General features: G+C 39.8%; 4 protein-coding genes across 10 annotated transcripts; 3 read left to right on the top strand and 1 right to left on the bottom strand.

Moving 5' to 3' along the window:
* Positions 1-8,917: 8,917 nt before the first annotated feature.
* Positions 8,918-11,154, top strand: myog (myogenin). The gene is made up of 3 exons (XM_079482947.1): positions 8,918-9,627; positions 10,250-10,355; positions 10,565-11,154. Exons 1-3 carry the CDS (start codon positions 9,094-9,096, stop codon positions 10,678-10,680), a joined length of 756 nt encoding a protein of 251 aa, XP_079339073.1. The 5' UTR covers positions 8,918-9,093; the 3' UTR covers positions 10,681-11,154.
* Positions 11,155-12,124: 970 nt separating this feature from the next.
* Positions 12,125-88,694, bottom strand: ppfia4 (PTPRF interacting protein alpha 4). Of its 2 annotated transcripts, none has more exons than XM_079482937.1 (30): positions 87,720-88,694; positions 40,329-40,430; positions 39,158-39,322; positions 38,778-38,852; positions 36,396-36,479; positions 31,519-31,740; positions 31,016-31,150; positions 30,393-30,527; positions 29,235-29,318; positions 27,455-27,586; positions 26,172-26,234; positions 25,346-25,437; positions 25,083-25,215; positions 24,236-24,441; positions 21,145-21,373; positions 20,793-20,828; positions 20,481-20,611; positions 19,541-19,659; positions 19,174-19,255; positions 17,593-17,674; positions 17,195-17,395; positions 16,931-16,993; positions 16,531-16,557; positions 16,046-16,221; positions 15,863-15,960; positions 14,742-14,917; positions 14,535-14,603; positions 14,243-14,423; positions 13,927-14,020; positions 12,125-13,241 (listed from the first exon to the last, which is right to left on the bottom strand). In XM_079482937.1, the coding sequence occupies exons 1-29, from the start codon at positions 87,966-87,968 to the stop codon at positions 13,962-13,964; spliced, it is 3,606 nt and encodes a 1,201-aa protein (XP_079339063.1). In that variant the 5' UTR covers positions 87,969-88,694; the 3' UTR covers positions 12,125-13,241; positions 13,927-13,961. The 2 variants fall into 2 exon arrangements, with proteins under 2 accessions (XP_079339063.1, XP_079339062.1); XM_079482936.1 differs by having other exon boundaries at positions 13,109-13,241; positions 24,236-24,462.
* A 485-nt stretch (positions 88,695-89,179) lies between these two features.
* Positions 89,180-93,065, top strand: tmem183a (transmembrane protein 183A). 4 transcript variants are annotated; one of them, XM_079482939.1, is made up of 10 exons: positions 89,180-89,399; positions 89,609-89,698; positions 90,295-90,459; positions 90,565-90,724; positions 90,805-90,985; positions 91,074-91,154; positions 91,246-91,401; positions 91,507-91,614; positions 92,709-92,823; positions 92,890-93,065. In XM_079482939.1, exons 1-10 carry the CDS (start codon positions 89,336-89,338, stop codon positions 93,009-93,011), a joined length of 1,242 nt encoding a protein of 413 aa, XP_079339065.1. In that variant the 5' UTR covers positions 89,180-89,335; the 3' UTR covers positions 93,012-93,065. The 4 variants fall into 4 exon arrangements, with proteins under 4 accessions (XP_079339065.1, XP_079339067.1, XP_079339066.1 ...); XM_079482940.1 differs by lacking the exons at positions 89,180-89,399; positions 89,609-89,698 and adding an exon at positions 90,136-90,209; XM_079482941.1 differs by lacking the exons at positions 92,709-92,823; positions 92,890-93,065 and having other exon boundaries at positions 91,507-92,688.
* Positions 93,066-93,468: 403 nt separating this feature from the next.
* tfeb (transcription factor EB) lies at positions 93,469-123,514 on the top strand. Of its 3 annotated transcripts, none has more exons than XM_079483333.1 (10): positions 93,469-93,684; positions 106,460-106,543; positions 112,363-112,627; positions 114,558-114,839; positions 115,784-115,876; positions 118,446-118,563; positions 119,678-119,728; positions 120,270-120,345; positions 120,516-120,663; positions 120,802-123,514. In XM_079483333.1, exons 3-10 carry the CDS (start codon positions 112,421-112,423, stop codon positions 121,315-121,317), a joined length of 1,491 nt encoding a protein of 496 aa, XP_079339459.1. In that variant the 5' UTR covers positions 93,469-93,684; positions 106,460-106,543; positions 112,363-112,420; the 3' UTR covers positions 121,318-123,514. The 3 variants fall into 3 exon arrangements, with proteins under 3 accessions (XP_079339459.1, XP_079339457.1, XP_079339458.1); XM_079483331.1 differs by having other exon boundaries at positions 93,546-93,684; positions 119,672-119,728; XM_079483332.1 differs by lacking the exon at positions 93,469-93,684 and adding an exon at positions 105,111-105,212 and having other exon boundaries at positions 119,672-119,728.
* Positions 123,515-125,427: the final 1,913 nt, after the last annotated feature.

Genomic DNA, 125,427 nt, shown 5'->3' with positions numbered 1-125,427 from the left:
CAGTGACCCTTGGACAGTCTCCCTTACTGCAAACAATAGAAACAACAATCCCTCATCCCACTCTTTCTCTTTGTCAACACAATACGTTCGGAACATAGTCTTAGGTGTTTGATGGAAGCGCTCTAGAACACCCTGATTCTCAGGATGGCATGTTTGACATTAAGTTGGGACTTAAGTTGGGTCTCTTTTCTACCTGAAACATATCGTGGTAAATGTATTAGCCTAAGCACAATAAATACAAGTAGCCTATCTCATTGCTGTAGTTAAAGTGTGCGTTCCTGTACTTTTGATACTAAACAATTTAAAATGACTTAACAAACATTTAGAAGTCAATGTTGATGCATTAGATAATTACGATTTTCTACAATTGCATGCATGCACACAAACAGACAGATATTTTCTGTGTGTGTGCAACCGAGAGAAGGTTTAGAGCACTGGACAGTGGACAGTGAAGAATAAGTCATTGTTTGACAGGGCCAGCTGTCAGCTCCAGTCTTCCTCACGACAGGCCGTGCCTGGCCACCTGCCTGCTATTCTCCAACTATGGTCACAAACTCCCTCTGCAGACCACCTCAGATTAGTGCCAAATGCATCATAGTTGCCTTTTTGTAATAAATTGAACTGATACTGTATTTCTTAAAGAATCCTAAAACATAATGACAATATGTACCCCTCACAGGTGCATATGCTTAAAATCACTCAAATAATACATACCCAAGAATTAAAATAACAGTTAATATGCATACATATACACATGTACTTACTCTGCATCTAAAATCAAGAGTAGCATAAGTACCCAAACAAAACAGATTATTTAAAGAGACTGGAGAAAAGAATAACACATCCACCACCGCTCTTATGGCACAAGTATGCCATATCATCACAACTAAAACCGAAATCCCAATCTGTGACATCCCAGCGACCCACAATAACAACATACCATTCAACATACTATATTGGACAGAGGCTTCATAAACCATAAATAAACCGTCATGCTGTCAAGCATAGAGAGTTTGAAGACTGAATTATGTGTGTTTGGGAAGCTATCTTGTCTTGAACCTGTCTTTGTTCATCAAGCCATTGAAGTCAGATATAGCGTGTCACTTTCCTCCATGTGCATTCCAGTCGGGCAAAAGTCACAGAGATGTTTACACTACATTCTGTTTATGTCTCCCCTAGTAAAGAGTAAATCTGCTTCATGGACATCCTCACACTGTCTTCAGTGCTGTCTAACTATTTGGTCTCTCCAGAAACCGAAGCGCTAAATTTGTGCTCCCGATGGCTCAAGCGAAGGTCATTGGAACCCAGGGTCGGATATAAACACTGAGGGACGATTTGAAAAGCTTGTAGGCCGTATTTTTACTCTGTCTATAAAGCCTGGGAGGGAGCTCAACTTTCCTTAACGTCCCTGCTGGAATCTTGACAATGGCTGACGAACAAAATTAGGACCGGTGCCGGCATAGTTTCCACAAAAACATTTGAAAGCAGTCCCAGCCCCACCTTATCAAACTGTTGTTTTATACAAGTTTGAAGTCAAAACTGCCTTGATTTAACCGCTGAGAATGAAAAATATCCTCTGGAAGCTGGAATGACAATTTGGAATCTTGATTCTAAATTCCAAAGACTAAATTTAGGTACATCTACTGGAGAGGAAAAAAGTATTTAAAGGAAGTTATTCCTAGATCCATATCTGGATATTCGTGGCATTTAGGCGATGTAGGCCCGAGTGTGACAATCGAGTGGAATTCAACAACTCATTTGCAGACGATACGCCCAGTTATGTGGAACAAAACCGAATATCCAAAATATCTAAACCTAAATGAAACTCTGATCTTGAACACTGAAAACCATTTAATGGGAAGCATAGGTCACGTCCAACAAGAACAGGCTTCACCATAAACACACAGGGGTATTTTTCCATTAAGTCTTTTGGAAGATAATGCAGAGTAGGGTTTAATGGGTTTGTCAGCTGTTCTGTGATGTTGTTGTCAAGAGGTGTTTCCACGTGGATGGTGCTTTTAGAAAGCGATGTATCGTTAACAGCTTGTCTGGTGTATTTAAATGACCCATGAGAGGTCGTCGTCACATTGCCACAGTTTGTGATAAAGAGTTGGAGACCTATTGGCAATACTACATAATTAAAGGTGTGAAAGGAATTTTTATTGTACTTGCACTGTACTGACAATTGTTTGATTACCAAGGCATATTATGTAGACATGGCTTGGAATTTGACTCATTTTATATTTAGTTTGATCCTCTGAGAGGTTTAAGTGATAGTACACCCAAAAATGAAAATTCTGTCATCGTTTCCTCCCCCTTCATTTCAAACCTTTATGATTTCTTTCTTCTACAGAACACAAAAGATATTTTGAAATATGTTGTTAACCGACACCCATTTGCATTAGTTTTGTGTCCATACAATAGAGGTGAAGGGGTGCCAGCGCTGTTACATTACCAACTTTTTTCAAAATATCTTCTTTTGTGTTCTGCGGAAGGAAGAAAGTCATACAGGTTTGACAAAAGACAAGAAGGTGAGTAAACGATAAGAGAATTTTCATTTTTGGCTTAACTATCACTTTAATGATCAATGTATTTTTAAGGTTAGGCACATTTCACTGCCCGTTTCCTTCGGAAAAGCACAAGAAGTAATGTTAACTATTGTCTATTTTTACCCCTCCAGGTGACAAAAAACATGCTTCTTCATATAGACTAATCTGTTTTTGTACGACCTCTCTGTTCCTCAAACCCCAGTCAGGTCCTCAAAAGAGTTTCTTCTGTGACACATAGAGCCCAACTTGTTTGTGGTCTCTTGGAGAGAGGCATTCACTAACAGTGAGTAGCGTGCCTGTGAGGGGTGAGGCGATCAAGCTGCACAGAGGACCGGGGTCATTCCTGTGACTTAATATGACACCATTTGCACTAAGACATCGACAGCTGCACATGCACATGCTTTCCATTCTGTTTGTTGTAGAGGATTATAACCTGATAAAAGGGCCCAGAGGCAGTCGTATTGTAAGGCCCTTGCCACTACTGTTTGTTGGTAACTCATAAGACTTAACAGAGGGCTTTGCAGAAAAACACAGATATAATGCTAAAATCAGGGATGGAGATACCTGCATATAAATCCAAATTATGTTAACAGACACAATGATAAACATGAAATGCTTTACCTAATAACCATACAAATGAATGCGCTCTGTGATAAACTTTGATTTGGAAAAGATTAAATCAGTGACAAACAATGAACACAAATGCTTTGTTTATGATGCATACAATGTATTACGAACTCAGCTAGTGAAAGTAAATGTTAGTTAAGCATTGGCAATGGAGTCAAACACTTCTTTAATGATGGAATGAGAAGTCAAAATGTACAATATGATTGTGATTCTGAATCACATTCGTTTCTGAATTGTGTATGTTTTATGTTAATCTTTTGCATTAATGTTATGTGCTTTTGTCATTTTGACGCCTTGGAGTTATAAGTGACAATGTTGTCAAAATAGAGTTCTTCACATATTCTTATTCTGTGACATCTCATTTATATTACGTGTTGTTTTTTCTTAATGTTTTATACATTTTGGAACATTTAGAAAACAAAAAAGGTGTTATGTACAGTCAAATGGAATGCAAAAGCTTTGCAGGCTTTGCAGCTTGTCATCTAAAAACTGCCCAGAATGCAGATAGAACCTTATCATTTTAAAATGACAATTTTTTCTATTTATTGGTTTATTTTGTATTTTGTTATATAAGTAACATTTATTTGTATTTAAGTTTTACCTTTAGTTTATTTTGGCTATTAGTTATTTTAGTTTAGTCTTGGCTTAGTGCCTCAGCTTTAACTTTTTAGTTTAATGCTAAGACATTCTGCTTTTTGTTTTTCAAATAATATTTTGGCCAGTATTTTATTTCATTTCAACTACCAGAAATGTTTGAATTAAACTTGGTTTTCCTAAACTACAATAAACTTGTGAACATTTAAGGCAAATTATGACAGACAGTGGGTAAATAGATTTTGACTTTTTTTGGAAGGGGGCAATTGTATTGACAAGTTATGACAAGTATAAATAAATAAGGCATCCAACCAAAACGTTTTGTGTTTGGAATGAACCCATCTTAAAGCAACCTCCCCATGAACTCTTGAAACATATTATTTACGACATTTCAAAGAATTATTGCTTGTTAGACACAGTGACCTGATATCATTATTAACAATAACACTGTGGTACAGTTACATATTAAATGTTCTGTGGATTCAATTGTATATGTAAACCTGAGAGAGACCCATAGACTGATATGCACACAGATTTAAGAATGGGAAGAAAATGGCAGACTGACTAACATACTCATGCCCAGTTTCTACTGTCTGAGCTGGCACTTATTTGATGAGGTGTTAGCAGTCACAACAGAGGTGCTTTGAAAAGAGAGAGTCTCCTGAGGAATCCTGAACCTGTTGCTTGGCCAGCTCAGCTCTCCGGCCTGGAGGATACAAACATCTGCTCCAGTCACTAGTCCTCCTAAAAGCAATAATGGGCCATCATATCCTTCTACAGCTTCAGAGCCAAAAATTGAACGAAGAGTGAACATTCCATGGCTAATGCAGCCACGTTCTGGGCATTTCTTCACAAGAAGCCAACCCCCCCTCCTTACTGCCAGCTGTCCTGCAATGTGCTGCTGCTTGTCAGTGAGGAGAAGTGGCATACTGTTCCAGTGACAGGGGAACACACTATGTTGCCTTACACCTAAGACCCACTCAAACAGACTGATATCATCTGTCGCCTTGAGGATCCACTCAATCTCCGTGATAAACCTGTGTTTCTGCCATTCACGCGGGCAGTCAAAGACTCTAAAACTTGAAAGAGATGGTGGTGAACTGGTGAAGTCATTTTGTAATAACAATCAATTCTATGCCACAGTTATTGTTATTTTGAACGCTTTCATCTTATGAGCTGTAAATGCAATGCTAATAAATGTACAGACGCTCAGCGGAATAAGCGTTACGACATTCCTTTTCATTTTCTCCCACTCCCATGTTATTGTTGTGTGTAAATGTAAAATTTTGTTTTAAATAGTTTTTTTTGGTTTTAGATTTTAGTTTTATCTATAATAATTTTAACAAATATTTTTACATATTTGTCTATAAAGCTGAAAGTTGTACTTATTTACTTGTGTGATATAAATTCTTGAAGGCTGTTGCGAATTGATGCTTGGATGCTTTAGGCTCAAAGTTTGAATATTGCTTATAAATGTACAACGTTTCTCCTCAACAAGACACATAGTTTTATTCTTGTCTATAGGACAATTGTTAAATATAAGAGCACACCCCTGACCTACCCATAACCCATCTTACAACATCCTGAAACACACAATAAGCGCCATTAAAACAAACTAATTGTGTTATTTCTCTGGCAACATGGCCTCTTTACTAAAATGCTGAGACTGTATTTTTCTCTTCAGAAAGTGTTTCTGTGTGGTGTGTGTGTTTTTGGTTGCACGGACCTGTTTCTGCTGACAGTAGGCCGAAAGAAGGTCTGGGGTGAGTGACTCCGACACACAGCTCCCCTGCAGCCCGGAGAGTCACAGAGACCCCATTGTGCTTCCTGTACCATCAGTGATCATCCATCACATTTTAACCTGACAGCCAACTGCACAGCCTCCTAATCCTGCCATGGATGGAGGCTTGGGTTACCATGACGAGAGCACCATAGAGCTTCCCATTTCAGAACTTGTTCTGGACAAGAGCATAAGACAACTCACAAAAAAAGCTCTGTAATGATGTCAAGCGGCCACCGTGTTGCATGGCTACAGGCATCAATAACATCACAGAATTGTTGAGCATATTGGCACTCGAAGAAAATATCACAGTGAAAAATCCCCTTCACCGTGTATTACATGGACCTCAAATAGCTGTGGTGGTGTCAGTGACCATAAATAAGCCAGTGGATTCATTATGGGACATAGCGGAAGCTCTTCCGAATTAGCATGTGAGCTATGAGCCCAGACAAGTCCATTAGGGATTTCCAGTCACCGGAGAGCCATACTCACCGTTCGGGGTCAGGGACAACGAAGGTCTACTGTACCTTATTGAACTAATGCCTGATGTTAAAGGTGATTATTACAAGGTTTGTTGGATTGTTTGATACTGAATGGACAGTCACAACATTTGCAGGTTCAACATTCCCAGATAACAACCTCTCAAAACTAATAATACACGTTCACCCGGATGCAGCAAATAATTTTGACAGTTTTCTTTTTTGACAAATTAAATATAAATATGTATTTTAATAACATATATAACATTATATTTACAAATGATTGAACCTTACCTTAAAACCAAAAGTAAACGTCTTTTCCTCAGGGAAGGTCTGCATTCGGTAAAAAAGAGCTTATATAATATTTCAAATTTACATTTCATGTCCAGTTTTTTCTCATGTGCCAAGTAGCCGTGTAATAAGCGGGAAAATGTACAAGCAGCCGGCTGTTATCGCAAAATAAGCCCCTTCAGTGTCGGGGCTTATTTCTGCGATAACAACCGGCTGCCTGTACACTATCCCGTACATGTATGAGCAGCATTCAACACAAAAAGATAAGCTAGTACACTTGTACAGTTAAAATCATCTTCTGTGACAGAAGAACCAATTTAGGCGGAATGGTTCTATAAAGATGTTAGATGATAAAAACAAAGAAAGAAATGATTCTTTGGAAACCAAACATGGTTCTTTTAGAGCAGGGGTTCTCAAACTTTTTGGGGTCAAGGTCAAGCTTTCATAAATCAACAGTAACAAGATTGGCATATAGCTCTTTTAAACACAAACATTAAAATGATGAAGATTATAATTACAAGATAATTAATTACAATAAAGAGATGATTCACCCCAAATATTCTTCCATCATTTACTGTATTTATTTATTCTCCTTTATTTTGTTCCAAACCTGTATGCGTTTCTTTCTACTGATGTAAACAAGATATTTTTAACAATATGGAAAATCAAAATGTCTCTTTTAATTTATATATAAATATAAATCAAGGCAAACATATTAAAATGAATATCAGCAGTATGGATTATTCTCTTTTGTGAAATGCCAAATTATACTACCACTGTATAAAAATCCTGTCTCTGTGTCCTTATAACTATATTAGTATATTCTACGGAATATATCCCTGGATATGCGCGCTTGTTTGTGAGGGAACGAAGACAGCTGGTGCGCTCTGCCATGTGACATGAAATTACACTTTTTAATGCACACATCAAGACACTGACAAATTAAAATACAAAAGATAGATATATGATTTTTGTACTTATTTATTACTTTTTAGTAGTCAATAATGTAACACATGTTTTTTTGTGTTTTTCGAGAGTATGGAGCAAGAGAAAAAGCTGCAAGAAATCATGCGGTTCCGATAGCATTTACTACACTGTGGAAATCATTTAACGGACCCCCTGGACACACATCACGGATCCCACTTTGGATCCCCTGTGAAGAAACTTTTGTACCTGAGTGTACAGTATAAGAAACCATTGGAAAACAACAGAAAGTCATGACAAAGACGGACCAGATGATCCAGTAAATGACTGATGTACTGTAACGTGCACGGATAACTTTTTCCAGAGCCAGGCACTGTGGTACTAAAAACATGTTCTGGAAAGCACAACAAAATGGCATAGACCTCACAGAAACAGTAGACCTCAAGAACCATGTTGTATTTACATTGCATCAGAAACATCCATTCATAAGTAAATAAAACCAGAGAAAGTTTTCAAGGTCCTTATATGAGTTTTATCAGCATTTAGTGGTGATGTTGTGAATAACAACCAACTGCTCACTCCACCCCTCCCTTTCTAAGCACTACAGTGGTTGACACAGGACTAAGTTATTGTCATGTTTTTTCGCTTGCTGAAGGAGATAACACATTTACAAATTGTGCTCTGTAGAGCCGTTTAGGGCTACTGTAGAAACAACATGGTAAATTGCAAGAAGACCCGCAGTGTATGTAGATAGAAATAGATCATTCTAAGGTTATAAAAACATAATGTTTCATTATGTAAGGTCTTTATACACCTCTGAAGATATAGTTATGTATTAAAGATTGCATTTCTGTCAATAGATCCTCCAAAAAATATATACACTGGACCTTTAAGAGACAACAACTATAAATGGTATAAAAAGTGCAATGTGTGTAATGTAGCATTTTCAACATGTATACGTGATATTCTTTAAAATATTTTTAAGTATCATAAACTAGGCAATAGTATTTTCATTACAGTAACCAATTATCATCATATTATTTTTTTATAATTGTTACAGTACCTAAAAGAACACAGTATTTATAGCTGTACCTGGTCATACCACAAAATGTATGCACTTAAGTACCATGGTTTTATCATCTGATACCATCACCTTACCACCGGAACTGTACTTTCTATAGGTATGTATTACCGTCTAATGACATTGCCGTACCCTGATACTGCCAAGGTTCTTGTCATTTGCAAGGCAATTTATGAGACATGGTCAAAACTTCATTATTCTAAGCGAGCTATAACAACAAAGAATTTGCGTTAATACATTAAAAGGCGAAAACATGAAAAACAATATATTGTATCTGCCTTGTAAAATAAGGCCAGACTTTCAGATGACAGGGAGTAAGATCACCCAATTAAGGAGCCACGGTGGATCTTTCATATCTGCTGTAGTCTGTTAGATTTCCATGGCACACGTATCATGTTCCTGGACTTTCAACAGCGGCCTGACGCCATTCTCGAAGCAAACCGGTCCCAAATCCCCAGAAGATTGGGGAATGAAAAGAGATGTAAAGTTTAGATGTGTGGCAACAGCTAAACGCAGGGTCAGGTTTCTCAGAGCCCTGGCTATATTTAACCTACTGATCTAACACCAGGCAGAGAGTTTAAATGCCACCAGTGCAGTTGGTGTGGAGCAGTTGTCGTCCACAGATCTTCTTCGGCACGAGCTCAGGGGAAGGGATTCGCACACAGTGCACACATACACCCACGCGAGGAGGACTGTAAAGGAACTACAGTGCAACGCATACCGAAAGCAGAGCCTGCGGACAATAATTTCCAGCGTTGAACGACAGACATGGAGCTTTTTGAGACCAACCCTTACTTTTTCGCAGACCAGCGTTTTTATGAAAGCGGTGATAACTTTTTCCCCTCCAGGGTGAACGGAGGTTTCGAACAAGCTGGATATCAGGACAGAAGCTCCATGATGGGGTTGTGTGGCGACGGAAGGTTGCTGTCAACCGGGGTGGGGATGGAGGACAAACCATCTCCAACTTCTAGCATGGGTCTGTCCATGTCACCGCAGGAGCAGCAGCATTGCCCCGGCCAGTGCCTGCCATGGGCCTGCAAGGTGTGCAAGCGCAAATCGGTGACGATGGATCGTCGGAAAGCAGCCACTATGAGGGAGAAGAGACGGTTGAAGAAGGTGAACGAGGCTTTTGAGGCTCTCAAGAGAAGCACATTAATGAATCCCAACCAGAGGCTGCCTAAGGTGGAGATCCTGCGCAGTGCCATCCAGTATATTGAGAGACTGCAGGCTCTGGTCAGCTCTCTCAACCAGCAGGAACACGAGCAGAGCAATCTGCACTACAGAGCCACAGCTCCACAGAGGGTGAGCGGTGTTCATGGGGCAGGTGTCCAATGGCCTTGCTCAAGCAATTCGGAGTGGTTTAATGACAGATAAGCAGTAGCACTTAATTTATATTTTAGTTTGGACCTTTTTAAAGTAATGGGTAAAGATTTTTACGTTATGTACTCAATTGGATTTTTTTGTTTTTTTACATTGACATTTGGTTTTATGGCTAAGGATCAAAGTATTCATTTTTCTTTTATAAAAATGACAAAAGAACAAAAAAAGAAACGTTGCTCATTACTTTAAAAGATGAACAACAATAGTGTCCAGATAGTCTAGAATAGAATGAAGCCTTAATACATCCATTCACTGACACACAAAAAATACAATCAAGGACTTTTTTGTATTTTAATCATTTCTGTTTGGTATGAGTAAGCATTTCACTTGCATTTGAAAATCTTTCCAAATTTGTGTTTATTTAAAATTATAAAAATGTATTACAAGCATAATGACGTTTAAAAAGAGGCAGATTAGAGGTTGCGCGGTATTTAACACGTCATCTATGACTTGCTTATGACTTTGTGGTTTTGAGGGTGTTGGAGGTCCAGTGGTTGGGTGGGGTGACTGACAGTAGTGTGTGTGTGTGTGTATTTTGGAACAGGTGTCCTCCACCAATGAGCAGGGCTCTGGCAGCACCTGCTGTAGCAGCCCAGAGTGGAGCAGTACATCCGAGCAATGCGCCCCATCCTACAGTTCCACCCACGAGGGTAAGACCACCACACCTATACTGACTAGACTGACAAATGAAAGTGAGATAAAAATACATACTGATACAGAATGTCATATTTGTGAAATTGCTATTTTTGGGTTTATTTTACAATGACTATGGTCTTGAGCTACGGTATGGACAAAATATAATGTTCAAATGACATTGTATATAACATGATAAATCTGACAATGCTCTTCATTTCTTTAGATCTCTTGAACGACGATACAGAACAGACCAACCTGAGGTCTCTGACATCTATTGTGGACAGCATCACAGGAACAGAGACCTCCGCAGTCCCCTTTTCAGTGGACATTAGCAAATAAATGAGTGACCTGATTATATTCAGACCAGCTATCCATCGCACTATTATGCCCGAGGTGAATGAAGAACCATAAAACCATTGTGGGCATTATTTCCAGATAAAACTTGAGGTCCATATGATTATATTTCCAAATGTTTCCTATTTCTGAGGGAGTTAGAATTTCAGAAAAGCCCAATTTATGAATCTTAAGACAGATAGGCCGATTCATATTTTCATACTCTGACCTTCTTTCTTGATTCCTTTTCCATTTTATTTGTGTGTGCTTTATGCTTACCAACAAACATTCATTTGTGGGTCCAATGTTTTACTCCATTGTTTTGACCAATTTATGCTTAATTTAAACTAGTTGTGAATGCCAGTCATGTAAATATGTTCCTTTTTTCTACAGAGTGGTTTTGTCATTTTATTTTCTACTTTGTTGTGTGTTTGGAATAATTTATTTGAAATTTTATAATAAAGATTGTTGTGTATTTGTAGATTTTTTTTAAATCTCTTTTAGTCCTACAAATAACTTGAGATAAAACTAGGAATAACTTTACAAAACATAAACAAGCACTAACATTTCAAACAAAGTCCATGAAATGATTTATAATACATTAGGTAAATATTTATTTTATGTATTCATATATAATAATTTCGTGACAGCTTTTTACATTTAAAGTGAAAAAACAACAACAACAAGTGTCTAAACAAATTTAACAATGAAAAAAGAATCACCTAAACAGACAAACCACATGCTTTATGTGGTATCTGGAGGAGCTACTCTATACAGAACTATATACATAAATCAGCTATTTACAACAATAAACCTTACATGCACACAAAAGAGAAAGAGTTTGCAGGGGTGCTAGAAAGAGAGAGAGAGACCTGCACCTGTTTTACAGTTGACTACCACAGAAGAGCCAAGAACTACGTAGCGAAGAATCACTTATTTCACTCAGAAATCACTGCTGCATCAGGAATACTTCATTATCATTGTACGCTTGGTCCTTGTCAAGCATGTTTAGCAAGCCACTAAAGGATCATACAGATACGATTGCCAGAGAAGAGTTGAAAAATATAATAAAAATAAAGCGAAAGCAATAAAACTGGCTGCGAGAAACTAGGCACAATTGGCAGATAGAGGCTTAAAAAAGAGCAGCACACCACAGGACTTCAAGTTTAAGTGTTTGATATATTTCTTTATATCTGTGGTCATGATGGATGAGAGAGAGACAGAGAGAGATAGAGGCAATAAACGCTACAGTGATTGTCAGATTAGTGGCATGCATGCTCCACTAGACACCCTGCCAATAGTGTTCTGCACAGCACAAACAAGGGCACTCATCAGTCACGCAAACATAATCATCAGTCAAACCATCATCAATTGTTCCACTCATTTTTTAAGAATAATAATAACTTGACAACATTTGTTTCGTGTATGAAAAGAATAAACAGTCACTATTAATAATACTCTTTTAATAGAGAGCGCTTTTTAAGTAATAACATGATTTGTCAGCATTGTGTAACACTTTAAATACACATACATACATACATAAACACATACAGTACAGTAGCTGCCACAATAGCACGACACATCCTATGAATTATACAGAAAAGTTATCTTAAAAAAATTAAATGCCCAACAGATGCTCATAATTTGGTTCTTTTGTTCTAGGCTGATCAGGAATCATTTGCTCCCATTGTGATTTTGCAGAAATGATCATGTGTTCAAACTCATTTTTTAATGGTGAAGATAGTCCATTCTCGCCTGATGCTAAGTAAACTGAAGTCTATTGTATTCTCCGATGCTCAACATTTCTTGGCATCATTTTTTAGTGTCATTCTGGCAATTTTTTAAAGCACATAATGTTTGGACAGTGACCATACAAACCCACAACAAACCTGGAAGTGTAGCGTGAAAGTCAGCACTGTTGATGTGAACACAGACACACCTCTCTGCAGTCACCACCGGTGTTCGAGAAACACCAACTACACGTTTACAGTAACACTGTTCTAGCGGATACTGTAGAGCTGTCTAAACGACAGAAAACAGTCACAACTGAGATTTCAAAATTCATATGATAATGATATATTCATCTCCATATACAAGTCTGATAAATATTTCCATAAAAAACATAATAGCATCATTTTCCATTTTTCATATATACAGAGACGTTGATTACTGTTTTGCATAACCAAAGGGGGGAAAGCCTTATACTGTAAATGCCACACCCAAAGGAACAGACTAGCACTGACAGACTACAGGGCCATGTACACCAGTTAAGTACGACCACCACGAAGACTATATAACTGGGATTACTGGGAAACGACTGATATGACAAGATATCTCCTTTACAGGTGCTGTGCGTCCAATTCCCTCCAGATCAAAGTCGAAATGAATCTCTCTGCTAACCCCGCCCCACCCCTATTGCACGGTGTCCAAGAAAGCCTGGGTGTGTTATTCAGGAAAGGGGAGGGGAAGAGGTGACCTTTCCCTCGTCCCTTCAAGATGTCCCCAGAATTTGGCATATCATTCTCGAAAGGCCGCAAGCATGTGTCCATACAGGTAGTGGGAATGCACTGGCATGGAAATGAAAGGATACAAAATAAAAGGTGTAAATTCTTTACAATGTAGTATGATTATTATATTGCTGCTGTCCTTCTAAAACCTCCATATTTCATGCTTTTTATTTTTTGCCATAAATCATTATAACTAGGCACCCTTTATGTTTGCACTGCGTTTTGAAAATACCAAACCAATATGAAGTATTAAAAAGTGTTTGTAAACACAGTATTTATTCATTTTAAAAGTAAAGTGTTTTTTCCATTTCCTTATTAACTGCGAATTTGGACATCCAAAGTATTACATGGACAGTGCAGATATTAATCATTGTCTTATGACCTTATAATACATTACAATCAAACAAACGACCGACATATCTTCTAAAACCATGTACCCGGAGGTTCGGAGAATCTCCATACAACCATTTGGGATGAACAGGTTTAGGTAATAAAGGTGGAGAGATTTGATTTGCTATTAACAAGTGCAGTAAAGTGCTTGTTGTAAAGACAAAACACATGTTTTACAGAAGTTACTTGAGTGTGAGTTGTTCATAAATAAAAAATAAAAAGCTTCTGATCCAAATAAACTGAGACAGCTATAAGAAAACGAGTAATTATTCATTGATTCAATCGTGACACCATTTCTGTCATGTTGACTGTAAAACCCTAACATGGAACCGAGAGGCTCCGTCGAACAGCTTACCTGTTAGTGTGAGTACAGTGATTAGTAAAAGCAAGTTAGCAGGAATAAGTCCTGACAGCTGATGGGTCTAGTCTCTGCGGGGCCGGCGGCCCGGCTGCTGAACCACAGAGACAGAGAAGAAAACATGCAGTGAGTTAGGGACCCATGTCCCTTTATACACATGCGTTCACAGCATACATGTTTTTATTATTAGTATTGTAAGACACATTCTTTTGCCGGTAGCAAAGGCACTTATTGTTAGTACCGTACCCTTCATTAAAGTGCAACATGCTAATGGTGAAGCTGAACTCAATTCACCCCTGCCCCCCTGGTCTACCTTCTGGTTGCAGCTGTTTCTTGGGCACAGCAGTCATGGAATGAGGAATGGACATGGCGTTGAGGCGGAAGCCAACGGGAAGAGTTTCTATAGAGCCTGCCATCATACCCATACCCTGGCCGTCCCTCGGCCTGAAGCGCTTCCGCCATGATGGAGACCTTCGGAATGACTTGTCATCGTTCTGTGATGACATCACAACAAATGGGATCAGAGTCATTTTGCCTCATTTAAACCACACTGTAAAGGAGTTTTAATCAAAATTCCATAAAATATAGCAAAAATCTTCATCTACCTCTTCCAGGCGGCGGTCCGTCCCCAATGCTAAGAGATTACTGAACTCCCTATCAAGAAGCTGCCTGGCCTGGGAGACATCACAATACAGGAGTAAGTTGAAAGGCTCATATGCCAAACAACCCTCTCAATTGAATGCTATTACAGATAACATTAAATTGCTATTGTCTCCATCTCATATTGTCTCAAACATCAATGTGGTCCTCACCTGAGTGTTCTGCATGGGAATCTGTAGAATGAGGGCCAAGCTGCTGAAATCAAAGGTCTCGTCGAGGGAGATAAGAGCTCCGTGCACTCCGCTTTCCAACAGGTTATTACTGTAGTCCTTCAGTCCGATATTCTGAATCCACTGCATCACGTGATCATTGGTCCACACAAGGGTATCTGGAGGTAAAAACAGGACTAAAATGTGATATAATCTCTGCAAGACACTTTCTTTAATGTTAGGGATGTAACCATATTATCAATATCGTACAAAATATAGCAAAATTGTCTCAATATTATCCTGGTCACATGACAGTATGAATCGATAGGTCTTCCGGGCCAAACATAGAGAATGTTAGAAAAAATTATAGATGTAACCCATCACATAGTATGAGTCTTAAACTATAACTCATTCCACTAAGCAGCAGTTATGGTTAGAGGATTAAGAAGAAGAAGATGCTTATGGCACGCAAGTTTTGAATAATATAAAGGTAAACGAAACAGATTTGAGACGTCTGGGTGAACTTGCCCTTTTAAAAGTTCAATAACAACATTAAATTAAAACTATGCAATGCAGCATGCCTGACTGACTATGTGACAAACCCAAATTTCCCTTTGCGCATCATCTTAGAACCAAAACAATGTTTCGTTTGACACGCTCAGTTAAAACGTGCAGTAAAAATCAACAAAGCAAATTCCGAGCGATGTACACAACCATGTTCAGAAATATCTGTATTTAGGTAACAGTATACGTGCAGTCTGATCATTTTGCGCAGCTGGTCAGCTTGCTTTCAATCCTGTGCATAATGTGCTTAAGTGTGTGTGTCTTAAGCAGTTGGTGCGTGTGTGTCTTTAACAAAGAAGATGAAAGATTTGAAAAAGCTCCGACAGCTGTGTCAAGTTCAAGTGTTATGCTGAAGTTCAGCCGGGCGCCGTCCCTTTAAATGGATTTGACACTAAAAAGCTCAGCTGTTGACCTCATACATTGCTTCCCCCTCAATATACATGCACCACGTATGGCCACTAGATAGTGCTCTTCCCTTCACAACCTAGTGTTAATGAATCCAAAAAGCCTAAGAATACTTCATAATTTACTACAAAATATGAACAGTAATTCACTCATACCTTTGTGATCATGCTGAAACTCTTCTCTTCTGCGTTCTAACTCTTTCCTGTCATAGTTAAGTCTTTTTAAACACATGATGCCATAGTGCAAACTTGCCCTGTTGGATAAAAATGCATTTTAGGGCAATTATGATTGTACTATTTCAACGAAGAGAGCCTGTTGCCACTGATGGTCACTGTTACCGGTGAAAGCTGTCCACCATCTTCAGGTGTGTCCTCAGATCTTTCTTGGTAAGGTGGTCCAGCATTCGAGCATCCACCAGACACTCCATGAAGTAGCTGCGGTACTGAGGCAGACCCAGACTGGGCAGCCACTCATTCCCAATCCACTCGTGGTTCATGTCACCATATGCCAGCGTCTGAGATAGAGCACGTTATTAATCTTTGCGTTGCCTTCGATTTATTTAATCTATCTATTTTGTGGTAATGCATTGAAGGAACAGTTCACCCAAAAATTTTAATTCTGGCACCCTCAAGTTGTTCAAAACCTGTCTAAATTTCTGTATTCTGATAAATACAGTGAAATATATTTGATATAATATATCAAAACAATATTTTATTCGTTATTAGTTAAATACTAGATTAGTGAAAGACAAAAAAATTTGTCAAATTCACATATCAGAGGTCAGCGGAAGGCTCTTCTTGGTAAAGACATTGAGCTCTCTCACCTGAGCCCAACTTCCTTCCTCATTCTCCTGTCAGTCAAATCCCAAAGTGACAGCATGTTAGAGCACAGAGGAGACATCATTAGTTATATTTTTCTTCCTAAACCTAGTTTGAAAGAATGAAATGAGGACCAAACTACAGGAGACGTGCTGGTTGTTACCGGGTAAAATATTCTGCCATACATGCAGTTAGTAATATTGAAGAAATGCAGGTACTGTAAAGCACAAAACACAGCACTTCAATCACAGCATTCACACAGAAACATGCACGAATCACACAAAGGTTTAAAAAAGCAGTGTTTCGGAAAAGTCGCATTGAAGAGGCGGACGAGGAAGTGTACTGGGGTTAACGTGGCATATGCATGGCACTGCGGACACGCGGGAGTCACCCACATGGACGTACCGTTTTAGTGGAGGTTGCCAGGTTTTCCATCTCCTCGTGAGTCACCCACACATTTCCGGAAGACTGCACAGAGAAAGAGCTGCACATTAAGTACACACAGATGATGGCACATGGCAATTTTTTTTACATTAAACATTTCGAGCTAGTGTTTACAGCAAGTTTACAGCAAGATTGCAGGCAACAAATCAGTATTTCAGCTTTCTTTAGCATCTTACAAACAAAATAAAAAAGTTAATCGTTTAAGTAAAAGCGAGTGACTCTTACTGTGCGTGAGGTGAGCGGAGCTGAAGGACTCGTCAGTGAAACCATCTCCTGAATGGCCAGCCTCAGCTTCAACCGATGGAGTGGGTTACTGATGCCGATTTCCCGCTGAATCTCTGTGTCCGACAGCGCAGACATGATTGCGCCGCTCTTCACATTGGCACGACACGCTGCCACGTACCAGGCCGGCATGCCCACCCACAGCTGGAGGATGTCAGAGAGAAGAGTGTCAAAATGCATCTTCATTACCATCATCATCATCATCATCAGAGCGAGTGAGTGATTAGCGTAATTATCGTCATCCGCATCGCCCTGTGATTTGTACAATTTTAATCATGGAGATCGTGAGTGCCGAGCTCATTACTGCACTGTGGGAGGGATGATGCTTGATGTCTCTGTACCTCGAGCCAGGAGACGACAGTTGGGCCATCCCACTGAGCGAAAGGAAGTCCTTTCCTCCTGGCATCCTCCAGCAGCTCGTGTCTGATAGAAGACAAAGTGAGGGGAGGCGGAGAAAATTTACTCTATTACCCCAGGAAAAAACAACAACATCAGTCTGAACATATGAAGCATAAACTGTAGAGGCACAATCATACCAAGACAATTAAATATAAAGCTAATGACAACAATGGTGTTTATATAGACAATAATGATTCGTTTATTTCAAGATGGCATGGTAAAGTTTAAAGTAAGCATAGTTTTGTTTTCAGATTTTGTAGTTTTGATAATATTCTGAATTAGCTTTCATTTTTATATTTAAAATTTTAGATACGTTTTTAATTGTTGTAATTAATTTATTAATATTATTTTATAAGTTTCTATATCAGATTTATTTAAGTTTTGTTTAGTTTATTTATTTTCAATTAGTTTAGTTCCTCAACTTAAACATTTGATTGTCTTGTTTATTTTAAGTTTTTAAAACAATATTTAGGCTGATATTTGATTTGATTTTAATAAACAGAAACGTTTTATTAGTTTTAGTAAACTATTGCCTTCTTGACAGCGATGCCATAGAAGAACCATTTTTGGTTCGACAAATAACAGTCAAGGTTCTTTAAGGAACGATATCTTTCTTACATTTTTTAAACCGAAGAACCTTTTTTCACCACAAAGAACCTTCCTTCAGATGTTAAAGATTCTTCGTGGAACCGTTAATCCATAAAAAAAACTTTCTTCCACATATATGGCGTTGTTGTGCAGTTTCACACTTTAAATGTGTAAGCCATGACGTTTAAATAGATTTTAATCGGATATTATTGTTGTGCATTAATTGTGATCTCAAGTGTTATTTTCTTAAATTTGGTACAATATAGTTAAATATATCTACTTTACTTATTTTAGCATACAACAATTTCTATACCAATATACTGAAGAAATACAAATAATTGTATAATAATCATAATAATATACCAAAATCTACTATCACCTAAAACATTTCATAAATTCACATAACGAAAAACAACTTTTATTTTTAGTATATACTAGCCATGTAAACACCTGTATCAGCTGACTGTAATACATAATATAATGTATGCATGCTTTTAATACAACACTGTATTCTCTGGACAGAAAATTATTGCACTCCATGTGACTTTAAGAGATTCACTTTCCCTTCTAACACCGGGACAAAGTACATTTTGTTCCTTCCAGGGCCAAAGAACACACACTAAAACAAATCCACATGGCAGGTACTAATTAGGAAACCTATTTTTTCTGTCACATTAATGGTCAGGCTAAAGATAAACAGTAAGAAAAGTATAGATTCTCCAGAGAGGACAGTAAATTATACTGGAATGAGGCTTCTTGAGCCTTTCTACAAGACTTTTATTATGTTTTTTTTGTTAATATGCTGGAAATGGTACTTTTCCGTCTGATTGATTGGTCATTTGCTTTAATTGAGCTGTGTAATTGGGTAATAGGGTTAGTTAGTGTGACCACACTTCCTGTGAGCTGAATAAGTAATAATTAAGCAGAGGACCCACTTTTTCTTCATCCTGCGATCTCTTTCTGCCTGCGTGCCCAGTTTGCTCAAGGTCATGGTGTCTCCGACACTCATCTCGAAATCTGAAGTTCCGTCACGACATGCAAAAAACAGTTATACTTCAGTTATCGAACACTCTCTGTAATGGAAATAAAAACTGAACATGTCTGTTTGCATATTGCTGTTGTCCTTCTAAAACCTTGTATCTCCATATTTCTTGTCACTGGGTTTTTGCAAATATTTAACAAGTAAAACGTATTAAAAAGTCTTTGTCAACGTTTACAACACAGAATTTAGTCGTTTCAAAAGAACAGTGTTTTTTTCATTTCCTGAAAAGGTTTTCAGCAACGATATATATTTTGCACTACCTGGAATAACAGGTGGTGTCATCTGGCCCTCCTTGCTCATCTGCTGTTCTAAACGCGCCTTCTCCTTCTTGCCAAAGAGACGGCCAATAGACGACTTTATTCCCTTCTTTTTGTTACCCCTGAGTTTGACAGAGAAAGTAAGAGAGACCATTCACATTGACAAAGCAACCAAAAACTCTTATTCGAGTTTGGTTATTGAAATAAGCAATGAAAACACGTTGTTGACAGAAGCCATAAAACCATCTTCATGACACATAAGTAAAATATATGTACTTGGTCTCTGTAAATGCAATCTTTCAAGATCGAGAAAACTGTCTGTCCTGTTGAAAATCTCTTTTTGGTCCTGCACACCTGTCTTTAAATCCCTGTGACATGACTCATATCAGCATCTATAGTGCATTTATCCCTAAGAGCCCTTCTGCTTTACAAGCCCACCAATGTGATGTGCAGAAAGTAAAGATAGATTTTTCGAAATAATTCAAGTTTATAATAACATGCAGTCCTTAGAGGAAGTGTGTGAATATGGATATTTGATTCTGTGCGTGGGACTTTTTTAACTAAGACTGGTTGCAGTGTATGAGAATATCCAAAGTGTTTCTTTATATAATTAAATAAAGGTTAGACATGTCAAAAGAACGAGTCAATGGTGACATTTTCATTTTTCATTTAAAGCTTTTGCTGTCTGTGATGGTTTCATACAGCCAATTTTAAAGATACATACTCACGATTGCTCACTGAGACTCAAGTGTGGGCCGCACAGTCTCAAAGAAGATGAACAAAGGCAAGATGACAGTAATTAACTAGTTTAAAGACCCAAGAGCACTTTATTGTGTGTGTGTGTGTGTGTGTGCCTGCTGGATAAATGATCTAATCTGGTTCAATCAGAGCGGGATCTTTTAGCACCTAAGATGTGATTGTCTGTAGATGTGTGTGTGTTTACCCTCGGCCATCTTCCAGACTTCCTGTTAGTTGAGCGAAGTTCATTTGGTCGAGTCTGAGGCTGCGGGGGGACGAGGGGGGCGACGTCTCACACTTTATGGTGGCCTTATCCTCTCGGGCCTCCACAGGGGACTGTTAAACACACACATTCAGGCGTATTACACCAGCTGGTGCCTTAAACAACTCTAGGTACTTATTATTAGTTACTCGCATATTTGTATTTCCTATTCATTTCTCACCCTCTGAACACAATACACACATTGAGTAAGCAAAGGCAGGTTGGTTCATTTAGAGACGTAAACAACAAACTTACAGCAACTCTCCTGCGATGTTTCCTTAGATCGCTAGGCTGACAGTGTTAGAATGAAGAAAGAAGCAGAGGGAAGATTCAAGTAGACAGGTGAGTGTTTCTATTGTTAGAATAAGGATTCATTACCATTGGATTTTACGAAAGAGTATAAAGGAAGAAGTTAGTGTAATTGTAAGCATTAAATAAGGTCTACTTCGCAAAAAAAGCTTTCAGCTTGGAAGTACAATACAAAGCTTATCCACCATTTTTTAGAGGAAGTGAACCGTGGATTTTCAGGAACTCGCATTAAATGCACCAGACGATTGTTCATGCATTTCTTTTTGCATTTGTGCATGAAAGTGGCAGTCTGCCTCACCAGGGTCATGATGCCCAACTCATGTGCCGCTGAACCAGACGTCATCTTGGGTGTGGACCGGCCGCTAACAGGAGGTGAGGAGCTGGCAAGGGAGAGGGCTGTGACAGAGGTTGGGATGGAGGAGCGTGGCCGCAGGGTCACATTGAGCCCGTCCATGCTGCCGCTGTTCACCCGACTCTCGAGTTCATCAGCACGAAGCTCTGCATTTTCCCGTTCAACCTGGATCATTCTGCAGAGGGAGAGAGTAACAATGACATATTCATATGGATTTAGATAATGACTAATAAATATTTTCAATACAATCTGTAAAAATTTATATTAATCTGTATTAACAATAAAAGTTCCAAGAATAAAAATCACATTTCCCCGGTACTTAAATACTTCTTAAAATTAGTAACCGTTTTTTTCTGAATGTACTGTAATGATTTTTGTTTCATTCTGTGAACTACTAACAATATTTCTCCCAGATTTAATAAAAATATGGTTGCTATTAGCATTTATTTGCAGAATATGAGAACTGTAAAAACTGTTCAAAATATGCTCTGTATTCTTTTAGACCTCAAATACTGCAAAGAAAACGTCTATATTCACTTTTATGCAAAACAACAGTAATGCAGTATTTTATTATATTTGAAAAGTTACCTTTTTATGTTATAACCTCAATGTTTATCACAGTTTTTTTCATGTCTGTTGGATGACTTTACATCACTCCTGAGGTTTGATTGTCCAGACACTGGACTCAAATGGCCACAAAACATCTAAAATGCTGATTAAGTGAAAATTTTGAATGGTCTCTTAATTGTAGCTGAATACCTTTAAACAAATGCTCCAAAACTGCATAATATATGCTGGCTTGTAATTTATTAAAGCACCAGGGGTTATTTAACTATTGATTCATTCAGTATTTATGCAGCAGAAACCTCATGAGTTTATCCCACAGCACAGTCAGTGAGTCATCTCTCTATTCTCACGCAGCAGCTCTATTCTCATCACTTCAAAGTGACGGTTCTGCTGTTGTCTGGCATTTCTATTCAACCACACCTTAGTTTCAAGCTTAGCGATGAGCAAATTCATATTATTGACTCATAAATATTGTCATATATGACAGATGCTCATCTGCCAGCGCTTAAGGCTGCTGAGACAGATCCAGTCAGCAGCCGGAAAAACACTCTCTAGATTCAGACTGTAATTTTTAGTCTGTCTGACACTGTTGTTACTGTTTTAGTTCCAGTGTTACTGTTTGTTCCAACGCTCAACAAAAGGATGCATATTTCAATCTGCTTGCAAGCAAGGCTTTAAAACGAAAAGAATCAATATTTAAACGTTTCTGTTTTGGTGTTTCTTCTGAAATATTTAGTTTCAAAAATGGTTTACTTACAAAAAAAAGATGTTAATAACGTTATTTTAGTTGTTTATTGTACATGTGTATTGTACAAATACAAAGCCTAAAAATACACATTTTTACTTTGTGTTTAAACTTTACGCTTTTAAACATGTTTTAACTTTTAAACATTCCTCATGTGGTTGATACTCATTTGTTCAAAACAAAGTGTGTTGTGAGGGTTGGCATTTACAGATGTCTTGCGTAATAATTTGCCATCAAAGCGTGGTAATTTCAAACTGCGTTCACGTTCTCTTTCAAATGATTGTGTACATAAATGAAAGACATACAATACAGGTTTTTTGTACACCTGGCACTTCATGCGTTCTCTCATCTTTAAGTCTAGCTTTAAGTATAGCTTTAAGTCTTTTTAAAATGGTTCCATTAACACTTGGCCTCATAAGCTAAACGCTAGTCATTTTAAATCAAACATCATTGGATTTGAAAAGATGGTTGACCTGATTTTATCTGATTTAGCTGCACACTTTTTTTACACCAAAAAGTCATATTTATGTTTCCCTTTTTCTATTTATTCTATCTTCTAAATAAGACAGGTTGGTTTTGATACTGTACTGGACTTTAAAGGGGATTTAGATGACTTCTGTTATTACCAGTTAATGTCATCTTTACAAGTTAAATGTATGCCCTGATTATAACACTGAAAACCAAATAGGGTTTGACATATGTGGGTGGTCACACTTTAAAGTGCCAACCTTTCTTGACGTCCCAAACATAACATGTGTTCAATGATCCATTTTAACTGCTTAGCTAGTGCTAAGTCTTACACTGAACAATTCAACAGTGAAATGTCTTGGTTACGGATGTAACCTCGGTTCCCTGATGGAGGGAATGAGACGCTGTGTCGAGACTGACAAAATGGGATTTGACTTGAGAACCTATCACCTCTGATTATACTTTTGAAAAGGCCAATGAACTTGGCGAATGGGACGGGACCCATTCATTCACCTTTTGATCTGAGGAAACTGAGAGGCACTCTCGTTCGCTGCAGCGGGCCGGCGCAGCACCCGAGGCATGATGGACACGTCTCGTACTCCCTAACCAAGAAATTCCCTTTCAGTCGGTCTCTCGACGTTGTGTCAAAACTGAGACTGTCGAAAACGCCACGGTTTTGCGCCGTTTTACGATTCCAGCGGAACCAGCATGGGCGGGTCACGAGTGAGCGTCCCCACGGATCGTAACCATCCAGTGGTGTAGTAAGGCATCAATTTGTGTGATCATGGTGAGAGGCTATTACTACCGACCTTACAGGCGGTGGCCTTGCTACTCTAGAGACGAGATGGCCGCCCGACACCATAAGGAGCACTGGGAACCGCTACCCTCTCACGCTTCCCAGGCATACTCCCAACCGACCGTTGGTCTTACTCAATACCCGGTCCGACACCGGTTCTACACCCGTGCGAAAATGCTGGACGTAGCCCACCCCGCAGCTGTGCGGATGTCTGCCAGAGAAGCGCTCTGAGCCAGTGCCCACGAGACAAGAAAGAAAAAAAGTATGCACATCCAAAAAAAATTCCACTGGTGCAGGATCAAAAAATATCGAAGTTTGAAGATTACACAAGAGAAATCTGCATATAGTTATTTTATTTATAACTGAAGTCCATAGATAAACAGTGCGTAAACGTTCCTTGTTTATCTTTACCAAACTTAAAATCGCCCACTCCCCAAAATCTGATTATTGGGTCAAATCACCTGATCTCCTCATTGATAGCATCCAGCTGTTCTTGCAACATGAGGGCGAGTGTCTGTGCATCCGAGTGTCCGCTAGGGGACAGCATATCGGCTGAGCTAAAGATGGTCTCCCGGTCCTCATCGTCTAAGTCTGACAACTCAGTGTCGCTGCCCATAAGATGGGTACGACTGGCCCGCAAGCTAGAAGGTTGAGAGCGATCCCAGTCCTGCTCCACCATCGGAAGGATCTGTAAAAAAATAAACTTATAAGGTACAAAAAGCAAGGACAACCTTTTTGGGCAAGATTTTCGTAGATATTAGCTGGGTGGGCCTAGACGAAATCTGCGCTGTTCTTTTTTCATTTTTAAGCTGATTTTAGAGAAGAAAACTGAAGAATTTTGTGCATGCAGCATTCATTAAGAAAGTATCTGGGAATGTGTTGTACTTTCTGAATTATAAGTGTTCGATAGATTTCTCTGGCAATCAAAAATAGATTTCGTCAGGGCCTGATGGACAATAAAAAGTGTTACACTGTGGCTCAGAAAACTTACAGTAAATGCATCAGATGAGGCACAAAAAAAGAACAAAGAGAGAAAGTGAGAGACATAATTGAAAGATTAAACACTGAGTATTACGAGAGTTCTGAACTAGACCAAAGACTGAGCATCACTGCATAATGACATCATCACAAAATGCACCAAAAGCACAAGTGCTTGTGTCAGTTACGCACAGAAATGATCCATGCATGCCTATGGATGAAATTGAAAACACAAACGAAGAAGCCTGAGGATATATGCCAATTTATAATTTTGACACTATTGTAAAGAGGTTGGAGAAAGTTATAGATGGAAATGTTCGCCTTTGACACCTTTGTGGGTTCATCCCTGAGTGCCATCATTCGACCTTTCTGAGCCCGTCGTATGACCCCAGTGGATGAGTAATGATCGCCCTGACCTTCCACCACTGAGTAGCGCAGATCTGTGGCACTGCCAACATGAGACCTGAGAGAGGGTCAATAGAGAGGGATAGACAGTAAGAGAGGTTCAGGCACTCAAAGAATCAATATTATTTGTGCATGGACAGTTGAACCTATATTTTATGTTGTCTATGAAACAAAAACCTGGTTGCTACCTAGGGTGTGTACTATCTCCAAACACACTACTCCTGCGCTTCATATGATCAAGTTCTGATCGTAACTTCTCGATCTCCCCAATCAGCCTCTCCTGAGAACCCAAAAGCACATGGATAGTCTGGTGAGTTCATAATCACACGATTTTCATCAGAATTCATTGACGTCACTTTGGATAAAAGCGTCTAATGACTAAATGTAAAAGTGGTTAATTTTACCAATAGTTTGAGAATGACCAAACCACATAAGACAACGTCGATTAAATAATCGTTTTTCATCATAGATTTTTGTCCCTACTATCTTTTTTTTGTGCACTGTAAAGCTGCTTTGTGACAATGAAACATTGTGAAAAATTTCAATCTAATTAAAATACAAACTTAAATCTTGATTTGTTAAAAGAAACCCATGTATACGTTACACCAGGGGTCTCCAACCTTTTTGTAAGCGATGGCTACCAAAATATCTAAAGTCCTCTAGAGGGCTACTTGTTCATAACATACTTTCAAACTTTAAACATGTGATGCCTTATTTCTAGGCTGACAGAACCAAATTCAGTTTTCTTTCAGATATTTTTGCACTTGAATATATTGAAGCTTAACACTTGCTAATAATAAACGTTCATGATGGGTATAGTCACAGATTTGTTAACTGTCTTGAGCATTATTGTTGAGCCCAGTGTTTAGCGGGCACCTTACAGAGTACGCGGGGTACCAGGTGCACCACGGGCACCACGTTGGAGACCACTGCGTTACACTTCAACTACCCAGTTATCTCTCTCATCTGTGACGGAACCTGTAGATCGGCACGGTACCCAATTAGCAATGATACCTTAGTGTGATGGAATTCCTCCAGTTGTTTCTGGCAGTTCTCCAAATCATGGATGAGTGCATTCTTGATGGAGGAAACAGGTAGTTAAAAGACAGAACAGACAAAGTTAAGAGCTCAAAACAGCATGTTGTTTATTAAATGACCTGCTAACTCTCTCTCTCTCTTTCTCTCTCTACCTCTTTCTATGTTTGGTGCTTTGCCCTTTCCAAACCTTTATATTTCTGTTTATCATGTGATGTTCCTTGTGCCCACTCAGTATTGAGTTATAAAGAAGCCTGCCTTTCTCTAGGGAAAAGCAGGGGCGCAAGCATTTGCACTCAATCATGTACAATACCAGTCAAAAGTTTTGGGACACTTGAGTGTGTAGTTTCTCATTATTTTAAAAAACCTTGGATCTGAAGGTGTATTCTTAAATGTCTGAAATTAGTTCAGTAGACAAAATTATAATTTTGCAAACATGTTTTTTCATGACAAAACATTTTATTTAATAAAACATGTTTGACTGAATAATAGGGCTGTCACAATTATGAAATTTGGTGTGAGTATTAGTTGTCTATTAAATAACTGATTATGGCGATTAATTGTCTGTTTTAAGGCTTTGACGATATAACTGTTAATGCCAATAAAGAGAACATTTAATTAAGAAATGTGAAAATTTTGTAATTAACTAATATTATTTACTGTGGAGTGACCTTAACAGAGAAGACATGAGTCTTTAGCACTAAAACTAGATATAAGTTTCTTAGTGTGAAGATGCAGCAAGACTGAAAACAAACCAAATCAACAAAAAAACGAGTTTAATACAACTCAAATGGAGAAATGTCATTTGAATGAAACTCTGAGTGCAGATCAAGGACAGTGGAAGTTAAATGCAGCAGATACTGCAAATCATCCTTATTTCTAAAGATTCACAATATTTCTGATTATCTGAAACAATTGTGTTTAGTTTCTAAATTTTTACGAGTTTATTATTATTCTAAAATATTTTAATTTAATAAGTGTCCCAAAACTTATGACCGGTAGAGTAAATCTGGATCTGCTGACATTTGGCCTGGAAAGTCAATCAGTTATGAGAGCTCTGTATAAGAACAGAAATTTTGACCGTTTGTGCCTGAAAAAGCTTGATGAGCTTATTAAAGTTGGGCACAAAGAACTGATTCTTTTCAGGTTCTTACTAGAGACTGACAAAAATGTATACGTAAATTCAGACTCAAAACCAGTCGGGGTAACTGCTTTCCACATGGATTCCAACCGGTAATAAAAATGAAGAGTTAAATCCATGCCTTGTCCTCCAGTGCAGCCATGCGCTCCTTCAGGTGAAGTTGAAGCCTCTCATTGGACTCGGTGAGGAGACGGTCCACAGTGTCAGACAGACGCTTGTTATGTTCCTCGTTCATCTTCTCCCTTTGACGAGCCTTAATAAAGGAATAAAGAAAAGAGATGTGTGAGACGTTAGAAGAAAAAAACATGCTTTCATGTAAATGTATGAGATCACACATAGCGCCTCTCCTCAAGAAACCACACTGTATTATTTACACGTCTAACACAATTGATTTATGCTAATAATAATAAGGGGGTGTATTTTAATCCAAAGCAATAAAAATGAGAAATCATATTCTGTGATGATGTTGTATAGTTTACTGGAGAAACAATAGAGGGCAGTATTACACCCTCAAGCAATATTGTGGTTTTATATGGCTTTAAGTTTACTTCATGATATTACATGATTTCTTCTGTAAGTTCACAGTTTTCCCCCAATTTAATTTATCACATTTTCACTGGCAGTGATGTGTATTTGTGCTGATAATCTTTCTAGTAAACACAAAATGAAAGTGCATATAGAGAAGGTAAGGGCTTTTAAACATAGTTGCAGTGCAATATGGGGACTCAGTTGCCTGGCAACAAAATCTTCATTCTCTTCTGGTGGCAAATGACTTTTAAGATGTAGTCAAGATGTAGTCAACACAGAGCGCTGTGACTGTCGTCTGAGAATTTAAGCAAAACTCAACCGTGCTAAACAAAGGCTCGGTGAAGCCCAGACTGAGGTGTGATGTGAATATCGGGGTTTAATTAAGGCTGAAGGAGGATAAAGAGTCTCATTGACTGTTTTAAGTCATTACGACCGCCGGCTTGCACACAGGAGAAATTACCCACGCATGAATTATTCACAATCCCAATATAGCAGCCAATTGCAGCTCTGCTCTCACTGGGGGTGGAGAAATTCATCTGCAAGATGAGCTAAAAATGCCACATATTTACAGAGCAATAACATATGGCTGGATGCGTGTGTCTATATAGGAGTGCTAGATTATGGATCTCTGTGCGTGCGTGTGTGGCAGAAGGGCAGGAAGAAGGTTTCAGGCGAATCAGAAAGGAGTCCTTAATGTGATGTCAAACACGCCGCCTGCAGGCCCGGTCAAGACTTATTACACAATATCTAACTCTCCCTGAATACACATACACATTTTACTATAATCACGGAACATTACATTAAGTTTTCCTGTTGATTTGTTTATCTGATGATATTTTGATATCCTCGCTCAGACCCAGAACTTAATTTTGATATTCATTAAGATGATATTTAATATTTGCCATATGGGGATTTTAAACTGGCCGCCTAAACTTCAGGGTTTATTTTGCTCTGACCTGGTCATACACGCGCACACGCACACACACACACACACGCGCGCACACACACACACGCACACACGTTTACTTATCTATCAAAATGAAAATATTCAAACCCGAACTCTACGGAAACTCTACTCTCTCCAAACTCTAACACTACGGTTTCAAACATACTCACAAAAGCCTCATACATACACAACATACAGTACCCATGCTTTAGCATTCACATAAAAAAATCACTGGGGCATCGTTTCCTGTGTTCATTCTCATTAGCACTTCTAACAAAAAAAATTATGAATACAGTTAATAAAAACCCTTAAACACACATAGAAACCGATGAATCTCACACACGCATTTATTTTTTTACTTCCTGCGCACAATCCCTCTCTCTATCTGTCCACTCACTCCCACACCCGTCCCAACCCCAGTTCTCACCCTGCCCAGCTCCTGGTTCTTCTCCTCCAGCTGGGCCTCCAGTTGCCGCAAACGCTCCTCGATGTTGCCATGGCGTTCCTCCGCCTGCAGGACACACTGACATTAGTCTATTAAGCAACAGCGCTGAACCAAATTCCTTTTGACATCTGTGCAGTATATCATTTTAACATAGAAATACGTTCTATAACACATTGAATGAATCGTCCTTTCTTGCTTCAATGCCTCTTGCATCATTCATCATGTCAACAGTGGTTTGAGACCCAGCCGTGGATTTGTATCATTAGGGGCATGAGGTGTGTGATATAGTGTTGCCAACTGGGACTGACAAAATCTTGTCATTTTTAATTAACTGCATTAGTAAGACTCAAAACAACCCCACTGCCTCTCTGCCTCACTGACAAGACATTTGGCTGCCTTTGAAAAACACACGTCATTTATGATTCCTGCTGATGCTTGGATGAAATGCGACTGCTGCAGAGTATTTTCAAAACAAAACAAAAAACGACCGTGGAAAAATCCATTTGGAATCCAATTTTGATCTTCGATGTAATGAAGAGCTTAAGCATAAAGAGCAGTACACAGAACAGTTGTTTTTAATATTTTGGCCCTTTTGAAAGGTGAGAATCAGGAAATGATGCATACCCTACTCAAACTTGCATGCTTTGTTTCTCTACACTGTGTCTCAGTGGGTTAAAGTCTTTTGAAGAATTTAAGTTGTTTTTCTCCTGTCTAACTCGGCAGTCGTCCTTACCCTCCCAGTTGGGAGATCTTAAAACTTTGTTTTATCACCATTTCAGATGGTGTTTTACCTCTGACAGAGAATAAGCCTATGAACCGATTCCCACATTCTTCTTATAAGCCTGCTTTTTTCTTCCGGGTGTCGATGTTTCGCGAGTAGGAATGTGAATTGTCAACTAGTTCCGTTATTTTTTTTTTATTAAAGAAATGAATCATTTTTATGCCGTTAGGCTTATCAATGTCTGCACAGATTCAGGAACAACATGGTTGTTTTATACTCTAACAGTGTTTCCTAGAACAAAATAGCACTGTTCGTTTATGAATTAATGTTTTGTCACATTTAAGTTGTTCAATGAAGGGATCTGAATCATTAAGCGGAATCTGAAGTCGTATGTCAATGATGGCTGACTCAGTACTCGCCTTGGTAAGAGCTGCAACTCTCTGGGCAAGTTCAGCTTCCACCTCCGGTAGAGTCTCTGCTTTCCTCATGGTCTGCTGTAGCCGCTGCTCTGCCAACTCCAGCAGCTCCTGGAGGTGTCGTACCTTCTCCTCGTTCTGATGCATACACACATACAAAAACACCCAGCACACAAACATAAGACCAACCATACACAATGAAAGGACGCACACATAAAATTTGTGCATATAACAATAAACAACCAGTGTGTAAGAACCCGCACAAAAATACATACACATTTAGTTTTTTTTTGTTCTGTTGAACACAAATTAAGACATTTTGAAGAATGTAGGACAGCAAACAGTTCTGGGGCACTTTTGACGACCATTGTATTATTTCCTACTATGGTAGTCAATCGGCGGCAACATCTGTTTGTTTATAAGCATTCTTCCAAATATCTTTCTCTGTGTTCATCAGAACAAAGAAATGTAAACAGATTCTGAACAACTCGAAGGGGAGTAAAGGATGACAGAATGTTTATTTTGGGGTGAAGTATCCTTTTTTAACTAAATCTGACCCAGAGCATGGAGGACCTTTACCCATTTAAATTCAAGTTTGACTCAGTCCAGCTCTAGGGGTTGCGTACCTGTCGGTAAAGTGAATCCTTGGTGGCTAGCTCATTCTCCAGCTTGTCGTTCAGGTCGTGGATGGAGGTGGTTTCCCTCTGTGCGGCCAGATAACGTTTTTCTAATGTTGTGATTCGCTCCTCCATGTCTTCCTTCTGTGCCATCGCCTGTCGAACAGGCACGTAGTAAGAGATACAAAGACTTTCGGGAAAGACTATATTCAATTAATCAGGTTCTTTATATTTTAGATGGTATTTATATTATAATTTTTTATACTATTACTATTATCAAGTTTCTTTTCGTGTGTTTACATGCTTGCACTATTGCCCAGCTGCCAATGCTTTGGGAATTTGAAAGTACATTTTTTGTCATATCAATAACACATGCTAAATTAAATATATAGTCTTGGAGTATATAGTCTTTCAAAATAAAGCAGACACTTAATGTCATCGCTTTCTTAAAGGCAAGAAACCATTAGCCTGTCACCATCCCTTGATCTTCCTCTCCCCTCAATCATTCTAACCTCGCGGATGTCTCTCTGGTGTTTGGTGCACAGCTCTTCGCTCTTCAATAGGTCTTTACGGGCGGTGGCCAGTTCTGCCTCGAGGTCGGTCATACGGCTGGTGAGACCGCTGATCCGGTCTCTGTTTTGGGTCAGCTCTTTATTAGCTTTATCAAGCAGTTCCTGTTGCTCCACACACCTGCTGCTGTCATCGTGGGCATCGATGGAGCCATTGGGAAGCCTCTGTCACAGACACAGACAAGGAAAATGTTTGTGGTGCAAAAGTGCTTTAAAGGAGCACTTTAACTAAAAAGATGAATCCCATCGCTTATTATTCTTTTCATGTTGTTTAAACTTGTATGACCTTCATATTTTCATTGAACACAAAGTGTCAGAAAGATTTGTTTTGTGTTCCACAAGAGCATGGAAGTCATGTATTTGCAAGGGCATGGTAGTGAGTAAGCAATGACATAACTATTCCTAAAGTTGAATATTTAGTTGAATGCCTTCCACTTTTGGTTCAACTTTTAAATAAGTTTCAGACTGGGGGATTATGCTGAGTCAGAGAGTGAGAAAATAGACAGCAAGCTAAGCAAGCTTCACTGCAATTACAGCCTCAAGAGTAGAGAGGTTTTCTCGCATATATCAAACAAATGTACACAGTCCAGTAAATTAAACCGCCACACTATTTTTGTCAGCCCCCGAAGTGTTACTGGGAATAACATGACCTGGGTTCGGCATCCCACCTTTCCCCAATACCAGCTACTTTTTGAGCTCCGAAGCGGAAACGTCAAGTTCCAGAATACCATGAGAATTCCTTGGGGAGATATTTAATGAGAACATCTTCAGATAACTGTCTAAAGTGAGAGGGGTTTGGTTTCACAGTAGGTGTCTAGTTCAATCTCAATCTCACCACACCAGTGCTGAGCCAGTGACAGGTGATATGGCAATAAAATCCATTATGCACAAACAGGCAAGCTTTGCATTTTCTTTTGTTTAGTTATTATGTGTTTCTGCAACTGTGTGTGTATGCATTTGAAGGTGTCTGTAACGTTGAGTGGCAGAGAGACATTTGATGTGCTTCTTAACCTTAAACTGAATTACTTGCTGGTAATTAAACAATTCTCAAGAGATACAGAAATGAAAAAGGCTAAAATAACCAGTCTACAGTTTTACAGAAATATGCATGTCTTGCAACTTTCTGACATCTCAGCTCCTTCTGAACATCTTGATTATATTTATCTTGTCTTCAAAATAATTTTCAGTGACACAATATGAAAGAAATATGTGTTAGGATTATATTTTAATATATAATTTAAGATGTCAGGTAAAATTTTTGGGAATAATTTAAACTAAATTAATACGTAATCTTATTTAAAAAAAAAAACTTTTATCCAAAGCGACTTACAGATGAGGAAACAATTGGAAGCAATTATAACAACATAGGCAACAAAATACATAAGTGCATCAAACTAGTCCATTAAAGCCTAGCACAGTACACAGTATATATATCATATACTGGAACTAATGTTTACCAATAAGCTTGGTTAAATCAAAAGGATTTTTCATTACTGGCTATAAAAAAATAGGGAGGGATCCCATTCCAATTTGAAGTTTTAATATGAAATTTGGATATTTACAAATATCCACTATTTTAAGGGAACTCCAGTTTAGCAGAAGAGTAATTACGTTGAAAAGTTGAACTGTGATGCGAGTTGCTTATAGTGCAAGAAACTTTTATATGCAGCAGTATTGACTGGCAAATTTGGCAGAACCCTCTACTCGGAGTCTGCTGGGAAAATCATGTCAGTATCTGACAGTTTGAACTTTGCTTCAAGTATTTGATGAGTTGTGATCTATGGAAATCAGTCATATTTCAATCCTCTAGGGAAGCTTCAGCCAGCTCTCCAGAGAAACACTCTGTCTGGACCACGCATATGTCTGTATGAATCTTGGTCTGTCTGTCTGCTCTCATTCTTTCAATGTGCCCCTTTTACATTCTCTGTAATTTATTGTATCTATTTAAACATTCAATTTAAAGTCAAATGTGGCAGACAGATGACTTTAGGGGTCTTCTCTGCTAAAATGTGTCCTACATTCCCTGAAAGGGCTGTTATATATTGTTTACATTTACATTTAGTCATTTAGCAGACGCTTTTATCCAAAGCGACTTACAGATGAGGAAACATTGGAAGGAATTATAACAACATAGGCAACAAAATACATAAGTGCATCAAAACTAGTCCATTAAAGCCTAGCACAGTATAAAAAGCTAAGAATAGTGAGGTTAGTCTTTTTTTTTATATATAATAAGAAGAAAGAAAGGGAAAAGAATTAGGTTAAATCAATCAGCGACGTGTTGACGGAAGAGATGCGTTTTCAGGCGTTTTTTAAAGATGGCAACTGAGTCTGCTGATCTCGTAGCAGCAGGTAGATCATTCCACCAATGTGGAACAGATCCAGAGAAGGTACGGGAGAGTGACTTTTTCCTTTTTTGGGATGGTACCACTAGTCGTTGTTCCTTTGCAGACCGCAGTGTTTATTGAGGTATCATGTGTTTATTGTATTTGTAAACTGTACTTTTTAAAGTTATTGTAACTAAATAAAAACAATACAAAACAAACATTTTATTTATATATTAATTGGAATGCACAATTAAAACTTGAATTTTGAAAAAAGGGAGTTATCTGTTTTTGTAAATAAACTCTTCACTAGTTGAATTAGTGACTTTGTTTATATTTTATAATCTTAATTTGAATACGGCTACATTTTTATTTTAAGATCTTTATTTAAATATGTCACCATGAGACCTCATTCAATAATATATCTATGATTAAATATCTGACAGAGACCCATCCTCTATCAGCCAATCACTGTGGTCATAGTCAGTAAGCTTGCTGACATCATCCATAGCAACAAGGTCAACTCCGCCCTTTTTCTTAGTTTAAGATTTCTTTCTGTTCCTTAGTAAAAGTTGCTCTCAGCAGCGTCGTGAATAGGTTTTAAGTGGAACTCTTAACTAAAAATGTTTACTGCTGTTTAGGAAACCTCTTAGTGTTAAGATTTATTTTTGTGAATATGGGCCCTGGACGTGTTTAGACAAAGGGCTTTACTGCAGGTGTCTCAATTTCATCATAGTCCTTGGGGCGAGTAATACTGTGAAACGCAACCTCTCAGGTGCTAATAACTCTCGTCAGCTCATTTTTTCACTCTTTGTCTCTTGTTTGAAGTATAGTACATGTCTACAAATTTAATTTACAATTTATTAGAGCCCTATAATTTGGGACCAGCAAACAATATGCTTAAATATGCAGAAATCACTGAAAGAGCTCAAACACACACAGACTGTTGAAGAAAACACAATGGGGAATTAGCAGGGGAATGTTCATCCTCATTAGGGCTGGTAACAATACAGATTTCTATAGAGAGTCAGCAACTGTTCAGAAAAGCTGACATGCAAATTCTCTGAAAATTTATAAGTCATCCTTATCATGGATCATCACATCTGTAAGATAATGTAAGCCTACTTCAAGGTGCTGTACTTTTCTGGATGATCTATTGACATAAATGCAATATAATATACATAACGATGTCTTCATACATGTATAAAGACCTTACATAATGCAGAAATACTCATTTGAGCACTGGAGTTAACTTCTTGATGTTTTTCTACAATTTTACTATTGTTTAGAACATACAGTATATGATGTACAAGTAAGCTGTGAGTTGTCTCAGTACTGGCAGAATTTCTTCTAAATCTTAAATTCTAAACAACTGGGCCCTTAAAATTACAGAAAATATCCTAGTAAAAAAAGTCATTCATAAAGCATCTTAACCATTAAAACAGCTCTTAGGTTCAACATTTTAGGAATAGTGAGGAGGACTTTTAAGAGACTTAGGAGTTTCTTTGACATGCAGAGAAAATGCACGAAACACGAAAAGTGAGAAAATTTGTCTTTGAAGGTTTATCTGATTTTTTTATTTGTTTTTTGTGTGTGTTCAACTTTTGTTTGTCTCTGTTTTTTCTTTGTGTTGCTGCTTTGGTCCCATGCAAATTGTAAAAGCACTATAAAATAAAATTACATTGAATTGAATGACAGCGAGTTAATTAAACACAACACATTAGATCGTGCAGGGTTCAATGTTTGTGACTGATCCTATTAGAGACACGCTAACATCTCCAATGCCATAGTGGCGGAAATAGAAGAAATCAATACATTAACATGTATTTACGGGTGCAGTGAGCTGTTGGTTGCAATTCACAACCTCACCACTAGATGCCAGTAAAATGCATATACTGGACCTTTAATAGATCCCAATGTTTACCAATAAGTTTAGCAGGTACTATACCTTGTTTTTGGACACTTAAAGGCAAAGCAAACAATCAATACTGCTGCATTGAACACATTCTCTTATTACAGCTATTACAGACCACTAACCGATGCCATTTAAAACACATGAATAAAACCTAAGGTCATATTTAAGGAATGTACGGGATCCAAGATTAGGAGCGATCTGAATTTCTCATATTGATAAGGGTTCTGTTGGCCGACTGTCTGTTTAAAGTGACTCAGAAGCAGAAGACAATTTAACAGCCTGTGCTCAAGGTTGAAGGGCAGAAATACTTGGCGCATAATCAATGCTGTTTATTTCTCAGTAGCTGGGAAAATACCATCTGTAATAGAGGTAATAGAGCAGAAGGAATCCTTTTTGGACCGGGAACAAATAAACAACAGCAAGGTGTAACTATTGACTAAATGTATGCCGTAATAACTTGGCTAGCTTGGAAATGGACACAAGTGAATGCAATTTTTTATAGAATGAAGTAGAGTGTTCTGGAAGGATAAAAAAATCCTAAATTTATATCTTGTAATAATAATTCAACTAAATGCAAATACCTTCCATGTAGGTTTAGAGCCATCCATCTTTTCAACAGCATCTCCTTCTGATCGTCCATCCTTTCTCTGTCGCATAATAACCACCTAGAGATGAACAAACCGGTCACATTAATAATGTTTTACACATGGGTGTATACAAAACCACTACACAACATCCACAGAATTAAATACAAGGTTCGCAACATTCAGTGTGACTGATAACTGCATCCACGTCAGTGGCTGTGATGCACTTTCTTGTTTTTTTTCACTTGCCCATTATAAAGATGTACTTTTAAGTGAAAGGGAATTTAAAAGTGTTCATTTTAATAGCCGCTGAGACTGTTCCTTTTTTCTTTAGATGGGTTGGGGAGTCTTGTGGGAGATAAGAAAACTCATTTTGCACAATTAACTTATTGTGCTTAACAGCCGCATGTTATTAAGGTACTAATGAGACACTGATGGGAAATTTGCATTTGAATCCTAACATTTCAGGCCCATTGAAAGTTTGTAGGGAGAGAATTAAAATATGTACACATTCATTTGCACGACAGCATTTGGAGGGTATCTGATTTGGGCTCGCTTTATTACAGTTCATAACATTTGAAGTATTAGACTGACAGACAAAGGCTTAGTTATTAAAACAATAGTGATTTAATACATTTAATTCATCCTAAAAACAAGACTGAAGATTAAACAACAGCCAAAGAAAGGAAGAAAAATGGTTGTGTTTGTGCTGAGGCTGTAGAAATGTGTCAAAACGCAACGTCATGTCACCCATATGGGCTGTAGCCAATGACTTTCCATTTACCCAGATTTTCAGTGTGTTCACACACAATGACTGACCCACACTAGACAGTTATGAATGATGTGTGAATTTATTCAATGGTGGAACGTAAAACTGGGCCAACGAGGCCTGTGGCGCACAGCCTTTCTGTTTTTTTTCCATGTGTTTTCCCTGTAGTGTGTTTTTAGATTAGTTGTCTGTTGTGTTCACTTTAGAGGAACAAAAAGGACAAAAATGAAATCTTCAGGTTGTTCCAAATCCATATAAATTCCTTTGTTTTTAAAGAACAACGATGGAAAGAATAGTAGGAAAAATGCTTTGTACATTTTTTTTTTCTGTTGGGCACAAAATAAGATATTTTGAAGAATGTGTGAAGAAAACAGTTTTGGGGCATTTTTGACTACCATTGTAATTTTCCTACTAAAGAAGTCAATGGTGGCAAAGAACTGTTTGGTTATAAGCATTCTTCCAAATATCTTTCTCTGTGTTCATCAGAACAAAGAAATGTATACAGATTTGGTTCTCGAGGGTAATGCTTTACCAGAGTAAATGGTGACAGAATTTTTATTTTTGGGTGAACTGTTTCTTTACGGCAATTTTTGTCAGCCTGTCAACATGAAGAACTTTGGGGATTGTGACTGTTATAGTCCCAAAATCTGGGTTTCCATAGATTCTTTTCAAAGTGCGCAAAAAAAGAAAAAGCTAAATATGTGTGTTTCCATCAAGTTGTTGGATGGAATGATGAGAGAGGAATTGGTAAGCATATAGAAAATAGACCAGAAAGACACCATCATTGGAAACAGCAGATTAGTAAAATGGATTTGATGTCACCACGTCCGAATTAATTTGGCGTATGAATTTCCATCTCCCAACTCTCTTTTAAAAACCACCTCAAGTAAGCACAAAACTTATTTTTGTGTTTTTGTTTTCCCAAAATTTGGCATTTCCATCACTCGTTTCTGATGCGATACCTCAAAACAGTTATTGTCTGCATTGAACTGCTGCAGTCTCTCATACAGTCTAAAAAAATAAATACAAACTACTATACATTCATTAAGAGATACAAATACTATAGTTATATACAACTAAAACATTCAGTCACTCTATACAGTTTTGAGCAAGGTTTTTTAACCCTTGTCAAACCCCAAATGTTCACAATGTAAGCAATTTTACCTGCCCTGCTTGGAGACTTTTACAGAAGAATAAAGTAGTAACTAAGTCAGGCTGAAAAAAGTATATTCTTCGTCTTTCTGTTTAAGCTATTTAAATGAAACCTAAGAAAATCTGTTGTGACTTTTACGATGCACTAAACATTATTCAAGACCCTGGCTGTGTGTAATTGTGTTGTCAATTCTAAGCTCCTTACTAATGTAAATCTACAGTATGTCAAGTGCATTTGCTCTGCTTGGACTAGTGGCATGTGAGAGATGGAAGAAGACTGCGTGCAAAGGCTGACAGCAGGGGGCAGGTGGCCACTGCACAGATGTTAATGAGATCAGCAAATCTATACCACGCATACTTCAACACACACACGCACGCACGCACACACACACACGCACGCACGCACACACACACACACACACACACACACACACACACAGCCGTCATTGAATCAGTACCTCTTGAGTGGCGGCTGCCAGCTGTCCTTCTAATGTAGTAACTCTTTCAAGGGCCACACGTAACCTTTCACGCACCTGTGCAAAGCAAGAACATAGGGCACTTAAATAACAAAATATACAAATGGCAACAACCCCCCCAACCATTCAACTAGTCATGAAATCAATCACCAGTCCTTATTCTTTGCGTTACACTCTCATTGCCAATTTCACATCACTGACAGATTGAAACTAGCAAATGTTTTAGTTCAATACTCCGAGGGATTGATTTTCTAAACCAGTGGAGCAAACCCATGATCTTGCCATTGCTAGTAACTGCAAATTGCCCTGTATTATAGTCATTTTGTGCAACTTGTACCACAAAAAACAACTTGTTATCTTACTTTCTCATCCAGGGCCTTATGATGCTCGAAGAGGGATTTGAGAGCTTTAAGCACCTCCACCTCACTGGACACTCCGGAGGGCGGAGGAGCCTGCCTCTTAACCACAGTCATCCTCAGCGAACGCTCGTGACGAGACACCAGACACTCTAAGTGCTCCAGAAGAAGCTGTAGAACAAAACAAAGTGTGTGTTAAAGGGATAGTTCACCCAAAAATACAAATTCTGTCCATATGTCCTTCAAAACCTGCCTATGACTCTTTGTTCCATGGAACAAAATAAAGATACATTGAGAAATGTCTCAATGCACATACATTTGAAGTCAACAAGGGCCAGTGTTGGTTGGTTGGTTACCAACATTCTTCAAAATATCTTCTTTTTGTGTTCTGCGGAAGATATAAAGTCATACAGGTTTGGAATTACGTACGGGGGAGTAATTGACAAAACTATTTCTATTATGGGTGAACTATTTGCTTTAAATGTGAATGATGCAGAATCTACCTCGAGTTACAGCAGAATGCAGATTACTGTACGACCAATAAGGAATTACTTTGAGTTCTTTGAAGGACATCTTGTTCAAATTATAAAGTCAAGAAATAAAAAATTTACTGTTCTACTGAGGAAACAATGTCACCAACATCTTGGATGGTCTGTGGATGTGTAAAATAACAGCAAATTTTCTTTTGTTTGTACAAAAGAAAGATTGAAGAAATTAAAGAAATGAGATTAAAGAAATATACTTTATTGAAAATGGTTTGGCTTTAAATTGTAAACACATGACAAACTTAACTCTAAATTTGATACTAACATCAAGTACATCATTTAGTTCACCAGGTTCAGATTTCTCCACATGTTTTTAGGCAATTTGTTGTAATAAGCGTTTAGACATTTAAATTAGTTTGTCAGATGGCAGGCAAAAAACTAGCAGCATGTGCTGTCATTGTCGCAATTATGCATGTGCACGCTGAATGCTTTCAGTTCACCTCTCAATATTCCAAAGGATGAAGCAAACCTGTTAAGAACTGCAGAGCAAGAGTTTCTGTCTCATGATGGATCACAACAGTGCACATTTTTAATAAAGTTATTTTTAGCAATTAAACGACAGATAAGGCTACTAATTGGGTTGTCCTGATTTTTCTGGACGTCTGGTCATCAGTTATCACACACTTACTCACCCTGGTATTGTTCCGCTCTGCTTTGAGCTCAGAAATCTCCTCCTCTTTTTCTAAAAGCTGCTCTCTACACAGATTTAGCTCCTTGGTCAGGGTAGCAAACTCCTGTTAACACAGACACAGAGAGAGAGAGAGATTAGCTTATTTCTCATAAATAATGCACACTAATACGCTATTACTCAACTAATACTCAAATGTGGTTTAATAGAGATGTTGTGATTTATGAGTGTTATTTTAGGGCTGTATTGATCCACACATGGAACAACAGGCACTCGGTCGTCCGTAGACCTCGTTTATACAGTTTCCTCCATTTAATATGTCATCTACTCATATTTACTGCTGACCTCGACTTGAATAGTCTCCTCTGAATGGTCCGTGAGGCACTGAAAATAAATGGTCACGGCGCATGGATCACCTGAGCTAGTCAAGCTCAACATTTTGGAATCGGTCCCATTTACACATACAGTAATGTACAGCGGCCTTTTGTTGCACTGGACCACACGGTTGAATGTGTCAAAGTGTGGTGTGTGTGGGACGTGCCACGGCCAACCAGCTTAAACACCAAAAAACACATCTAGAAATCAAAGATTTACTCATCTACTCTCTGTTAGATAATAGGTTTCTCCCACAAAACTATGACACGGAAGTAGACTTTCAATCATGTGCACATTTCTTGTAGCTCAAATCTATAAAACTTTTGAAACGAGGGTAAATAAATAACAGTAACAGAATTAGTATTTTTGGTTGAACTGCTGCTTTAATGCTGTGAATCTCTTAAAGGTCCAGTCAGTAATATATAGCGGCAAGGTTGCGAATTGCAACCAACCGCTCACTCCACCACTCCCCTACCCTTTGAAACACTATGACGGCTGACAGAACATGGCGAATTACATGCAAGGGGACCCGCTGTGTTTTTAGATAGAAACAGCTCATTCTTACACCGTGTCTACACCGGATGCGACCGGTGCGATGCGACACGACAAAAGACATTAGAAATGCATTAGAACCCATTCAAATTTTACAGTTCATCCACACTGGATGCAGTAACACTTTTGGTCCCTCCAGCGTTCAGGTGCCAGTCTAGCACATCTCGATGTCTCTGTTCTCTGAAGTTTCCCAACTGGGCCTCTGGCAACAGTCCCAGTTCACCCAGATGTTCCTCATGGTCTATTGGGAAACTTTCAGGACCCTGTTCAAGCTCAGCTATTAGATTCATACACACTTCAAGTGCTGACAATACTGCCGAGGAGCTTAAGAAAGGGATAGGACTGTAATGTCAACTATAACAAAACAATATCATTTTTCATTTTTGACTTTGAACGATTACGGTGAGAAAAAAACGAATAAAAAACTCAATTATGATCTATTTCAAATCTCTTCTGTGACTTGTTATACTGTTTCATTGATTCCTGCTAATAGTGTGTGACAACACATCAAGTTTGTTTTAGCACGGCTGTAGGGTTGGCTATCATCCGCACGCAAAAGGGATGCTTATGAGGTCACTCGATTTTGTTAGTGTGCTGTTTCCGCTTTCTGAATAGTGCTGGTTAAGTGTATGGCAGAAAGGTCCAGGAGGAGGGGGGAAGGAAAATGGGTCAATGCGTTCATTAGATTTTTTTCACGGTAGAGGAGAAGAGAAAAAGGTTGAAATGCACAAACAGATTTTAGATCTTACTGGCGTTTTCAATCATTGCAAGAAACAACAACAACAACAACAGACTGGCAGCTGTGTGATGTATGACAGGGAAGGGGTTAAAAATGATTAAATGAAAAGCATGTATCAGAAAAAGCAATTGTGGATATGCCACCTCAATAAATGCTACAATAAACAAAAGGAATTGAAAACATGCATCTGGGGTTTGTCATCAGAGGCTGATGTCTCAATGGTAAATGAATTTGTCTACCAACTATAAAAAGTAACACAAGAGGATTTTCTGTGCTGAGGTTTTGCATTTGAAGTCCTGGATTATATTGCGTTGTGACTTGAGAGCGTGAAAGGCTAAAATCCCTCCAGTATTTGGATATTCTGCAACTTTAAGGCAGGTTACGATTCAAGTTTGTTTCAAAACACAGCTACTGTAACTATGTCTTTTTAAAATGTTATAAATCATGTTTTATATTTTGCATTCCAAGTATTATCAATCCAACTGTACGTACAGAAAACGTTTGTCGCCTCTCCATCAGATCTATAAATAGCAAATTATCATGAAATGGCACGCTTCTGATCAGTTTCAGATCTCCGTTTTTAAGGGAGTCTATTTAATGTCATCGACATATGAAAGAGCACCTGTCAACGTCCAAATCCAAAGTTACAGCAATTACTTATATTTCTTACTTATAAGCAAAAGTGCGTACGTCTTCTCAGACCCTGACGTGGCACTAAGCACTTTTCCACGCCAATGACCGTATTCATAAATATGAACAATGCCGTGGATTGACAGGATAGCCCAGGTGAGAAGTATATAAAAAACGAATCAGTAAGAAATATAGTTCATAGGTTCTCTGCTAACACCTTCATCATTTATGTTTCTCCGTATGTTAACCTGTCTCTCTGTAAAAAAACGCTTCATTATAGAAGCATTTCTCACTTTTAACTAGTTGACTATAGACTAGCATGACTTTTATAGGCATATTGGCTGTGTATTAGTACTTAGAAAACACATATTCTACATCCCTAATCCTACCCAATACCTAAACCTAACTACTACCTTACTAACTATTAATAAGCAACAAATGAAGAGTTTATTGCGGAAAAAGTTGTAAATGATGGTTTGTTAATAGTGAGAATTACTTAAGTGTGAACAAAAAAATTTTCCCAAAAAAGAAAAAAAAGGCTCAACAGGATATGAATGCAGTGAATTAAAGGTCACTTTTATGCATATATACATTAAGTAAAACAGTGCAATTATATCTGTCAGTTTTTATGAGGTGTGAGCTCTGTTAGAACACTTTACCATCCCAGTTTAAACTAAACTCGTGTGGCATCTAAAATGGCAAACGTTCAGCAAATTGTGCAACACAGATAAAAGAGAAAAAGAAAATCTACAATCAACTAGCTTTAAGCCACTGTTTGACCTTGTGAGATGGCTGTCAGCAGGTGAGCAGTGCTCATGCGGCTCTACGGATTTCCGTGTGTTTGGTTGGTAAAAGCCTTGGGATTAAGACATGGAAAGTATTAGAGTTGAGCCGGATACTCGGCTGAAACGAGTATCCGGTACGGATAAAGCATATTTGCCGAGTACAAGTATTATACGAGTAATACGAGTCAATATCTGTGCTCGGATGGAATAAAAATCCTCATTGGGTAGCTGACTGTGTCTGTGTTCTGTGATAGGCTAGTCACAGCGCCCCTCCCTTACACATACAGATTTGCTGTGTCCCGCTCTGCTCACTCACACACAGAATGCTGAGAAGAGAACAGCTCTCTTTCTCTCTCTGTCTCTCCCTCAGTCACTCAGGTTCGCGGGTCTTTTCCGTTAACGTTTAGGGTTTCTTCAGCTTCAGGTTTGTTTTTTATTTCGTTTTTTTTTGCAGTACTTATTAACAGAGTTCTGGTAAACGTAGGGTTTGTTCAGACGTGGTGCTTGGTAGAACGCGACTAGCGTTGCGTCTCTGCCTGTCTGAGATTTTTTTTCTTTTTTTAACCGTCTGCTGATTCTAACCAGTTTTTTGACTTCAAGCAAAAAAATAAAGTAAGTAAGTTAGTGGTATAAATGCGTATTCTGATCAACGGGTTCTGATCAACCCATAGCAATTGCATGATTAAAAATAACATACTGGTTAAAGCCCCGCCCCTTTCAAGACAACCCGACAACTTCCTGGTTAAACCCCGCCCAATTCCATGTTAGGCCCCGCCCAGTCCGAGTACAGATACAGATACGGATAATTCATATGGTTAACAGATACAGATACAGATACAGATAATGCTGTACTCGCTCATCCCTAGAAAGTATATTGCCGAAAACAGCAGCGTCTCTGAGCCAAGGATTACCCGCCATTGCAGTCTGAATCTACACACAACACTCACACACCATACAGAGTATTTCAAATTACACAAATGGGAAGGTTTTTTTTTGTGATACAGTAGAGGATTTAAATCGGACTTGGAAAAAAACAGCAGTTCCGACAATGATTTTGGACTTCATATGGATTGAAGTAAAGTTTGCAAATTAACTGGTCAAACTGCAAGGCAAAAGTTGTCTACCTACTTTGAAATGTCTGCTCCCACGTTGTGTAGAATAAAATAGTTTTAAAAAGGTAAAGCTTTGTAACTACTTGCTGCATATAACTTCACGGTCAAGATATCTGTGGATCGGGGGGAAAACAACTAAATGTTAAGGCCACACTCACATAGTTTGTGCAGTTATAAGCGTGTTCTGCAGTAATGAAAACTGATCGCACCACAACAAAATGTGCTCTCAGAAAAATGCTCCCAAATATATTTTGAGGGTGCACAGGTTAAATTTAGGGAGCGTAGGCGACTAAAACGGTCGCAATTACAAGCCCAGCACTCCATCATGCCAATTGCATGAGGATATTGTATTCTCGAGGGACCAATTGGATCTAGTCATACCCCTAGTACCTGTGAAAACTTTTTCGTAGATAGCAAATTAGATTTAGACAGCTTGCAGATCATGATGATGTTGCCTTGTTGAGAAAATCTAACATCTAACAGTAATCTCATTGTCTAGATGAGGATCTTAAATTTGCTGGTGTGTTTTGAGAGTGAAAAAGTCTGGAGATGGGTGGGAAGAAATGCCATTAGTTTTAATGAATCACCTACAGCTATCAGTGAGATGTCTCTGGAACAATGTACAGGCAGCCAACTCATACTAACGTCCCGGTTACGTATGTAACCTCTGTTCCCTGATGGAGGGAACAAGACGTTGTGTCGAAGCCGACAGATGGGGTTCGCCCTTGAGAACCAATCGTCTCTGACTATTTTGAAAAGGCCAATGAAATTGGCGAATGAAATTTGCATGCCGGGCTCCGCCCCCGGATATCCGGGTATAAAAGGGGAGCCGGCGTGCTCATTCATTCACCTTTTGTGCTGAGGAGCCTGAGAGCATCTCGTGACTGCTGCAGCGGACGGCTATTGTCGTGGCAAGAAGGACACAACGTCTTGTTCCCTCCATCAGGGAACAGAGGTTACATACGTAACCGGGACGTTCCCTTTCTGTCGGTCTCTCGACGTTGTGTCGAAGCCGACAGATGGGGTTCCTATGGAAAACGCCACGGCACTAGCCGCGTCACAATCTCTAGCGAAGCGACGTTGACCGGCCTGGGCGAGCCACACGTGAGCGCTATCGCGAAATTTGTAACCTTCCAGTGGGCAGGCAGGGGCTCCCAGAGCTTTTGGCAAAGATGAGTAGCCCCTGCCCTCTGCCAACTCAGACGGCCCCATTGGCGAGGGCCATCCAGTCGTAGGGCTACTGGGTAAGCGCTGTTCCTTCAATGAAGACGTGCGCTACGGAGACCACTTCCCACCCTAGGGGGGAATACAGTGGAGACACCAACATGGTCTCACCAAATAGGGGAGAACTCATGGGAGGTATGTGCGGAATGCCGCAAGGTGGATGTCCACCTGGGGAGGTCATGGGTTGCCACGCGGGGAACCATCTCATGACGACATCTCAGACGGAACCACCCTAGTGGGGGGTTACTACGTGTGGGGCACTAGGTCCGGTTAGAGCTATATGTAATAACTCAGCTTGATACCCGGCCATAGGCGGCAGGGCTGCTCCGCCGAGCCCGCCGCCCTGAGTGCTATTGATGGATGGACGGACTGCCTATTCTTCACCCTTGGGGAAAGAAGGGAGGCAGCCCATAGCGCACTGGTCCACCTCAGAAGGGGAATGGCGCTATGCGCAGGCGTACGCCCCACGACTGCTGGTCTCACCTGCTGGCAAGACTCGAGCTGCCGACTCCCCACGGAGGTTGTAAGCCTCTGCGAGGTATAGCGTAGCCCAACCCGCAGCTCTACAGATGTCTGCCAGAGAGGCGCACTAAGCCGATGCCCACGAGGAGGTCACACCCCGAGCGGAGTGTACCGTCACTCAAATGGGCACGGGCTAGGATCGGCACGCCGTAGTGACGGCGTGTGCGACCCAGCGCTACAACTCTCCTCGGATACAGCACTCCCGTTGCTGACCTCCATAACAGACAAGAGCTGCTCAGGGCCTTGAAGCCCTCAGTGTGGTTCGAGTAGAGGCGCAATGCGCTTACTGGACACCCCACGTACAGGTTGGGTCTTTCTCCCGGTGTGGGAGCGCCTGCAAGTTCACCACCTAGTCCCAAAGGGGGGCGGCGGAACTTTGGGCACGTAAGTCGGCCGGGGTCTCAGGATCACGTGAGAGTCACCGGGCCTGAAATTTGGCAATCGGTGGACACGGAATGCTTGCAGGTGCCTCACCCTCTGGATGGACTCGAGCCCCAGCAGGAGAGCCAACCCCCCTCGCAGAACGAGGAAGGGGCTCTCGGCAGGGCCCGAAAAAAGGGGACCCAAAGGTCCACCTTAAGGTCCCAAGAGGGTACGGGGCGCGGACGAGGCCTAAGCCCCTCGCGCCCTAGAGGAACCTAATAATCAGGTCATGCCGCCCCAGAGGCTCACCAGCAACTGGTACGTGATAACCGCGACAGCGGGTACCCACGTTCCAATGTGGAAGGGGAGATTACTCCCCAGCCTCTCCTGCAATAGGACAGCACGTTCCTGAGCGAGCAATTCCGCGGGTCTTCTCCTCGAGAAGAGCACCAGGACGAGAAGGGGCGCCACTTAAAGGCATCCAGCCTTGTGGGCATGGCCCTTGCCTGAGTGACAGTCTCCACCACTGAGGGGGGTAGGTCATCCAGGAACTCCTCGTCCCATCCAGGAGCCAGACCCAGAGGTCCGGCTCGAACGCCACAACGTGTCCATCCCCTGCGAGTAGGCCCTTCGCCAGGGGATTTGGCCAGGGGGAGTTGTCGTCAGGAGTATTAGCTCCGAGGACCAAGTGTAGTTGGGCCCGTAAGGCGCAACTAGCAGCACTTGATACTCCCTTCCCAGACCTTGCACAGGACCTGCGCAATGAAGCTCACTGGGGGGAAGCGTAGTTCCGCTTGTCCCGCGGCCAGCTGCGCGCTAGGGCCTCCGTGTCGAGGGGGGAGCCTCGACCAGGGAGTGCCCAGCGGCACTGGGGGGTGTTCAGGGAGGCAACAGGTCCACCTGTGCCCGCCCAAACCACACCCAAGCCGGCCGCAGTGGTGGAGTCGTCACTTCGCACGAGGTGTCAACTGACGAGAGAGCGCTTGGCTGTCTGGTTCAGGACACCCGGTGGCGTGTGACCTGCAGGGGCCTTGCCACCTGCTGTCTCCACCAGGGGTGGAGTCGTCACTTCCCACGAGGCGTCAACTGACGAGAGAGCGCTTGGCTGTCTGGTTCAGGACATCCGGTGGTCATGTGACCTGCAGGGGCTTTGCCACCTGCTGTCTCCACTGGAGGCTGCGCGCTAGGGCCTCCGTGTCGAGGGGGTCCTCGTCCAAGGAATGCCCAGCGGTACTGGGTGGTGTTCAGGGAGGCGACAGGTCCCCCTGTGCCCGCCCAAACCACACCCAGGCCAGCCCGCAGGGGTGGAGTCATCACTTCCCACGGGGTGTCAACTGACGAGAGAGCGCTTGGCTGTCTGGTTCAGGACGCCCGGTGGGCATGTGACCTGCAGGGGCTTTGCCACCTGCTGTCTCCACGGGAGGAGGCGTTTTGGGCGAGTTCAATGACTGCAGCGAGCGAGTGCCACCCTGAGGTTTAGTACGCTACGCCGGTCGTGCTGTCCGGGCCAGTATGCTGGCTCTGCACGAGAGGCCGGAGCCTCATCAGTGCAAGCAGGACAGCTAGCAACTTGAAGGCAGTGATCTGCCAACGCAGGCGGGGGCCCGACCAGCGACCCGACACTGCGCGCCCATTGCACACCGCACCCGCACCCCGTAGGGAGGCGTCTGTCGTTCCACGACCGGCCTCAAGACCTGCTCGGGGTTAGGATGCGACGGCAGCAGGTGTAATGACGATACGCCTACTGCCGGTGCGCCACGCTCTCCAGGGAACTCATCTCTGTAGTCAGTGCTGTCGCGGTCCCATGTGCGTCAACCCGAGGGGGACAGGCCACCCCCGAGGACACCATGCCCAGGAGCCTCTGAAACTGATTTCAGGGGACCGCTGGCTGCTGCCTGAAAGTTCAAGCAGCTCAGCACTGACTGTGCGTGCTCGTGAGCGAGCACGCCGTCATGGAGACAGTGTTGAGTTCTCTACCAGGAAAAGGGGGAGCTCCGCGCCAGGGAGAGCTGCTCTCTTTTTCCCGGCTGACCCGTTTACTGACATGCCAGCCCCTCGACAGTGCCGAGGGAACTGTACATGAGAGTATGCGGTCAGTTGTCATGAACCACTCCTGGCGTCTGACAGACACCAGGACGCGCTTCTGCGCCTCCCGAACGGCACCCTTGCAAGGTGCTGCTCAAGGTATGCAGCGACCCCTGGTTTTGGGGATGATGAAGTGCGGCTGTCGAAGCCACTGGACATCTCGGCCGAGGGGACGGTTCGATCGCCTTCGCCAGAGGGGTGGCAGCCCCGGCCTGGAGCACAGGAACATCCCTGCCTCTGCTGAGGTAAGAGGATGCCTGAAGTCCGGCGGAGGTCTGGCGAGCTGGATCGAATGCCGAGACGGACCACACTCCCAGCCACCGTGATGGTTTGAAATGCTAACCAAGCACCCAGAGACCTCACAGGGGGGGCTGCGATCTACTTCATCAACCCGCGGGGGTTGGTTCAATGACTAGCAGTGCTGTTCTCCCTGGGGGGAACGGCTCCGCTAAATCACCTGCCAGGCGATGGCGCAGCTCGACGCACCGTCGAAGCGAGAGTGCTGAGGGCTGCTTTATACTCGTCATTGCGTGCCGCCACGACGCAACGTCGAGTTGCCGAACACCATCTTTCAGAGGGTGAGAGCGGCTGCAAGTGGGACCCAGAGAGAGACCTCTCCTTGTGAGAAGGCGGGCACTAGGCCCCCGAAGGGGCCCAGAAGGTGTTTGGGACGCGGCAGGGACCGCCCCAGTCCGACCATCCAGCAACCCAGGCTGGGTCGGGCCCGATGGTTCAATCTCTCTAGGTGGTCCTTCTCTTGACGTCCTCCTCCGGGGGGCCACCTGCGGGGGCACCAGAACCGGAGTCGACGCTGGAGAAGGCCAGGGCTGCTGGGGGCAGACCACGTGCGAGACCTCGACGGCCGAAAGGCGGCCGGGTCACAGCAGGCCGGTCTGTTTCTACACTGTCAAAAGGCTGCTGGAGCAGTCCTTGACAGCGCCACCAATCAGCCGACCTTGCGAGAGGGGAGTCGGGAAAGTGGCCTTTCTCGACATCGCCCCCCTGCGCAAGATTGGGTCCGAGGCATCTTTCCGGGCCACTGATGTGGACATCGTCCGACCCAGCCTGCGCTGCCACCGCGGTCCCCGGAGGGCCAGTCGGCGGCGGCACTACTTGGGTCGGTCTTACCCCGTGGGGCTCTCTTTAGCGCCCTGGCCTGCAGGAAGGCCATGCGTAAGAGTGGAGGCAGCTTGGTCCACGGCACTGCCAGCCTCAACACCAGAGATGTTGAGACCTTACATGCCCTGGACGGTGAGTCTAGGTCACGCCCCCCAGGTGGCCGCCGTCTGCGGATACCCGCGACTGCATGCTCCACCCAGGGTGCATTGACATAGTCCCTAGCTGCCTCCCCGCCCCGAGGGAAGAGAGGGCGATAGAGTCAGCTAGACGGAAGCGCGCCGAAAGGGACGCTCCAGGTCTTACTGAACTCCTTATGCAGCTCGGTAAAACTTGGCACTTGAGCCGGGCCCAATGTGCGAGTACCCAGCCGCGAGCACCAGGGCTGCACCGCAACCCGACGCTCACGGCGGTCCGAGCGAGCATGGCTGACATCTTGACGTCTGCTCTCACCTGTGCTCGACCTCCCGAGGGAGGGAGCTTCAGGGAATCGCCAGAGTCTGATGCCAGCAGGTCGCGCTCCGATGTTGCAAGAGACACCTCATCTCCACGGCTCGTGTCCGAGCGCGTGGCTGAGGAATAAGATGGCTTAGGACCATCCTTGGGGACCTGCTAAACAAGCGAGACGGGGCGCGAGCGGTCCGCGAGCCGACCGGCTGACGGATTAACGCTCACGATAATCCCCACATCACCCTCGCTGCTCGCCGCCGCTGACGGCAGGGCCGTAGCCGCTGCGGTCACAGAACGGGAAGCAAACGAGGTGGTGGCTTGCTCTTGACAGAACGTAGCCAACGTGACGCAACGTCTGAATAGCCGTCCGCCCGCAGTGACGCAACGTCTGACTAGCCATCCGCGCGCAGTGACGCAACGTCTGAATAGCCATCCGCGCGCCGTGCGGGCAGGACGAATCCACGAGGCTGCCACAGTGATCGGACCCCCGAACACTTGCGGCAACCACCGTGTCCGTCCCCGTCCTCGATGAGTGTACTGCACCCAAGAGATCAGCGGGCAATGCCACGCTGAGGAAATTGCTCTTTTAGAAAAATACCTCAGGAACTGCCAGGACGCCCAGGGGAATCTCCGCTGCACCGCGTCGTAGAAATCGGCAATTCGAAGAATGTCATCAGATGCGAAGGCTCCGAAGAACAAAAGGTGAATGAATGAGCACGCCGGCTCCCCTTTTATACCCGGATATCCGGGGGCGGAGCCCGGCATGCAAATTTCATTCGCCAATTTCATTGGCCTTTTCAAAATAGTCAGAGACGATTGGTTCTCAAGGGCGAACCCCATCTGTCGGCTTCGACACAACGTCGAGAGACCGACAGAAAGGGAAGAAACCATTTCATTTCAGCCTATGGGCGTCAACTTTCATTAAATTGCTGGATAGCCTGTGAAGTTTTTCGGAATACAATTCATGTATGTGTTTAGTTAAAATAATTATTTTTTGTTTAATTCTGTGAACTACTAATAATATTTCTCGCATATTTCAAATAAAAATATTGTTTCTATTTGCATTTATTTGTGGAAAATGAATACTGGACAAACAGGTCAAAATTACAGAAAAGCTTTGTATTTTTTAATTTTTAGTTTAAAGAAAACAAATTAATATTCACTTCAATACAACAATAATATTTCTACATGTTTGAAGGAAAAGTTAAAAAATATTAGACACTGGACTAAATTAAATGAACATTTGCAATGGTCTCTTTTTTCTGGGGTTTATATCATGAATAACAAATATTGTGTACCCCATTGGGAAAAAATTCACCAAATTAAATACATTTTCTCTATAGAAAAAGTATTCACCCCAATTTCACTTATTTGGTACATTTTATAAAGTGTATAATAAATACAATTAATACACTTTGATTTTAATATTCAAATTTTAATATCAAGGTTCTCTGGGGAACATGCCATCCACTGCAGGACTCATTTTAGCTGAACATAATTTTCATGATTTGATCATCTAAAACTGATAATTCCTATTGACACACTTTCTTTTTTAAGACAAAGACATTTTTGTCAACCATCTTGCACTGTCATTTAGCGACGCTTTTATTCAAAGCGACTTACAAATGAGTAACATCACAAGCAATCTCATGCACTTCTGCACAGTGCTGTATGACTTTAATCTATCATTTTCAGAGAAGGAGATTTTATTCTAAGAGAGAGATTTATGTAAAACCACTTTACATAAACAGACATATTTTGGTTTTAGAGACACGACACACAGAAAATAAACTCACGCCAGCGCAAATGTAAAATGTGAAAAGATAAATGCGAATGAGGTCATTGCCTTTAACCTTCAGTCAACTGGTTGCAAAACAGATGGTTTTACAGATGAACTAATGTGACAGAAATGAACACTAATCAGTCATGACAGCAGTTTTCAGGCAAACAAATGCAAAATATGTACGGAAGATGTCACTCTGCTGCATGGTCAACTTTCAGGACTGTGTGCCGACAACTGCCCTCCATGTATGAAAGTGACCCCAGAGGAGACTGCGGGCCAAATCAGGATCACTGCCAAGCAATAAATCATTGTTGCTGGATTTTTGGATGGATTTTTGAGCCAAAGGTCCCACTGGAAAACAAGGTAGAGTAAGATCAAACCTGATGCTGCAGAAACTACAGAATGTCATGGAAGGACAAAATAAAGAAATTAGCTATGAGATGGAGCATTTTAAAGTGATCAATGTTTAATAGACATGTTTATCTCGATTTTGTTGCTTTAAACATATCAAACAATCAGAATGTTGATGAAGATTTTAATCATATAAACATGAGTTTAAACAGTCCAAGTCATATCAATAAAATCCAGACATGGTACACATCTGCATGTGCCCAACAGATCAACTTCACTCCACAGCTCCATTGTGGTTGTACGTATTTTTACTTGCAGTTTCAAATGTAGGCTTACAGTCTCATTTTTGACTGCAGATTTATGGATCACGTATCAGAAAACAAACAGAGGCATTTTAATCTTGTTTTTTTTACATCAGCATCTCTGTATGAACTCTGTATGAAACCTCATACTTTCTGTAAACACCCTGTTGAAAAATTCAGCATATGCTGGTTAAATTGGTTTTTAATTATGGTAGCTAGTTTGTGCTGGTTTAAGCTGGACCTGAGCAGTTTTAAACTGGTCCTAAACCAGCTCAGGACCAGTTTAAAACAGTTTAGGACCAGCTCATGACCATCTTTAACCAGCATATGACCATCTTAAAACAGAACAAACCAGCTACCATGCTTCAAAACCTACCTAACCAGCATATAATGTTTTCTTCAACTGGGATAACTTTACATTAAACCAGTACCTACAAGATCAAGCATCCAATAAATCCTCGTGCTGATCTACGATCAACATTTTCCAGAACCATATCTTTGATCTGAAAACAGAGCGTGCATGTAAATACAGAATTGTACACTTCAATCTGAGGTGTGATATCAGTTTCATGGTAACGGCAGTGAGAACACATCCGCTGTCATCAGATCTGCCTATGCGGCAGAGAGCGACGCCTCCCAGAACCTTTTGGTGTGAGCAATACTCAGAATATTAGTCTGTGTCATTACTAAACACTCCCTAACACTCACACAAACACACACACAAACACGACTGGACGTACTATCTGAACAGACTCAGCAGTTGCTGAAGCTGTATTTCATCAATCAGATAACTGCATTAAGGGACATGGCCAACTACGCATGGGAATTTTTAGGCATCTTGCAATTCGATTTTGATTCACAAAGGCACAGACTGATGCCAGAATTCTCAGTGTATCTCCATTCTTCAGCATAGGGTATATTTTGTTATACAGTTTTTCTCAAATGCTAAAACTCAAAAGCCAATCCTCTAAACCAAATGTCCAGTTGTCTAAACAAATTTACTAAATATAGCCATCATTTTCCAATATCATAAACACATTTCACATGAAGACACAATTCAAAAAACACAATCCTCCATTCTCATAAATTTTAACACATCGTTCCTTGCTAAAACACAAGTTGCAAAAGAACTCTGCTCATATTCTCAGATGAAAGCTCATGTGACGCAAAATGCTTGCCACAGTCAGCAATATTTGAACACAATGAACACACCTGGCACCATTCATTACACACAACGACTCAAAATTGAAGACACTTGTTGCTAATGCTGTGACCACATGTATAAAAGCAAGTTCAGAGGGCACAGTTTGCTGAAGATTCGAGTCAGAGGAGGGAGAAGAGCTGGCTATGGAAGAAGAGGAGCAGGCCAACAAGGGAGAGGAGAAGGTCCAGGAGGGAGAGCAAGACAACCTCGCACCATCATTACGGACGAGATGCGAGCAACAGTCATTGACCATGTCATTGTCCATGGCATGACAATGGCTGAAGCAGGACTAAGAGTCCGTCCAAACCTGAGTAGGTTCACCGTGGCCACCATTATCAGGGCATTCAGACAACACAACAGGTATTGTACTCTTTTGCTTTCTTTGTCACAATACAGTTTACAAGCCTGTGAAAGTAGTCTATTGGTTTCAAATCAGTTGTTACTGTATTATAAAACATGTCAATTGACAACACATGTTTCTTTCTTTAGAGTTGAAAGAATGCCACATCGAGGTGGGAGGGTTGCCATATTTACAGCGGCACAAGAAACCCTAATTTTGGATATGGTTCGTGAGAACAACCTCATCAGACTCCGGGAGATCAGAGACAAAGTCACTGCCGATAATGTCAACTTTGAGAGCATTGATGTCAGTTTGGCCACAATAGACCGAGTTCTCCGGCGCCAAAAGATGCGGATGAAACAGGTCTATAGGGTTCCCTTTGAGCGCAACTCTGCACGACACAAAGACCTACGTTACGAGTATGTGCAAGTAAGTCTACATCCATGTTCACAGTACAGTTAGTGGACATACTGTGTTACTCAGTGGCCTACATTGCTTCTGGACAATACTGTGCTACCTGATTGACTGTTGTTCTGAACACCTGTGAACTTTCACATTTTCACAGAGGATATTACAGTTGGACGCGATGGCCAGACCTCATGAGTATGAGGCTGGCTTCAACCTGCAGAAACGAAGGCAAAGAGGCCATAACATCATTGGCCAAAGAGCCATCACCTGAGGTTCCTGGCCAACGGGGGGTGGGTGGGGGGGGGTAATATCACTCTTTGTGCGGCCATGGGTTTGGAGGGGCTTGTCCACCGGCATTCTGTCCTTTGGGTCTTACAACATCCAACATCTCCTCACCTTCCTAGAGGAGCTAAAAGACATCCTCCTGGACCGCCCATCACATTTGTGTGATCATTTGGGACAATGTAAGCTTCCACAAAACAAACCAAATCAGAGATTGGTTTGTACAGTAACCACATTTTAAACGTCTGTCTGCCACCATACTCCGCTTTCCTGAATCCTATAGAGAAGCTCTTCTCATCGTGGAGATGGAAGGTTTATGACAGACAACCATACACTAGATAGAACCTCCTAAGGGCAATGGAGCTGGCCTGTGTTGACATCCCAGTGGAGGCCCTCCATGGATGGATTCGCCATTCCAGGGCGTTTTTCCCGCAGTGCCTGGCAAGAGACAATATAGCGTGCGATGTGGATGAGGGGATGTGGCCCGATGCAGCTCAGCGACATGATGCCGCACAGTGATTGTGCTGTGTGTGTGTGGTGTGAATAAAGTAAAAAAAAATTCACACCCTGATCATGTTTTCAAGAGTACTGTTGTGTGCAATAGATTCAGTTTTTGGATTGATTTGTGTTACAGTAGTGTACATGCAGAATTTACTATAGATTTATACTCTTCATATGAAACTCACAAATCTAAATGCCTAATGCTCTGCAGAGATCTAAGATCCATTACTGTAAAGTTTCTAAAAATATGCATAGGCAGTTATGAAACAAAGACCCTTCTCACAAATTGAGCATTGTGTTTTCAATTGTTTTGCTGTAGTGTGTAATGATGTGTATAGTGTTTACATTTTTGAAAACTTCGAGCTGCTCTTTTGGTGTGAAAGTTTGAGTTTTGAAGTGAGAAGGTGTGGTTGTGTTTATGTAGCTTTAGAAAAGGGTGTTGTGTTTAGACATTGGGGAACATGGAGGAAACGTTTGTGAAATGTGTTTTAGCATTTGAGAAAAACTGTAATATAATAAAGATAGTTCACCCAAAATTAAAAATTCTGTGGTCATTTACTCATTTCAAACATGACTTTTCCCGAAGAAAACTATTTTTTTGTTTTTGTGTCCATACAACATTCTTCAAAACATATTTTTTTATGTTCTGCAGAAGAAAGAATACAGGTTTGAAATTACAAGGGGAGTAAATAATGAAGGAATCTTAATTTTGGGGTCATCTATCCCTTTAAAGCTGCCAAATAGCAACAAATAAAGTTATACTACAAAGTTAATATAATATCAAGTAAAAATATATATATTAATAATAAATAGAAAAATCAAATTGGGATTTTTTTGTGCATTAATCCATAATTGAATATTGAAGAAAGGATGGAATTATAAATGTATATTTTAACAGCATACATATGTATGTATTTGGATAAAAGCGTCTGCTAAATGACTAAATGTAAATGTAAATGTATTAAAATCAATGTCACTGAGGTCTTTAGCTCAGCCATTCCAGGATGTGGAAATTGTCAAAGATAAATGTACATATGGAATATGGTCTGCTCTCTGTAAAATACCGGAAAATACAAACAGCCGATAACTGAAAAATGCTTTGGCGAGGGCACACAAGTATAAATCAGTCTTTCACAAATTTAATTAATACCAAAGGCAACAAAACCTGAGGTGACAAAGTGCCAGCATGCACATTTTCTGAAGTGTATTGCAGGACACGGCTCAGTGGGACCCTTTATGGTCTTGCGGTCTAAATCGGAGAAAGAAAGAGAGAAAGAATGATTTTCTACATATATTTGTTTCTGAAATGTAATTCCCTCACATATTCATAGGGAGACAGTCCCAGTCAGTGACACAAGCTGAGACAGAGAGTGACATCTTTCATCAAATAGAATCTGTCAGTCACACTTCAGTGAAGGCAGATGCTGTGAGTGTGCTGACAGATGTCGTTCTGCTCTCGGCGCAACGCCAGTACATTTCAGTAATGTCCAGTCATAGGGGTCATGGAGAACAGGAAGAAACCCAAGGACTTCAGAAGGAATATGGATATTGAATAAGAAGGCTACATCTACCAGACAGAAACAGACTAGCTTGCCTCAGAGGATTATGGGTAATCAGGGTTGAAGTGAGCCTCTAAACCGGCAATAGAAATTTTCAGGTGATGTGACATAACACGACCAAGGGAACAGTCACACCGACACCATTGATTCTCCTGTGAGTTTCATTCTTTCATACTTCAGTGATGCTACTTATTTGACAAGTTTGAACATTGCCTGTAGTGGGATACAAAGAGAACATCTGTCACGGGAAAACACAAAGGACAGTGCCTGTACCTCCTGACAGAGAACCGACGTCAGCTCCCCTTCCACATCATGCCTGGATCTTTCCTGTCAGCAGTACTCCGCTATGTCTTGTTTATTATTAAATCAGATCCATTCATAACTCATTATTTTAAAAAAATACCAATTTAAGGTTTCTGTCCCTAAAAACTCTAAAATCTCTGTCTCTCTCAGTTTCTAGGGAAAAAGCCCAAAACGCTTCCTGCGGTAAATATTGTATTCAGTCATTCATCTTAGAGCGGGACTGTATGTACAGTACTAGGTCTGGACATTATACAGACAATGTTTAGTAGCATAGCGCCTCTTTATACATATTCAAGAAGATACATATTTAACACTGTAAGATGCCACTGCATTGGGCCTAAATGTGGATTTGAGATGTTTACAGTTTGAATGCATAGATAAACTTGTAAGGGAATTTTATGTAAAGGCAACAAATGGACAGAAGATGAGAACAACTGTTAATGTAAGTTAGCATCAGTGCATTCATTATAAAGCTTTTTAAAGAGATAGTTCACCCAAAAATCATTTATATTCATACTTGTGGTTTTACACCTGTATAAAACTTTTTCTTTTGTGGAACACAAAAGAAGACATTTTGAGAAATGTCTCAGTGATTATTTGCGGATACAATGGAAGTCAATAGTGCAGTTTGTTAAGCAACCTTCTTCAAAATAATGTTCTTATAAGTTGTATATAGTAAAATTATAGGAGGTATGTCTTGACATCACAATGGTGAAGCTGAGATGTACATTATGTGTCCTTAGAGCAATTTAGGATGAATGCATTCATCAGCAGCCAATCACAGCAATGCACATGTTTGCACAAAATGTGCACAGCCATCATTATCTCTACCTCTCTATTGTCCCATCAGAGTTTCACCAACACCACACTTTCAAGATAAGCAACACTTGCAAAAACTCACAAGTTTTGAAACATCTGATGTCCAATTCGCAGCTATACGTCAGGCAACGACAACTGGCAAAGCAAGTCACAAACCAATCCCAATCTAATTTCTCTCCCTTCAATGCTCTACAAAATTGCTCTGAATGCAACTTCTCACATCTACTTCGACTAACGTTTGTTTGCGTTATAAAGGTGACACCTCCGACAGCTGAAATGAACTTTAGCCAAATATCAATGCTGGGACCGCAGCAACGCTTACCTGATACATGTATGTGTTAAAGTAGATCCCATTGTGTAGTCGGATCTTCTGAGAGATTAAGTTCATCTCGCAAGAATCATATCAGAACCTGGCTTGGATCTGCGAGCCCCCCGCAGCGAGGACAGAAGGGGAGGGTGAAGGGAGGAGAGACACCGAGTGAATGAGATGAGCACTTGGACTCTTAATCCCTGATGGATGATGGTAAATTGGAGAATAAATAAAGTCTTCGATGCCGCCTCTGTTTAGCGACGTACAACTCTGCAGACTGAAACCCACATTAAACGAGAGAGAGACGTAAGGGGTGGGGGTGAGTAAATGGGGTAGGAGTGCAGCAAGAGAAAAGGATGCTACGAAATGCAAACAGAGAGGGAAATAGAGCATGGGCGAAGATAAAGATAGCGGAAAAAGAGAGAGCTGAACAGATGCTGGCAGGGCATGTGTGTCTGCTGGCTGGGGGTACATGGAGATATTAAGAGTTCAAAACCTGGTGAAAATCAGACCACTTGTTCTGTTCAGGACAAAATCTGCTTTGCGATCTTTATTTGCCCATGAACTCTCTGCTTGCTTAGACAGGAAGAGATAACCAACTGATTTGTAAAGTGACCAAGTTTGTTTGGATGATAACACCACTATAATTGACAGAGAATAATGTGGAAGTTGTGTGTGGTCTTAACAGATGAACAGATTTCATTGGGGTTGTGTGTGTTTCAGTGTATATATCTTCATCTGTTAAGATAAATAAAATAAAACAATGGTAATAAAATTGGCAATTTCTGCCGTCTGAGTTCCAGAAGGGCCAATTAGCCAATCATATTGGATATGCAAATTATCAAAACATTTTACGTAACAATCTACAAATGGTCTGAATAAAAAAATCAAGACTCAAAATACAAGCATACTAAACAACTTACCAGAGTTGCACAACAAAAGGACAATCATAACCATCCCAAAATAGCCCAGCAACCTCAGCACAAATATTAAAACTTTTTCTGTTGAACACCAAATGATATATTTAGGAGAGCAAACAGTTTTAGAGCACCCTTGGCAACCATTAAAATTGTTCCTACTATGGTAGTCAATGATGTCCCAGAAATGTCAGTTCTTAAAACAAATTTCAAATATAAGCAGACCTCTGTAACAGCACCTCCAGTCCCATATTCCTTTATATATATTTCATAATATTTATTTAGTTTGATACTCTGATGCATTAGAATGTATAAAACATGTTGAAACTAAAGGAGCTGTCACAAACAGGCCGCAAGCTATAGGATCATTTTCCCATCAAAGCGTTTAGAGTGAATAGGTTAGCATCCCAGTGGCAATATGCCGATATGAGCTCAGATTTCCTCTTGTCCAGATTCATCCGTGTCAGTATGTCCTGAGATGCTAAACTGATCTGGAAACAGATCTGTTTGGTTAGGGGGAGGATGAAGAGTGGCAGACGTGTGCTGAGACTGTGTGAGAGAGATTATCAGGATAAGAGACGTGTGCTGTAGGGGAGAGTGGATAAAGAAGACGACAAACAGGATGTACCATGGCAAGACAAACCGCTCTTCGGGATGCCCCGCCCTCAGATATCAGAGGCATCTGACACTGGAGATTCCCACTTGTGACTGTAATGGCATAACTGTAGAGAAGCCCAGCGGTTCTAACCATGACGGTCCAAGAACGAGCACTCAGCATCAGCAAGATCAATAGAAAACAGCAAAAGGTAGTTCCAGTGGTGAGAGGGGCAACCTAGCTTTGCTTCTACAGATTCCAGTAAAATACTAGAGAGTTTCGTCCAGTAAAGCATAGAAATGGTCACTTGAAATTAAAGGGATACTCCACCCAAAAATACTGGGTCTTCATTTACTCACCCTCATGTTGTTCCAAACCGGTATACATTTCTTTGTGCTGATGAACACAAAGAACGATATGTGACAAAATGTTAGCAACTGACCACCATAGTGGGAAAAATGACTGTATCATTTTTTGTTCGATTTAATATATTGAAAAAATTAGGAAAGCAAAAAATTCTAGAGCACAATTTATGGCATTTTAATTTTTCCTACTATGGTAGTCAGTGATGTCCCAGAATTGTCAGTTGCTTACATTTTTCAGAATATCTTTCTTTGTGTTCAACAGAACAAAGAAATCTACACAGGCTTAGATCAACTGGGGAGGAAGTAATTCATGACAGAATTTTCATTTTTGGGTGGAGTACCCCTTTAAAACACTATAAACAATTTACCTTCATGTGATATATTTGTTTTTCTCTTTAATTTGAGTTTCTCATACCAATAAATTAGAGAGCAATACAGTTGCAAGAATATAGATAATATAAAATATTTAGAAAATATAAAATAAACAATTTCTGAGAAATGCTTTTACACATGCTCTTTCTTACTGACTACTTGTCTCAAAGTATCAATTTACATACGCCACACCCTATAGACCCCTTTTTTCATAGTAAACATTGTGACGTGTTTTCTTGGGCAGAGCATACATGCAGACAGAAATATTCCCCTGGCCGCTATAACTACACTAGCGAGCACGTTTTGATAGCTTGTTTTTGACAATGACTGAAGAGAATCCTGAATTTAATATGTAAGGTACTGTTGATGAAAAAATGACCTTTCACGGAAGGAACCAGATTGGCTCACCCAATGGATGGATGAACTGTCAGGATTACGTCACCTCCAGTAGTGGTCAAACATCCACACATACCATATAGAGAAAGAAGCCAAGCACGTACTGTATAGTCAAGACACACTGAGAGAGAATACATCTTTAGTACTAACAGTGGTAAACGTTGGGTTAGCAAATGCAGATTGAACACACACACCTGACACATAACATGAGTCTTCACACTGTTCCCTCTCCTGGGTTTCTACTACTAATACCCTAATGAATGCTGTAGAAACAGCGACGACAAACAGTTTTCTTTATGTTTAATCTGCGGTGGTTGGCAAACTGCTAGTTGTACAACTAACAAAGTTAGCTTGTATATTGTATTAAAAAAAACGTTACGTGAAAAATTACTTAACTCGGGTCCTGATAAGGTGGGGATACTATACACATACCAAAACTATTATCCATAACAACAATAGAAAATAGTTTATGAAGTAATATAATGTCTATAAGCATCTTTGATGATTGTTTATTTGAAGTCCGCTAGTTTTATTGTGTTTAACTACAACCTGCCACAGGCAGCTGTGTTAGAAAGTCAGATCAGAGCCTTCACTCTGTCGGTTCTGGCACTCACAAACACAGCGAGAAGATATTTTAAACTCCTTATGTAGCCGACTCTGTGCACATTTGTATTGGCCACCTCCAGTATTCCCCTTGTTTTGCCTCCAGCTAATGCTGTGACGTAATCATGACGTCGGCTCAAAAGGGGTCTATACAATTTCTTTTCTCATAATGTACTAATGTCAGTATGAAATGACAGGTTTTTCTGATGCCTGTCCATTTCTTAAAACTATTTAAATTGGATGTATTTGTCATCAATTCAGTCACATTTGTACATGAGATTGATACAATTTTAGAGGCTGTTTTTTAATGGTCAGTCTTACTTAAATACACACCCTGAAAACTTTGATGCACACAGGGCTTAGGGTACTAGCAATATGGACAGAACCCATTACAAACTTGAACAATTTAAGTAAAGAATCGATAATGTACATCATATTGAGAAAAAACTATTGATTATTATTCCATACATTCTACTCCCTTTATCTTTCATAATAAAAGCTGCTGTGCAACATTGCAAAATTGAATTTTAACTGAATTTATTGAATATGTAATCATTTCTATTGAGCTTTAAGTTCCTCAGCCCCCACAATGTTATTTAAGATAAGAAACACGCACTAATGTCACATCCACTAAATGTCCCCACTGCTTCCTGGAGTCAGCCACACTGTCCTTAAATGCAGTTGTCAAGGAAACAGTAACATCTAGAGAGAATCACCACCTTGTGTTGAGAAGAGGAGCTCAGCGGTCCCTATTAAACAAGACAGTTGACAGACTGAGCTAATGACCACTTTTGTATATTGCTGTTCTGGAATGTCACTTAGGTAACAACTGCGCTTGAAAAAAGAGCCTTAATTGCCAATTCTAAGCTGTGAGATTCTCTAAATTAAAATAATACAGTGTGTTTGAGCTTGAGGCCAGACGAAACCAGAGCTTGTGGGCTTTGGCACATCATTAAAATATTTATTTTTTCATTAGACATCCAGACATACCAAAGACAGAGAGAAGAAGTACAGTAAATTCTGAAACTCCTGGGGTGCGATCTCATCTGAAGCCCCTGTTGGAGACCTGCTCCATCATTTGTAATGAGATTGTGCCCCCTAGTGACTAGGAGGTGTAAGTGCTGATCTGGAGGGCATTGGTTTTTCAGTGACTGCTCCTGATACGTTAAAAGCTTCATCAGAAATAATATAAGACAGAAATAACAGAAAAAAGTGTAGCCCACCAAAGTACTTGAGTCCCGGATCTGCTGAGAAAACAAAATATATCTGACTAGTTTCAAGTCTAGAAAGAATAATGAATGTTAAGGCTATATATGGAAGAGATCAGACATCACAGCTTTGATAAGTATAAAAAAGACAAAGGCCAGTGTCACTCACCAACTTAAATAACCAGCTTCAAATGACACATAATCACGGGTATCACTGATCTTCCTATTCTTTTCAATCGACTTTTATGCCACAGTGGCTATCATGCTGTTAAATGCAGCTTTGCCAGGCTGACTGTGCCAAAAAGAAACACTATTGGTTATTTTAAAAGGGCGCAGGGCCACTCGATATGTCTCACGCTTTCTGCATTTTTCAATTCAGATTACGTCCAGACATCAAATAATGATGCGTGTTCTAAGATATTTCACATTGACTTTAACAAAACTTCTCACGTTGATTTAGAAACTACGCCAAAGACAAAACAGCATTTAATACAATTCTGCTTTATTGCACTAACAATCATAAAATTTCCCATGTCACATCACCATAAGGTGAAAAAAGAGACACACTTGCGGAAGACAGAATTTCCCTCAGCTGTTCTCATCCTTTCTCATCTCTGTTGCCCTTACCAACCGGCTTTCTGCTGTGCCTGTTTTTGAAGCACCTCTTCAGATAATCCCCTTATGACTGAGTCTGTGACTGCACGGCCGGGGAGCCATTTTACAGCTCAGCATGACTCTGGAGGAACATACTGTACATGCACGAGCACATAAATGCCCGGATGTCACTGTCAGCATAAAAACCCCCATGCATAAAACACAATGGCATAAAGTGACTGCTGCCACACCCTATGTCTCATAAGTGACGTCTAAAAAAATCTTCCATCTCCGTGGTTTTGCTAATCAGAGACATTTTACCTTATTACTTGGTCTTAAATCTTCTAGTAACTTACAATTTCGGCGTATCGTATCTGTCAACTACTGGTTGACCTGCTGTTGAGCTACAATCTTAATTTTTAACAGTAAAATATATGATCTCTCAGAGACATTAGGTGGCAGTACACATTCAAGCAAATTGCATATTCTCTCCATTCCAGATGTCATATGAAATAATAACAAGGTTCGGCTCTTTTCATTACATCATCTCTTTTGCACACCTCTCTTGCTTTCTTAGTAAGCCTTCTGTCCTGCATGCACAATTTATAAAAGAAAAACCGCTCCCTGTACATAACCATGGCATTAAAGTTGTCAAGGGTGTTTTTGCATGCCGCTCATTTTTCTCCGTTTCTGCATGTCAGCATCTGATATTAATTAGTATGTCATCCAAAAAGACAAATGGTGCAATAACTCATTGGCGTCTACTGCTTTAAACAAACATGGCAAAGATAAATACATAAGAACACATCACGAAAAAAGGCCCTGTGAGCCGTTCCATGTGACTGCATTAACATGCAAGCTTTACCATGCGTCCGTGTTATTATCTCAGAGCCTAGTAATGCATGCTAAAGCTTGTATTTTTAGTCTGATATGCGGTATGTCCATTCTGTTTTGTACATTTGTTGACCATGTATGTACAAATAAAGATCTGGGCCAACAGAAAATAATCCTCAATATTAAGCGACGATTTGTCATGAATAACTGTTCCTATTGATATATCAAATAACATTTTATCACGCAAATGTTCAATTTCATTAGTAAATCAGATTTTAATTTCACAGGTGGTCTGTTCAATGTAATATACGCTGTTAGCGAACAGCCCATGCTGTGTGTGTAATCTAATATGGAAAAAGTCAGGCATGATCTGATACCTGCATCACATTTATCGATATGAGAGAGAAAGAAACAGAAGAGTAAGGTGAAACATATTGCAAAACGAGTAAAAACAATGTGATAAGATGTCTGAGTGGGTGTGGTCACAGAAACATACTGTATATAACAGTGCTGTGAAAGCGTAAAAGATGAGCAAGCTGGTGGCTATAAATATGCGTGTTTATGGATGTGAATTCTGGCACATACAAAAAAGGTCATGGCACAGATACTCGTGTCATAATTAGTGTGTGTGTGTCTGTGTACGTGTGTGATGAAACCCTATACTGCAAGGTGGACAAACAAACCGGAATAAAAAGGAAGGAGAAGGTCATATAGCTGGAAGTGAGGATGGCGCCACAGCAAGAGGTTCCAGACTGCGGCCTTCCTCCTGTGCATCATTAAAAAGTCCCCCTCATTAATAATACACAGATGCTAATACTGCATATTTTGCTTCTATAATAAATATGTAGATATACTTGTATATAGGGCACTGGTCATTTTTATTTTAAGTGACCTTTGCTTTCAAAACGTTCCTCTTCGTTACCTACAAAAGCAAACACAGTAACATACTGTACTCGCACACACAGATCCAGGAAAAGCAAATGCACACACAGCAGGACTGATGGAGCACCTGACCTGAATAATTTACTCAGAGGTAAAGCCCTGTATTGAACTTCTTTACAACTGCAGATTAAACCTATAGGGAAAAGCACAATGGTTTGGTTGGGGGGTGGGGTAGTGGTGTTACAGATACAAACATAGAGAACATCCATACAAGATACACACAACGCATTATGTCTCTGGATTCACTTATATGCAAACTAAACCTTTAAAATGCCAGCGTTACCTATATCTGTACTTTATCTGGTTAGAAATTATATCGTATTTTCAACCCTTTATCTTTAAAATCTAGAACAGATTTAGAGATAAAACGAGTGTAAAAAATGTGGTCTTAAAATTATATATTTAACACGATTCTATAGTGTCTTCTACAACAAATATCATTTTAATGCAGTTCTACAAAAACCTCACAAACAGTAATGCAAGAATACGATAGTAGGCTACTCTTGATTGCGGCGGCCATTGCTCATCATTCTGTCATATTATAAACCCCAATCCTTGATACCTGATTTAGATCCAGTCAGTATGGACACACGCTGCGTTCAACCAAATGTTATCGACCTTTCTCTAAAACAAGCGTGTACATCAGCCAAAAAGCATTCTTGCTAAATTCCACTTTGATTTATCTGCATCAAAGCACAACATTTACTGTCAATCACAAACTGCTGACTGTAAACATGTATTTTGCTGGGATCAAAACAAATTACAATATCTTTCTATTTCTGTTGAACAACATACTGTCATCCGGTTGCATGGCTTCTTGTCACAATCCTAGGATACTGTGCATCTCGGAGATGGTCCTGGTGTGCCATCCTGACATATTGACCTGGATGCCTACTCATCACCTCATGATTATCCTTGACTCAGCTCCTCTACTTCCCAGCCAAGATAGTTCAGCCAAAAGTAAAAATATTGACATAATTTATTCACCCTCATGTTGGTTTAAAACATGTACAGTGTATGGCACTTTCTTCTGTAGAACACAAAAGAAGATATTTTGAGAAATGTCTCTGTGGTTTTGTCCATAAAATGGAAGTCAATTGTTTGGTTGCCAACATTGTGCAAAAGAAAGTCATATAATTTTTGAATAATAGTCATTTAGCAGTATCATTTTACAAAGAAACAACTTCATTATTTAAAACACATATTATTTTAACATACATTAAAGGGAACCTCTGCCCAAAATTCGATTTTCTGGGAGTGACGCACGGCTAAGCTTCAAAACAGCACCTCAGGAATCTACGGGTGACGTCACGGACACTACGTCCTTGTTTTATACAGTCTATAGTTAAACACATAATATTAATAGTTATCTCACTTACAGATCAAAAGGGTCTGGGAATAAAATCACTGACTATAAAGTTCTCCCGTTTCACAGCATCACACTTCAGTCTATTTGATTTAACGGCATTCACGCTGGACAGCCTTTTGGACAACATCGCTAACCTGCATGGAGCTTCGGTTTCCCGAGGCGGAAAAGAAAAATCACATCTCATAAATAAATCACAAGCCCTCCCTGAGAGGGAGCTACAGCGTAACGTTGAGATCCGCCAGGGCCACCTGGAGACATCTGAAACGCATGACTTCAGAGCTGTATTTAAAACACTTTGCAGCTGTGAGTGTGCACGTCTGGCAGCCAATGAGAGAGAAGGAAGCGGAGGGGGGGTGGATAGAGTAATCTGGGTGTGGGTGAAGTAATGGGGAAGAGAGACTTGTGGGCGTATATATCTGTGTTCGTGAGAGCATATGTCAACATGTGAACTTGACATTGGTGCTAAATGAATCTTCTAAGCTCCTGTGCTGTTTGGAGGACGGTTCTGGAGGACGGCCAAGTTGTGCAGCTGGGACTCGGAGAGGTGCGGTGCTCCTCTCTGAGGTGATAAGTTCGAGTGACCTTGAGTGTCGTCTGCTTGAAAAACTTTTCACTTCACAATGACAAGTGAAAATCAATACCTTTAACTTATGTAGAATCTCACATAAATGGTACGCAATTGCCTTTGAAAGCATAAAGAAATAAAACAATAAAAGCATGAAAAAAGCTTGTATTTGTTAACTGTTTTTTGTAGCAGTATTTCAGAGTAAATAGTATATTACAGGAAGGATGAAGGATAATAATATTTAGATTATAATAATAATAATGAGAAGATCGAATATGCACATTTTATTATTTTATTATTCATTCCCCTCCTCATTTAAAAACTGTATGACTTTCCTTATTCAGCAAAATACAAGAGAAGATATTTTAAAGAATGCTGGTTACCAAAAAACGTTATTTCTTCTCTTGTGTTTTGCAGAAGAAACTCACAGGGGATAAGTTAATGATAACAGAATTTTCCCTCACAAATCACTTTAAGCATGATCACTTCATGCATTTATACTTATCGCACTGTCTCCATTTCCCTTTACAGAACATATGACAAATATGGACATTCCTTGAACTCCTTTATTCTTTAGATACCATTTATGGTAAACAAATTCCTGCTTGTTTCTATTTTCAAGGTCTTAATCGAGCCATCTGAATGGTATTTTTGGCTTGAGACAGGAGTAGCTTGCGAGAATGACGACACAGCTTATGAACACAGCTTCAGTAGTTCTGCGCTCACTCTATGAATAATAAAGAGACAGTGTACTCAGCCAGACTGTGGATTAGCATCGGTATGATGTAATGTTTTTAAGGCTTCACTGATTCACTCTTTTACTATGGCACACAAATCTGGAAACCAATAATTGTCTAACCTGACCTAGGAACAGTTTACAAAATCTCAATATAAACAACACAACAGGGCATTTGAAGACTCGTCCTGGGTTTTCAGAGAGCAACTTTACATTTAGCAATCCGATCTCTATAGTAAACATATAGCTGTGTGGCATTGGTCAATCCAACCAAGAGTGTTCAGAGCAAGTGCCAACCCCCAAGTCGCCACCTACTGGGCTGGCATGACAGTGGGCAGAAAGTGTTTACATACCCTCCTTATACAAGACAGAATATATTGGTCAGGACAGCTATAAAACATAACCGAAATAACTAATCCCATCTAAATATACCAGGTTTAACATGCTCACCAATTGCATACTATGTTGCTAAGTATAGTGCCTAATAGACTGACTGGTTGATCAAATAAAGTGGCTCAACATTACTTTCTCTCCCGTTGTAAATGTAAAATTGTCCCCTTAGGATAACGGTTAAAAATTCAAATTTCTTCAACTTGACACGCATTGTTTGCATTAGCTGTTAAAAGGCTTTAAGGAAAATGTCTTACAGAATAAATAATCTCTGTCTGAATAATTCATGCGGTCTGAACGTCCTTAGTGAAAGTCCAACATTTCATGGATCTTTAACTATAAATTGCATTTACTTTTTATAAGCGATTTTTTGCAGCCATATCCCAAAAATGCACTCAAAATTTGACGGATGTATGAAATAAAAAGGCAGTTTTTGGCCAAAAGGCCAAACTTAAAAAAATGTTAAATGCACTAAACATTAATTTATTACACCTTATGTTATATCATATCTTGTGAAATGATAAAATAAACATAAATTAATAATATTGAGTGAAATTCATTCGACAAATGGTATGGCTAGAGAAAATGGAATATGGACTCTTATGGTGCATTTGGTGTGTTTTGTTATTGAAGCATGACAGATCCTGATGGCATTTAACTATTCTTCAAAAAACATTTCTTATGCCTTTTCTAACATTCAGTATAAGCTGATACATGCACAGTTGTTGCTTTGTGTCTGTGAGTGGCTGAACATTCACACCGATCGGGGTAGCTGGGAGATGTATAGTTGACTTCAGCTGCCACAATGTCTTGCTGTTTCCAAGGAGACAGGATTTTCAGGGCCCCTGGACACAAGCCATTTGAAAATAAAAATAAGGAAATTAACAGAGAGGCCGGGCTGGATTTATTCTGAATGGCAACACAGCATCAACATGACTGAACTATAGCGGCCGTGTTTACATACACTTAAATACACATCCCGCTCTTATGTTGCAAGCTTTAAATAGCCTGTGAGGGCGTTGCCAAACTGTTCCATCAAAACAAAACCTTTTGCAATTCAAGAGGACACATTAGACTACACATTTGTCTCGCTATATTAAAACCGAATGCTGCTTCCAATTCTAATAACTCTTCAGTCAGCCTACGTTAAAATTCCCAGCCAAAAACTGCGACCGTAATGATCCTGCCAGAGCGTTGCTGTCATCGTTACCTCCCGCACAATTTCCGAGAAGTGGCACGAACGCCACGATCCTGTCATCGGGTCCCAATGAGAACGGCTCTAGACAGCCACGGTCATTCCAGAAGGACCTGTGGTGCCACACATGACCCTTATTTTTAATTACAGCTAGTCTCTTGTCTGGCACACGGATGCACACCCACGATCAGTTATACACAACAAGAGCCTATTACAGTGACAATGGAGATTACTGCCGTTATGTGGTAAAGAACATTAGTCACAGAGATTTGGGAGAAAAAAGAGAAAAGAAACAGACACAGATATGTGGCTCACATTTCATCTAGCACAACTGAGAGAGCACAGAGCTAGCAACACCAAGATCAGGGGTTTTGTGTGGGAACAGACAAACTGATAAAAATATATGAACTTAGTCACTTGGGATAAAAGCATCAGCCAAAATAAGCGCAGATAAAGAATGAGCAAACTGTTAAACAAACGTATTTAATTGTTGATGATCTGTGATGTTAACAAAGGGACTACAGTTTTTTTTAGCTAGTTTGTGTTGCGGGTGTGTGTTCATGGTTATATTCATTTTACTCCCACAGGAAAGTAACCTAAAATAGTGATGCCTGTTTCTAAATTAAGGTAAATTCTGCAGAAGATGTAGATTCTGAGCTCCAGAGAGTCCAGAGATAGCACACAATGTCTGTGGTTATTACTTTGGTGGTGCAATATATAGTACATTGAAATTGATATTGCACAATGTTCTTTACTTAGGACAAAAACACAGAGAATACCACAGGACCAGGATATGTTTTAAATAGCACTAATGCTTTTAACTTCATAATGGTAATGTGATAACTAAAGCAAACAGACGTTACTATACTCCGTTGTCATTGAGCACGCCCAGATTTCATCCATTGGCTAAACTGTTAAAAAAAGAGAGAAAGCAGTTTTGAGAAGTCAACCTTACAACAACATACCATAGTAATGAATTCTAAGCAGTTTCCAGAAGTCCAGGTCAAGATTTATCGTCTGTCCAAAGAACCAAATAATTCAAGTGTCTGGGTGCTTTATGCATAATCATTTTGCATTGACTTCTAAATGGTTCGGTATGCAAAAAAACGTATGTTCACACAGTCTCTCTTACCCTAGTCAACCTGATGTTTAGAATAGGATGCTGTGGAGACTGGCTGGAGTCATTCATTTTAAGCTGGCTACCCTGGAAACAGTTTGGCGTCGCAAGGATCAGACAGTGATCTATTTTTAACCAAATATGTACAGCACCTACTTACGACAGTTTCCTATATGGTGGCTTTTTCAAAAAAGTCTAAAACAATTTTACTAAAATCCAATCAATTCAACCAATTCTCCACAAGCACTCCCCCCAATGCCATGAATAAAAAATTACAGAAAAAATATATTTCTGTCTCAATTGTAGTAAGACCACACAGAAAGGCAGCGTGACCCCTTTGAATGCAAATTAAGATCTATTCCAATCTAAGCGGAAAGAAATGGCACTGATCAGAAGAATGCTTCAATGCCCATCTGTGCCTTGGCAGTGGCTTTAGTTTACACGCCAGTGACCGCAACCAATCTACAACACTTTTAGTGTGTAGCCTTGTGTCAGAGAGAAAGAGTGTATGTGTAGGTTATGCTGACAGAGGGAAAAATTCTTCGACCTTTACGCAACAAGGCTGTAGGCAGTTGATGCTCCCCTCACGTTAAACTGATCTCAGAATCGGTCGAATTCAATCCACAAACGTTTTTCAAATCTTTTCCTAAACCCACATCATTCGAGTTCTGCCAAAAGACATGGACAGATGAGGAGAAAGTCTATAGTTACAACATTAAAGATTCTGAGGATAACTATCTACATTTCATTTCCAGGGTTTTAAATAAAGAGGCATCTAGTGGTGAGGTTGAGAATTGCAACCAACGGCTCACTCCAACCCCCCCTTCAATTTCAAAGCACTGCGGTGGTTGACACAGGGCTAAGATGTTGTCATGTTTTCACTTCTTTGCCGAAGGAGATAACATATTTATGAATCGCGCTCTGTAGAGCAGTTTGTCCGTGTAGGGCTACTGCAGAAACAGCATAGTGAATTCATTTTAAGGGGACCCGTGGTGTATGTAGATAGAAATAGCTCATTCTAGGATAAGAAAAACATAACGCTTCATTATGTAAGGTCTTTATACACCTCTAAAGACATATAATATATTGCATATCTGTCAACAGATCCTCAGAAAATTACACACTGGACCATTTATGGGCACAAACAAGCTTTTTGATGTCAGTGAATGTTTATAGCGTGTTTCCCACGAAGAACACAAGGAGAACCCATATTTGTGACTCGTCTAGAGGTAGTTAGGAGGAAACAAGATAGGAGGCCCGGCAGCTCGGGTGTCTTGGAAACAGTTGATAGTGACTTTCATGGTTAAAGATGGGTAAATGGTCACATGTGAGGATTACTGTAAGTATCTGATTCTTATCTTAGCAGTTTACTATTTTCTTTTCTTTTAAAAACCTCTCTCATTTTCCCTCATTCTCTCTCTCTCTCTCTCTCTCTCACACACACACCGGACTTCAGCCAAGTGTTCTACATTGATGCATCAAAGACCGACCGACACTGAATGAATTTGTATCGATCGTACTGGGCATGCCTGAAGGTCAAAAATAGCATACTGAAGTAGAAGACCTAAAATACATTTCTCATAATAGTTGCACGTAAACATGGCTGAATGCCAGACATTCCCTGCTGGATAGTCCAGCTTAAGCTGAACATAGTCGAGCTAATAACCATCTTAAACACAGCTAGCAAGCTCGTGGACCATCTCAAGTTGGTTACTGGAGCATCGTAGCTGGTCCACCAGCCAGTTTCAGGCAGATAAAACCAGCTTTCATATTTCCCAAAATCTAACAGCAGTGTAAACACAAGTAGCATGGTCATGTTTCTGTCTGGTCTTCTCTTAAGAGAATGACTATACCAATTGTAAAAATGCAGATTTAGATTGCTAGCGCATGTACTGGAGTCAAGGCAGGCAAATCCCTGAGTGCGTCTTTATTCTGTATGTCCTAATGTCACAATGTCAGATTTGGATTGGCATGCAGGTTATCTTACGCTAACCTTAGTTTTATTGCTGCAAATTTAATTCCCAGCACACATGACTCATCTGTCTCCCAAAACAGGCCCTGCATTCACAGTAAAGGGCACTGGACACCCCAATTATTGCTCTAATCAAATTAATCACATGGTTTATTTCATGGGCTTTAGTGGAATAGGTCAATAGTCTCATTAGCTCAAGATGATTTTTTCTTTTGCTGCTTGAGTTCTTGTATCCTGAAGCCACAAGCTTAATCTCCACTGTTTTAGTGTTTAGAAGCTAGAAGTTGTGATCTATTTTAGCTGCCCTTTTGTTATTCACAAAGACGGGTTAAAGCTTCACCTGTAAGGTTTTTGGTTAAAAATATCTCTCTCATTATTGACTCACCCTCATGTCATTCCAAACATGTACGACTTTCTTCTGCAGAACACAAAGGAAGATATTTGGAAGAATGAAACAACCCTGGCCCCCATTGACTTCCACTGTATAGACAAAAAACCTTTAAGATGTTTCTCAAAATATCTTCTTATACAGAATAGTCATATAGGTTTATATTAAAGTGAATAAAGGATGAGAGAAATTGTGTTTTTGGGTGCACTATCACTTTAAATGAAACGGTGTCTCTCACTCGCACTACTCTATATGTCCAAAAGACTTTGGCTGTGTCCTATCGACTGTTAAAACAGTACATTCTATACATTGTGTGTGCAGTATACTGTAAATACATGCTGGACATGTTTAAGTGACCGGCATGCTCTTTTACGTATTTTTCACAACAGTCATGCGAATAAATGCACTTAGGCATTGTTAAAGGGACAACTCGTCCTCAATTCGTTTAATTCACTTACAATTTTCCTGTAAAGCTTCCCTGTAGCTCAGTGGTAAGAGCATTGTGTTAACAATGCAAGGTTGTGAGTTCGATCCCAGGGGATTGCAGATACCTATGTAAAATGTATAGCATAATGCTATGTAAGTTGCTTTGGATAAAAGCGTCTGCCAAATGCCTAAATGTAAATTTGACTTATGTAGCGGTTTTCACAATGTGCATTGTTCCAAAGCAACTTTACAGGAGAGAATTAGAAAAACAGACAACGTAAAAGACAGCACAGTGCATGGTGTTTATAGAACAAGCAAGATCATTCTAGTCAATAATATCTAATAAATGCAGTCTCCCGGTGAGCAAGCCAACACGGCCCTTTGGAGAGGAACCCAAACTCCAATGATAAATAAATAAGATAAAAAAAAAGAGGGGGGAACCAGTCTCAGCCGGTAGTGTCATATCTGCACTCAGTGACTTTGCTAAAAAAGTTACAGAGTAAACGTTTATGAAAAATAGGGAGAAATTATTAGTTGTGATTTAGGGATTTTCCATGGTTTAAAGTGCGTAGGTCTAATTTTGTGATCGATATCAGACAACAGAGGAATGTAATAAGCAGGGAAAATAGGAAAATAGAGCGCAGCTATAACTTCAAACTGCTGTAATTTGATGTAAATTTAACATTAAATACTAAGTATTGTTAATTTATTCACCCATTTATTCATCCTCATGTCATTCCAAACCCGAATGACTTTCTTCTGTAGAACATTTCTAAAAATATCTTTGTGTTCCACATACAGTACAGGTTTTGAATGACATGAAGGTGAATAAATGATGACTAAATTTAAATTTTTCAAATGTATTGCCTGCTGTGTATAGAAAGTGTCAATGGAAAATAGGTCTGGAAATGTTTGCCTTTCCACATTTAAGTAGTCTATACAGAGCGTGGCTGAAAATAACTGCCTAGGGATGTTGGCAAGGACACTGAGTGGACAGATACGCTTTAAAAAGAACTATGTCTTCAACCACTAGGTGAGTGAAATCACAGATGGCATTAGAACAATGGACAAACCAAAAGAAATAAAACAACGGTGAGAAATCACAATACATATGAATGTGCACTACATCTGAACTTACCCTAAAGGCACTTTGGCAATTTCCAAACAGTGGACTGAAAAGGAGCATTGAGAATGTATTACAATACTTTGAAATACAATTTTGCCAAGTGTTTGCTTCCTGAGGACGTTTGGAGGTTATAGCTTTGGTGGGTCAGCAGTGTGTTACTGGCTTTGACTGCAAGTGAAGTAGATTCTTGCCAGTGTGTGCAAAAACAGCACTGGGCGCTTCAGAAAGACACTGCATGACGTGCTAGTACAAAATAGTTTTGAGGCCAAAGACCGCACAAAGTTCCTCGTCTTTTTTGAATATTTTACAATAAAAATTCAACAAGTAACATCAAGCATCTTAGGCCATACTCCACGCTTCCACATGTGCCCCTTGTTACCATGTAACGTAATGGTTTATTTAGCATGGCACTCGCGTGGACCAGCGGCTCATGTTCTCCTCAGTTCCTCATTCCTACCTTTAGGGAATTTTAAAATTGAATTGCTTGGCTCAGTGGATGACCTATTTAGCATGACAGAGGCAAAATTTACTTGAATCTCCTTGAGATATTTTCCTCACCATTGATTTTTGAGTCCAGTTTAGCACCTTCTTGTCAACATGCATGTCTTTAAGTCTCGGCGGCTGTTTCAAGACCTTTGCGTATTTGGACACGCTTCTAACCCAAGACTTGAATATTGTAAGGGAAAGCGTTTACTTTTAAAAACAATGAAACAAAAACCGATCCTCTTAACATAATTCAATTGGATTATATTACCCGTGAAAGTCGAGCAGATTTCTTCTAATAGAACATTCAGCAGTGGTTGCACCATGCCGAAGTAAACTTACTCTGAAAATAGACATGCTCGTGGGAGATAATTCCCACTTACAAATGCACACAAACAAAGACCTGTCCAACCGGAGGACAGTTTACATGTAGGCGAATAACATAGACGCAATCAACTTATGTGTCTTACGAGTATTACAGTCCTTGAACCATTCACTACTGATCCAGTTTTAAAATAGACTACTGCGACTTGCACTGAACCCCTTACAAGGATTTGAAGTGACTTCAAATGGTTCATCTTGTGCATGAAATCTTCCTTGTCACCTTCTTTCGGTCCAGTGACAAATGGCGATGTTTTTATTGGCTCTTCGGTGAAATGAGGCTATCACATACACGGCTTGGCTTAGCCACAAGGGCGGGTGTGAGAGAAATAACAGGGCTGATGATATTACTGTAACAGGACTCCAAATTGACTGCCACAATAACTATATTGAGTGATTAATCACAGTGCTGTCAAACACTAAAATAGTTGCACTATGTTCTCATGCAGCATCAACATAGCTAAAACAGATTATTATTTTGAATTGGGGGTTTTAATTATATTACATGCATTCTTACAATGCCCTTAGAAATGCAGAGTTTCACACACCCCTTACAAACAAAATGTATGGGAATATACTGGTATGTATATTCACATTATGTAATATAATGTGATAGTATTATTTATAATATAGTTCTACATAATACAACCCCATGCTTTTATTTTTCAATATACACTCTAAAAAATGCCAACGTTGGGTCAAAATGGGGCAAACTGAAGCTGTTGGGTTAAATTTTGAACCATCAATGGAAAATACCAACCCAACATAGGTTGATTTACATCCCAACGGTTGGGTTCATCCCTTTGTGACGCAGTGCATTTTTAGAGTGAATAAATAGGCAATTCCTCATGGATTATTCAATATTATACAATATAACATATTGTAAAGGATAATTTACAGATTTATTTTTGCACATATTTCTAAATATATATATATATATATATCAGTTTAACATATTGACAGTTAATATACAGAAAAAAAAATCTTTGCATAAGAGCACCACAAGACTTTTACAATCTGAACAGATTTTTTTTAAACTAGACATCATACACTTGCAGACTTTTTGAAAGTTTCAAATAGAAACACGATCAGATCTGCAGACTGGCACAGACTTTCTGCAACAAGTCCAGACTGAAAATCTGGGCAAAATCTGAGCAAAGGTCTTGTATGAATACACCTTAAGGCTAAAATACACTACATGTGACATATCATATTTAACTTAACTGTCTCTCGAGCACCAAATGCAGCTTTTGTGTTAATTAGTTGTGTTGCTGTACCTCCGTATGTAAAGAGTGGAACTGTGTGATTGTGTGTGTGCATGAGCCCCGGTATTGACACACAGATACAGGGCAGCGTTAACAGAGACCTCGCGATTGGATACAATGTTAAAATGTTTTTATGTAAACAATGCATATATAAACACAATCTACGGACGCAAGTTTATATATCGTGCGATAAGTCGATAAATTGACTATCGCGACAGGCCTACTCTCGCGCCATACACTGACAAGGCAGAGGAGAATATATCGATTGAAGTCTGCAGTTTGGTTTGTTTTTCGCACATAAAAGCATTATCGTCGCTTCAAAAAAAAATCAACTGAGCCACTATGTGCGGATGGACCAATTTAACGATGTCTTTAGTACTTTTCTTGACCTCGGCAAAAACTGACACCTTAATGTCTATGAGGAGGCCTGGAAATCTCTCGAATGTCAGCTAAATATCTTCATTTGTGCTCCAAAGACAGCGGAACTTTTCTACACATGTTTAACATCATGTGGGTGGGTAAAGATTTACACAAAGTTGATTTTTGGGGGAACTTCCCCTTTAAAACGTAGATCTGGATTCAATCACAGTGTAATAACTTACCAGGGAACACATAATGAATGAATATTTAATCAAGTTTGAAAGAGCTGTCGGAGTCTTGGTGGTGGTGACGTTGCTATCGAGCGACCTTAAGTGTAGTCGGTTTATAGCATCGTGTTAGCTTTTTACTTCTGCCGATTGTATTTTGGCTTCAAAACTAACAAATGTGGTGTTAATTTTGTAAAGATTATCTTGAAAGACAAAACCTATAAACATAATAAACTTTTTTGGTAATCTTAGAGCTTTTTATAGCTTTTTTATCAATTTTAACCTCGATTATTTTGTTTTTGTAATTGATGAAGGCCAAAATTTTACGATTACGATTAATTTTCGATTTATTGCACAGCCCTAAAAGATAAAGACTGATACATCTTATAAATTCTCCACTGATACCATTTCTCTCTTAATTTTATGCTAATTCACACATGCATTAATTATACAACTTATCCTTAAATACCTTACGAAAGCCTCCTACTTATTAAAGAGTTCTGGGCCCTCTTTAAGGGGATTTTAAGGGCTTTAGAATGCCGATGTGGGAGTGTTTCATAAGGTTTGGAGGGATCTTTCAACCATGACAGGGGTGTTTTTTGCAAAACTGCAGTCACACTGACAGTCTAGCCCTGGAGGGGAAAATGCATTCCTGTTCCTGGCCTGGCTGATGGACAGCTCTGAAGTTAATGTAGTGCTATGAGAGAAAGGACCACACAAGGTTCTGTGCCTCTGGATTATAGAAGCTGGACATGAATACTGACAGATTATATACTGCAAGCTTTAGACTATGTCTACACTGGTGTGATTTATTTGAAAACCGAGTTTTGGTTTTCAAAACGCTTTCTGCACACTCGCCCTTTCAAGCATTTCCCAAACGCTGCCCATCCACATGGAAACGTCTGAAAACGCTTAACGTTACATCCATGTACTGTGCATGAGTACAACCCAAGACACGTCAGCATGTGTCATTTCTGTCAGGCCTTTATTTACTGTCTGCATTATTATGTCACGGCAATGTGGAGCAAACATACTTTTTTAATATACGAATAATGTAACTTAGATGCTGCTGGAAACACAAGCAACTATAAAGCTGAAACTTAACTCCGTTCCGCTGCCAAACAATTATTGCGACTAATGAAATCTCCTAAAATGCACACTAAAGTATGCACGGACTGATATAAAGAGCAGCCGAAACAACCGTGTCACAGTAAGACAAACGCATCATCGTTTTTAAACCCATCCGTTTTCCTCATACACACACAACACGAAAACGTATATTTAAAATGTATACAATTTCGAAAGCGTTTTCGAAAAGCTCAGTTTTCGTTGACAAAAATGCTGGCTCAGATTGGTTTTCAAACAAAACCAGAGCAACCAACAATGACACAGCATAATATCATCAAGTTTTCTAAAAGCATACACTTTAAACACTTTTTTTAACAGTGACTGCCGAATGACGAATGCTTCATTGTTTTTGGGTTGTAAGTGCTGTGGGTTGTTTATTAAAGCATTAGTCATGGCTTTGTATTCATACATGCCTGGAAATATCTGTTTCAAGGACTATAGTGGAGATCGAGTGAGGTGTAATACCATCAATTGAACCAATAAAAAATAAGGTGAGGGTGTGAAATCACTTTTATACATACCCAACACTCCTGATACCCTTAATTCAGGTCTGACAGTTTCTGTGTCATTGCTAAAATTCACCCCATCTGATGGCAAGAAGGGACCAATTGGCATCTCCGTGAGCTAATCATGCTGAGAGCCTTTGGTGGCAGATGGTTTGGCAAACCTACAGAGGGTAAGACACGGCGACACGCTGTGTGAAAGCACTCACAGCAATATTTCATTAGTGTTCAAGACTCTTACGTGGACGGGCTAAAGCGTGAACTCTGTAGGGTTGAATGCAGCACAGCAGGAACATCACCAGACACCAGCTAGGGTGTGGCAGGTGTGTCATATACCATTGTGTAATATTTCACGGTAATAATAAAAAACCCAAACAATGTCCACACCACAGTTGTGTAAAATCTGATTGAAAAATCAATATTTCTGCACAGTCATACCTCAAATTGGGTAGCCTGTAGGGTACAGGTGTACTGTTTTCTGTGGCACATGAATAAGGCATGAAAAAAGCTTGCAGCTCAATAAAGAATTAATTAAAATAAATACACACTCTTACAAAAACATGCCTCGCCATCCATTTCATGCATTATGTTCCCACTCGCTTGAAATAGCAGACATTCGGAACTCCAGATATCTTTGATATTCCCCACTTAGATAATTTCATTCACGCGTTTGTAGACAGAACGTAATGTCCTGTACACATCCTCAACAATAGAGTGCCTGTAGATTATTTCTGAAGAACCATTAATTTGGCTAAACTTGCCTCTCCATTATTTTGAATTTAAACTCAATCCGCTTATCATTTTTTTTTTAATGCGACAAAGTTACACCCATACAACAAATTGTGTATTTAATCAAATTAACATGCAACAAAATTCAACAAACTGTTTATTTAAAATAAAAATAATTAAAACAATTGGCACGAAACCAGTCATAAGGGTACTTCCTAAAAATTTTGAAATTGGGATTAATACACTTTCTGAAAGCTGAATAAAATCTTTCCATTGATGTTTGTTAGGATAGGACAATATTTGACAGAGATAGAACAATTTTAAAATCAGGAATCCAAAAATCTAAATATTGAGAAAATCGCGCTGTAATGACGATGTGGAGAGTAGATGGACCTGGGTGTGGAAATTCAAAGCTTTAGAAAAGATACTAAACTTGAGTGGGTAATTCCCAAAGAGCGTTAAGCAGCGAGCTATGCCTGAAGGCGTGTTTCCAGCTATTTTTGTTCGTGATTTTGCTGCATAAATGATAAAAAAAAATTTATATATATATTTAATGCAGAACATTTACTAAATATCTTCATGGAATATGATCTTATTCTTTACTTAAAATCACATTCCTTGGTCGGTTATACCAAATCAACATGACAGGAAAACTAATCCATAAAATAAATGTAGCCCATCCCTAAACCTACAGTCACTTGTGAAAACGGACTGTCCTTAAACCCTATGGAAATAGTACAAATTCATATGAATTAGCCACCTTGTAAAAACAGTTACGAATTATCACTAGATGTGAATAAAATATGCATAAAAACACTTTGTATACGAAAGAAGTCTGCATTCATGACCTAAAACAAGCGGTCAAACTGTCTTCTAAACTCTCTAATTCTCACCTTGTCTCCACCATTTCAGAGAACGTTTTTCCGCACGCACAGTTATTGCCCTCTGACTAATCCCTTAAGATACTCAGAACCCAACTCTCTCGCTCTCTCTAGAACTCTGTGCTACACTCTTTCACTGTTTGTCAAATTGTCAGAGCTCTCTTCCTAATCCCATGCCACAGTATCTGAGGCTGTGTTACACTCATACTGTATCACGCCTGGAGGAAAACGCTCTAAAGATTACAAACCAATTCCAAATATACTTCCTTAGGGTCTTTTCCCCTCTCCTAGGAAACGATTTGGCATGACCAAAATAAGCCTATTCCCCCAAGACACTCCATTCATGGTGCTTTATAATAACTACTTTTTTACTGCTGTGATACAAACAATACAAGGAATAAATAATTATATTATCACTGGCTACGACGGCTGACAGAACATGGCGGATTACATGCAAGGGGACCCGCATTGTATGTAGATAGAAATAGCTCATTCTAAGGTAATAAAAACATAACGCTTCATTGTGTACACTCTTCATACACCTCTGAAGACATAGCTATATATATTATATTGCATTTCTATCAATAGATGACCCCAAAGATTACACACTGGACCTTTAAAGGAATCGTGTTCTCTTATAAGAGTTGGTCACAACAAATAAAGAAAGTAGCTATAAGAAAGATGTGCTTTAAATATGGTAAAGTGTTTAAAGAGAATTTACATAAACAATTCAAATCATTAAATCATGAAAAATGATTTGAATTAATTCCTAATTTATTAATGTATTAAACACATTTTTCTTACCTTCACTCCATGACTCAGGTGCTACGAAATTAAGGGCTGGCCCCCCACCAACTGTATAACTTGATAGCACCAGTGCCAGCTCTCTCAAATGTTATTCTAGAGCCCCGAGTAGAGTACAGGAATGAAAAGTGTAGTACACAGATTGATCATCATTAATACACAACCAAATATTTGTAGGTCTGGGTACTGCCAAGCACCACCAGGTACTTTGTCTGGTACCGTAATTCCACTTGTAAAGCCATTTAAGTACAAAGGACATGACATGGGAGATCATGTGAGAATATTGTGCTTTTCCAGGCACTTCTGTACAATCAGCTGTACACTACAAGCTTGAGTGCACAAATGACTTCAGACAGAAGCCGGCCACATGCTCCAGGCTGCTCCAGTTTAATTTAATTACACACACAAAAATCTGTGGGATTTCATAACAGAACAAAAATTAAAGGAAGAGGCAGATCAAAATAGCTGCCATTTTTTTTTCAATTAGATGCAGGAGATGCCTATACCATGAGCAATGTTTTACAGTACCGAATGACCGAGGTTTGCTATTTTTTAAAAGAACAATAAAAAATATAAACATACATGCATCCACATATGGATGTAACTGTAGAAATTTCAACATATGACAAATAATAAAAATGTTTTCTTCATCTCAATGCAAAAAACTGTCAAATTTGTGCATGTGTGAGGTTAAGTCAACAAATGACCTGCAGCTGCTGAGAGAGGGTGCTGGAGTCAGAGGTGTCATGGTAAAGATTAGGGCAGCTGCCAAGTCACATGATAGCGTTTTTACACCTGTGCCGGCAGGGTACCAGTCAACAATGGAGTGAGGATTCGGTTCGTGGACACAAAGCCTGATCCTTTCTAATATAATAAACCAAGCTAAACTGAATTTGTCTGCTTGACAAAACATAGTTAATTCATCTCCATCTTTGTGATGTGATTCACAGTCCATACCATCTTCAATTCAGGGAGCAATTCTAGCAGAGGAAAATAACAATGCCATTTTCTGGAATAACGTTATGCAAATAATATTAGCCTAGTGGCCTAAAAAAACTATCCAGTCTGCTGGGTCACGCTGTTTTCTTTCAGGAGTGTACATTTTCAGACACTCTGCAAAAATGGGACGTCCTCCAATGAGGTGGTGATGAGAAAATAGCATCTATTGATCAGGCTCATCTATCACAGAGTGCTGAGGAATGCTGAGTCGCTCGATGGAGGGAGACGACGATGAGGCTTAACTATTTCAAGCACAGAAACGTTTATCCAGGAATTAATAAAACAGGAGTTTTTTTAAAACAAAACCATATCATAAATGCTTAAATGGTTGTTTTATCAAGTGTTATAGTGCGATTTCTAACATTTTACATTTAAAAAACATTTAAAAATAAATTATAATACACATTTTTGCAACATTATTCAAAAATAAATCTCCTGGGGAAGCAGATTATGACAGAAGTGATCTCATGTTACACACACATACAACTGCAGAGTTTACCTCATTTATTTTCACCCATACACCAAAGGCAAAAGAAATCATCAAAAAAGGTTTTATTTATACACTATATATTTTAAATACTCTTTATTGCATAATGTTGTGTCAATAAAAATAAAACAATTGAGACATTTTTACAAATATTGTCACATTATATATACAGTACAGGGCTCGACATTAACGCTTGTCTGGGAATAATACGAGTTCAGGGGACGTATAATCCTGTTATTTAATGTCATCTGGCTTTTCTGCGTGTCTGAGTGAATGAGGTGCACAGATTAACATACTACATGAGGTCGAGGATTTGTCTGCGTCTGCACTGTATGAGCATATAAACACATAAACTTAATCTCCAGAGTTGCTCTGAGAGTTTATTTTACGAGACTTTCCTGTTATAGTGAAGCTGTCGTCAAACATACTAAGGCTGTGTCTCAATCAGCTCCCTTGCCCAGTAGTCAGGGCACTGACCATGGAGTCAGCCATTTTAACCGCTGTGTCAGTCGCAAAATCCTTCCAGTGCACTGAAACTTTCGATCCCTGAAATTCCCACAATGCACCGTAAAAATGTTTTAAGACGTTCAGACTGAAATAGTTGGAGCCAACTAAAGGAACTTCATGACACACTATGTAACTTTTTAACCCTCCATTGCTAGAGCAACAAGACCACGCCCTTTAAAATGTATCTGGAAGCGCACCTGACTGTTTAATGCTGACCTGCTTCTGAAACATTCTGGTACAACTACTTACTGGGCACATTAATAAAACACACACCTTAATTCTGCATTAGGAACCAGATGACTCAGGATAACTTCTCAGCTCAAGAACCATTCCTTACGGTCACTTCATCTCAGCATCACATGTATAAACAAAATACAGAACAGAACCCACAGCGCACACAGACCGCCTGGCATTTCTCCCTGGCCTCAGCCCCACTCCTGTTCTCCCTGAATGGACAAACACGTTTGATTGACGGCACTGCTGAGAAACCAACACTGTGATGGACTAATTCAAGAGCAAGAAGGAGGATGCTAGCTCTGCACTGTGGTAAATCCCATGAGTGCATGGGACACATATTTCAGTCAGCTGTCCGCAGCAGTTGTCTTTAAGATGACTCTGCAGAAGAAGTCTGATAATACAAAAAGTCTGTGTATTGGTTTATCACCGGCATCAATATTTTCAATATGCTTTTGACTGAAGATGCTAAATGACCAAGTTGACTTTTGGCAAAGGGGTAACAATTAACATAGTTTTCTACACAATGCCATAAACAACCAGTCAATAATAATGTAGTAATGATATTATAAAGAATAATCAAGGTAAGTTTTACTCAAATTAAAGTGAAGATGAAGAAAAGGAAAATGTCGTCATCATTTACTCAACCTCTTGTCATTTCAATATGACTTTGTTATGCAGAACACAAAAGAAGATATTCTCAAGAATATTTGTAACCATGTTCAGTATGGCTTAACAGAGAGACGTATGGCTTAATATGTTGTAATAGCCTTACACTACTAGCATTCGGCGTTAGAAACACATCGAATATTTTAATTTCTTTTAAAAAGAAACTAAATGTAATCCTTATTTTAACCTAAGGAGGCCGCCATGTTCTTTTTCGATGACGTAAAATGGTTGCACGCACAAGAGGCCGAACTGAACACAGACACACTTAGATCAGTTTTTCAGTAAATATAAGGTGCTGTAGAATAAAAAAAATATATAAAACTAATGATTAAATAATAAAGAATGAAAATAAAGACACTATTTTGTGTATTTTCATACATTTTAATATTATTGGTCAGAAACGATACAAACATACAGTAGCTACATTTAAAGAACCAAAATCATTGCAAATTTAATATATATGTTTTAAGCCATTACAAAATGCATTTTATCCAGATTTTGACTTTTTGATGTTGATTTATCATCTCTATGGGTCATTAGCTGACGGGGGCTAATATTCACGCAAGCTCACATAATACAGGACAAATAGCCGTACCGCAAGCATCTTATTATTGTGTTTATCACATATGACTTCTCAAAATGTATAAAGTATACGATAACTGTGGACGATGATGTCTAAAATAGTCTTAACGGTCTTAAAGATGGTAGTTACTATACTATGATATGTTACGGTACTATGATTTAATACATGTTTACCTAGAACAGACGCTTACTCAACGCATTCTTCTTTTATGGCAGGTAGGCTGGCTTGTGTCAATAGGACATGCCACCATCTACTGTCCCTGTGTATTTATAAGTCTGATCTTATGTTTGAAGTCTTATATTTTAGTGTTATATACGGAAAACATGTGTTCTTTGCTGTAACTTTAAGAGAACTGGTTTAGGTTGCAACCATTTGATGTCACGAATTTTGACGCAAAAAAATGGCGGCCTCAGAGTAAAATATTTATTTTCAAAGTTTATGAATACTATGACAGTTACACTGTTTTCTATTTCACATTTATAAAGTCAATGCCATTGTAAATATATTGAGGCATACATCTCTCTATACACAAGGTTCCTTTAAACACTAAAACAATTTCTGCTTCATTAAAAGCGAGTAAGACATTACTTTTAGATCTACAATGTAAACATAAAAACAGATCAAAATAATTTTTTGCAAACCTAGACTTCAGAACAGAAGCAAGAGTTTTATGGATAGTCAAAATATTTATCTGCAACATGACCGGCTGCCTTCCAGAAGCAGCAATTACAGCCTAACGGAACAAAAGCAATCAGATATAACACGCTGTAATTATCTTCACACACTATAGATAAAAACAAAGGTGATATGTACTAACAACTCTAACTGAAACACTCTATTAGCCCTATAGCAGTGTATAAAACCTCAGCATAATTTAACAATTCGAAAGGACTGAACCATTAGATTTATTTGCACAAACATTAAATATTAGCAGTTAGGTCACATGGCCACATAATCTACACTGTAGATTCTACAGGTATGTGCACTGATTTTTTATTTCACACTTGCAAGCAATAAGATAAACCACAGGGTTGAAATGTGAACCTCAGCTGTACACTGGACTAATTGGACTCTTAGCAACAGCCTCACATGCTCCAAAGCATCAGATGAAAGGAAGCATTCTGCTTTGAACGGCCCTAGATGTTAAAGCACCAAAAACGAAGGCAATTTTCCTCTAGAGACGGAACAGTAAGGTGTTCCTCACTTGAAAAATGTAATCTTGCTTTCTGATTCCGTTTCTCAATGATACCGTTTGGGGTCCCGCTGCCTTCTTTAAAAACAAGTTTGCTAATAATAAAATGGGGTGTTAAAATTATCCCACAGGCAGACAGTTCTTCAAGCTCCGTATTATCCCACCTCTTAACTGCCTGTATGTGCTGGGTGACGTAAACTTTAAGCTGCTTTTACATCACTTGCATGGAAGACTAAATTAAAGGGAGATGATGGAGGTGGGGGGATGCTCCGCTCAATCGATAAATAACACTTGTGTCTTGGGCGAGCGACCAAAACAGGAATGTGATCTAGACTAAAGGAAGACACAAGAGCTAACCCTGTGTGTCTTTTAGGAAGGCTTGTGGAAAGGGAATAATGCTAAATGACAAGCTCAGAAATTGGTGGAAAAAGTTAAACTCATTTGCTAACACATATAATCTAAATGAAGGTTTCAGAGCATCCAGACCAAAGACCAAACAAAACAGTGTTGCATACATTTCCCATTTGTGACATGAGTCTCATTTTTATGTCATATAACATGGTTCCACTCGAACTTCTTTTCTTTGAAAGGCCTGTCATTGACATTGCCTCTTCCTTCAATGTCATCAAACTGAGCTACGTTCTGGAATAGCACTGTAGATGCCTCGTCATTTAATTTCATGAGAATGTTTTTAATTGTTAACCTTCTGGGTAAGGTTGCATTTCAATCTACTTTAAATAGTAAGCTATATCACATTCACTACAGCTGACATTTCTGGGTCACAGGAAATCCAAGTAAATGATGCACCTTTGTGAAAGTAAATGTCTCCCTGCCACCAGCAATACCACAATGCATCGCTAATAATTGTGCGGGTCTGAGGATCTTAAAAGATTGTGTCAACATAAATAATAGATTGGTTACAGTTCGTCTGCAGAAATAGCTCATCTGGAAACATTTATTCTGGGGATTTCCTTCCCAATTAAATTATCTACAGTAAACACATTACTAAACATTTGGTAAAGTTTTCTTTCTTCAAATCATTTACCCAAAATAACAACCGTGCCATTACTGAACTCATCTCAATGACGTTAAAACACAACGCGTCATAATTTAATGACTTTCCCATTGGTTTAATATTCATGAGGTGTCATGGCAGCTGACATGATTTGAATGTGAAATTGTCTACATTACATATTTATGTTTCACCAATTGGCACACACAGACAGTGATTAGCCAGCTGGATATTCCTTTATTCTGATCCTTTGGGGCTTTATTAAGAATTAAAGAGTCATACGCCACTCCATTCGCCAGAGTGAATGATTTACAAGGAAGAAACGCATATTTACTGACTCTCATTTTTAGATCAACTTATCCTTTTCTCATTGAACTATCCATTAACAGTAAAACGACCCGATAATTTGGAGTTTAGTCCATGTCTGACACATCTGAGGACTCATTTTAGTATATTACTAAAAGTTCTCGAAATTACCATGTCATCACAATCTGCCCATCCATTGGGGACACACAATATCATTGACAGATCTTGAAGACACTTTGTCTCCAAAACACAAAAGTATTTTAGAATAAGAACAGTCCCCTTAAAAGTGGCGAGACTGTCATTATTGCCAACTCATCTAAACGTTTCGACGAGACATATATCAAAACAAGCAGTGGTGGGTTCTTCAAACACATCAGTGGACTACTTCCGGTGTACCCGTTTCAGGTGAGTGTGATTTACCTGTGGCAGCGCAGAGTTGAGCTGTCTCTGTAGCACATCTCTGTCGTGGAGCACATCCTGAAGTTTGCTCTGAGACTGGATGAGGGTCTCCTGTGTCTCCCGTAACGACTCCAGCAGCTTATCTCTCTCATCCAACATATTCACCATTAACTGCTCGAAATTAGATTCGGCATCCGTGCCGTTCTGAGACCCTCTCTGGGAACTCACCGAGTCCCCCTCATTTATGGTTGGCATCACTTCGCACATCATATTGCTATGCGTTCTTTTATAAAGTCAAATTGAATAAAAAAATCTCAGACGATTTTTTTATTCTTGATTCAGGTTTGAGGTCCACCACTCTCGTTAAGTGCCACTTAAAATGCGCGTTAAACTGTATCTGCGTGTCCGTCTTTTAAATTCATATACATCCTGTAATTTCACTCATTGTAGCCCTTGCCCTGCATACATTATTCACGCACCTTGACCTCTCTGATCCATGATTGTCGGCCTTCGCCACTCTGGCATTATCCACCCGGTGTCACTTGAAACTCAATTCATTTCTCTACAAATTCATCACAGTGTTAGCCACACGCACAATCGATTTCAGCTTATTAAAGCTTCGCGGTTTCGTCGCTTTAACATCCACCAGTTGCCATTAACCTTTCAGAAAACGGCGAAACGCGCGTATGCCGCATCCTCCGGCTCCTTCTGCCATCATCATCATCATCTCCCTGCACGGCGAGCCGAGAGAAGCGCTCCTCCCTCTACGAGCTCAATCCAGCCGCCGTATACAACACAGCTATTCCGCTATCTCCATAACCATTCGCGCATATTTAAAAGAAAAATGAACAGGTTGACTTTATGGTTCAAAGTCTCCCGCGTCCTCGGAGAATAGCATATTCAACTGGCGCGGCGTCACGACACAGCTCGCCCAAACAGTACAAATCGGCAGAGTTCCTCACATCAGCACCACGCGACTACATGACTGTCATGCACGAGAGTCGAGACGGGTACGGGGAGTTTGTAAAATGGTGTCAAGCGCAGCGCCCTCTCGCGGCAGCCATGTTTATATAGAAAAGATGGAACAGTTGTTTAAAAAGATAAAGTATGAATAATATTTACATTTGTTTAAAACATTGCATTTAAAAAGTCGCACATATAGATTGTATTAAAAGCAGTATACGATATAACACCATTCTGGTCAGATACAAATTTTACGTTAACGTTTTATTTTTCTTCACCCTTTAACCGGTACAAATACACAAAATGTCCTGTCCACGTCTAAATGGCAAAAAAATGGCCATTCAATATCCTTTGAAAAAACCCAGCTGAGATAACGTCATGTTTCGTTACCTCTGAAGCGCAACTTTTTCCTCTCAAGCATGCGGGAAATACGATTGGATAACCCAACTCACGTGTGATTTTAGCCTCCAATTAGCGCGAAGTCCGGCGTGTTCTCGCCTGCTGAAACGTCGCGAGAAAGTACGCGACCTTGAGCGTCAGTTCCATAATGGCTGAAGATCCCGGAGGAGCATTCTTTCATTTCACTCTTATTTTTATCGGGTTTTCGTTACCTCTGCTGGAAAGATGGCAGGGCACAAATCCTCGATAAACGTCCATAGACCCCCGCTGTCGTCATGCCCAAGAAAGGGAACCGAAAACGGCTGAAATTTAAAGCCGAAGATGTTTGCTCGGAGTCAGGTAGTAACTTGTTAGCAGATCAGTGCGAAGTATTAGCATAGTGTTGTTTAAGTGGGGTATATGCACTTAAATGAGCCGATTTGAGAAGTTTTTGCAAATTTAGTTTTACTTTCATTGTTCAAAAGTGTTATCAATCAACAGTAAGCTGTAACAGTAAAATGAGACAGGTTTCCACGTTTTGTTCTAATAAATGCTCATCTTTCTCGTAGTAACTGTGGCTGACTATGCCAACGCCGACCCTGCCATCGTGAAGTCGGGGAGAGTTAAAAAGGCCGTTGTCAATGCAATCGAAAAAGAAGGTATAAAAACAATTGCTTTATGGTGCGTTCCAGACAACACCCACTTCCTACTGAACTCGCCGCAACCAATCACTAGGACATCGGAGGGGGGACGGGACGTATTGATCGAACCGGACTTGGCAACAAGCGTTATTTTACGTCAACAAGATTCCGACGAGCACATATTGACTAGTATTTTTATTGATCATGCTTTGAAGTAAACCTAATGTTTAGACTGATACTATCTACATTTAAAGGGACTTAAAAAGAACTCGCTTTCAATTTAAGATTGGAGGTGGAAAATTTCAATTCTGGTTTCCCCATCTTTGACAATGTGTGAGCATCTGTCCTGCTTATAGAAATTTACGAAGGTGCTGATTTATTATCTTAAACACCTGCCTGTAATTTCCACGTGACCCTTGGAAACCTTGATTAACTACTTCAGGTGTGTTGGATAAGAGGTGAACCTTAATTTAAGAGGGTAATAAATAATACCCAGTGAGCATTTGTGGTTAAGACTATTTTCTATTAAGTATGTTGAGTTAAGAAGTTTTAACTATAATGACATTGCACAATACTGCCCACCTTAAAATGTCCTGATTTGTGTTCTGTTTTAGTGAAATTACTCTGTGGGCTTGAGGCATCCCAGGGTCCTGTGCAGGAGGTGCTGTCCTCCGCAAGCAGTGTGTGTAAGGAAGCCCCTGGTAGCAGTGATGAACTGGACTCTGAGGAAATGGATGAAATCAAAGGGTCCCGCAAAAAGAAAAGCAAAAGGCGTAAAGGTAATTGGGCCAAACTTGTTTTTTTTAATAAGTTGAATGTACCTGGATATAGACTATTTATTGACTATTTGAATATAGATGTACATTTTCACTTTTGATTCTCAGAAAATAGTGAGAGCACAGATGGAGAAGAGTATCCAGTTGATATTTGGCTTGTGCTTGCTGCATACATTCGGCCAGAGGATGTTTGCAGATTTGCTTTAATCTGCAAGAATTCTTGGATCACCACATGTACAGCTGCTTTTTGGACGCGACTCTATAAAAGGTTTAAAACTTTTTAAGCTTGTTTAGAAATGGACATGTCATAATCAAAGAGAGTCAATAATTATCTTCTAATTTTCATAGGCACTATAATATTGATACAGACCTCCCTGATCGCCTTCAGCCTGATTCACTTGGAAAGATGCATCGTCTTCGTGCCCATGTGATAAGCTCGCTTTTTCACCTATACGAACCATTTAGCTTGCGGGTTTCCAAAAACCCTCCTCTACCAGAATCTACCCCTACAACACTGCTCAATTCCAAGGTGTGTAGTCATACTTCATTTTGTAATATTTTGCTTAAACTTTGTTGTGTATTTTAAATCATTAAAATTATTTTGTTTACCTTTACAGTGTTTGTTGTTTTGGGTTAACAAAGTGTCTGGAAGTAGATCAGAGTCTATGTGGGAATTCAACTTCAAGTTTGTTAAGCTGGTATGCTAACTCTTGTGTCAGATAAAGCCCGAGTATGATTCAGATCAGTTGTTACATTGTTATTAATAAAATTGTCATTTAATATTTCTAGCCTGCCAAGGGCAAAAATGGGTGTGACCTGGGTCTTCAGCTGCCCAGGCAATATAAAGATGTTCACATTAATCCAGACTCTGACTGTTATTTGCTGCGGGTCACCACCCTCAATTTCATTTTCACTTCTGTTGTTATGGGCATGACATTAACCTTGGTGAGTAATGTTATATGACCATTCACATTTTTAGGTTTTAATTATAGTGATGATGCAAGTCAGATTGGTGTCATAATGACAATCATTCACCTTTGTGTCTTTCAGTTTACTATTAATGTGAGTACAGACATGAGGCACCACAGAGTGCGCTTGGAGTTCCAGGATTCACCTGTCATTCGAGGGAAGAAGCTGAGGGGTGACCAGGGTGTGCAGGTAGTGCTGGACCCTGTCCACAGTGTACGTCTGATGGACTGGTGGCACCCTCAGTATCCAACATCTTCATATAATTAGACGGAGTCATTCTTGTCAAACACAAAACCTTTTGCAGATGACAGTTCATGCTTGGGTCCATTTGCCAGTTAATATTACACATCTGTTGGTTTACAACAGCATAATGCATGAAATGGACTATTATGGCAAAAGCTATTTGGCGTTCCAATGTAAATATGGTATCTAAGGTCTAAAGTACTTTTGATTTGAGACCAGTCTCGTTATGTTACGCTGCCATTGACCACTATAAAACTAAAGCCTGTTTGATGTGTTAAGTATGTTGATTGATTTATATTAAAGGGCATTCATTATTCGCTCTTGACAGGCATTAGAAATTTACCATAAACCATAATTATAATTGAATGGCATTAATCATGTGGAAAAAAGCCAGTTTCTTTTCTCTAGCATACCTAGAACTCCGACCCTATTAAGAAGATTATGCTATCTGTGAAAATGTAAATCAGTAAACCCTCGGATCTGTTCAAATAAATGTAATCGTAAATATGAAGATAATTTTGAGGTCAGCTTTGGAGTGGTGTCATGTAAAAAGATATTAATTTTGAGTAGCTTTTATTTTGCTAATAGATTTAGGAGGGTATGGGTGAACAGTTTATGCGTTTAGTGCTTTGGGCCAGTTTCTGCTTTGAAATGCATGCTTGCGTTTTTAAAGTTCTGCATCTTGCATATATTGAGTGTTAGTTGTAAGTGATGTTATTTGTATTTTATTACATGTAGAAAATACTCTTTAACATTTAAAGGGGAAATCTGGCCCAGAATGGAAATCATTAATTGAAGCCATTAATTACTCACCCGCAAAGGGTTTAACATCTGTATGACCTAATTTTTTCCCAAAGATGTAAATAAAGGTTGTTTTGGGAGCTTTCTGACTTAGATTGGGAACTGAGCTGGAAAGGTTTTTAATATAGTTGTTAGTTTTCTTTGTTTGCGAACAAAAAGTATCCTTGTTGCATTATAATAATTTATACTGAACCACCGAAGTCGCGTGGTAAACTTTAGTTGTCTTTACCCACTTTCAGTGCTTTGAAGATCGGTTTTGTTGCAATCTAAGAAGGAGTCAGCAAGCTTCCAAAACTACCTTAATTTGCCTTTTTGGGAAAAATGGAGGTCATACAGATGTAAAGCTACTTGAGGGTGAGTAATTAATCAAAGAATGTTTGTTTTTGGCGTTCCCCTTTTAAATGTATTTGCTTTTTACAGTCCGATGCAGATGTCTTTGTGAAGTAAAATCTTTATTTTATTTCAAAGTCTTCAAAAGAAATGTGCTCTTTCCTTCTTTGAGGAAAATTGTTCAATACTGGCACCCAGTGGCTGTATACTAAACAACTGCTGATACCTCCACTGTACTAAATTGCAATAAAAGTTCGTTCTACTTCATGTTGCTTCAGTTCTGTTTTAACTGTTTGATCAAAAGACGTAAATGAAGTGAACATCTGTCCAAAAAACAAATCGAGGAGTGATAAAAAGAGTAAAAAAGGTCAAATTAAACTGCAGAACGTACTATAATGAAACATTAAGAGGGCTAAAGAAAAGTGATCATAGAAAGATAAATAATAGCTTTCGAAGACACCTATCAAATGTCTCTGTATAATCTTTAGCTGTAATAGTGTAATGCCAATGTGCTTTCGTCCTGTAGAAAACAATTTCCGTGCTATTTAAATACAACTGTACAGTAATGTGGCGTGAAACTACATTTCCCAAAATGCACCGTGAGCGCTGTGATTGGTCGAGCCGACTGTCACAAGTGTATACAGGTGACTGGGACTGGACTGTCACATCACAAGCAGCGCACAAAGAAAACAAATCGCAACATCACCGCGGGTATTGAGTGAGCTGTGCTGATATTATCCAGAAGTTGTAAAGGGACTCTTTGGCAGTTTCGCTCCCACACCAAGCGAAAGGGAACCGATACCAGTTTGATTCTGACACTGCACTGTGTCGAGCGGCTCATTTCCAAAATCGAGGTCCAAGTTTGTACTTTCTGACCTTCAGCGGGTAAGTGATATAGCCCATAGCGCTCAACTCTGGTGCATAAATAAGTCTGCTTGAGCTGCGTTACTGTCAAGCTATGGCAACAAATATACACACGCAGTTTTAGAAGTTAATATAATACAGAATAAATGTGTCCTTTTGTATTTGTAATGCGTGCATACTACTTTTAAAAAGTCACCCAAAACTGAAGTAGTTGCCTAACTGTAAAGAACTGTAAAGAAAATTGAATAAACGAGTTATGAAATTATTATGCACTGTCAAGTTTGCTAGCAGTGCTTTTTATGTACGTTTGGTTATTAATCTTATATTGATATTAGCATTAGATGCTGTTTAAAACGTCATGTTATGTTTATTCTATGTCAAATATATATATTGCAATTTGAACGAGCGCATGGCGCAGTGACTCCGTGTCCCTGGCGCACAGCCATATCTTTATTACGGATACCCGATATACGTTAACTCCAAATATGTTTGCGAGTTTCAACAGCGTTTGCGATTTGTATCATGTAACGAACTTTGCTGGAAAGCTAAGCGCTGCCCAAAGCCCTGCAACTTTCTCCCCTTAAAATTGTAAGCTATTTACGCATTTTGCACAAATAGTGCGCAGGATATTTTTAGTCAGCAAAGCATGGCCTGGCTGTGAATAAACTTTCTACCAGAGGCCTTGACAACTCCGGTATAACTGTACATAGCGATGCACATCAGAAAGCGCATTGTAAATTCTTGTTCACAATGTAGGCTATGTAAAGGGGAAGTAATGGGCGTATTCAATTTCACATTCGTCCATTGTTGCATCATACCATGCTGAAAAAATAACAGCAAAAAAAAACTATTATACATTGCAATGGATGGAATTAGAAATTATATTGATTTTAATGGAAATTATAATGGTCTCTAATGTGTTGACTTCATTGGTGCATGGATGTTATCTGGTGGAGGGGAAGCAATAGATCGCCATTACCTTTGACTGGTCCAAAAGCATACTACATCATAAAGAGGTTTTGTAATGGTTTTAAACATCTAATGGTTTATAGTGCGGTTTGTAATGGAAGCCTTTAGAATTTGTAGTATAAAACTCTATCATGGACCACTTTGTGAGTAACCTGGTGTAACCGTGACTCTGATGCACACTGGTGATGTAGTTCTCTGAGGCTATAGATAGCCCACAATAAAAGTCAGTACACACAGTACAGTTTGGCTACAGTCTAATCTTTCATTCAGGTTTAGTTGCGCAAGGACACAAACAATTCTGATAGGAAAACAATTCAGAGAGGAAAACTCAAGTTAATCCCTTGTTTGTTTATTATTATTTTACTTCCACTTGACATCCTAGATCACACACATTTACAAGGAAAATTATTTAAGATAGTAAGGTGCATGTTATTTATTTATGAATGAATTATCATCATTATTTTGGATAATTGTGCCCCTTTATAAACTGTTTGATGATGAAGTGATTGTAATGGAAAACGAAAAGATTGCCCTTAGCTTTCTTGACTCCCACTGAATTGGATTGGATTTTTCTGTCAAAATCTAGCCTCGATTGCTTCCTCTGTGGTTATATTTATTTTCTTCTGCTGAATCATCCTAAGGACAAAATCTCTGAAATGCCAGAAAATCAAGTTCGCCTGTAGTTCAGATCAGATATGCTGCATAAAGCTGACAGATTTATCTATCTACCGATGGTAGATGACAATGGCATGGTTTTGTCACCGACGTGGCACCACAAAAGCCACCGGTGTGTGTGACAAGGCACTAGACGACGGTTTTGTGTTTGTTTTGATACGATCGAGTGACTCGAATCAGATAAATGCAGAGAGGAGGAAAATAAGCTTAATAGAAGTTAACTCCAGAACACTCACCTCTCACCACCTGCATAAACACTCATTTGCGAGCAACAATAACCGCATCTGTCGCTGCGTGCTGGTATTTGGGTTGCCTTGGGTTCATTTCCATTACAATGTCATTAAATCGGCTGCCCTATCAGTATTTTAGTTGAACATAAACTACACTTGGGTTTGACCCCAGAATATGAGCTTTTATTTATGGTACTTAATGCAGAAACATGTAGGCGTACACAATGTATGGAATTCCTGAAATTCTTAATATACTGTATATGCTTAGATTCTAATAGAATCTAATAGAAGCGAACATTTTTTGCGCCAAATTATGCACCGACAGCCTGTCGGATAGATGCAACCCTTTCCTGTAAATGTGAAAAAAAAATGTCCTCTCTGGTTGTTTGCTGCTCTTAGGCGATACTAAAGTTGATGGAGCATGGAGAGAGAAAGAGAGAGAGAGAGAGAGAGAGAGCAGTGGGCCATGTAATGCAACAGCTGTTCTCAACAATGAATGAGTTATTACCGATGGAAAGGTAGACTGATACAGTTCTCGGTATTGATATTATGTGCTAATGCCGGGTGGACCCACAGTGGTCTTAAAGGGACAGTTCACCCCCAAAAAAGCTAATTATCATTTAATCAATTACCTACCTGTACTAATTTCTTTTTTCTAATGAACACAGAGAAAGAAATTTGGAAGAATGCTTGTAACCAAACAGTTCTCGGTCACCATTGACAACATTAGTAAAATTACAATGGTAGTAAAAAGTGCTTTCCTACATTCTTCAAAATATTTTCATTTGTGTGCAACAGAAAACAAATATTTTAAAGGCCTAGTATGGTAGTCGATAGTGGCCAAGAACTGTTTAGACCACAAGTATTCTACCAGATATCTTTCTATGTGTTCATCAGAACAAATCCATTTATACATATTTGGAACAACTTGAGGGTGAGTGAATGATGACAGAATTTTCTTTAAGGCCTTTATGCTTTAACACTAGACATAAGGCTCAACAATAAGAACATATAATATGAAATATGTATTTTTGTCGTTATGTTTTCTTTATATATTTATCTATATATTCAAGGCTAGTTACAACATTAGTATGTCAGGTAAATATTTGAACTACTTCCCTAACCAGGGTTGCAAAAAATCCTTATTTTTTAAGTCCTGTAGTCCTCTAAAAGCATAAAAACAATGCCTGATTCTACATGTTAATTTAACACAGTTATGAAGCAAATTACAGAAGTAACATTGTTCACTGATAGTTGTTTATCACTATAGGCAGAACCAGGCAGTCCTGTTCTAATGTATACAGGAGCGTAATATCCTGTTTCAGTCTCATCCACACTGTATGCATTAGCAGGGAGTGAAGAAGATACAGTGTGATCAGTGGCCACACTCACCTGAGAGTCTTTTAAAGACAGATATATATCAAACAATAATACAGTGTACAGTATATGGGGGTCATGGAAACAAACAGGGGTGTGGTGTACTCTGTGTGCTGGGGACGTGAAGGTCAGGTTGTCCAGAATGGTGCTCACTTCAGAGGCACCGTTGCAAGGTGTTCCTTTGGGCATGAACCTGGACCCTGCGGAGGCCATTCTCATGTAGAAGAGTACTTTACAGAAGTTGTGTATCCATGAAGACACCCCTATAGCAGTAAAATATTGGACGATATTTATTTTGTTTACAATTAATTATTTGATTATTGTTTAAACAAACGCAGTTCCCTATCGATACTTCACTCATACTGCGTAGCAGGACGCTATGGGAAAACTCCTTTTTCTCCGATGACTGAAGCAATTCAATAGCGCAGTGAAAACTGCACGCTCATTGGTTGGAAAAAAGTAAAACTTTAAACCAATGGTAGCGGAGCTGCCGGACCAATGGCGATGGCTATATAAGCCGACGCATCGCCGTAGGGTCCTCAGATCTCTTCTCCTTCAGCGACGACTCTTCTTCACTTCCCGAGACTGACTGACTTCGCCGTCGAGAGAGCACCTGCAGCGGATTCGGCCTCCTGCTCAGCGTCTTCGTTCAGCGGCTTCGCTTCCGGCGGATTCTGTTGCCGGCTTCGCTAGCGAGCTGTTTCGCTATTCAGCAACGGTCTTTTCCCTGCCGCTATCCGGCGACGCTAAAAAAACAATTTCTTCCCGGCGTTGTTGCAAATGCTGCGTCGTCCCTGTCACTCGTGTGGGGTCTTCCTGCACGCCGCTGACGGGCACGACGAGTGCGTCTCATGCTTGGGTCCTTCCCACGCTGAGGACGCGCTCAAAGAGACGGAATGTTCTCACTGCCAGAGTATGAGTCTCTCCTCTCTGCGCTCGCGGATAACTTTCTTTTCAGAAAGTGACTCCACCCCTCGATCCCCCCCGCCTCGGCCCGCACAGGCGTCTGTGCGAATGAAGCAGCGAGGTAGAGGAACTAAGCGAGGTAGAGGACTGTGCCTCGCCTTCTCCAGAGAGAGAGCTTTCCCCTGTTCGCTTCACCCAAACAGATCAGCGTCCGCCAGTGGCATGAACTCTCGCTAGCTCCCCGCACTTTCACAAAGTGCATGGATGCGACTCTTTCCCCTCTCAGACAGAAGGGAATCCGCATTCTGAACTACCTCGACGACTGGCTTGTTCTAGCCCAGTCGGAGGACGAGCTACGGTACCACAGATCCCTCCTCCTCAGCCATTTGAAATGCCTGGGCCTCAGGATCAACCTTGCCAAGAGTGCACTGTCCCCCAGCCAACATATATCGTTCCTGGGGGCAGTCTTCGACTCAAATTGCATGACGGCCAGAATATCGCCAGAACGAGCTCTGGCTATTCGACGGCTTGCGGCCTCATTCAGACCCGGGGTTTCATGCCCCCTCAAGGTTTTTCAGAAAATGCTGGGCCTTATGGCCTCTGCATCTCAGGTCCTCCGGATGCGCCCCCTCCAGTACGGCTGAAGCCGAGAGTTCCTCCACACGCTTGGTGTCTTGGTCGTCTACGTGTTTTGGTGAACCAAGCCTGCGTAACCGCCCTAGCCTCGTGGAAAGATCCCCTTTGGCTAGAGCAGGGTATTCCCCTGGGCTCCACGTGCAGCCGGAAAGTGGTCACGACAGACGCCTCCAACACGGGTTGGGGGGCTCTGTGCGACGGCGAACCAGCCTTCGGCCACTGGTCGAACCAGGAAAGAAGCCTCCACATCAACTACCTGGAAATGCAGGCAGTATGGTTGGCTCTTCGCTACTTCCTGCCGGTGCTAAAGGATCGCCACGTCTTAGTCCGATCAGACAGCATGACTGTGGTATCTTACATAAATCACCAGGGAGGCCTTTCCTCATTACGCCTCTTGGAATGGGCCCAGTCCAATCTGCCCTCACTGAGGGCAACTCACGTTCCAGGCAGACTGAACCTGGGGGGCAGATATGCTATCTCGGAGCAACGTTCCTTCGGACGAATGGACGCTCCACCCCATGTCGGTTCAGCGAATCTGGCAAATCTTCGGCAAGGCAGAAGTCGACCTTTTCGCCTCAGAAGACAATACTCATTGCCCAACGTACTTTTCGAAGGGCAGGGACGCCTTGGCCTACACTTGGCCCAACCTGCTCCTCTACGCTTTTCCCCTGATCGCGCTCCTACAGCAGACGATCAGGAGGATCAGGGATCAAGCGCACCGAGTGCTATTGGTAGCCCCTCTGTGGAAAAACCAGCCTTGGGTCGCAGATCTCTCTCAGCTGCTAGTAGCAGCCCCGTGGCCCATTCCCCTGAGGCGGGACCTCCTCTCTCAGGCAGGGAAAACGATATGGCACCCCCAGCCAGAGCTGTGGGCTCTACACCTTTGGCCTCTCGACGGGAGCCTACGGACCTCCCCGAGGGCGTCCTGAACACCCTATCCCAGGCTAGAGCCCTGTCCACTAGACGTCTCTATGCCCTCAAATGGTCTGTCTTCGCCTCCTGGTGTACACTACGCGGCGCTGACCTGGTGTCCTGTGACATATCGCTGATACTGTCATTCTTGCAAGAGTTGTTGGATAACGGAAACTAAAGAGCCCTCCCTTTGAGCTTCTGCTATCTGTGGACCTCCGTTCCTTAACGCTCAAGACCGCTCTGCTTCTCGCTTTAGCATCGGTGAAGCGTGTGGGTGACCTACAGGCTCTCTCTGTGAGCCCATCCTGTCTTGAATTTGGGCCTAACGACGCCAAGGTCGTCCTCAAACCAAGGCATGGCTATGTACCTAAGGTGCTCTCTACTCTGTTCAGAGCACAGGTTATTACGCTCTCTGCTCTCCCCTCCTCCGAGCGGGACCCAGAGCCTAACCTGCTTTGCCCAGTCAGCATTAAAAATCTACATTGAGCACTCCGCCCCATTCAGATGGTTGGAACAGCTCTTTGTGTGCTTCGGTGACCGCACCAGAGGGTCTTCGGTCTCGAAACATAGACTGTCAAAATGGATAGTCGAGGCTATATCGCTGGCGTACTCTTCCTTGGGTCTTCAATGTCCCACGAGAGTTAGAGCCCATTCTACTAGAGGCATTGCCTCTTCCTGGGCCTGGTCTAGCGGTGTCTCTATAGAGGATATCTGTGCGGCGGCCTGCTGGGCTTCGCTGTCCACTTTTACAAGATTCTACAGTCTGGACGTCCCGGCCCTTCAGGCCGGGGTCCTTTCTGCTTTGGATTAGGCCGCTGAGCCCTGGCTCTATAGCCACGCCAGCACCTAATATTTTTTGGGACGATTAACCGGACTAGGCCACCTACTAGCTTGGCCTTCTCCGCCTTCTCAGGGATTCCTTGTTCTACCCCGTCTCCGAGCCAAGGCTCCGAGACTAACTGTGTTTTCGTTCCATCTGTAGCACGGCGTGATTATACTGGTTCCCCATAGCGTCCTGCTACGCAGTATGAGTGAAGTATCGATAGGGAACGTACTCGGTTACTAAACGTAACCTCGGTTCCCTGAGATACGGGAACGAGTACAGCGTTCCTTGCTGTGCTACGAGCTGCATTGTCGTCGCTTCAGTCGAAGTAACCTGAGGACCCTACGGCGATGCGTCAGCTTATATAGCCGTAAGCCCCACCCTTTCTGGCGGGTACCATCGCCATTGGTCCGGCAGCTCCGCTACCATTGGTTTAAAGTTTTACTTTTTTCCAACCAATGAGCGTGCAGTTTTCACTGCGCTATTGAATTGCTTCAGTCATCGGAGAAAAAGGAGTTTTCCCATAGCGTCCTGCTACGCAGTACTCGTTCCCGTATCTCAGGGAACCGAGGTTACGTTAGTAACCGAGTACGTTTCATTTTGAAGACACTTTTGTGTGTCTTGTATAAACAATTGCGGTACTGTTTTGGGTCACCATGTCATGCCGTCTGTAAATCAGGAATGGAAGAAAAACTAGGCCCAGTTAAAAACAAATGTACAGCACGAATACAATAGAATTAACTTTTTCATATATTTGTAGAAAAATACCACAAACGTAACTATAAGGATCATGTCGCGACGAATCAAATAAATATTTTTTTTATAATGGCATCTTCAATGTGTTCCTCGCTCTTTATTACTTGTGGGAATAGTTTGTTATTTTCGCTTGAGTGACGTGAAAAACATCATGGGACGGGGAGTGTCTTCACATGTCCATACCGGTCAAACAGTACTGTAGGTGTCAGTGAGCTCCTTGTGCAAATTTTTCAACTTGCGCTGATGACACAATCGACATACGTTAACTGACTTTGTATTTAATGTACTCGCACAAAATGCTTAATTCACGTGTGGTGTGAACACAGCATAAGATGTTTTCTGTTTTTATTAAACAATATTAAGGGAGTCCCATCTAGTCGTCCATTTTAAAGTTAGTTAGTATATATTGATTTTTTTTATTTTTGCATAATTAGATTTTTGTCTATGACCCTAATTTCAGACATTTAAGCATACACCTCCAGATGAAAACCTTTTTAAGACAATTAGAAACATTTCATTCAAGTGTTCAAAACATTTAAGTGTTCAAAACATTCAAGTGTTCAAAACGACCAGTAGTGTGTATATATAAATATAAAATATACAAATAGCTTTGTTTGTGTTCATCACTAAACCGAGAGTGTGAAATGGTTCAGTCATATCTCACACAGCTAAACATGGGCACAGTTCCTTTCTTTAAACTCTGACTAAGTGCTACAAGCATGTCATCTCTCTTTCTCAACCCTTCTTTCTCGACATACGCTACACGCCAGATAGGCCAAAGGCTTGCCTAGTTGCCATACCGTAAATAAACAGCGCTGGTCCACTTTGCAGTTTTGAGAGGGTGAGCCAAAGAGGGAGTTGGAATGAATGGAAGCAGAATTCTTCAACATGACTCGCTGTTAGCACTTTGACAATTGTGAACCGTGCTCCGTCACCAATGTTCCCAATCTCCACATATCATTCCTTGTCAAAACTCTTACTTACAAAGTTATAAATGCTGCTTAGCTTTTTTTCTATTTTAGTGTCTATAACTATCCTAACATACTTGTATAATATGGAGCCTACTCATATGTAACTTTGGGATTCCCCTCTGTCAGTTTTAAGTTTAAAAACGCTGGTACCAAATAATAGAAAAGCCAGACAAGCTGGTTTAGACGTATAGTCAGAGCCTAGAAATATCTTTTGCATGCCTCTCCTGTCCATAGGCTATTGTCATGAACACAACAGTTCCTTGGTCATAAACACGGCCTCCAACACAGGAGCCAGGCATTGCAATTGCAATAGCAAAGAAAATCTGTTTTGTGTCCACGCTCCCTCTCTGCACCAAAATCATTCTGTATATACATTGTTGTCTGTTTTTAGTTTAATAAATCGCCTCGTGTACAGTATATGCACACAAGGATAGGCTTGTTTGCCAGTTGAATGTCAAGAAGCGGTTGAAATCCAGTTTTTTCTACAATCTGCATCTGAACAACTCTGTGTTTTTGTTGTATGGTTTGTTGTAAAAGCCCCCTAGTAAGAACTCTTTGGAGGAAAGGTCACTGGTGGTTTGAGTGCTTCGCAGAGGTCACACTGCCTGAATAGAAATGCATGGTGGCCAGCCTTTTATTACCCATAATGCACGATCCGAACAAAGCCATACATCACAAAAGCCGGAGAAGGGATTCTTAAATCCAGATGTAAATAAAGATGTTTTTGTGTTGATGTAAACACACTTCAACTAGACCAGGTTAATATGCAGAGGCAGGTGTACGTAAGCACACTAGCACTGTGGGTGCTTTCAACATTAGTCTGTTTGATTAAGCGGTCCACGATGGCAACACTGACATGAATTTGTGATCTGATGACAGCTGATTTTCTATTTTGGCTGCTGATGAATAAAAAGATAAGCAATAGTTTCTTTCTGAAGAAAAAGATTTGTAGTTTCAGTGCTACAGTTGGATACAAAGAATGCTCTTTTTTGCAATGTATTTTAAACTATAAGAATATAGATAAAATCCCTCTAGACTCAAAAGTTTGTGTTGTCCAAAATTAAACCGGTGTCACTGTTGTGGCTGAGACACAAACATTGTTTATTAAATTACAATTACAGTCTGTGAAATCTAGGGGCATCTAGTGCTGAGGTTGCAAACTGCAACCAACAAAATAGCTGATTCTTGGTAATAAAAACATAGTGCTTTATTATATAAGGTTTTTATACACCTCTGAAGACATAGTTATATGTATATATTATATTGCATTTCTTTCAAGCCTCCAAAAATAATACAATGGACCCTACAATTTGTAGTAACCAAACTAGTAACTTTGTATTAGCACCTATTGTACTAATGCTCTTTGTTTGAAATATCGCTTTTTGCAAGTCGCTGTGGATAAAAGCATCTGCTAAATGACTAAATGTAAATGTAAAATGGTGAAAATAAAACTTTCTGATCTCTGTCAAAGTCCGTGCAGGGTGATTCTATTATATTGTTATGATTTGATGATATTTAATTGGGATACCAATTAAGCTTGTAATTTTGCATACATTCACAGTCTTTCACACGCTACCATAGTGTGTATGCTACAGTTTCACATTATCTGGGGATTAAACTTCCGTAAATGACCACAGAAAGTTCTGCTGTATCATTCTAAATTTGTTAACTTGGTTTTGTTGTCTTGTGTTTATTCCACAACCTGCCTTTTTTATTGTCATATGCATCCTGTAGCGGTGGGAAATTCAATTACAAAACAATATTTCAAAAAGTTCTTCCATGTAAAGATCCGTCACTCAGATTATACTAGAAATGTACACTGACGATACAAATTTAAGAACTGTCAATATCAGTTCAGAAGTCTTAGCAGAAGATCTGATGTCCATCTAAATGACACACATTTCCATAATGCAGAAATCAGGTTGTTTTTCGTCTGCACATGATCTGAAGCATGGGTGGGGATAATTCAGTCATAATGCAATACTCATTTCTTGTAAGCAACATCTCGCTTCCTCTTAAATCAGACCTCCATGCTTGTGTTTGGCTGCTGTGAACCTTGAAAATGTCATCATGGTCTGTGGGACGTAATCTTGTGATGTGAATTAAAATATGTCTCTGTGAGTTAGACATATTCGATTTTGAAGTATTGATGCACAGCACAAGTTAGTGAAAATCTTACTCTAAATGAATGGCCTAGTTTCTGAAAGGTAAAGTTTACATTTAGAAGTGCACTCCACCAAGCCCATTTTATGAAAAATATGTTTTTAAATCCGTTTTAAGTAAGTATGAACTGCAAGATTTTGCCATAGGTTATGTTTTACCACCAGGGGGAGACAAACTGTCAAAGCTGTTGTATTTTTTGACACCATAGTTGCATCCTTATCCAGGGGTGCTGGAACTTCCCAAATTGTTTGTTAGCAACAGCACTCACGCTATCTCGCTTGCGCTGCAGTAGTCTTTGCTGCACATGTGACTTTACTGCTGGACCCACACCACTAAAAGAGGAAAACCAAAACATCTGCGTGCATAAAGTGTGATATTCATGTCTGAAGGTCTCTTAACATTATCATGTGAGAGATGAAGATCATATCACAGGGTTTCCACACTGGACACTCTGAAAAGATTAAAAGTGTAGTTTCCAAGTCCAAAGTGATAAAGAGATTTCCTTTAATGACTTTGCTCAAAAGAGGAAGAAAAATTGCTCCTTGTGAATGTTACCATTATTAAATTAGACAACAGTCTTTGCCAATGCAGTTTATTCTGTGCTCCTCTTTTAAATCACTTACATAATATTAATTCCGGGTTGTATGTATCTCTTTGGTTATATGAGATGTGTATACATACGTCTTCATGAGTATTTTCTGGCCCACTCGAATTAGTGACTCACCACCCCATACTCCCTGCACTCACCAGATTCAGATAAGACGGAAGAAGACTTAAGGAGCGGGATCAGGGACAATGAGGCCTCCTTGTCCCTCTCTCACGGAAGCTTGTCATTTAGGGGAAGTGGATGAGGCAATAGACAACGGAGAAGTTCAGTGGAGACTACTGTGAGGCTTCATGACTAAGGATTTCCCTGATTGTTTGGTCGCTCTCTATCTCTCTTTTTCTGTGGCTATTGGTCACGGGTGACAGCGGTATAAAAACGATGCATCAAGTTGAAGGCTCAGTATTGTGTTGTAGCACCGCTGGGTTTGGACTAGGCTGTGACTTACATGAGGTTTTGTGTGGATAACTGGACAAGTGAATAATTTGACAGGCCTTCTTCCCTTTCGCTGACCATCTGTTAATAAGGTATGGCGATTCTGTACAGGGAGGAAGATTGATGTAAACTGCAAATCGGACAAAAAAATCATTTTAAAGAAATTTTTCATTAAGTAATACTTACTTGTTGGAGGACATGGAAAGTTTTTGTTGTGTTTAAAAAGGTCAAGGATAGTAAGAAAATATTTTGTTTTATTGGACGTCACTCAATAAATCTGCTTTGCTTGCTGCATTTAGTTTCTTCTAAATCTTGTTTCAACTTTACATGGGTTTTGTATTAATTTATCAAAATCTGGAAAAAAATAGGGCACTATATACGTTATTAATATGAAGATTTTTGTTTCACTTGTGAATTGTACATATTGTTTTTTGTACCGCTGTTTCACCTGTATTTTGTTTTGCACTACATTGCTTTGTATTACTGGACGTTACATAATATTAACGTGTATTTTCCTTGCGGAAAATTACCAGTACATTTTCCATTTGCTTTGTTTTAACAGTGTAGGTCACGTTTATACTTATACTACTGTTGCCTTTGATTTGATGGTGAGAAAAGTGTTTATAAGTATATAAAGTGAACATATGAACTTAAAGATTGTCAAAGACACAAAAACAGGCTCAGATGGAATCTGTGGACTTTTTCACATTCCTGTGCTAATCTGGGGAATTCTGTGAAATGTGAATTATTTCTTTACATGGTACAATGTGCTGAACACAACAGAGAGTACTGCACTCTCACAGGTAGGTAGGCATGATTTTGTTAGACATAATATTTAATAAACACAAACATGCAAGGGACGGAAAATGCGTAAGACTTGGTGAATAATAAGTCAGGGAATGAATTTTTGTATGGGTATGCCTGAAGAAAATTATTATCAAATTTAGCCAGACTTTTCCTTTGAAAGTGTATATGTATGCATCAATTCTGAAGAGTGTATTTACATAAGGTGTGAATTTGTAAAAAAATGCACTGTATTTTCTGACACTGGCTTGGAAACAAGTTTTATTAGATGTCTCATTGTTTGGCCATGATATCAAATATACCTATAAATAGATACATTTCTAGAATGCACCTGTTGCCTTGTTACTTTGGATATCACAAACAGCACCGAATTGAAGCTCTCTGTAAGATTCTCGGTCATACTGGGACTCTTTCTGCCAGGATGACATTTATATAGTTTATTATATATATATATATATATATATATATATATTATAAAGTCTATACTGTATTGCTAATATAAACACACTAATACTGATCTCTGTTTCTCTGTCAGTTTTTCAGCCCACTCATAGACGGGCACACAGTCATGTAGAGAGCTGAGAGTCGGAGACACCCAGGTCACTTTCTGCACAAAGAGGTAATTGTGAAACATTTCTCACAGGGATACATGAATATGGGCTCAGAAAGCAGTGGAGAATACAGCATTCAGCATGTGTCTGAGCACAGCTGGGACTGTCTGTTTGGGGAATCCATGTTGTTGTTTGTATTTTTTCCTGTAAATGCTGTCGATTACATCGAGGTCAAAGTTGGGCAACTTTTTTCTGTAGGGTAGGGTGAGTAATCGGGGGCAAAGGTTGAGCAAATGACTTCAGATGTTTCATAAATATTTTAAACAAACTTTTCAGTGCAGAATGCTGTCTGTACTAAAAAAGTGATAATCTACTATATCTCAACTATTTCCGTCCAAGATTGTTTTTTGCATGTGGCACAAACAGAACTTATATTGAAGAAAAAAAGAAAAATATTGAATAGCAGCATCGTTTCTTAATAATACGCAAAAATACCCATTTATTCAGGTTCAACAAGCATAACATAGAGTAGTGATGCTGTTTGTGTTTTCTTTTGCATGAACAGAGAATATTTTGAGACTCACTGGTCAGTATAGAAGCTAGGTAAATTGGAACTTTATGTTATGCTAGCCTGACGGTGTGCCCGATTTTATCAATCATATTGACACCTGTGTACAAGGAATTCTGGAATGGCATACACTTTCTGTATCTTTTTGCAGCTTTACCATTCAGACCCTGATGTCTTTCTTTATTGTTCATAACCAATACACAGATCTGTTAGAGCAAAAGTTGCTGTGAAGTTTATTTAGATGATTGTGTGAGTTTTGGTTTGAGGTCATCTGTGTTGATGACTCAACAAGTGCTCAAGAGGCATGACCTTTCTGCACGTGTTCATTTGGCCATTTTTGGGGTTAGTCTTTAATTCATGAGACCCTAAATGTATTCAGCTTATAAAGGGCACCAATAGAAGCAACAAACAAAAAAGCAAAAATAAACATTAAACTGTTTTAAAAGCGCTCCCCTAAAAAAAACCCACCCTGAAAGTCAGATGTTGACATCTTTTGCTTATAGCAATGATTCACATTTCGCGTCTTTTGCGTTATTTTAAATGTGCGCACTTTTTCTAGGCGTGTTGGTGACAAATCGGGATGGAAATAGTTCCACCTTTCCGTGCCGGTTTAGACGCAAAATGTGAATCGCCTCTTACGGGGCTGAAAACGGCAGGACGCCAGCCGAAAACAACCACTGCAGGCCCAGCGTTCTGCCCCCAGTTGAGCATTTTTCAACCTCGGGGCGCCCGGTCGAACGCCAGTGCTGAGCACTGGAAAAAAAAGCAATAGAAATGCCTCGGTGGACACAGCCCCTTACAGAGCTTACTGCTGCTTACAAACAGACTATTTAGAATTCATTTTTAAATCTGAAAACATAGTATTACCATTCATTTGCCACTCTGATTCCACGCGCAAAACAATGCAGGCTTACTCTTGCTCAAATCCAAGGTAAATTCCCAACGTTATCACCTCTTAAATGTGTTTTTTTTAAGTAAATACATTGTTATCGGCTATAGCGCATGTGCAGGGTTCGGTACCCTGGTGTGCACCTAAGTTTGCGTGACAACTTTTACATTAGCATTTTTTCACGCAAACCGTGCTCCGTTCCAAACTAAACTGCAAGCGTGAAAGACAGCTGATAGGCACCTGAGGGGGGCCTCACCCAAAAAGCAGTCTAGGGGCCCCTGACCACTGTAATCCGCCCCTGCTGACAGTGCTTGTATTTTAATAGTATTGTTTTGTTAACTTCTCACCAATATTTATTGTGGATTCAACTACTTTCATTCCCAACTTTTTAAGTTGTAAAGGAAAAGGTTTTTTACTCTTAGCTCTGCATTTCATCTCTTTATGACCAGGGAAAGTTCATCCAAAAATGAAAAGAACATTTACTCACCCTCAGGTTGTTTCAAACCTGTATACATTTCTTTCTTCCAATGAACACAGAGAAATATATTTGGAAGAATGTTCGCAATTTTCAGTTCTGGGACATCATCCACTACCATAGTTTTGGTTTGATTGAACACATAATGAGATATTTTGAAGAATTAAGGAAAACAAAGAGTTGACTACCATTTGAATCTTCCTACTATGGTAGTCAATGATGAACTGAACCGAAAACATTTTTCAAAATATCTTTCTCTGGGTTAATCAGAACAAAGTAATTTATACAGGTATGAAATGACATGAGGGTGAGAAAATGATGACAGAATTTTCATTTTTGGATGAAGTATCCCTTTAAGGCTGTGATTCGTCAGCTTAGAATGGTCATTTACTATACTTATTATACGTGTTTTTAGGAAATGAAACGTTACGACTGGTAAGCATTTTATAATACAATGTCAGCAAAGATCAAAATGCAATGGATGATTATTTCTTTGATATAATTGTATTGTGTGTCGAGTTTCCTTGTAATGCCTGAAATCTGTTGTTTTACAAATCCAAATTTAAAGGAGAGCAGTAGCATCCGTTTCTAGATTTCGTTTTGTGTATATTTTTTTCTCTTCGCTATTCAGAAAATTGACACTTTTGATTATCTTGAAACAAAACAGGAAGTAACAGAGTTTGCTACAGTACAGACATTACAGTCTTTTCTTCTCGAAAGTTATCCTTTCCCCATCTCGCCCAACTCGACGGGTGTTAATCCCATGTGCAGCCGTGAATCCATAGAACCTGTCACAGAAGTTGACAAGTCTGAAAAGTTCACTGTGTGCTGCAGGGACTAGAATTTACATGCCGGTGGTCTGTTACCCCAAGGGAACAGAGTGTCTCTAGAATGAGGAACAGAAAGTGTGGGTGTTATTTTTGTTCCGCTTGCCTCACTAGACAGAGCGGGGGGATAAATCAGGGCGTGTAGAGGAGGCAACAGACCCCTGGCCGCCTTTCCTTTTGTAGGTTCCTGCAAGCCAGACCTACACTGTCTACTGGCGAGGTTTGATTTATATTCGCTGCTCATTTCATCCCCATAAAATCTCTTTGAGTGACAAAAACTGACCGGTTGTTTTCTCCTGTACTCATTTTATGTTTTTGAAGTTTAAAACCGTTGCTTGCGTTATAAGTGCATATGTTTTTCAGCACTGGCACTTGCACAGACAACAGTCTTGGCATCATATACTTTTTGTATTCTTTCCTATCATTTTCTGTTGCACTGTCCACATAAAGTTGCACTTAATGTTGCGGTTAAAATCACTATAGAACGTCAATGGGGACTTATTTTGAAGTGAAATTCACCTTTAATAAACACACATTCATTTCAGATTCCCCTATTATTGATTCCATAACTTGCTTTGAAAGTTGAATCTTCCATTTTTAGCTAAGCAGTGATGATACATGTTATATCACCCGTCATATGGCTGTTTACAGAAAGATTTACATTCAGTCCCGCATTACTGATGGTATGATTTTAAGGTTGTTGTTAGCATCATCCGCCACTTTTACTCTCTGCAGAGCCTTGTGTTTTGCAAATTAAATGAAATGCGTGCTATTTTTGCCTCCGTTTTTTGATGTAGAGATGCCAGGGTTTGATTTGCTACGGAGACAATGGGGCACTTTGATTTGTGGCTCTGTTGGATGTGTGTCTATCAGAGCAGTGTATGCCTGGCATTTGACAACGGGTGGAGTGGGAGAGCTCTGTAGAGGAGCAACGTCACAGATGAAGTTGGTGTGCGAACAGAGCAGCGTCAGTGTATGAGTTTTTACAGTATGTTTTATGTCACTATGTTCAGAGATCGGCCTGACCTGCTCCACTTTAAACTTTAGTAATACTATATGTAAAAAAATTGGGTGAAAAAATCATGGAGGAGGAACTTAAAGGGATCGTTCACCCCAGAATGGTTTCCCTGAAATCTCTGTTGCTAATATTCTTCCAAATATATTTATTTGTGTTTAACCGAACAAAGTTTATACAGGTTTGGAACTTTACAAAAACTAAAAAATTTTCATGGCAGATTTTTCTTTTTTGGGTGAAATCATATGGGCTCTTTAAACTCGGACCATTGCCACCCAGACCATCATAGAAACTACATCGCAACAACATACTACTATAAAAACCTGGAGCAACATAACACTCTTAGCATTGTGGCAGCGAGATTTGTTCAGGCATACAATCGAAATCACACTTTATTCTGATCTTGTTACTACTGCAGTTGTGCTACAACATCCAAATTTCTGGGGGTCCAGTTCTGAGCAGTCTATGAATTAGTCCAGCTGTGGTCCCTTTCTTTGCAAGCCAGCCTGTCCCAAAGCTCTGATCTCCTGGAACTAAGTCAACCTCTGGACACAGCCCCGGTGACAAAGCCTAAGAGTGTCCAGTGACGAGTGTGAACCACAAAGCGTGCAGTGTGTGTCCCCCCTCCACTGCTGAAATGTACACTGTGGGCTAAACACTGCTTTAGTGGCCTCTCAATTGGAGCTGCTTGGCTTATTGTACCTCTAGTACAATAAGCTTTTCTCCATAGGCAGCCCTGTGCCACGGGTTTGTGGTGTTCGCCCCCTCCCTTTGTACAGTATAGTTTGTGATGTATCCAGGCCTCAACGCACGGTGTAGATGCTGCCACAGTTCTTATACATTTACTATAAGCTGTCTTGTTTTTGATGTAACCTTTGTTAATCCATACCATGCGTTGGTGGACTCATTGTTTATATATAACATTTTTGTCACACTACGGCATTCCAAGGTACTGTTTGCATACTCAGCATGCGTTCTCAGTAAATACATCTAAATTCCACTTCCTGTTTGAATCTTTCTCAAAATACCTCTATAACAGCAAAGTCATTCTTGTTTGCATATGGCTCTTCTGTAGCACCTAGAAAAGAGGAACTCCTCTGCTTGGAGACTCCCCAGGTTAGCAGAGGACACAGGGCGTGGGTCTTTCTGTAGCGGGGCGAGAGACATGGGGTTGATGATGTTTTGGGGTGTTTCCATGTTGAAATGGCCACTCACATGAGTTGAAAAACAAAACAGCGCCTGACCCTCACATGACTTCCCCAATCACACTTATTACACGCACATCTGATATGTGTTCACAGTCTCAAGGGATAAACTGAATGACATGACAATTAGCAATTGTAATAAATGATAATGCCTAAACTAGATTTTTAGAAAGAAACTCTAGTGATAGAGCAAATCATTTTTGTTATTCTGCAATAAAAGTAATTGTAGGATCACTTAAAGGGACAGTTCACCCAATTTTTTTTAAAGTGCTCCAAAACGGTTTGCTTTCCTACATTCTTCAAAATATCTTCTTTTGTGTGCAACAGAGCAAAGATATTTATACAGTAAGTTTCCCTACTATGGTAGTCGATAGTGGCCAAAAACTGTTTGATTACAAGGATTCTTCCAAATATCTTTCTTTGTGTACTTCTTGGGTGAATTGCCCAAGGATAAAACAACACACAGAAGGGAAATCTTCACAGATTTTCTTCTCTTAAATCTCAATATTTAATATTTTATATTTAGTCTCTTTACATGGTCTACTTTTTTCAAAAATACACTCAGCATTCCTGATTTTGTTGCTTTAACTTTCATTTTATATTTAGTTGCATACAGTTAAGACCATTGAGGGGATTTTTCACTGTTAGAAAATGACACACCGTTCCATCCTCTTACATTTTGTTTTGTTCTTTATTTTAACTGCAGGGTTTCAAATGTGTTTGTTACCTTGGCAATATGTTAACCACAGTCATCAGGTTTATATTTTTAGTGTTTTACCGCTACGGGGCATTTTTATAACATGTTTTAACATAACTAGTGTTTTATTATGATAGAGAGATATGCAGCCCTGCAATTTTAATTATAATGGATACATTTACTTCCTCTAATGCACCTGTTTACTTTGCAGACCCCCTCTACCTTTCGGGCTGGACTGCACAGCAGCCCGCCCCCCGCGTCCCCCAGCCATGTCGTCGCGCATCGGCCTGCGCCTGCAGCTCATGCGGGACCAGATGCAGCAGGAGGAGCAGCGGGAGCGGGAGCGGCAGCAACAACAGGCAGCAGCCATGCATTACATGCAACAGCGCATGCCAGGCCCACCCGCGCCCTCGCCTGCCATCAGCGCACCATCTCACTTCCAGACACCCATGCAGGTGCCTGTTGAAGTTCTAAAGGTAGGCATAAATATTATCCTACATGTGTTTTTAGTAAATGTCAATAAGTGTTTTCTAACACCCCATTCCCATAAATCTCTACAAATGCAAAATGACATCTAATCATGATGTAGGTCTGTGTTCAAGGGCATCAATGATCTCACCTTTTGAATGTCTTTTCTACTCGAAAATGATAATTTGCCCCCATCTTGCCCAACCTGACAGGTGTTAATCCCATGTGCAGCCGTGAATCTGCAGAACATGTCACAGAAGTTGACACATGTCTGAAAAGTTCACTTTGTGTGCTGCAGGGACTAGAATTTACACGCCGGTGGTCTGTTACCCCAAGGGAACATTGGCACCTATCTTTCTATAGGGAAAAAGAGTGGCCAAAGTCCTGAAGTCAGTGGGACATGCATGACTGACCACAGGTTTACAGCACTGGATTACTTTTCAACCAAGATAAAAACAAAAAAATATTTGTGAAAGAATGTGGTGGAACAACGGGCAGGTAGGAGGAAACGGGCAGAATAGAGAAGCCAAATAGTGTTTCGTTTACGATAACACACAGGAAGAGAGGTGAATAGGAAAACAGGTTTTATGTTTCTGTCTGACTCTATTGATCCATTACAGGAGGCAAGCTATGTGCTTTGTCTGCATATGAAGAGTTAGTTTGCAATAACAGATAACTTTGATAAATATTCAAAAATCATGTTTTTTTATTTTTCATTCAAGTAATATAACTCAAACTGCAATGGGGTTTTGTTTTATTTTATTAAGTAATAATAACTAAAAGAAATACAGTCAACAAAATAAAACACAATAAAAACATGATTTATTTTAATGTGCTTTTGCAAATAAACTCTCCGTAAACACATGTAATGTTAAAGCATGTATAATGTTTGCCTTGTTTGTAACTCTTCACACAAAATAAAAAGAATGGTTTTCCACATGCTGAAAGAAGAAACCACAGAGTTTTTTGTTTCAGTAGACACAAGACACAATAATTCTGTGTTTTATGCTACTTTTACACCATTTATACAGCTACAGTATCAACAATTCTACAGACATAAACAAAATACCAGGAGCAGTACACAGTTCTGAGATTATCTTTTAAGCATATTTAGTCTTCTTGTTTGGGACAACATATTGTAAATGCATGAATATATCAACTCAAAGGTTCAAGAAAGTTATTAGAATTTGTAGATTTAATTAAGATTGGATGACATGATGAATAACATACCATTTAAATGTTTTCTGACTGATCAATATCAATGCCTCCTTAAATTACACCAGAGACTAGCAATTTGCTTACTTGCTCAACTTTGAAAGTAATAGTGACCTATTTGTCAGTTTCTGTCAAATCACATCTGAATAATTTAAAATTTGTTAAAGTTTATCATGAAACAATCTCCAATGATCTTAAATGATTAAGATGAAACATAAGCTACTCTGATGGCTTTCTTTGGTGTACACGGCAAGAACTTTGTTCTAAGATGTTGTTGCCCATGCAACCAGTCACGTGTCATCTCAGGATTAAGCAACAGCTTCTCTGGTTTCACCCAGCTCCATATAATTTATCTGGACATTTACTGTTCCATTCCTACATTAAATAAAAGTATGTGATAAAGACATGTATCCATGTAAAATGACCTTCTATCTAACTTCTGTACCTTCTGTAATTTCACCTCTTAGAGCTCAGAACAACTGGCCCTGTATCCCGCACACTTGCACTATAAAGTTTTTATTTGTTCCTTCATGTTTTCTTCTATCAGTTTTTTCGGACAAGGGGTATATAGAGTGTTCAATTCATCCACCAATTCTGAGTCTTCTTTTTATTTTAGAAATGTGATTTATTGCCATTTAACTTATTCTGGATGACTTTGCTTTTTTTGCATTCATTATAATTCATAAAGCCTTAATGTCTAACCGGACCTCTTCATGTTAAAAGGTGCAGACTCACCTCGAGAACCCCACGGACTACCACATCCGGCAGTCTCAGCGGCAGCAGGTCAAAGAATACCTGTCCACAACCTACGCCACCAAGCAAGCTGTACACGCTGTGACAAACTTGGTGCAGCCCTCTCCACCCACCATGGCACAGGGTCAAACCGTCCAACCTCCCCTACCATCCCCTTGCATGCGCACAGAGCAGCTCATGACCTCTGCTGGAAACAGCGCACCCAACAGTCCCATGGCAATGCTCAACATCGGCTCCAGTCATGAGAATGAGGTATAGGCAGCTTTAAAGGACTATATGAAATCACTTTACGAGTATCATGTGTTGACACAGTTCATGTTAAAGTTTGTATTTACATTACAGAGAGCATTTGTAGAGAGCTAATGTTTGCAGAGCAGAATGAGTTATTATTACTTCTAGTCCGTTTTAAGAGCATAAATGTGCTTCATTTGAAACTATCTAAGGGAGTGCACTAGAGTATAGATGGATTCAAATTTAATAGACATGCACTGGAAGCTTTTTGACCTATTTTATTGATTTCATGCTTTTTTTCTATTCCGTCTTCACATTTCTGCACAACATTGTGACACAATTCGCAGTCACATGTTTTTTTTACAACTAATATTTCTCATACAGTTTTATATAAAGCATTAAAGTTTATTCCTCTTTTAGTTCACATAAACCTGAAGCTTAGTAAATGCCAAGTTTTTGCTCATCTCCGAGTGGTCTATTTCTCATCTCCGGTATTGTGGGTGTTATTCACCCAGGTGCACGCAAAGGTCAGGGTGTTAACTAACTTAACTTCATTGTCATTGGAGTTTAAGTGGCCAATTATGGCCGTCAAGGTATAATTAAAGATTAAAGAGTGACAGGGATCCCACAGAATGGCCCTTTGGAACCAAGCAGACTTTGGTCCTGTGTTTCTCTTCTCCCTGTTCCACCAAATCTTACGGGAGGATGAAGTGAATGTGCGATTGTGGCACATTATCAACTTTTGTGAGCTATACAAGAGAGGAAGCATGTCCGCAGGGCTGTTGAGTGGAATACATCTTTCATCTGTAATTTCCATTGATTTCTCATTAGTTATAGTTTCTTTAGTTATTTTGGGTTCATGAAGAAGATTTGCAATAATCAAGAGACAGTGTATCAGTACCTTCTTTGTATGCAAATCCATGCGTCCAGATCCAAGTCTTATTATGTGTTTGTTTTTTGACAAGATGGATGAGGTTATTGATGACATCATCAGCCTGCAGTCCAGTTATGATGACATCCATGCTTATATTGACCCTGTGGTGCAGATGCCAAATACAGTAAGTAAATGCTATTGCTCATAGTCCCGCTTACTCCTTGACATTTCTGCCGGTGACTAATATAGATACTGTAGACTCAAACGTCAAGTAGAAAATTAAGTGAAGGATTTCTCTTTATGATGCACAGACTACGTCTTATTGAATACTGTAAATCCATTTTTGAAACCCCCACAACCTTCTAATTTGACAATGTAGGAATTATGCAGGATCATTTGTTGTGCTCTTTCTTTTTTAAATCACGGTTTAAGAGATGAAAAGCCTCTTTGTTATGTCCACCAAAAGTCAAATCTAATTATAGCTGAAGTTAAATGATGCAACTGTTTTGCTCTCATGCAAACTCAAAACAAGTTTTCTGTTTAGACCAAGGCAAAAAACATGAATGGGTATTTTTCATACCTCATTTAATGGACAATCAATGTAAAGCCATTTCTAGGCTGCCTTTAGCCTCCATGAAGGAAAATGTTTGCGAAAGTGTTTAATCGTCCTAAATATTTTGACCTGATTGACTTAACAGAAGAGAAGACATTCTGAATAAGTAAAGTGGAAGCACTGTGCTGTGTATCTAAAGCATCTACTCAACATTAACAATTAAGCCATACTCGGTTAGAGATCAACTTGTTTACAAGGCATTTTGTGAAGGTGGGGAAGCAGCAGAAGGGGGGAGGTTTGGAAGAGAGAGAGAGAATGCTCGGGGAGGGGAGGCTGAAAGTCCAGATCGGGGAAAGTTCAGCATTTAGTGGTTAAGAGAAAGTAGAAGAGAGAAGGTCTTCGAGCGACTCAGGTCAGTCTCTCTAGAGAGGTCTAAGAGGAGGAGGGGGTGAACAGCAAGTGCGTGCCGACCATGAGAGATTCAGAGGCCAGTATGAATGAATCGAATAAAACCTATGCCATCGTGGAGGTTATAGATGGGGAGAAGATTCAGCTGGTAAGACTCTCTGTACAGGCCGGGCAGGGGTAGGAAATGAGAAGTAGGTTTGTGTTTGCTTAATGTATAGCCTATTCCTGGAAGCCAAAAATATAGAAATGCCAAATGCCACTTTAAGGTCACCTCTGTCACACGCGTTTAGGCATGCAACCTGTTGCTGATAGCTGCTAAGTGCGAATGACTCGTTGTTTATGACTGTTGTTTAGTGACCAAGTATAATTCAACTCTGCTATATTTACAAATTCTTTGCTTTGGGGATGTGGGCTGTACTGTTATGTCTATACAGTATTGAGTGAATTGACTTGAGCTGAGAGTGAAGTGATTGACTTTTCTATTGATCAGTGGTCCTGGAGATCAGTTTCCGAGTTTGATGATTGATCTTTTGTATCAGCTGCTCTGTGGGATTTGCTGCTTGTTTGAAGGAATTTTTTGAATAAGCTGGATTTATTAAGAACATTTTACTGTCGGTATAATAGAGGGGAGATCATGTAAAGTCATCTTTAATTCGATTTGATTTTTATTTCGAACAAAAATATTTGTAAAACGCAGTAAATATGTTTAAAAAAAGTAAACAAATCAACAGAATCTGCCAACATTCTATTTACCAGAAGCACTGCCATTGTTTTCTACTTCCCCTTTCTTACCTGAATTCTCTACTTGAAAGTTTTTAGTATTTTTCCAGGTGATATATTCTCAAGGAATGTTTAGTGTGCAAACTGTGTTTCAGTTTCACATGGTGTTTAAAGTTCAGATGGGACATTGGGGTGAAGAGGTGGGGTTTAGACGTGACTGCAAATGAGTCTGCACCAAAGACCACCCCTGACCTCTTGTTTGATCACTGCTTCGAAACTCTTTGATCAGTGACTTAAAGTCTTTCTGAATGGAATTCACAAACCCAGCAGAGCATCCATTGCTTTCTCTTGCATTGTGCAAATACATATTTTGAGGATTTAGCTTTTAGCTTTTAAAATGCTTATTGAGCCGTTGGATCAGTATCAAGATCATAAGTTGTAAAGAACATGCATGGCAATTTCTCCCAGACGCAGTAGCCCCACGTAACGGCTCTCTATCTGCACCGCTCTGTCTGGCTTTTACTGTTGATGTATGTTTGTTTGGCGTTGTGCTTCACAGTAGCGTCTGTGATAAGGTATCTGAGCTCTTACGATAGCGGATTTATCTGTCGCAGCTCATTAGGAGCTCAGAGCTGCATCAACTGCAACTCTGCTATCGAACAAAAGATACAACCGGTGTAAAACAATAAAAAGCATAGGATAGAACTGTGATAGTCAATCATTTCTCTCACCTCCGGAGCAATAGTGAGTTTTATCTGCATGTTATCTCTAGAGTTTATTGCTTTGCTCTGGAGATAAGATGCGTGTTTATGAGACTTCCAATGATTGTGATGATTTACCAGGGTTACGCTGAATTTCACTTTATAAAAATGCCATACGCAAGACATACTAACTGAGTCTTCTCCAGCAAGGAAGGTTTAGATGGTCTTCTCAAGCAACCTGCATGGCTAAGGATATCCAGTACTCCTCAAATGCACGAGAGGCATCATATGTTTGGGTTGAATTGTAGCACAGTGTCACCGTTTTATGCAACAATACACTCATCCAGACCATGTGGTTTTGTTCACTTTAGCTGCCACTATCTAGCAGTCATTTGGACGTGTACACGGGGCCAGGTATGACCAGACCAGCAGTCGCCATGTCCAGCAACTCATGCCCTGCCAATCTGGCCATCAAGAGGGAGATTTCAGGTAAACCTGATCTCTAGAACCATACACTACCATACTGAATACAGTACTGATTCACACATAGAGTTTTATTGTTTTTACTTCACTAATACTTCAGTAATTCACTAATACTTTATAATAATGTTGTATTTTTTAATATTAGTAAATGCATCAGCTAACTTGACTAACAATGAGTAAGAAAGTCTTCAGCATTTATTAAAGGTCAGGTGTGTCATTTATTTGGAGGATCTATTGACAGAAAGCAATATAATATACTCAGAGGTGTGTAAAGAAGTTACACAATGAAGCATTATGTTTTTATTACCTTAGAATTAACTATTTCTATCTACATAATATACAGTGGATTCCCTTGCATGGAATTCGCCATGTTGTTTCTACAGTAGCCCTAAACAGACAAAGTGCTATACAGAGTGCGTTTCTTATACGTTATCATAAGAGTATGTCATCACGTTTTCACTTCTGTGTCAGCCACTGTTGGGCTTTGAAAGGCAGGGCAATTCGCAAACTCACCGCTAGATGCTGCTAAATTTCATACACTGGACCTTTAATCTTTGCTGATGTCGATACAATTGTTCAAGTCTTCTCAAACAAGGTGCATGGCTAAGGAAATCCAGTTCATAGTTGTGCTTTTTATTCAAGATTTTAGGCTCATCTTTCCTAAACTAAATGTAATCCATGAATGTTTGGAGTTTTGTAGCGGGTTATACGTGTAATTTATTGTATTTGTAAGTTATCTGAATGTCATGATTGTAAAAGAAACATCAAATCACTGTCACAGAAAAATCGTAAAGGTTTAATCTACATTATTAAATTGTTTTCTGTGTGTGTTATATGCATATCCTAAGAAACGTCACACAAAACATAAACTTTCTTAATGTTTTGACATACTAGCCTGAAATGAATAACAGAATATTAAGCTGAGCGTAAACAACAGTGCTGTAGTAAAATATTTATTACATATGCCTGCTGGATAAAGTCTAAGCAAAGCTTCAGCGTGCCTTCGCTGACCATCAGCCTTACAAAATGTCAAGTAAATTCACGTCAAAGCAGCTTTTACACCTACAGCAAAAGGTGCTCACAATTCACAGGGTCGCTTTGTGTTTTTGACAAGATGCAGATTGTCGTGCCATGGCTAAAGAGAGACAGAAGAAAGACAACCACAACTTGAGTGAGTATGCGCTTTTTCTTTCTCATTTCTCCCAGTTAACAAGCGCTCACAGTTTAAAGTACAGCAGCTTTGCCCTGCCATTGACACCCTTCATCACATCTGCCCCTGCGCAAATTCAGCTGACACCGCAGAGCACTTAAGTGTATTGTTAACTCGGACGGATCCTGCTGCTGTGGCATTAAAATGTAATTGCCTGTGACAATTGGCAGGTATTGGAGTTGTACAATAAGTCGTGCTAAGCTTGGCCTTTTCCCAAGTACATCATTATAAGATAGTATATAGAGGCATATCTCTTGCATTATAAATTGCAATTCTAGTGTGAGTGTGTGCTGTAGTGTTATTGCCTAAAACCTCACTTCATTTGACCTCATTAAAAGTTTGAGTCAGAAAACAAATAAAAGTCTTTATTATGTCAAAGTCAGCTCAATTTGAGAGACAAGCGTGTTGTAAAATATTGTAGATAGATCGTATAGAGACTGTACTTTGTAATACTTGACATTAGTATTGCCACACTAACAAATCCATTTGACTTTTCTTTTAGTTGAAAGGAGGAGAAGATTTAATATTAATGATCGAATTAAGGAGCTGGGAACCATGATCCCCAAAACCAATGATTTGTAAGTTTGCATTTGTTTGAGCATGTGGACTTCAGTAATTGTTATTTCACACAGCCCAGATGTGAATTTCTCTTTAAACTGCATGGGTCCCCTTTAGTATACTTTCAATCGCGTTATTTTATCAATACTCAAATGACCATCTGGAACACTCATGTCCCTCTCATATTCAGGGATGTGCGCTGGAACAAAGGCACGATTCTGAGAGCCTCTGTGGAGTATATTAAACGCATGCAGAAGGACGTCCACAGGACCCGAGAGGTGGAGAACAACTTCAAAAGGATGGAGATGGCAAACAAACAACTGTGGTTCCGCATACAGGTGAACATCTATTCAATATACTGTACATATGATACGGTAATATAATTTGTTAGCTTTCATATTTTGAATAAAGAGTTTACACAAATTCATATCAAAACCGATAACAGTAAGTGGTTAATCTGTGGTTGTTCCCGTCAGGAACTTGAGAGGCAGGCCCAAATACATGGGCTTCCCAGCAGCTCTCCATCTGGTCTGAACAACGTTGAGCTTCTAAACTCCTTTGTCAAGCAGGAGAACAGTCCAGAAGAGAACCACCTCCAACATCAGCCCCACCTCCCCCCTCACTACCCACAGCATCAAGGCCAGCCACACCCCCACAACCAGCTCCATCAGCACCAGCACCACCACCCTCAGCCCCCGCTGCAATATCCGGCTGTGGGCAGCTCTCAGCACTTTGACTATGCCCAGTCACTGGACTTGTGTGACGGAGGCATTCCTGGATATGAGGATGGGATGGGGGGCATGGGGGATCTCACCTCGTTGGTAGGAAGCATTGCACCAATGGGAAAGAAGAGCGAGCTGGGCTTCTTACTGATGGATGAGGCCCTGTCGCCTTTGGGAGGAGACCCACTGCTATCTGCCATGTCCCCTGAAGCATCTGTGGACAGCAGCCGTCGTAGCAGCTTTAGCATTGAGGATTCAGACATACTATGATCTGTACCGCATGTACACACACAGATATCGCACATATCACAGTTAAAGGGACAGTTCACCATTAAAATGGAATTTTGTCTTTATTTACACGCCATCTTGTCATTTCAAACCTCTATGACTTTCCTTTTTTGAAGATATTTTGAAATATTTCGGTAACAGAATATCGTTGGTCCCCATTGACTTGCATTGGTCTTGTGTCCATACAATAGAAGTCAATGGGGACCAACGGTTTTTGGCTACCAACATTTTTCAAAATATCTTTTGTGTTTTGCAGAAGAAAGAAAATCACAGAGGTTTTGAATAACAACAGTGTGAGTAAATTATGACAGAATTTTCATTTTGAGGGTGAACCATTGCTTTAACACTGAAGGGTACGATAGAATTGCAAAATGCCATCTGCAATACGGTTTAGGTACTTTTTTTCTTATTTTGTTTGACACATGAAATTCATGCTTTTAGCATGATTTTTAACTATTGTACACAAACCCTGTTCGCAAAAATCATAATATGCACACAATGATACATGCAATATATACTGTAACTAAACCGACTGAAATGGCCGAATCCTGTCACTCAGAATTGGCTTTTATTGTACAAACGTCCAAACACAGAAGACTTGTCAGCTTCAAATGATTCCAATTGAACATTGTTTTGTAACTCCAACAAATGTAGCATTTAAACCATTTAAATAATTATATTCACCAATCATAACAAATCAAACCACTCCCCCACGTTCTCTCTCTTGCACTTCTCTACTTTTTAGCTTTGACATTTATCACTCTTTCACTAGTGCAACTGTCACACTTGATTTTATTATTTGTAGATAGAATGATGGCATTTTCAAAAGATTTATACCATAACATCTGAGCTGTTGAACAGACAGAGAGGAAGCCTGAAGTATTGAAACAGTCCCTCAGATCTCCCACAATCATGAAAATATATTCTGGAATTTTAAGATTGTGTTTTCCAGGCCAGGAAACATTTTGGAAATGAAAAACATTTTTAAAATGTTGTGGGAAAATACATTTTATAGTTATGATTTGTTAAAAATTAGTTCATAAGTAAATTGTTGTTCTTGGGTATGGAGTAAATCATCACAACACTATTTCCGAGCGATTTGGCTATTCCAAATGGATCTGTCTAAGGAATTGGTCCAACAACGTTAAAAACCCTCATCCAATAGTCACAAGGGACTAAGTTAAGGTCATGGGAAATTAATCAAAATTCTTTGGTCAAAAAAGTGTGATCATGGAGTCATGTAATATTTTTGGTTATTGACATACTCGCCACCAAACATTGGGGGATTCACCAAATACTGAAAAATACCAAGAATAACCTGCCATAATGCCTAGCATTAGTTTCTTTTTGATGTAGCTGCACTTGTCATTGTTGAGGACAAAACATTGGTGGCAGGCTTTGTTTGTTTGACAGGCCAGACCAGGTGCAAGTGTGACAATTGAGTCAGTAAACAGTGCAGAATGCAACATAAATTTACTACTTACACCCGTTGCTACACACTCCTATCAGGTGCCTTAAAGCCAAGGCTGGATTCTTCAAAAAGCACAAGGTGATATATCCTCACATGTTGGCATGTCGTAAAATAGAGCCAACAGCTGTGAGTGGCATTTGCCAAGCTCAAGATTAAACAGCTCAAGGTGCCTTTCAGGGAATTAATTTTCTGTTAAATGTATTCAGGTTTTTGGTCTTTTAAGCTAAACGGTAAATGGAGTAAAATATGTTGAAAGGGTATATGTACTTATATGAGTTTCTCTTTTTTTTATTTTCTTCCCAAAGCACTGGAAAAACCTATTATAATTTTATTGACATTATAAAGATTTTATGAAGCGAGTTTTATTTCAAATGTGTTATGCCACTAAGCCACTTAAATGTATTTTATCTGTCCTATTCTTATTTTTCTTCTGAAAAATACTTTATCTCACTGCCGAGCCACTGAAATATACAAATATTTCATCTGCCATTCTATTATACAAATGGCAAGTGCGGAGCCATATTATTAAAAATATATATATATATTTTATGTACAAAATCGTTAAAACACATCAGGGTTTTAAGAAATTAAAAAAACGTATAAATGTTGTTTTTATATTGATTTGATTCCTTTTTTTAAGAAAAAGTTATTTGAGAAAAGTTTGAGTTGGCGACTTATTGTTTTCATTAAATTTGAAGTAAAACTTGGCGAATGTGAATTTTACGTATTATGTATATAGATTAAACTTAAATTGGTTTGTAGTCTTTGTTAAACATGACCTTTAATAGAAGCCAAAAACATGTTCCAAATGCAGAATGATTCTAACCAGCTCTCCCTCTGTTTTACTGCTTTATTGTTTTAAAGGTACAGTTCATGGCCACTTAAAACCTCATGATTTAGCTTTGAAACTACAGGGGAGACACCACCGGAGATAGTATGTTTTACACATTATTGTTATTGCAGGGGTTTGTTGTCATGACTAACCGCCTGCCCACTGCAGCAATTATGGATCATGGAATTCAACCAAGTAATAACCAGTTTCATCTGGTTACTGTATGCAAATCTTTCACTTGGTTAACTAAAAAATTAATAGAAAAAATATATTTAAAATAATTGCAAGGGCATTTTTGGATAGTGTTGCAAGGGGCTTCTAAGTTTGCTTGTGTGGTGCTTTTGTTTTTAGCCGTGCGCCAAGAAGGTTTGTCATTAGGAATGAAAATAAATCACTTGAAGTAAAGAAGTATGCTTTAGTAAAATATCTTGATGATTAAAACACTTTGGCATTTCATTATTCAGCATGCTGAAAGAGAATACAAGCAGACACTCAAGTTTTACCAAAACTCTCTGAAGGCCGTGAGAATGTTTCATTACTGTGGATGTGTCATGTATATGGGATTTGCAATTTCAAAAAACTCTGGAAGAAAAGGACACCTCTCATTAAACGTATTTAAGTTAATGCGAAAACGACGTCGGCGTGTGTTTTTCCTGTTAATTGAGTGGTCAGAATGTGAAGTTACTTAGCATTGCCAGAAGAGGGCAGTCTACGCCAACATTACGCTACAGTGCTGCCGAGTGTACTGGTGTTACTTAATACTTCACAGATATTGGCAGTATGTATGTATGTATGTGCAATGTTGCATTGTTATGACTCGTTACGTTTAATTTAGCAAGTTAGCAAATGTAAACATTAAAACAGCAAAAATCACATTTTGTATTAACAAACAAATAAGAGGTCAAGTTCACCACGTTGCATTAGGATACAGAATCTCATGCATCTTTAGAAAATCAGAAAAATTCCCATATAACAAAAAAGTGCATACTACATACGGCTGAAATGGACTAGGAGGTAATGCTTATATTAAATAAAAAAGTTTTCACTAGACCTTATTTAAATGTAGCTTAATTTATTTATGTCTTTATTTATTATGTCTATATAATAATTGTACATAATATGTATTGAGATAAACATTGCTCTCTGGGGTTTTATACAAAAACATGTATTCGTGCAAAGTTCAGAAAGGGAACGTCTAGATGCAGATGTCTCTGTTTCTTTCTTTTAAACAATAGTACGCACACACACACACACACACACATAATTCTTCCTTAATTCAGATTATTTATGATATAAATCGCACAATGACCGTAGCAGCTTGATGATTTAAGCACCAAAGTTATTTGGTTTGGCACGAATTATAAATTTTTAAGGATATAAAACGCTTGTTTTTGGGCATGGACTCTTATTGCTTAGTTCAAGCATCAATCACGAATAATCTGCCAAACCAATTAATTTTCTTAAGCACTCATGATTTAAAGAGATCATCTTCAGTGCGGATAGAAAAGGACCGTCACACACAATTTCACACGCAGCACGCGTTACGTTACATCCTCTAGGGGGCACCAGAGAATCATGAAACGTCCTGCAGTCCCTTGCAGAGCAGGGCCTCATATATTTCCTGTAACAATTACAGAAACCAATGCAATTAACCTATTTTTAAATACCCTTTTATTAGGGCAGTTTATCCCAGATAAAGAGAGGCTTAAAATAGGACGAGGAGAGGAATAATTAGCTCGCAGTCATCTTAGTTAGACTCTTGCCACCTCACGCATGGAAGAAAGGTTCT

The sequence above is a fragment of the Barbatula barbatula genome (genome assembly GCF_947034865.1).
Source record: "Barbatula barbatula genome assembly, chromosome: 20".
Classification (NCBI taxonomy): domain Eukaryota; kingdom Metazoa; phylum Chordata; class Actinopteri; order Cypriniformes; family Nemacheilidae; genus Barbatula; species Barbatula barbatula.
Note: the sequence above shows the minus strand (reverse complement) of the source record. Positions and strands in the feature narration are given on the sequence as shown.

Coding starts and splice junctions, on each gene's coding strand:
- myog (XM_079482947.1), top strand. CDS start 9,094: ATGGAGCTTTTTGAGACCAACCCTTACTTTTTCGCAGACCAGCGTTTT. Junction 9,628..10,249: donor GAGCCACAGCTCCACAGAGG/GTGAGCGGTGTT, acceptor ATTTTGGAACAG/GTGTCCTCCACCAATGAGCA. Junction 10,356..10,564: donor CTACAGTTCCACCCACGAGG/GTAAGACCACCA, acceptor TCATTTCTTTAG/ATCTCTTGAACGACGATACA.
- ppfia4 (XM_079482936.1), bottom strand. CDS start 87,968: ATGATGTGCGAAGTGATGCCAACCATAAATGAGGGGGACTCGGTGAGT. Junction 20,829..21,144: donor AGTTGGGCATCATGACCCTG/GTGAGGCAGACT, acceptor TAACACTGTCAG/CCTAGCGATCTAAGGAAACA. Junction 17,396..17,592: donor CTGTCGTCTCCTGGCTCGAG/GTACAGAGACAT, acceptor GACATCCTCCAG/CTGTGGGTGGGCATGCCGGC.
- tmem183a (XM_079482939.1), top strand. CDS start 89,336: ATGCCCAAGAAAGGGAACCGAAAACGGCTGAAATTTAAAGCCGAAGAT. Junction 90,460..90,564: donor GAAAAGCAAAAGGCGTAAAG/GTAATTGGGCCA, acceptor TTTGATTCTCAG/AAAATAGTGAGAGCACAGAT. Junction 90,725..90,804: donor TGGACGCGACTCTATAAAAG/GTTTAAAACTTT, acceptor TAATTTTCATAG/GCACTATAATATTGATACAG.
- tfeb (XM_079483331.1), top strand. CDS start 112,421: ATGTCGTCGCGCATCGGCCTGCGCCTGCAGCTCATGCGGGACCAGATG. Junction 112,628..114,557: donor TGCCTGTTGAAGTTCTAAAG/GTAGGCATAAAT, acceptor TCATGTTAAAAG/GTGCAGACTCACCTCGAGAA. Junction 120,664..120,801: donor AACTGTGGTTCCGCATACAG/GTGAACATCTAT, acceptor TGTTCCCGTCAG/GAACTTGAGAGGCAGGCCCA.